Raw genomic sequence first — 144,179 nt, forward strand, 5'->3', positions numbered from 1 at the left:
GATGGCAGGAAGCTACTGTTTCACTAAACTTATCATTTCAGATTTTTGGTGAGACTTGCAGTTCTGAAAAGTATTTGTTTCTGAAGAATCATCAATAAAAAGGCTAGAGCATCCACTGTAGGAAGGTGGAGAAGAGGCAGCCAGGAAAGAAGGAAGCAGCAGGGTCCCCAGCCTGCCCTGATGTGATGTAGGCTCATTTGACCATTGAGGTCAAGCATTGTGTTGAGCATTTTAAAAACAACATAAAACTATGGAGGGTAGATGAAGTAGATACTGGCTAGTTTTTGTCTACACACCATTCTTTTTCTCATTTATGGGCAATGTATTCCCAGTTTCCTTCTGGGAAACCTTCCCCTTCTACTGTCAATTAAGGTGCTTTGACTGAGCCTGCGCCCTCTTCAGCTCCAGGAGTGGGTACTTGACATGGGTCTAAGTCAGTTAATAAACTCTCCTGGGCCACAGTGATTGCTTCAGACTCCAGGAAGAGGCACGGGGCTCAAGTGGAGCCAGTCATAGTGAAGTCCTGGTCCTGAATAGAGCTGAGCGGTACGGAGCGGTGCTCTCTCTCTTCTGAGGGATTTGAATGAGGAGGATGCGGTAGGCAGAAACTGTTTTAGACATCTTGCCACCCTGTGGGTGGCGGTGGTGAGGCCTGTCTAGAATGTAGCAGCACAGTGGAAGCATGGAGAGAAGTGGGTCCTGATGAAAACTTTTGCATTTTTTAACTTAGTTATGCCTGAACCGAAAATTGATATTTTCAGTAATGTGACTTAACATATTCCACCTTCTTTATCCAAACATTTATTTTGCTCCAGGCATTTTTTTTTTTTTTTTTTTGGCGGTATGCGGGCCTCTCACTGCTGTGACCTCTCCCGTTGTGGAGCACAGGCTCCGGACGCGCAGGCCCAGTGGCCATGGCTCACGGGCCCAGCTGCTCTGCGGCACGTGGGATCCTCCCGGACTGGGGCACGAACCCGTCTCCCCTGCATTGGCAGTCGGACTCTCAACCACTGCGCCACCAGGGAAGCCCTGCTCCAGGCATTTTGAATGAGGGGTTCTGTCATATGCAATAGAAGGACCCCTACCGGTTACCGTAAAGTGTTATGAGCTAATGATAAAAATCTGAGATGTAGGAAGAAATTAAAAGGAAAACCAGAATCTAAATATCACAATTAAATCCCAGTAAAGACAAAAGATTGGGAGCTGAAATTATGGATAAATACGTGATTTAAAATAAAGATACAAAGAATCAAAGTTTAAAAATATAACAGAAGAAGAAGCTGTGCACATAAAAGACTAAAACCCATGATATAAAGGTTTAGAACATTAAAGTAGAGGAGATTAAGGATTAAGAAAAGGAATTGGAAACAGTAAAGATAAAATTGAAGATTAAAAACCTCAGAAGAATAAAAATAGTTATGAAGAAATATTTTTGAGAGAAAACAAAAACCAAAACCTTAAAGATTGGAAAGAGTGATAGGAAAAAAAAAATAACCCAGTCCAAAGTAAATCAGTGAGGATTCACACAAAGTTCAAGGTGGTGACTGAAAACATTCTGTTGATGGGATGTCATTCAGTGGGGCAAAGAGCCAGGAAGGCAGAAAGCCCATAGCTTGAGTGGTATCTGTAAATACACAGGGTTTGTCTGCTTAATACTGACACACGGCAGAGCAGTGGGGAAAAAAAAAAGCCTTCTCATCCTCGGGAAACTTGAAAAGCTAGTGTCACTCACCTCCCTCCACCACCACGCACGACAGGTCTAGTGCTTTATTGTCTGAAAATTTAGAACCTTATGTGTACAGCCAATAGAGCCTAGTTATAGTCAATTAGACAACTGGCAGGAAAAGCAGGGAGTCACTCGATACATTTTTTCAAATGATTTTCTTTTAAAGCAGAAATACTTGGAGAATAGGCCGGAAATAAAGGAGCCCAGCTATAATTAAAAATGAGATTACTCAAAAGGAACATTTCATACTCATCAAAAGTCTGAAAATATTAAGTATTATTGAAAACGAGGGGAAGTAAAAACTCATACACTGCTGGTGGCAATATAAACTGGTATACCACATGAGAGCAATTGGACTATATCTAGTATAATCAGAGATCCCTACATGCTTAGATATATGCCTTAGAGAATGCTTACAAATATACATAATTAGACATACCACAATTACTTGTAACAGCTAAAATGTATATGAAACAGATTAATAGAGGAATGAATAAAAATTGTGGTATACTGAATATATAGAGCAGTTAAAATGAATATTGTAATTATCAATGTGAATAAGTATAGAAAACATAATGCTAAATGAAAAAATAAGTTGCAGATTCATAGGATAGGCTACTGTTTACGTAAATTTTTTAAAACACCCCACACTACTATTTTTACTTTGGGACAAATACACATGTAGTGAAAGTATAAACACATGGAAAGAAACAATAGACACCATATTCAGAGCAGAGGAATAAGGACGGATGAAAGATTTGGGAAGATTACAAAAGGAGTTTTAAATATAACTATAATGTTCTTTTACTTAAAACAAACCTGGTGAGGATGGGATAGAAGTGAGAGAGGAGAGAACAGCACTTGCTGAAAGCATTGCTGTAGGAGTAGAGTGGCTGCTCCCGTTTTTGGTTGGCAGCGTCTTTGCATTTTGGAGCCAGGGCAGACAGTGGGGAGGGGCAAAGCATCTTTCTACCTTCTTTTCAGCCATCGGGTTTTCTGCAGCCCAGTGCCAACACATTCATGGGTCACCAATTTTATTTCTCAATCCAATTCTGAGGGCTCTGCAAGTAGTTGCCATTCTCCCAGATTTTGCCAATTAATTGTCAGTTTTAGTTTTCTCTGCTGTGGGTTTCCAACATTTTCTGGGGTCTTTTAAAGTATCTGTCTGTATTAGTCTGAGTAGGCTAGACTATGCTGTAGTACTAAATAAACACCCAAATCTCAGTGGCTCAATTCAGTGAAGGTTTCTTTAAAGCTCCTGCAATGTCAACGCAGATATTCTTGGTTAGGAGGCTTTCCTGGGTGGTTCTCCTTCAAGCAGTGTATACTAATTTACCTAGACTATGCCACCTTCTTAGCCACAGGGATGGAGGAAAAAGATGGTGGCCAATTGTGAAGGATGTTTAATGGCCAACTCTAAAAGTGGTGTACTTCACTTTTGGCCAGTACCATCAGTCAGAATTCAGTCACATAGTCCCATCTAGATGCAAGGGGATCCAGGGAATGCAGCCTTCCTCCGTGCCTGGGAGGAAAATAAAATAGTTTGGCGAATTCAAAGCATGGTCCAGCCACCACATTTTATTAAGAACATAAGACCCTGAGACATAATTTAAAACCACCATGTTTTTTTGAACTTTTCCTTTTAATTATTTAGTTATTATTAATCATGTGATAAGCACCTACAAACTCACCACCTAAAAGAAGCACAAGGACCTTGACAATAACGTACAACTAACTATATGGTCTTCTTTCCTGCATCCCCTGACTCTATTCACAAGACAACCAGCATCCTGAAACTGCATGGATCATCCCGTTGTTTTCCTTTTTTCAAAAAAATTAACCTTTTGAGATAATTCTAGATTCATATGCAGTTGTAAGAAATAACACAGAGTGATGCTGTGTGCCCTTTACCCAGATTCTCCCAATGGCAACTTCTTGAAAAATTGTACTGCAGAATCATAGCCAGGATATCAACATTGATATAGTCAAGATACAGAACATTTCTGCCATCACAAGGATCAATTATATGGCCCTTTAACAGTCATATCAACTCCCCTCTGGCCCTCAACCTCTCCTTAGTCCCTGGTAACCACTAAATTGTTCTCCACTCCCACAATTTTGTCAATTCAAGCATGTTATATAAATGAAACCATTTCCTTTTGGGAAAATCAGCATAATTCTTTGGAGATTCATCCAGATTGTTGCACGTACCAACAGTCTATTCCTTTTTCTCTCTCAGTAGTATTCCATGGATGTACTGCAGTTTGTTTAGCCATTTACTCATTGAATAACTGGATTGTTCTTTTTCTTTCTTTCTCTCTCTCTCGCGCTCTCTCTCTCTGGCTGCGTTGTGACTTCGTTGCTGTGCGTGGGCTTTCTGCGGTGAGTGGGGGCTACTCTTTGTTGTGGTGCACGGGCTTCTCACTGCGGTGGCTTCTCTTGTTGAAGAGCACGGGCTCTAAGCAAGCAGGCTTCAGTAGTTGTGGCACGTGGGCTTCAGTAGTTGTGGCTCGCGGGCTCTAGAGTGCAGACTCAGTAGTTGTGGCGCATGGGCTTAATTGCTCCGCGGCATGTGGGATCTTCCTGGACCAGGGCTCAAACCTGTGTCCCCTGCAATGGCAGGCAGATTCTTAACAACTGCACCACCAGGGAAGCCCTGGATTGGTTTTCCTTTGAGCTATACAAATTAAGTTGCTATTAATATTCACATAAACATTTGTGTGTGTGAACATAAATCTTCACTTCTCTGGAATAAATGCCCAGGATTACAATTGGTGAGTTGCATGCTTCAGCTTTTCTAGTTCTCTCAACTTTCCATAGAAACTTTAGAATAAACTTGTCTATATCTGCCAAAAATCTTGCTGGGATTTTGATAGAAACTGCATTAAACTTGTGTATCAATTTGGGGAGAATGTTGACTCTTCCAATCCAAGAACTTGGTGTGGCTCTTCTTTTATTTAGATCTCATTTGATTTATTTAATTAGTGTTTTGTAGTTTTCAGCATACAAGTCCAGTACATATTTTGTTAGATTTACACTTACTTTATTTTTTGTGCAATTTTTAATAATGTATTTTAAATTTGAGTGTCCACATTGTTTAAGTATATAGAAATATAATTGATATTTCTATGTTTATCTTATATTTTGCAAACTTACTGAATTTGCTTATTTCTAGGAGTTTTTTTGAAATTCTTTGGGATCCTCTATGTAGATAATCATGTCCTCTGCAATAGGGACACTTTTATATCTTTCTTTCTTATCTGTATGCTTTTATTTCATTTTCTTGCATTATTGCACTGGCTAGACCTTCAAGTACTATCTGGAATAAGAGTGGTGAGAACAGATACCCTTTCCTTGTTCCTAATCTTAAGAGAAAAGCATTAATCTTTCACCATTAAGTATAATATTAGCTGTCAGGTTTTGTTTGTTCATTTTTGGTTTTATTTCATTTTGCAGATATTCTTTATCAAGTTGAGGAAGTACTCCTCTATTCCTATTTTTCTGAGAGTTCTTGTAATAAAATGAGTGTTGAATTTTGTCAAATGCTTTTTCTGCATCCATTGATACAATCCTGGGATTTTTCTTTTGGGAGTTTGTTAAGCTCCACTTGGGCATGGTATGTAAATCTTTTTATATCCTGTTGAATTCTATTTGCTAATTTTTTGTTAAGGATTTTTGCATCTATATTCATGAGGGATATTGACCTATAGGTTTCTTTCTTCATACTGTCTTTGGTTTCAGTATCAGGGTAATACTGTCTTCATAAATGAACTGGGAGTATCTGCTCTTCTTCTATGCCTTTTGCTGGAAGAGATTTTTAGAATTGGTATTAAATTCTGTTAATTTTTTTCCATTGTTTTAGATTGGGTAATTTCTACTTATTCTATTCTATTGTTTACTTGTCTGTCTACTCTGCTGTTGATCCTATCCAGTGAGGTTTTTATTTAGTCAAACATTTTTGTCTGAATTCTAAAATTACCATTGGTTCTTCTTTTTAATCTTCTGTACCTTTGTGGATACTTTCTATTTTTTGCTGGGACTTTCTATTCTTCATTTGTTTCAAATGTGCTCCTAATCACTCACTGAAGCATTTTTTTTTTATCATGGCTGCTTTACTATCTTTATCAGATAATACATTTCTTTCATCTCTGTCTTTTCGACTATTGTCTTTTTCATTTAGTTCTAGATCTCAGTTTTTGGTATGCTGAGTAATTTTCTTTTTTCTTTCTTTTTTTTAATTGTTTTGATGATTTTAGTGCTGAGTAATTTTCAAATGAAACCTGGACATTTTGGGTATTACATTATGAGATTCTGTTTAAACCTCCTGTTTTATTTGGCTTCCTCTGACACCTCTCCGGCAGGGTAAGGGAGGGCACTGTCTCATTACTGCCAGGTAGATGTAGAAGTCCAGGTTCCTTACTTGGCCTTTGTTGATACCCAAGGGTGGGGTCCCTAGTTTATGCTGGATAGGATTGGGAGTTCTGGCTGCTCACTAGGTCTCCACTGAAACTTCCCAGGCAGAGAGGGGCATGAACACCTCATTACTGCTCCTCATGTGGCCTCCACTGACACAATGGAGTGTCAGGAGTGGCTTCCTTTCTGCTGGGTGGTAGAGAACCTTCCCAAGGCTTCACACATCCCCACTGTGGAGAGAGAAGGGCACCTTCTGATAGTGCCTGGCTGGAGGGGAAATCCAGCTTCCCATATTGTCTTCACTGAACCCACTGACCTCATTACCTCGTGGTGGAGATGAAAGTTCTGGTTCCATACTCTGCTGTCTTTGACACCATCCTTGTGGGTATTATGGAGTTCCTTATTACAGCCTGATGGGGGTGGGTACGGTGGGGATGGGGATGGGTGTGGGGTGTGGGGTGTGGGAGTGTGGGGGGTGGAAGTCTAGACTCCCTCCTCAGTCTTTGCTGATATGGGTTGGGCCACAGTTTTTACACAGTGTTTTGCTGGAATACAGCAGTTGTTGCCTACAAGTTTTCTGTCTTGCTAAGCTGTCCCTTTCCTGGTTCCTTGGCTAGGGAGAGTAGGCTTTAGTTGGGCCTTTTTTACTCTGTGTCCATTGGTGTTTCTATGTTGATAGTTTCTCCAGCTTTAAGTCTGGTCCATAGAAAGCAAAGAGAAAACCCATGGAATTCACCAGCATATCCGACCTTGAGTCCCAACATCCTTAAATGGTCTGCCTTCTCTCCACCTTTTGGGTCTTCTGATGTTGGCATGTAAGTATGTATTGTGTTTAAAACTGAGCTATAATTGACATATATTAATTTCAGGTGTACAACATAATGACTCCATATTTGGATATACTGTGAAAGGATCACCACGATAAGTCTAGTTAACATGCATCATCACACACAGTGACAGAAGAATTTTTTTCTTGTGATGAGGATTTTTAAGATCTACTCTCTAACCAGCTTGCAAAGATGCAATACAGTATTATTAACTATATTCACTATGCTGTACATCACACTGTACAAGTAGACCTCAGCAACCTGTACCTGAACTTCCATGGTGAGAAGATCTCTGAGAACCAAGACCAAGCTGCTCTGGGATCCCAACATCCTCCCCAAGAGCGAAAGTACTGTACCTGGCAGAGGAGCGGTGATGGCATCAGATGGCCGTGTCTCAGCTGGCGGAGGGAGAAACGGTGAAAAGACGGCAAGCAGGCACCGGATGAACTGATGAACTGCAATTTCAACGCCGAGGAGGCCGGGTGCGGGCTTCCGAGTGCACCAGAAGCGCTTCCATCCAATCCAGGCCCAGAAGGTGCACAGGCGGCTGGTGGGAGCGAGTCCGGAGTACTACTCCCTGTGCAAGCAGTTGGCCCGCTCAGACTCCTCTGAGCAGATGCGGTTGAGGCGGAGGAAGTACGGACGGCCTTCCAGGAACCACAGACGCAAAACAGTACCACGCCGCTAGGTCCTCGTCGCCCGCCTCGCCGCCGGGCCGCTGCCGCGGCTGGCAACCCGGAACAGGAACCCCTGACACGCATGCGCACAGTGCACAGAGCGAGGAAGCGCGAGCGGCGGTCTGAGTGGGCCTGGGAAAGCTACGACGGCCTTGCGTCTTTGTTCCTGTCAGTTCCAGCAGCTGGACGCGCCCAGATGTGTCCCTGCCCCAGGGGCCCCCAGCCCTGGCTGACCCGGCCGCAGCCGCTCTGGAGCCTGGCGCCAGCCAGAGACCGGCAGTGGCTTGGCCCTGCCCGGACCCTCCTGGAGAGCTTAGCCACTGCAGCCGAGGAGGCCGTGCCCGGCACAGGTAACCTTGTCCGTCATTGAGTTTGGAGTCATTGGCGTTGAGGACGTGAATCCCTTCCTGGCTGCAGACGCAGCGTGCTTGGCCCCTGGGCTGCACTCAGAGAGGCCCTGTTAGACTGAAACTGTTGGATCCTTGGCCACAGGCGGGCGTGTGTGGCCAAACTGGAGATGGGACTGCCGCGGGGCCTTGCCTCTTCGCGACCCTACCCCTCCTTGTGGGCTTCTCTGCGTCAGCGTACTTCAAGGACTAGGGTGAGTGGTGGCCCGGCCATGGGCCCCGCCCCTCCCTACAGGCACCACCACCCTGCGCCGGGCTGCAGCCCCCTCCGTGGGCCCCATCTGGCAGCTGGATACCCACCGGGTACCCGGCAGCCAGCAGAGAAGGAAAGGCGACCTTGCCCAGCATCCCCATTATTGACTGCCTGACTGCTTGTGTAAGTAGATACGATTGAGCAGTGAAGAGAAGATTCTATGCCAGTCTCTGTGGGATAAGCAGGTGGACACCATTGGGTGCTGCCTTACTGGCAGTGGTCACCAATACACTGAATATGTCAGCAGGGGGGAGTGGGTGAAATGGGTGAGGGGGTCAAAAGGTACAAACTTCTAGTGACAAAATAAATGACACGGAGATGTAATATACAGCATGATGTTAGTCTTACATTGATATATCCTGTGTTTGTAGTTATACTTAGAGGGAAGGTTTGGTAAAAATACATCTATCTTCCTGGAAGTGAAAGCTGCTTTTCTTTTTATATAGATTATTTTTATCTCTACTTATTTAGATTTTATTTTACTTATTTTTAACTTTATGTGTATATATACTGTGGTTTATTCATCCAGTCACCTGTGGATGGATATTTGTGATGTTTCCAGGTTTTTACTAATGTGAATAAGCTGGTGTGAACAGTCTTTTACATGCATCGTGTCTTACATGTGCTAGAGTTTCTCTTAAAATATACATAGGACTGGATTGCTAGGCTACAGATTATGTAAATCTTAAACTATAGAAGGTAATGCTAAATTATTTTTTAAAGTGGTTGCACTAATTTATGTTACTACAAGTAATGTGTTAGAGATACTACAGATCCTTACTGAGCAGCAGTCTGAAAACTTTCCCCAGGCAGTAAGCTGGGGTAATTATGGGTCTCCCCTCAAATTTTCCCCTCTCAGGCATCACTCACTGTCTGTTGTTGCCTAATGACCAATATGTAAAAGTTACTGTTCTAACTGTTCTATATTTTTGGATTTTTTTCTTTTTTGGTTGTTTTTCGCAGTTGAGTCAATCTGGTCCCAGATTCTCCATCTTGTTTGGAAGTAGATGTCTTTTAAAACCATTTTAGCCCCTACTTTTTCTGTAGTAATTGTCTCAGTTTTTACTTATAAAATCATTTGTGTCGTCTCTCTACTTGCTTAATTTTGCTAAAGTTTTATTTTCTTAGTTTTTCCAAATAGCCATTTTTTCTTTGTTAGTCTTCTCTATTTTATGTTTTCTTTTATCCCTTATCTTGTGTTTTCTTTAGTTTTTATCCTGTTATTTTTCTAACCTCTTAATTTTGGCAATTAATTTGTTAATTTGGGGGCTTTCATTTTTTTCCCTTAATATTCATGTTTAAGGCTATAAATTTCCCTCAGATCACTACTTTTGTTATGTCACATGAATTTTGATATATAGTTTAAAACCCTTTTAATCAGTTCTAGCTATTTTAAAATTTCATTATGACCTCATTGTAACTCATGAGTTATTTATCAGGGTTTAAAATAGAATTTCAAATAAGTGGGGATCAAGAATTTATATTTGTTTTATTAATGTCTAACTTAGTTGCATACTTATTTTTATAAAATTATTGAGGCTTTCTTTATGACCTAATTCATGGTAAATTTCATTAGTAGTCATATATACTTGAGAACAGTATTTTGATTGTAATTGGTGGATGTAGAATTCAATGTATGTTCATTAACTTAAGTTTCTTAGTTCTGTCCTTCAGATCTTGTATATCTTGGCTGATTTTTTAAGATTAATTTTTATTTTTTTAAATTTATTTTTATTTTTTGGCTGTGTTGGGTCTTCATTGCTGCATGCGGGCTTTCTCTAGTTGCGGCGAGCAGGGGCTACTCTTTGTTGTGGTGCGCAGGCTTTTCATTGTGGTGGCTTCTCTTGTTGCGGAGCACGGGCTCTAGGCGTGCAGGCTTCAGTAGTTGTGGCGTGTCGGCTCAGTGGTTGTGGCTTGCAGGCTCCAGAGCACAGGCTCAGTAGTTGTAGTGCATGGGCTTTGTTGCTCCGTGACATGTGGGATCTTCCCGGACCAGGGATTGAACCTGTGTCCCCTGCATTGGCAGGCGGATTCTTAACCACTGCACCACCAGGGAAGTCCCTACTGATTTTTTTTGTCTATTTGACTTCTCAAGAATTGAGAGAGGTGTGCTGAAATCTCTCACTATGATGGTGGGTTTATTACTGTGTCCCTGCAGTTCCAATAAAATTAACTTCATATGCTTTAAGGCAATTTTATTAGTAACTGTGTATTTAAAATTACTTCCTCTTTTTGGAGAATTGAATTAAGTAGTAAATTGAATTATCTCTCCCTAATAATACATTTTACTTTAATATTTATTTTATCTATTATTAGTATAGCTACAGCAACTTTCTTTTGGTTCTATTTCCTTCATATTTCATTTTCTATCCTTTTACTTTTAACCTTTGTGTTTTCTTATGGTTTAGGTATATCTTTTATAAACAGCATATTTTAGATTTTATAAAATCCAAACTGTGACTTTTATCTTTTAAAGTTTTAGTTCATATTTATTTATGCTAATTGCTAATATACTTGGACCAGTTTTAAATATCTTAACTTATTATTTCTGTTTTTTTCTCCCATTTCTATTTCTTTCCCCCATTTCATTTCCTTCCCTCCTTTAAATTGATAGCAGCTGTATCTACTCAAAATACTGATCTGGGAGTTGTTTGTTACTGATCCACAATGAGGTAAGGACCTCATGCCAGAACTTAAAGCACTGCTCCCTTCATTGAGAAAGTATGTAAAAATCATATCAGCAGTGTGGGTGGTGATGTGGTTGATGTACATACACTCTGGTGCAAAATCCTTCTCTTGTCAAGAACTGATAAATTGTTCACAGACCAGCTCGGTGGACTACACTTTGAGAAATACTGTTTAGCGTGTTTTCACATCCCTTGTGAGATCCCAACGTTCAACATACCGATAATATCTCAGCTTTTAAATAAGGGTTGTTATGAATTTGTTTCTTTTTTTACTTTGATAATAGAGTTCTTTCTTGCCCTCTCTTTAAAATAGCAACCAACTTTAAGATAACAACCAATATATTGGGTCTCTTTTATTCATATATCACAGCATCTCTTGTATTTGTTCTTTTATTTAAGAATATCCCCACCCTATTTTCAACATGGATCTTTGCATGGCAAACCTTCTGAGGCCTTATATGCCTGACAGTATGTTTATCAAGCCTTTACATTTGACTGATATTGGGCTGCATATAAAATTCTAATTTCTAAGTTCTTTTCCTTCATTATTTTGGAAATTCTATTCCCATAGTCATCTTGCAATCAGTGTTGCTTTTTTTTTTTTTTTTTTTGCGGCACGCGGGCCTCTCACTGCTGTGGCCTCTCCCGTTGCGGAGCACAGGCTCCGGACGTGCAGGCTCAGCGGCCATGGCTCACGGGCCCAGCTGCTCCGTGGCATGTGGGATCTTCCCGGACCGGGGCACGAACCTGTGTCCCCTGCATCGGCAGGCGGACTCTCAACCACTGCGCCACCAGGGAAGCCCAGTGTTGCTTTTCTTATTCCTTTGATTGATGTGGATATGCTTTTTCTTTTTGTTAGCTGTTAGAATTTTCTCTTTATCTTTCTTATTCTTAAATTTTAGTATAATGTGTAGATTTTTCTTTCTTCTCTTTGGTACTCTGTAGGTGTTTTCAGTCTTAGTCCTGTTATCTTTTTAAAAATCTGGGATGTGTATCTACATTATTTCTTCAAATATTTACTCCTCTTTTAAAATTTTCTTTTCCTTCTGTGATTTATATTATTTGGATTTTAGCACTTCTGTTTCTATTCTTTATACCTATTGACTTTTCTTTTATATTTCTCATTTCTTTGCCTTTTCTTTATTTTCTCAGAAAATTGTCCTTTTTAAAATGTATCTTACCTTTCTGTTCTTTGTTTCAACTATTATAATCTTTAAAGTATCTGCTTGACTCTTTATAATGTATTTTTTCTTTTATCATATTGATACATTCTTCCCTTTTTAAAAATATATTTCATTAAGGTGATTTAAAATTATTAGTTTAAATATTTTGCTTCTGATGGAATCTAAAATACAGATAGTTGTACTCCTCGAATATCTCATCCCCTTGGTTTGTGGGCTTGTTTTTCCTGGAGGTATGTTTGACTCTGTCAAGCCATACAAATATGGGAAAGCCAGACCCCTGTCTTTGTCATTACAACCAGCTCAGGGGGTGACAGTGGCGTGTATGCACGAGTCCTAGTGTGGAGAGGTCCAGGCAGTGAGGTCCAGTCACTCCTCACTCTAAAAAAAGAAAGCAGGGCTTTGCTTGCCCCTTAGCTTTAGAGATCTTCCTTAAACGTAACAACTTGCGAAAGTCATTACCTTGTTTTTCTACACCATAACACAGTGGCTTCTGCCATTGATTTTCTTTTTTTTTGAGATGACTTATACCAAGTCTGAGTTGCTGTAGGCGTGGGGTATTCTTTGTCCCAACAGTACCTTTTCTTTCTTTCTTTTTTTTTTTTGGTTTTGTTTTGTTTTGACTATGTGTCAAGCATTGCATTAAGTGCTTTATTTTTTTTAAAACTTTTTATTTTATATTGGAGTATAGCCGATTAACAATGTGATAGTTTCAGGTGCACAGCAAAGGGACTCAGCCATACATATATGTGTATCCTTTCTCCCCCAAACTCCCCTCCCATCTAGGCTGCCACATAACATTGAGCAGAGTTTCCTGTGCTATACAGTAGGTCCTTGTTGGTTATCCATTTTAAATACAGCAGTGTGTACATGTCAATCCCAAACTCCCTAACCATCCCATCCCCCTATCCTTCCCCCTGGTAACCATAAGTTCATTTGCTAAGTCCAACAGTACCTTTTCCACTTTATACTGGGCTGCCTCTTGTGCAGGTTGAAGCCACTCTTTCTCTCTTATAGTAATTCAGAACAACCTTCTGTCTTTATTTCAAGGATTTCTCATATCTTTCTTGGTGTCTTTGGTTGATCTTGGGTGTGAGAGCCAATAATAGTGCCTGTTCACCTTTCTAGTAGGATCTGGAAATGGATCCACCACCCTTTGCTACTGTTTTTAGGGACTAGCATTTTTTTTTCAGCACAAATTAACATATAGTTTTGTCTCATGGTTTTATTTTTACAAAGAGTGTTTAGCATGGAAATATAAATGTAGACTATAAAATACTATCCTGAAGCTCTTTGTGTTCCATTTCCAATCTTTAGCCATACACAATCACATTTTTTTATGCTGCAAGTTTTTTTCACCTTATTATTTTGAGTATACTTCTTTTGGTTTGTTCTTTTTGTTTATTTTAATGGTTCCAGTGTTTATTCTTAATACATTGCCTAATATTCTAAAAAATTACATACTAAAATTTATTAAAGCTCTCTTATGTTTGGGTTATTTTTACTTCTCACTACTAGAGATGATTATAACATCTTTAAAAATATAACTTTTTCTTTTGATTTATTGGTTTAGATTTATTTCAAGAATGAGGTTACAGGGTCCATGGATGTAAAAACTTTATGGCTCTTGATAAGTATTGCCAAATTGCCCTTCAAAGAATTATGTTATTCTTTGAATGGTTTTCCATACACTTATTCTGATGTATACTTAATTGCATATGCACAAACTTGTATATCACTTAAGACAATTCCTCTTCTGTCCTTTTACACTACTCTGATTACATTTTTTAAGGATACATTAAATTTAAATGGCGATGGACCATCTTCCCTTTTTTAAAACCACTATTACTTCCAAATAGCCCTGTAAAATTCTCTTAATTCTAATTCTAATTTAAGTAATTAGGAATATAAATATAAATTGAGACAATGGGTGACATTTACTCCCTCAGATTCTACCGGTATAGAGAGTATGTATTATTTATATAGTGTGAAGTCTTAGTGTCCCAGAAAGGTACAAAATATTTTTTGAAATCAGTGTTACCTCCGGAAGTTGTCCGAAAGTGTGACCCTCCCCTTCTGTTTGGAGCCATGTTAGTCCTGGGGTTTTGTTATGTAGGAAGGGGATGGGGATTGAAAAGAACAGCTGTTACGCTTCTTGCTAACCCTAATGCCTGGTACTCAAACTAGATTTAATTTGATCTAGAAAAATTGCAAAAAGGTAACATTGTGTACATATTGAAGGTCTGCTATTCATACCTGCTGTTATTTTTAACGAAGACTCAGAATATATTGCTTACATTTTTATTTTCAGTATAATTTATAAGATTCCTGAAATAATTATGGTCAATATGTGCTAAACACTGTTTTAGATACTATATGTTTAATCCTGTCTTTAATTTTTGTTGCATAACAATGTCAAAATCTTGGGGATTTACAATAATACACATTCATTTCTCCTTCACAGGTCTGTGGGTTGTCTGTGGCTCAGCTGGGCTCCAGGATTGGCCATCCTTGGCTCCAGGCTGTGGGTTGGATTCCTGTCTGCTTCACCAGTGCCAGCAGCTCTCTGGGGCATGCTCTTCTTATTGCAGACCACAGAAATGTAAGTCGGCAGGCCAAATCACACAACCATATTTAAAACTTCTGCTTGCATCCCATCTGCTAAAATTCCATCATCCCACGCAAATCACGTGGCCAAGACCAACTGCAGTAGGCTGGGGTATATACTCTGCCCCCACTGGGAGACACTGAAAAGTCACATGGCAAAGACTGTGGATGTGTAACTTTATTAGGGAGTGAGTGAGGAAGTGAGAATAATAATCCTATATATCATAATCCTCAAAGCAACAGTGTAGATGATCTGTTGTTAACTCACCATCATCCCCATCCCTTGTATTATATTAAAGGTGCTGATTGCACTGCATTTCGTGGGGGATGCCTAGTGTATTAGTCAGCTTGGGTTGCCATAACAAAATACCATAGACTGGGTGGCGTAAACAACAGACATTTATTCCTCACAGTTCTGGAGGCTGGGAACCTGAGATGAGGGTGCCAGCACGGTTGGGTTCTGGTGAGAGCTCTCTGCCTGGCTTGCTGCCTTCTCACAGTGCCCTTATGCGGTGGGTAGCGAGAGGGAACAAGCTCTCTGGTGTCTCCTTATAGGAGCACCAATTCCATCATGGGGGACCCACCCTAATGACCTCACTTAAACCTAGTTATATCCTAAAGGCACTGTCTCTAAATACCATCACATTGGGGGTTAGGCTGTCAACATGTGAATTGGGGGACGAACACAATTCAGTCCATAGTACCTAAGAGCAACATTTCCCAGAACCCCTAGCCAGCAGAGTTCCGGCTCAGATTCTGTTGATGAGAAACATTTACTTGACATATGAAAAATGGAAAATTAGGGGAAGGCATTATTTTCTGCCAGCAGGTGGGCAGGTGAAGGGCAAATGGCAGTCATGAAGTTTACTTTGAGTTCTGGACATGTTTTTGAATCACTTGCTTTGGTGCTGGGGGCAGCTGAGAAGGATCGTTAGCAGAGGTTTTCCATGATTCTTAAGCCTTCTCATCTCTGAAAGGCAGTGATGCTTTCCCTGACTTTTGCTCCCTCAGACCTTTCCATGACTTTGTAAGTACTTATAATATTTTATTGAAGTTAAGATCCCATCAGTTGTGTCACTATGAAAGAAAATAGAGCTACCAAGTAGATTAAAAAATTTTAATCCCTAGGATTTTTATTCCATACTTTTAAAAAGGGCTCTTTTAGGCTTACTTAGACAGATCTCAAAAATATGTGTGATAAAAAATATATCACAATTGTACATACATAAAAATGCAAATATGAGCACAGTAAATTTGCTGTTATTCCTGAAATAACCTCATATTCAGAAGTTTGCTCCTGTGAATAATTTTTCTCCACTTAGAGGCCTCAGTGTATGTGTTTTTCCACTCAACAGGAGGCATCAGGAGCATTGGTAACAGATCATTTCTTTAGAGTGTTCCGTCATTATCTCCTGTCTTTTTTCTTACAAGCTGCGAACAACTGTTCTGCCAGTTTGGTTGGAGTTATCTTGATTTTATGTCAACTCGTATTCCATTCTCAAGGAGTACTCAAATGGTCTGTGGGTTCCATATGTGAGGATTTGCAATGGTTCAGTTAGGCCACCGGGAATGACCATGAGATTCTGCACTTCTCAATGGGCTTATTCTTTACCCATCTTAATACACATTTCTGCAATGTATCAAGAGCTAACCTAACTGGTGGGTTGTGTAGGGTTCCTGGATATCTATTCTGAGGACTTTGAGTTAGCTCAGTGGCAACCCATCTATGTTTTTTGAGCACATACTATAACATTTTGGGGGAAGATCTCATTTTTGTATATCATTTTGCAGTTTAAAATTAAATATAAAACCCATGGAATGTACAACAGCAAGAGTGGACTTTAACGTAAATAAGGACTGAGTGACAGGGATGTGTCAGTGTTGGTTCACTGATTGTAATAAATGTACACCGTGGTGGAAGATGTCACGGAGGGAGGCTTTGCACACGTGGAGGCTGGAGTTACATGGGAACTCTCTGTGCTGTCTGCTCAGTTTTGCTGTGCACCTAAAACTGCTGTAAAGAGTAAATAAAGTCTATTGAAAAGTAAATATAACAACAACAGTTACTGGCAATTATGCATAGCTTTGCAGGTTTCGGCTGCTTTTTATAACCTGTGTCATGATCTCGATCTCTTTAGCACCTTTATCAGTGATGATATCATCACTAGAGCTTCTTTAGCATTTTTTATTTGACTGATAAACAAATAGTTTTATTAATTTCCTCAACTGAATCACATGTTGCTGGAAATTAAGTGACTTCTGTTCACAGTCAGCCAAGAGTTTCTGACAAATTGATACGTAGGGCCTTAAGGATAATCCTGGGTGGTACGTGAATTATTCACATAAGCCTCTCTTTCATCTCTTCTGGATGATTTGGCCATTTCTCCTGCCTTCATTTCCCTTTTAGTTTGGGTTCCCCTAAAAGCAGAGCCTGAGACAAGGATGTGGGTACATAGAGAACATATTTAGAAAGTGATCTCTGGAGGCAGGTGGCCTTCTAGGGGCATTAATGTCACCCCTGGGGGCATTTACTGTCCCTTGCCCCCCAATTTCCAGGCTTCTCTACGGTAGAAAGCAGAAACACCCTTATTGTTTTGAGTAAAGGGAAAGAATGATGATAAAGACAGAGTGATGGCTACTGGGAGGTGCTAAGCCAGTTTTGTTTTTTCCATGATACTTGCTAGGCCGAAGTGCATAAACTTGAGACTTAGCATGATCTTATGACATTTATCCTCCCAGCCTGTTTGCATTTCTGCTTCTTTAACAACTGCTGGGGATGGGTGCTGCTTGTCTATCCCAAGTGTGTCTACTCCATGTTCTCTGGTTCACTCCAAACCCGTATCAGCCCACTGTAAATTAATAATTTGGCAGTCTCCTTGTAGAAGTCAATCCTAGTGAGTCTGGTTGACATGCGTTCATTTAGCAGAGGCTGTTCACTCCTCATCACACTTCTGCACGTCAGATTCTGAACTGTGGTCCCTCCACCTAGGCATTGCCATCCTAGGAGGCCCTGCTGAAGCAGCCTGCCAGCGTTGGTCTTATCTTTTACCATGTCATAGATGTGGTAGGTGCTATGGGGAATAAAAAAGAAGTTTATGCAGTAGTAGCTGATTTCCAGGAGTATAGATGCATGCTCAGGAGTAACCCTACACAAGGGGTAGTTTATCAAAGTCAATGACTCAAACTCTGGGAACAAATGCAAGGGAGAAGGCTCCCATAGACTAGAACCTTTTGGAAAGGCCCCATGAAGGGGCTGGTCTGAGCAGTGAATTTGAATTGGGGGAGTGATGTTGATAAAGACTCCTAGGACACGTTCTTTTTAGATTCTGGTCCTCCAGAGCAAATGCCATGTTAAAACTCGATCTTATTCCTCTCTGGTTACCAAATTGTCTAGTAAATTAGCTGAAGTCTGTAGACACTAAGAGCAGGCAACTTGATTGTGGGATTGAGGTTTTAATGTAGGTCCAAATGCTATGTTTGCTGAGGAGGTGGGTGACTGACATTTAGCAATGTCCTTGGAGAGTCTTGGTGGCTTACTTGTGTATGGGAAGTTCAGTTTCTGAATGCCTGGAAGCTCTGGATAAGAGCCATAGATGCAGTGGGACCCATAAAGGGGAGAACCTGGTAGCTTGCTCTTTGAGACGGCCAGATGTACTACGGTCCACACACTTGGGTCCAAGCCGTCGTGTCACCTGGGCCGGATTGCTGGGGGAATTGCTGTCCCTGGCCTGGTGGGTGACACTGACCAGCTCCTGGGTGGACCTGCACCTTCTGGAGCCATGCTCCCCTCTTCTTCATCACTACGGAAGAGCTGTAACCATTGCTTTTCCTTAGGCTATGGTAGGATGGAGTCAGGGGTCTAAGGTGGCTGGGAGGAACATTAAACCTTCCTTTTGTTTACTCATTCCTTGTGAGCCTATGGTGTCTGTAAAGTCTCACTTGTTGGGAAACAGTTCGCTTTCAGTTCCAGAGGACTTGAATGAAGTACCACAAGAACTTATGGTCACTTTTGGGAGGCATTGTGTTTGGGGCTCAGACGTGGGTTCAAACCTTGATGCTGCCCCTCCAGTGAAAACCACGGGTGATTCTCTTAGATTCTTTGAGTCTTGGTTTCCTCCTTTATATGGTGGTTAATTATACCTAGCTCATAGCATTGTTGGGAGATTAAATAAAATGCTGTAAGTACCTGGCATGGAGCTCCAGAAGTGTCACCTCCCTTCTACTACAGCCTAATAGGTCAGTTGTGATACCTGACGCTAAAGCCTTAAAAGTCCAATTTAAATTTAATGGAAAAATAAGATATTTATGCATTATTTTAAAAAGATACACTGTGAGGAAAATCTTTAGATTTAAGCTGAGGAACTTTGAAGGTGGAATTATAGTCTTATTTCCTAAATGCAGTTGTTTTCAGTGACTGTTTTATTCACTTTATATGGAAAAAATATGTCATATAGAAGAGATAGCCTTGGTGTATGAGCATCTGATGAAGTGCAGCTAATTAAACACATAATTTGGTACAGACTGTGTACCCAACATAAAATATTTGCTCTGATAGACTGAAGCTGTTACTCTGAACTGGGTCTGAGTTGTTATTGGGACTGAGTGTTTTTAATCTAGCAAACGATAATGACTTCATTACTTCTGACTTTGTGTGTCTGGTTTCAGCCTGGAATGAGATTTTATTGCTGTGCTTTCAGCTTTTGGTAAGATTGCTTGATACACTGTCTCTGCTAAGTTCCTGCTTTTGAAAAGAACATTAAATACTTTTTATCTTTTTTAAAATTTTAATTTATTTTTTATTGATGTACAGTTGATATACAATATGATGTAAGTTACAGGTATACAATATAGTAATTCACAATTTTTTGATTAAACTCCATTTATAGTTATTATAAAATATTGGCTGTGTTCCCTGTGTTCTACAATATATCCTTGTAGCTTATTTTATTTTTTTAATTTTTATTTATTTATTTATATTTTGAATTTTATTTTATTTGTTTATACAGCAGGTTCTTATTAGTCATCCATTTTACACACATCAGTGTATACATGTCAATCCCAATCTCCCAATTCATCACACCAACACCCCCACGCTACTTTCCCCCGTTGGTGTCCATACGTTTGTTCTCTACATCTGTGTCTCAATTTCTGCCCTGCAAACCGGTTCATCTGTACCATTTTTCTAGGTTCCACATATATGCATTAATATGATATTTGTTTTTCTCTTTCTGACTTACTTCACTCTGTATGACAGTCTCTAGATTCATCCATGTCTCTACAAATGACCCAATTTCATTCCTTTTTATGGATGAGTAATATTCCATTGTATATATGTGCCACATCTTCTTTATCCATTCATCTGTCGATGGACATTTAGATTGCTTCCATGACCTGGCTATTGTAAATAGTGCTGCAGTGAACATTGATTGCGGTGCATGTGTCTTTTTGAATTATGGTTTTCTCTGGGTATACGCCCAGTAGTGGGGTTGCTGGGTTGTATGGTAGTTCTATTTTTAGTTTTTTGAGGAACCTCCATACTGTTCTCCATAGTGGCTGTATCAATTTACATTCCCACCAGCAGTGCAAGAAGGTTCCCTTTTCTCCACACCCTCTCCAGCATTTGTTGTTTGTAGACTTTCTGATGATGCCCATTCTAATTGGTGTGAGGTGATACCTCGTTGTAGTTTTGATTTGCATTTCTCTAATATTTAGTGATGTTGAGCAGCTTTTCATGTGCTTCTTGGCCACCTGTATGTCTTCTTTGGAGAAATGTCTATTTACGTCTTCTGCCCATTTGTGGATTGGGTTGTTTGTTGTTTTAATATTGAGCTGCATGAACTGTTTATATATTTTGGAGATTAATTCTTTGTCCATTGATTTGTTTGCAAATATTTTCTCCCATTCTGAGAGTTGTCCCTTTTTGTCTTGTTTGTAGTTTCCTTTGCTTTGCAAAAGTTTTCAAGTTTCATTAGGTCCCATTTGTTTATTTTTGTTTTTATTTCCATTACTCTAGGAGGTGGATCAAAAAAGATCTTGCTGTGATTTATGTCAAAGAGTGTTCTGCCTGTGTTTTCCTCTAAGAGTTTTATAGTGTCTGGTCTTACATTTAGGTCTCTAATCCATTTTTAGTTTATTTTTGTGTGTGGTGTTAGGGAGTGTTCTAATTTCATTCTTTTCCATGTAGCTGTGCAGTTTTCCCAGCACCACTTATTGAAGAGACTGTCTTTTCTCCATTGTATATCCTTGCCACCTTTGTCATAGATTAATTGACCATAGGTTTATCTCTGGGCTTTCTATCCTGTTCCATTGATCTATAATTCTGGTTTTGTGCCAGTACTATATTGTCTTGATTACTGTAGCTTCGTAGTATACTCTGAAGTCAGGGAGTCTGATTCCTGCAGCTCCGTTTTTTTCCCTCAAGACTGCTTTGGCTGTTTGGGGTCTTTTGTGTCTCCATACAAATTTTAAGATTTTTTGTTCTAGTTCTGTAAAAAAATGCCACTGGTAATTTGATAGGGATTGCATTGAATCTGTAGATTGCTTTGAGTAGTATAGTCATTTTCACAGTATTGATTGTTTCAATCCAAGAACATGGTATATCTCTCCATCTGTTGTTGGTATCATCTTTAATTTCTTTCATCAGTGTCTTACAGTTTTCTGCATACAGGTCTTTTGTCTCCCTAGGTAGGTTTATTCCTAGGTATTTTATTCTTTTTTTTTTTTTCCTTGCGGTACACGGACCTCTCACTGTTATGGCCTCTCCCGTTGCGGAGTACAGGCTCCGGACACGCAGGCTCAGCGGCCATGGCTCACTCTGCGGCATGTGGGATCTTCCCGGACCAGGGCACGAACCTGTGTCCCCTGCATTGGCAGGCGGACTCTCAACCACTGCGCCACCAGGGAAGCCCGGTATTTTATTCTTTTTGTTGCAGTGGTGAATGGGATTGTTTCCTTAATTTCTCCTTCTGATCTTTCATTGTTAGTGTATAGGAATGCAAGAGATTTCTGTGCATTAATTTTGTATCCTGCAGTTTTACCAAATGCATTGATTAGCTCTAGTAGTTTTCTGGTGGCATCTATAGGATTCTCTATGTATAGCATCATGTTATCTGCAAACAGTGACAGTTTTACTTCTTCTTTTCCAATTTGTATTCCTTTTATTTCTTTTTCTTCTCTGTTTGCTGTGGCTAGGACTTCCAAAGCTATGTTGAATAATAGTGGTGCGAGTGGACATCCTTGTCTTGTTCCTGATCTTAGAGGAAATGCCTTCAGTTTTTCACCATTGAGAACAATGTTTGCTGTGGGTTTGTCATATATGGCCTTTATTATGTTGAGGTAGGTTGCCTCTGTACCCACTTTCTGGAGAGCTTTTATCATAAATGGATGTTGAATTTTGACGAAAGCTTTTTCTGCATCTATTGAGATGATCATATGGTTTTTATTCTTCAGTCTGTTAATACGGTGTATCACATTGATTTGCATATATTAAAGAATCCTTGCATCCCTGGGATAAATACCACTTGTTCATAGTGTATGATCCTTTTAATGTGTTGTTGGATTCTGTTTGCTAGTATTTTGTTGAGGATTTTTGCATCTATATTCATCAGTGATATTGGTCTGTAATTTTCTTTTTTTGTAGTATCTTTGTCTGGTTTTGGTGTCAGGGTGATGGTGGCCTCATAGAATGAGTTTGGGAGTGTTCCTTCCTCTGCAATTTTTTGCAAGAGTGTGAGAAGCATGGGTGTTAGCTCTTCTCTAAATGTTTGATAGAATTCACCTGTGAAGCCATCTGGTCCTGGACTTTTGTTTGTTGGAAGATGTTTTATCACAGTTTCAATTTCATTACTTGTGATTCGTCTGTTCATATTTTCTATTTCTTCCTGGTTCAGTCTTGGAAGGTTATACCTTTCTAAGCATTTGTCCATTTCTTCCAGGGTGTCCATTTTATTGACATAGAATTGCTTGTAGTAGTCTCTTAGGATGCTCTGTATTTCTGTGGTGTCTGTTGTAACCTCTCCTTTTTCATTTCTAGTTTTATTGATTTGAGTCCTCTCTGTCTTTTTCTTGATGAGTCTGGCTAATGGTTTATCAATTTTGTTTATCTTCTCAAAGAACTATCTTTTATTTTTATTGATCTTTGCTATTGTTTTCTTTGTTTCTATTTCATTTATTTCTGCTCTGATCTTTATGATTTCTTTCCTTCTGCTAACTTTGGGTTTTGTTTGTTCTTCTTTCTCTAGTTCCTTTAGGTGTAAGGTTAGATTGTTTATCTGAGATTTTTGTTGTTTTTTTGAGGTAGGCTTGTATAGCTATAAACTTCCCTCTTAGAACTGCTTTTGCTGCATCGCATAGGTTGTGGATTGTCATGTTTTCATTGTCCTTTGTCTCTAGGTATTTTTTGGTTTCCTCTTTGATTTCTTCAGTGATCTCTTGGTTATTTAGTAACGTATTGTTTAGCCTCCATGTGTTAGTGTTTTTTACGTTTTTTCCCCCTGTAATTGTTTTCTAATCTCATAGTGTTGTGGTCAGAAAAGATGCTTGATATGATTTCAATATTCTTAAGTTTACTGAGGCTTGATTTGTGACCTAAGATGTGATCTATCCTGGAGAAGGTCCTGTGCGCACTTGAGAAGGAAGTGTAATCTGCTGTTTTTGGGTGGAATGTCCTGTAAATATGAATTAAATCTGTCTGGTCTGTTGTGTCATTTAAAGGTTGTGTTCCCTTATTAATTTTCTGTTTGGATGATCTGTCCATTTTTGTAAGTGAGATGTTAAATTCCCCCACTATTATTGTGTTACTGTTGATTTCCTCTTTTATAGCTCTTAGCAGTTGCCTTATGTATTGAGGTGCTCCTATGTTGGATGCATATATATTTATAATTGTTATATCTTATTCTTGGATTGATCCCTTGATCATTATGTAGTGTCCTTCCTTGTCTCTTGTAACATTCTTTATTTTAAAGTCTATTTTATCTGACATGAGTATTGCTACTCCAGCTTTCTTTTGATTTCCATTTGCATGGCATACCTTTTTCCAACCCCTCACTTTCAGTCTGTACGTGTCCCTAGGTCTGAAGTGGGTCTGTTGTAGACAGCATAAATATGGGCCTTGTTTTTGTATCCATTCAGTGAGCATGTGTCTTTTGGTTGGAGCATTTAATCCATTCACGTTTAAGCTAATTATCAATATGTGTGTTCCTATGATCATTTTCTTAATTGTTTTGGGTTTGTTTTTGTAGGTCCTTTTCTTCTCTTGTGTTTCCCACTTAGAGAAGTTCCTTTAGCATTTGTTGTAGAGCTGGTTTGGTGTTGCTGAATTCTCTTAGCTTTTGCTTGTCTGTAAAGCTTTTGATTTTCCATTGAATCTGGATGGGATCCTTGCTGGGTAGAGTAATCTTGGTTGTAGGTTCTTCCCTTTCATCACTTTAAGTATATCATGCCACTCCCTTCTGGCTTGTACAGTTTCTGCTGAGAAGTCAGCTGTTAGCCTCCTTGGAGTTCCCTTGTATGTGATTTGTCATTTTTTCTCTGCTGCTTTCAATAATTTTTCTTTATCTTTTATTTTTGCCAGTTTGATTACTGTGTGTCTCGGCATGTTTCTCCTTGGGTTTATCCTATATGGGACTCTCTGCACTTCCTGGACTTGGGTGGCTATTTCCTTTCCCATGTTAGGGAAGTTTTCGACTATGATCTCTTCAGATATTTTCTCGGGTCCTTTCTCTCTCTCTTCTCCTTCTGGGACCCCTACAGTGCGAATGTTGTTGCGTTTAATATTGTCCCAGAGGTCTCTTAGGCTGTCTTCATTTCTTTTCATTCTTTTATCTTTATTCTGTTCTATGGCAGTGAATTCCACCATTCTGTCTTCCAGGTCACTTATCCGTTCTTCTGCCTCAGTTATTCTGCTATTGATTCCTTCTAGTGTAGTTTTCATTTCAGTTATTGTATTGTTCATCTCTGTTTGTTTGTTCTTTAATTCTTCTAGGTCTTTGTTAAACATTTCTTGCATCTTCTCGATCTTTGCCTCCATTCTTTTTCCGAGGTCCTGGACCATCTTCACTATCATTATTCTGAATTCTTTTTCTGGAAGGTTGCCTATCTCCACTTCATTTAGTTGTTTTTCTGGGGTTTTATCTTGTTCCTTCATCTGGTACATAGCCCTCTGCCTTTTCATCCTGTCTGTCTTTCTGTGAATGTGTTTTTTATTCCACAGCTACAGGATTGTAGTTCTTCTTGCTTCTGCTGTCTGCCCTCTGATGGATGAGGCTATCAATACTTAATTTATATGTATATTCAAAACTCTAAATCCATGCTAAACATAAACAAGTCTCCTAATTATGAATTTCCTTCCTATTTTCAGTTTTATGTGAAAGGCAAGAACTTGCACAGCACAAAAAGTAGCTCAGCTGAAAGTTTCTTTTCAAAATGCTTTGATGTTTTGGTCTCTACTGTCCGCACTTCCTGATGCATTTGTATTATAAGAAAGGTATAGTTTTGGTCATGTTCAAAGTAGATGTATTTTTAGGGAAACCCCCTCAAACCTGTGCTTTAAGAAAGCACTGCTTGGGTTTATTTCAGTTTCAAGAGTGCTTAGTATTTTTGTCTACTTCCAGAGATGCAAGTTCTACTTTAGCTCAACTTTAGTTTCCTTCACTAAGTCTCTGTGGGGCTTTTAGAAATTCTAGACTTCAGATTTGTGACCTTTCAAATTAGGGGCATGGTCTGAGAATTTGCTCATGTTATCTAAAGCTCACGATTTAAAATTCTTTCCAGCTATAAACATCTCAGGCACTGTAGCATAGTGTTTTAGTACAGATTGTGGGTCAGTTAGTTTAGGGTAGGTGTGGTGCTGAGAGTCTGCATTTCTGTCAGGCTCCCAGGTGATGCTGAGTAGAAGGAGTTCAGTGTGCACATTTAAAATTTTAACTGCTGGAAGTTGAATGCCTGTTGTTCCACTTATCAGCTCTGTGACCTTGAGTAGGGCATTCCGCTGCTCCGTGCTTCCATTTTGGCATCTGTCAAAATGGGAGTGATTAAAATGGCATTTAGCTCTAAGGGTAATTTAAAGAATAACTGGTATAATTCATGTAAAGTATTTAACATCTAATAACAATGATAACTACTAATAAATATTGATATATATTTTATCTGGTGAAGTAGTCTCTCAAGAATTGGAAGGGGAGGCGTCCTAATGTTTATTTTTGCTTGAGAAGCATTTCAGTAGAAGTCAGTGACCAGCTGTCCCAGTTTTCCCAGGGCTGTCTTGGTTTTAGCACTGAAAGGCTCATATCCTGGGAAACCTTTCACTTCTGAGCAAACTAGAACAATTAGTCACCCTTATGTTTTATATAGTTATTTTAAAATTTTCACAGTAACCTCGTGACATAGGTAGCATTACCTGAATTTCACAGATGGACCATAGCTAGTAAGTGGTGAAGCCTCTCTTCAGACCTGTGTTTGAGTGACTTCACAGTCCTTGTGTGTTCCTTTACATTTGCTGTACATTCAAATGTTGTTCCTGTATTATTAGTCTTTCAAAATGTATATCAGAAGCATATTTGGTTTAGAATAAGATAAGGGAATAAAAAATCTTTAACTTCCACAATGTTATTTTAATAAAAAAATCAATAAGCAGTAAATAGGAATATACTAGACACACCAGAATCATGAGGCTACCCTGATCCACAGTGTGAGGAAAGTTGACTCATCTCAAAGCCTTGCTTTTTGTAGACCAAATGAAATGGACAGTTGGGTGAAGATGAAGCTTAGAGGCAGAATATTTAAATAATTCTGGGAGAAGGTGGGTGTTCGGGGAAGTAGCTAGGGAAGAATCTAATTTTATTACTTTTTTCTTCCTGACCCTTTTTTCCTAGTCTTCTGCAAAAATGACTAGACATGTGTTCTTTACCTTTCTTCATTTCTCTGTCTTTGAAAAAGATTAATTGCAGCAGATTCAATTGAGCTTTGTCCAGTGGCAACATCAAGGGTTGCCAGAACATAAGAAAGTCCTCAGATTATCCCATCACCCTGTCTGAGCTTTTTATGTGACAACCAAAGAACCATATCAGCTGGAATCCTCCCCTTAAGTCTTCACTGAAACAAATGCTGTTAACTCCAGAAAGACTTCTGCAGATACTTCTCATAAAATTTGCTCAGTTTTACTATTAAGAAAGCTACTGCTCATTGCTGAAGGATTTTTTAGTCCAAAACAAACCAGAGTTTCCTCATTTGGATATAGCCATAGTGAACCTGGGCCTTGGCAGAAGTGTTATTTATTTATTTATTTTTTGCGGTACGCGGGCCTCTCACTGTTGTGGCCTCTCCCGTTGCGGAACACAGGCTCCGGACGTGCAGGCTCAGCGGCCATGGCTCACGGGCCCAGCTGCTCCGCGGCATGTGGGATCTTCCCGGACCGGGGCACGAACCTGTGTCCCCTGCATCGGCAGGCGGACTCTCAACCACTGCACCACCAGGGAAGCCCAGAAGTGTTATTTTTATGTTCTAAAAATGATTTGGATATGACTTTAACTTAAAAACTTTAAACATTTAAAAATTCAATAAATTGATAAATAAAAATATGTTATAAATATAAATAGTAAAAAATAAATTAATGCCAGTTAAAATCTGTAGAATCAACAGAATTTCAAAGGAGGGACCCTTTCTTATTTATTTATGTATATTTTAAACTGTTTTAATATGTAATGGATTTGAAATGTATAAATCTTTGTTCAAATACTTATTTACAAACATTTTTATGGGAAGATAGAAATTGAAATGGAAATATTATCCCCATTTCATCTATTTGATATGTCTACAATTTTAATTGAAGATAAAACCTATGAGTAAATTACTTTTGCAAATAAACTGCATACTTCAATAAAGATCACCATAATTATTGAGAAAAACAATCATTGAAAGATAGTTATTTTTATTTTAGAACATTTAGAATTATTCTATATCAGTGTTTCTCAAAGTGTGATTCCTGGACCAGCAGCATCAGCATTATCTGAAAACTTGTTAAAAGTGAAAATTATTGTGCTCCAGCCCAAATCTAATGTTTCAGAAACTCTGGGGAAGGGGCCCAGCAATCTGTACTGTAGTAAGCTTCCCAGGTGATTCCAATACATGTTCAAGTCTAAACCATTTAGAAGAGTGTCTGATGGGTTGTTAAGAAGATAAATTGATACCTTTGGCAGGGTTGGAGAATTAGAACCTAAACTGATGACTCACAAATTATATAACCTCTTTGGCTCTCTCCTTCTAGGAAGTGATGACCATTGGACAGTGTGGTGTAAGGAAAAGAATTTGAATTTTTAGTTGTGAAGGTCTAGTTTCAAGTTGCAACTTATATATGCAAGTCACTTAAGAGCCATGGTTTCTAATACATAAAGTGGAGATAATACTAGCCTCCCCCCAACTCAGTCTCAGAGTTGTCGTGATCAAATGAAGACATGCAAGTGAGGGTAATTTTTAAATTATCCAGTGCTATGCAAATGTTACTTTTCATATGATCATTACTGCCAGTATGATTACAATTCCCCCAATTTTTCCTTCTCACCTCCCCTCTCTTTGTCCCATTAAATTTGATTTCCTCTTGAAATTTGTTTTGCAAAGCAGAGATTAAAAAAGAGAAATTGGAGACATTTTAAATAAGAAGAGAAACCAATGTTCTTGCAATTTCTTTTATATATGAAATGATACATATATGGATTTTTTCTTTGTTTCATGAATAGTCTTTTAAGTCTCTAATCCACGATGTAAAATGAATCAATAGCACATTTCAGTGATACCAGGGCAATAATAATGCATTTGGAACATTAAGTGTCAAATTTCCCTCACATATTTCAAAAATTGTTTTACATTTTGCTGGTTTAACCTCTCTTGACACCAGTGAACTTAAGGCTTGTAATTGAAGGATAAGTGAGCAAAAAAGCAGTTCAAGTGATAATACATCCATTTCAATTCCTATTTTCTGGACGGAGACCTTTTATGCTAAGTTCATGTGAGAGTAAATTTTTATGACAAAATTATAACCCTCAGATAGATGCTACTCAGGCAGGCTGAGATCTCTCCTGGTATAATGGATTTTGTGACAATGAAATGCAAGAGAGTGTCCCAAAAGCTTTGCCTAAGGAATTTCTGACAGTAGCCTATATGCTGCCGAAATTTTCAAGATGCTATTATGACTCATTTCTACTCATTATAGAAAGATGGCTTGGTATTTTAATCGTGAAATACCATTGTGTTGAAAGGAGAAAGAAGTATAAAGCATAGTCTGAAAAATTGCCATGTATTCATTAGTTGCACTATTTAGTAAATTTTGTTGTTTTTGCTGTGATTTTACATAATAAAACCTTCTAATTTAGAAGGTCGAATATATTTGTTACTCCTAATTTGAGTTTCACAAATAATTTTCTCTTTGTCACTAGTTGAATGAAAAGGAGGTGTCCTCTGCCACCAGAGGTAATCTGAACTTCCTACAATTCTGTATAGTTCTCTCTTCCCTGAGTGGTAGAATACTGCTTCTTCTCCCATTTCAATGGGTTGTCTTTTTTTTGAGGGTAAGTTTGTGAAGTTGTCTCATAATATTGTAACATGTGCAGTTAAAAATATTACAGCATCTATAAGGGCCAAATATCTTTTCTTTTTCTCCCCCTAGTTTTATTGAGATATAATTGACATAACACTGTGTATGTTTAAGGTGTACAACCTGCTGATTTGATATGTGTATATATTGTGAGATGACTACCACAATAGGTTAGTTAACACCTTCATCACCTCACAAAATTACGTGTTTTTTTTTGTGATGAGAACATTTAAGATTTACTTTCTTAGCAACTTTCAAGTATGTGATATAATATTGTTAACTGTAGTCACCATGCTGTACATTAGATCCCTAGAAATTATTCATATTATAGCTGGAAGTTTGTACTCTTTGATCAGTATTTTCCCATTCCCCCAACTCCCAGTGGCCGGCAGCCTCTCACTGTTCTACTCTGTTTCTATGAGTTTGGCTTTTTATATTCCCCATATAAGTGGTATACAGTATTTATCTTTCTCTATCTGACTTCATTTCACTTAGCATAATGCCCTCAAGGACCATCCATGTTGTTACAAATGGCAGGAATTTCTTCTTTCTCATGGATGAATAATATTCTTCTCTATCCATTCATCTATAGCTGGACACTTAGGTTGTTTCCATTTCTTGGCTACTGTGAATAATGCTGCAATGAATATGGGAGTGCAGATATCTCTTTGAGATCCTGATTTCTTTTTCTTTGGATATGTACAGAGAAGGGGGATCATATGGTAGTTCTATTTTTAAGACAGTGAGGAGCCTCCATACTGCTTTCCATAGTCGCTGTACTGATTACATTCCTACCAACAGTGCCCAAGGGTTCCCTTTTATTCACATCCTCGCCAACACTTGTTATCTCTTGTCTTTTTTGTAATGGCCATTATAACAGGTGTGAGGTGATATCTCATTGTGGTTTTGATTTGCATTTCCCTTGATGATTAATGATGCTAGGCATTTTTTCATGTACCTGTTGGCCATTTGTATGTGTTCTTTGGCAATGTCTATTCAGGTCCTCTGCCCATTTTTTAATTCGATTTTTTGAGGTTTTTTTTGTTTTTGTTTTTCTTGCTATTGAGTTGTGTAATTCCTTATATATTTTGGATATTAACCCATTATCATATAGATGGTTTGCAGATATTTTCTCCATTTCCACAGGTTGCCTTTTCATTTTGTTGATTGTTTCTTTTGCTATGCTAAGTGAAATGCAGAAGCTTTTTAATTTGATGTAGTCCCACTTATTTATTTTTGCTTTTATTGTTTGTGTTTTTGGTGTCATATCCCAAAAATCATTGCCAAGACCAATGTCAAGAAGGCTTTTCTCTAAGTTTTCTTCTAGGAGTTTTATGGTTTTACATCTTATGTTTCAATCTTTAATCCATTTTGAGTTAAATGGTTTCCATCTGAGGGGAATATCTTTTTCCCTTCCTTCACTTTGAACCTGTGGATGATCTTACAGCTGAAATGAATCTCTTATAGGCAGCATGTAGTTGGGTCTTGGTTTATTATCCATTCTGTCTTTTGATTGTAGAATTTAATTCATTTACATTTAGAGTAATTATTAATAGATAAGTGCTTACAATGCCAAATTATAGTTTTCTGGCTGTGTTGTACTTCCCTTGTTCCTTTTTACTGTCTTCCTTTGTAACTGGTGATTTTCCATAGTGGTATGGTTTAATTCCCTTTTCTTTATCCTTTGTGTATCTACTGTAGGTTTTTGCTTTGTGGTTACCATGAGGCTTACATAAACTACCTTACAGTCTGTTTTACATTGATGACAACTTCAGTTGCATACAAAAACTCTACCCTTTTATTCCCTACATTTTATGTTTTTGATGTCAAAATTTACCTCTTTTATATTGTGTATTTATTAACAAATTATTGTAGCTGTAGTTATTTTTAATACTTTTGTCCTTTAATCTTTTTTTACTAGAGTTAAGTAGGTTAATATGCCACCATATCAGAGAGTATTATGAATTTGACTATATACTTACCTTTGCCAGTGTGTTGTATATTTTCATATGTTTTCATGTCACTAATAGTTTCCTTTTATTTCAACTTGAAGAATTCCTTTCACCATTTCTTGTAAGTCAAGTCCAGTGGTGATGAACTCCCTCAGCTTTTGTTTGTCTGGGGAAGTCTTTATCTCTCCTTTATTTCTGAAGGGAAACTTCTCTGGACAAAGTATGTGTGGTTGGCAGTTTTTTTCTTTCAGCACATTGATTATATTATTCTGATCTCTCCCGGACTGTAAGTTTTCTGGGAAGAAATTCACTAATAGACTTATGGGGATTCCCTTGTAAATTACAAGCTTCTTTCCTGTTGCTGCTTTTAAGATTCTGTGTTTGTCTTTGATATTTGACAGTTTTATTATCAATATATTGTGTCTTGGAGAAGGTCTTTTTCAGTTGAATTTTTTGGGGGACCCGTGAGCTTCATGAAGTTGGGTGAGCAAATCTCTCCCCAGATTTAAGTTTTCAGCCATTATTTCTTTAAATAAGCTTTCTGGCTCTTTCTCCCTCTCTTCTCCTTCTGTGACTCTGTAATTTGCAGATTGCTCCTCTTGATGGTATTTCATAATTCATGTAGGCATTCATTTTTTCTTCTTAATTCTTCTCTGGCTGGAGAATTTCAAAGTTCTCGTCTTCTGCTTCACAGATTCTTTCTTCTCCTTGATCCATTCTGATGTTGATGCTGTCTAATGCATTTTTTTCATTTCATTCATTGTATTCTTCAGCTCCAGAATTTCTGTTGGGTTCTTTTTTTTTTTTTTTTTTTTTTTTGCAATTTCTGTCTCTATTAAACTTCTCATTTTTTGTGTATATTGTTTTCCTAATTTCATTGCATTATTTTTTCTGTGTTTTCTTGTAGCTTATTGAGCTTCCTTTAAACAGCTGTTTTGAATTCTTTATCAGGTAGATTCCAGATCTCTATGTCTTTGGGGTGAGTTACTGGAATATTATTGTTTTTCTTTGGTGGTGTCATGTTTCCTTGATTTTCCATGTTCCTTGTAGTTTTGTGTTGCTGTCTTCACATTTGAAGTAGCAGTCACTTCCTCCAGTCCTTACTGACTGACAGTAGGAGAGAAATAACCTTCCTTCAGCCGTTCTAGAAATCCTGAGGCTTTCTCAGACTTTCTGTAGATATGCCGGCAAGATGGCAGAATTCTTAAGGTTGTATGCCTTCTCTTGAGCCTGCAATATATACCAGGCTGGGTGCTGACAGCCTCCTTTTTTACTTTCCCAGGGGAAGTGCTAAAAGTTCAAGTTTGTGGTTTCTCATTGGCCCACAGATTCAGGCCTGCTTTGAGCATGTGCTCACTATCTGTCTGCCAAAGGTTGCTCTCACAACTATTGGAAGCACACACAGGGAGCCGGCCATGGGGTGTGGGTATGTGTGTGTGTGTGTGTTTGTGAAGAGCTCGGAGTGACTGGGCTGGTTGGGGGGAATCTGCAGGCAGGGCATCCCAGTGACTCTTAGGCAGGTCTCTATGATGGAATCTGTGATATGGTTAGTATCATTCATGTCCCTTTGATATGTTCCAAGCCCTGGCTCCTGTTCTCCCAGCTGCTCACTGCTCGCAGTCATGGAGCTCACGACTCAGTACTCTGGATGAGATGAGAGAGAAATGGGCCTCTTTGTTAGTGTCCCACATAGCTGGGGAAGCCAGGTGGTCACTCACATGCTCTCCTTTTCCTCTGGGGGAGAAATTGCAGGCCAAGAAGGGCTCTCTCTTAGGCTGAGTTGTGCCACCTTGGGGGAGAGGTGATGAGAGTAAAGTCAAACTATTCCTCTTACCCTCTCCAATGTGTCCAGTCTTGGATTTTTTTGCTCCAGTGGTTCAATGGCTAGAACTTCTCCATCGAACTCCTGGATTTTCACAAGGTAAGAGGCTGATTTTTTAAAAAAATAAGTTTATTTATTTATTTATTTTTGGCTGCATTGGGTGTTCGTTGCTGCTGTCAGGCTTTCTCTAGTCACGGCAAGCAGGAGCTACTCTTCCTTGTGGTGCGCAGGCTTCTCATTGTGGTGGCTTCTCTTGTTGCAGAGCATGGGCTCTAGGTGCACAGGCTTCAGTAGTAGTGGCACATGGGCTCAGTAGTTGTGGCTTGCGGGCTCTAGAGCATAGGCTCAGTAGTTGTGGCACATGGGCTTAGTTGCTCTGTGGCATGTAGGATCTTCCCAGACCAGGGCTCAAACCCGTGTCCCCTGCCTTGGCAGGTAGATTCTTAACCACTGTGCCACCAGGGAAGTCCAAGGCTGATTGTTTAAGTCATTATTCTCCAGGGGCTCCCAGACTGTGGCCAAGAGGGGCTAGAGCCAGTTCATGGGCCACTTCAGGGTCCATAGCCAGGGTTGAGGTCTGTATGTTTATTACCCTTGGCATATGGGGCTGGATTCTGTTGCTCCCACAGAGGCACCTTTGTCCATGGATGGATGCCAAATTGTTGTTGTTGAGGGGGGGATATTAGTGAGGGACATCTTATTTGGCCATCTTGGTGATGTCACTCTCCATATACTACATTTGGACAAGCACCAGCTCAGGGTCAGAACGACTGGGGAGACTGCAGGTGGCACTATAGAGCAGGGAAACATTCAGGCCACATACTGTAACAAATACGTTGTCATGCTTTAATTATTTTATAAAATTTTAGGATGTCTAATTTACTTGTTTTTGATAATTGGAAATGTTTTATATTTTCCAGCTATCTAGTAGACATTTTATTATGTATTTCTTCTGAATATTGTTAAAAAAACAAAGAAAAAATCAGTATTAATAAACAACCACAAAAAAGAAACTTCTCTACAAACTCTGAGTTCCCAGGGTTAGAGTTCATTTTTATGTGTGCAGATATTTTTCAAATTGGATTTTGTTTTCAGTTGTGCTTGTAAACTTTTGAGCGTCAATAACCCTTAGATTGTAATAATCTGATGAAAACTTTGCATGCAGGGAAATGTCATATGCACACATCCCTTTGTACCTCATTATAGCAGAGCCCTGGGGGGAAAACCACACCTGAGGGCAGCCATGGTGCCATGTTTCTGTACCACCTGACACCTACCTCAATTAGGAGCCACCTGAGCCAACTCTCTTGAGGATAAGTGTTCCTTGTCTCAAATATAAACAAAATGGAAATAAGTAGCTTACCTTGTTGAGCATCTATTATCTCAAATCCCAACAAAAATCTAGGAGATAAGGAGGGCAGGCAAAGGGTGATTGTGTCTTGCTGAATATCATTCAGTGGATTCAGGAGTCTAAGCCAACCTCCTGATTTCTAGTCCTGTGATTTTGTATAACACCCTCTGGGGATTTTCATCCAGATCACATCTGGAACTGTTATGATAGCTCCTACTATCATATTTTTAGCTTCAGTTCTCAAGAACATTTTATGGTCCAAGCTGATTGCTCAGCCTCAGTCATCACAGTTGTATTCCAGCCAAAAGAAAGAGAAAAGAACAGAAAGGAAGGACTAAAGTGTATATGCCAGAGGTCTATGAAGTTAGCTTTCTAGACTTTGCCACATGGTGTTTCCTCTTGCAACTCACTGGCCAGAGCAGTCCAAGCGCCACTCTGTTTGAAAGGGAAGTTTGGAAATTGAGCCTTTGAGTAGCCATGTGCCCAGTTCAAAATTGGGAGGCCTATTACTAGGGAAGAGGGGAGAATAGATTTTAGGGGACAACTAGCAGTTTATAAGCTTGGGCACAGTTTCTAGGTGCCATTGCTTCATATAAATGAGTGTTCAACTCAGATTGCTTTCTGCTACTGCTTCTTATGATTTGTATCCTGGGAAATCAACATCAGTTTAATACTACCATATTTCATTGTAGGTTTTGGAACCAATGCACGTTCTCTTTTAGAAAAACTCCCATTTACATTTTGTATGTTAAAGGTAAAAGGTTAGAAGTTCTCTGTCTTTGATCTTTTCCCATGTCCACAAAAGCCCAACATTCATCTGTTTGAAATGACCAAAATAATTTAAACACTTTGTGAGAACAAGTTGGTAGAACCTGAGAGTACAGAGAACTTGAGTATTTTCAGTGATTTCTTGCACGTTTCTCTGGGAATTACTTGTTTGTTTTTTCATCTAAAGAAAATGAGGCATAAATGTTTGTTTCAAATGAGAAATGGAAACTCTTGTCAATAAGCCTAATGTTTACTTAGGCAGTGAGCACTTATATAGTTATAGAACGTATCCGATGTGTAGGGTATGGGGAGGGTACTTCTGATGTGACATTTTAAAATCAGTTTGGAGTCATAATGCCCACTGGAAACTCAAATTTATTTGCATTGCTAAAAATAATCAGTAAGATGTTTCATTTTCTCATATAATGGAGGTCTGTGTCTCAGCTACTAGATCATGGCCATAAAAATTTTCAAAATATGCAACAATGTTTCTTGAGTGAATTTGGTGGTGTGAAAACTAGAAGAGGAATGATGACTTAGAAGATTTTTTTTGTGAGACATTGTCAAGAATATTTTAAGAGACAGCACTACTTGTAACTTGGGCACCAAGTCATTTTACTGATAAATGAGAAATATGACCAGGGAAGAATCAAGCACTGACTACTTAAACTTTTCCATAAATAAAATGAAGCTTTATAGTTTTTAAATTTTAATATATTGATAGATATTTTTCTTCACATGTTTATTTTCACAATTCATATGAAGTCAAGCGAAATACCCTGAGATGTCATGCAAAAGGTATTCAGTTAAGATAAGGAATGATCTTGTTAGGATTTTTGATTTTTAGTCACTCAAATGCTTTCTCTCTCTTAATAAAAGAAATATTAAGCTACATAAAGGCTCAAATAAAATGGTGAGTAGAACTTTTGTGTCTTTTATAAACTAGGTGAGCACTGGATGATATTCAATAATTGGGATTATCTCTTTTACCTCCGCCACCTAAAGCCCTAATGGAATTAGAAATATTTATGTAAATGTTAAGATTACAGTTTATTTCAGTCCTTTATCAGTTGAGTAAGTGTGAATGAGTGTATAATTCCCATATGGCACGTTTAATGGAACACATTTGCGTTCCTGGGTTCGGAGCCAGTTTTGAATGCTAAATATTTAGGTATAGATATTATATTTTTTATAAGGGACAGTTTCACCTCATAATCAGAGTTTTATGTTTTACTTTCTTGCCATTGTCGCCTTTCCCTCCTCCACCTGTAAAGCACTTCTGTTATTTTGTATTGGTTTGCCCTAGACAGCTCTGCACGGGGAACTTTTACCTGCCTTTAACTATCAGAAATACCATCACCTTGTAGATTTGATGGCACTCTTTCTTTTATGGGCCCTTAAAGGAGTCGTGAGGAATGTCCCAGATTATTTGTTAACCTGGTTTCTCAGGATCTTCTAAGATCCTCAAAAATTTTATCCAGATTGTTCCGAGAAGTAAGTTTATAGGAAGTCAAGGAACTCTCTACTTGTCCCTCAAATTCTGGTCAGGCATCTGTGTTCTGGAGTTTTACAGTGTAGATGCCACTGTTGTCACATGATGCAATATTGAAGAATAAAGTTAGGGAAAAGGTATTTTGTAACACTATCTTAAGCGATACTATTATAGACAGTATAAAGGTAATAAGTTACTCCGATTGCCCTTGGTCGACATGACTTTCTCTTTTCCTTTTCAACTTTATTTCCAGGCTTTTTGTCTATCCATTATTAGGCAGGGCTCACAGCTGACCAGATGTTCTGGCTGTGTCTGTAACTGCCAAGAGGTGTTTTGGCAGGTAATTTCCTCTGATTATGGCAGTTTAAACTATTTTGAATTTTATGTACATTATGTTGATGAGAACTGGATTGGTTGTTTAAGGCACTGAGATTCATCTCTAAATAAACCACTTTATTTCCTGCTAGAACATCCTTTTGCTAGTGTGAAGATATAAACATTATCAACTTGTATTAAAAAAATATGTAGGCAAAATATGTTTTGAAAAATTGAAGGTGTTCTTTCTTATTAACAGAATGCATAAGAAGCATTAGTGCATGATTATTAATGCTAATAGAGGAATGTAGAGAACATAATTTATAAAAAACAGAAGGTGCATTTTGGAATGTTTTATTTTTATTATATTGGCACATGAAATGATGAAGCCACATGGTGAAAGTCTGGTTCTGGAGAAAGTGAAGGTCCTCATTTCCTTCCCATGACCCACTGTATATCACCTTTCAAAATACTCAAAATAATACTTTGTGCTGGGTTCTAACTTAACTTGGTTAAACTTTCATCTAAGGCTATTTGTTAAGATACTATTGAGAGTAAATAAAAGCAAAAATAAATAACATAGGACTTAAGTGAACAAGAGAGGACCTATTCAGGTGATGTGGAAACCACATTTAGGGATAAGCAAAGATTGACTTTCTAGTGAAAGGCACGGGAAGAATTAACTGGCTTATTCCAAACAGAGGGCAGTTCTTTAGGAAGTATGCTTGAGGATATACTTGACAATAAATTCGACAGCTAGCATGGTCTCTTTACAAGTTGACTTTATCTGAGATTCTGGAAGGAGAAAACTAAATTTGCCTTTGTCTCGGAGCTCAAAGGCAAATGTGTGTTTGATGCCCAGGTTGTAAGCCCAGTCTAAAGAAGAACCTGATGTCGGGTCTGTAAAACATAAGCAATAAATATTTAATTAGAAACAAATGTTAATGTTTTTCTTGAAATGGAAATTCACTGGGGTAAAATTAGGAATAAAAATAATTTCATGTACAGTTAATTGCAGTAATGAATGGGAGTAGTGGTCTGCATAGTATAGTGTCAAGTAAAAAATAATCATGGCTTTGGAATCCATCACACGTTTTAAATATGTGCTGCATTTTCAAAATTACATTTTGCTTGGATCATTTTGAGTCTAAGTTGAGTTTGTCTTCTGGGTGCACATTGTCGTAGATGGAGGTGGTCTGAGCAAATGCAAGCAGTTGAGGAGACCAGCTGAGAAGGGGTCACTGGCCACTGAAAACCCACCAAGGAAAACTACACAAACAAGCTATGCAAAGTTACATTCTTTCTAGTAGTTCAGGTCTCTTTCTATTCATGTTGCTAGGATAAACTATTTTATAGTTAAAAGACCAAGAAAGTTTAAATCAATTATTTTAAGGATATATTTAATCCCCTAATCCAACTTTTCCATGTCAACTTTTGTGAAATTTTACTAAGAATGTTATTTGTTAAAAAGACTGAGAATATAAACATCTAGAGGTTATATACATATAAGGTTTATACAACATACCTTACATACAGTGTATGTAAATACTGTAAAAGCATTTATGTATATTTTGATCTACACAATTGAAAAACTAATTTTTTTGTACATAAAATTACTTATGTTTTAGGAAAAGTAATGAGTTTGATACAAACATTTTAGATTTGAAAGATAAAAATTCAAAGCTGTGATGAAGAAAGAGAGAAGGAATATTTTGGTAGAGAGAGACAGGGTTGGCTTTCAAATTATTCAACAAATATTTATTAAAACCTTTCATATGTGCAGTGCACTTTACTTGGCACTGTGGAGGGTGGGTGGTGCAAGGGTACAAAGATGAAGAAGATGCTACTGGTGTCTTTGGAACTTACAGTTGGGAGAGAAGTCAACTATGCAAATCAACAGAGATGGGGCAGAATATAAAAGTACCATAGGAAAGGTACAGTATCTTGTGAAGATTTAAAGGAAGAAAGCAATTATGCTTGGTGAAGAGGATGGCGTTCATGCTCAATACGTGCTCAAATACCACCTTCATGATGGAGGTTGTATTTGGGGAGATCCTTGAAGAAAGGCTAGTATTTTTCCAGATGGAGATTGAAGAAAAGCATTCTGGCCAGTGAACTACAAGCATGGAAAGCATGGAGGCATTTTTAGGGACCAGTGAGATATAGTTGGACTGGAAAATGGGGCAGTAAGAGTTCGTGGGCAAAGCTCAGAAAACCTACTAAAAAAGGAAAGATGTTTTGTTTGGCAGCACAGGAGAGAGACCAGTTAGGAGGTATTGTGAAGTGAAAGCCTGAACTAGTGTAGAGTCACCACACCGGGGAGAGAATAGGTGGGACTCTATGTAAGAAACGTTGGAATGGAAGAGTCACAGAATTTGATGAAAATGATTGAGATTTCAATCTGGGTAGTTGGAAAAAATCCACATGTTACTAACAGAAACAGGAACTCAGAGAGAGTAGTGATGGGGAAAAGAAAGGGTAAAGGAAGGAAGAAAAAAGATGTTTAGCATCATTCAGGCAGGGGATGGGTGCTTCCTGCTAGGGATCTGGGGACTGGCGGCAGAACATTGCAGAGCTGTTTGGGCTGGAGCAGTCAGATGAGTACGGTCAGATGTCCAGCCTTGGCAGAATGGAAGAGTCATGTCCAGCCCTGGGATAGAAGGCGGGGGGACCCCATGGGTGGGGCTTGTGCAGGGTCCTTGAGGCAATAGTTGGTCTCTGTGTGCCTTTTCCCCTCAGCCCTGTGCACAGCACCTACCAAATACGTAGTGTTTGGCGCAGAAGGATATGTGAAGCCTGGGTCCTGCATTGAAATGTGAGTTTGGAGGGTGGGGAGGCTGGTAAAAGCCAGGGGTCGCTGCCACCTTTCTCTGATTTACTGCGCTGTGGAGGAAGTAGCCTGGGAAAATGGATTTGAAAATTATTGGCAGAAGCATCATAGGTGAAACTGCCTTGCACACATTCAGGATTATTATGTCTTCTTGGTGGATTGATCCTTTATCATTAATGTTCCTGTTTGTTTCTGGTAAGTTTCTTTGTTCTGAAATTTACTTTATCTGATGTTTAATATAGCCACTCCTACTTTGATTAATGTTTGCATGGTGTATCATTTTCCCAGCCTTTCAGTTTCAACCTGTGTTATATATGAAGTGAGTTTCTTGTAGCCAGTGTATTGTTGAATCATATTTTTCTTAATCCACTCTGCCAATATCTGTCTTTTAATTAATATATTTAGGTAAATTATTGATATACCTTAAATCTGCCATCTTACTATTTGATTTTTGTTTGTTCCCTCTGTTTTTCATTCCTCCATTTCTCTTTTATTGCCTTATTGTTGGTTACATGAACATTTTTAGGATTCCATTTTGATTTATTTCTAATAATGTTTTTGAGTATATCAGTTTGTTTAGTTTTCTTAGTGGTTACTCTATGTATTACAATATACATACATGACTTATCACAGTCTACTGGTTTCAGTGTTTTATCATGTCAAGTAAGATATAGAAATCTTACTTACTTGCATTTAGATTTATTTCCCCTTCCCACTTTTTTTTTTTTTTTTTTTTTTTTTTTTTGCAGTACGCGGGCCTCTCACTGTCGTGGCCTCTCCCGTTGCGGAGCACAGGCTCCGGACGCGCAGGCTCAGCGGCCATGGCTCACGGGCCCAGCCGCTCCGCGGCATGTGGGATCTTCCAGGACTGGGGCACGAACCTGTGTCCCCTGCATCGGCAGGCGGACTCTCAACCACTGCGCCACCAGGGAAGCCCCCCTTCCCACTTTTAAAATACAGTTGTCTTGATTACTTCTCTACATATATTAAACATCACATCAGATGGAATTATACTTTTTGATTCAATCATCATGAGGAGAAAGACAGTCTATTTATCCTTCATTCATCTACCCATCCATTCATTATTCATTCATTCATTCCCTAATCTATTGTTTTTCCTTCCTTTCCACAGTTTCAAGCCTCTGTTACCATTTCTTTCTTATTTGGAGAGCTTTCCTTATCCATCTTTAAATGCTAGGTCTGTAGGTGACAGATTCTCTTAGTTTTCCTTTGTCTGAGAATATCTTTATTTCCTCTTCATTTCTGAAGGATATTTATTTTTTGCTGAATATAGAATTAATGATTGATAGTTCTTTTAGCCCTTGAAAAATGTTATCCCTTCCTTTTGGCCTTCCATGTTTCAAATGAGAAATCTGCTGTCATTTGAATTGTTCTGCCCCTTCTAGATTGTTTCTCTCTCGTTTCTTTCAAGAGTTTTTACTTTGTCTTTAGTTTTCAGAACTTTAATTATGGTATGCCTTGATGTGAGTTTCTTTGAACTTATTCTGTTTGTGGTTCAATTGGTTTCCTGAATATGTTGGTTTATGTCTTTAGGAAATTTGGGAAATTTCAGTCTTTATTTCTTCAAATTTTTTTTCCAGCACTATTCTCTTTCTCCTCTCCTTCTGAGACTTTGATGATATGAATGTTTGATCATTTGTTATTATGCCACAGGTCCCTTAGGCTTTGTTTATATATTTTTTCAATTTGTTTTCTCTCTTCAGATTGGATAAGTTCTATTGTTCTATCTTCAAGTTAACTGATTCTTCCCTCCATCATATTCATTCTGCTATTGATCCTCTCCAGTGAGTTTTTAAAATTTAAGTTACTGTGTTTTTCAGTTCTATAATTTCCATTTGCTTCCTTTTGATACCTTGCATTTCTTTTCTTTCTTTTTTTTTTTTTGTGGTAAGTGGGCCTCTCACTGTTGTGGCCTCTCCTGTTGCGGAGCACAGGCTCCCGACGCACAGGATCAGCGGCCATGGCTCACGGGCCCAGCCGCTCCGCGGCATGTGGGATCTTCCCGGGCCGGGGCACGAACCCATGTCCCCTGCATCGGCAGACAGACTCTCAACCACTGCGCCACCAGGGAAGCCCGATACCTTGCATTTCTTTGATGAGATTTTCTGTATTATCATTTGTTTCAAGGCTATCTGTAATTGCTTGTTGAAGCATTTTTATGATGACGATTTTGGAATTCTCGTCAGATAATTCCAACACTTACATCATCTCAGTGTTGGCATCTGTCAATGTCTTTTCTCATTCGAGCTGTGCCTTTCTTTACTTTTGGCATAAGTGATTTTTGATTGTATCCTAGACACTTTGGCTGTTATGTTAAATCTTAAATTTTAACGGAAATCTACTTTAGCAGGCAGCCACCCTGTTTAGGTTTAGCATGCAGGCCCTGGTCTTCTTTAGTGACTTCTGGTTCCAGTGTCAATGTAGTTTTCAGAGCCTTTGCATTGCTGTTTTCGTCTAGTTGGTTCCCGTGGTGCTGCTGGGCTCCCACTGATCCCTGCAGGTAACTGCTGCATGGGTGAAAGGTGATTTCCTAGCTGGGCCACCCCGACGCCTCTAGGTGGCAAATGCAGGCTCCAGCCTGTGAGGATAGAGAGTACTTCCCTGATGAGGAAAGAAGCAGAAGGAAGAGGAGGGGCCTGAAGAGACAACCTTGTGGAATATCTGCGTGATACCTATTTTTGGGAAAATACCTGCTTTTAGAGGCAGTCAGCAGAGATGAAGTGGAAAAGAAGGAGGAGGAGGCAAACCAGGTGAGTTTGGTGTCAAGGAAGCCAAGGGAATGGCAAGAAGAAGGTATATCAACAAGGGCCAATGTTGCAGGGAGTTTGTGGAGCATGTGAGCTGAGATAAATATTCTGGCTTCAGTGATCAAGAAGGCTGCCATTTTTAGCAAGAGTTGAGTTTAAGTTCATTAGTAAAAAAGAACATAAGAGGTCTGTAGCAGTGGAGGTAGGATAAATAGGAATTGTGTCTTGCATGATGGTTTAGAGCGTGCTAGACATTTCAATAAATGTGGCCAGTTTCTAGCTGTACCAGCCCTCCATTTGCAGTTAAGTAAACTGCTGTAATTTCAAAGAGTTAAAGAGTATTGATATTTCATTTTGAAAAATTTACTTTATGAGAAATTTCTCATTAAGATTAATAGTGGTGATTGAGAATTTATGTAATTTGTGATTTTTCATAATTGTGTGATGTTATTGAGTGTAATACATTTTCTTTTATGATACCACTTTCTGTATCTTTGAAACCTTAAATTTGCAAACAAAAACTATATTAAGACATAAAATAAATATATTGAAAGACTTTTACTTGTAAGAATATATTATTATACAACTTGATTTGTTGAACATGCTGCTTAGCCTTTTATTTATCTCCATCTATACCCACTAAAATATGTGTATATATTTATAGAATATAATAACAATCTCTTGCTAAATACCAGGCACCCTTCTAAGTGCTTTATGTACGCTAACTCATTTCATTAATTCTTATCACAACCTTATGATTTAAGTACCAATTGCTGTTTTACAGAAGAGGAAATCTTGGCACAGAGAGATGAAGCAATTTACTCAAAGACAACATAGCTAGATGTGTAAAATAGATAGGTGACAAGGATATACTGTATAGCACAGGGAATTGTAGCCATTATCTTATAATAACCTAAAATAAACTATAATCTGCAAAAATACCAAATCACTATGTTGTACACTTGAAACTAATATAATATTGTAAATCAACTACACATCAATTAAAAAAAAAAGATACATAGCTAGTAAGTGGTTGAGTCAGGAATCAAACCCAAGCTGCATGTCTTCAGAGTTTGCGTGACTAACCATTGTACTGTACTACCTACCATATATGTCAATCTATAGTCCTCTCAATAAAAAGTCTTAATTGAGTTCTACAAGATAATTTTTTTTGTTGTTAACATTTTCTTAAAATGTTGACAATAAGAAAAAAATTTCCTACTCCTTTCAAGGTACATTAAGTGCAAGGAACTGACTGTAATATAGTCAAAACAAGTCAAGATAAAACCGAACCGAGCTAACACTCTTGTTTCATCCCAAAGAAATCCACGTAAAGTGACACTGGTGACTTAACTTCTATGTTTTTTAAAAAATGTTATTGATAGGCACTGAACATAATAACACGCACTTTTATGTCAACAAGAGTGGAAATTCTATTTGAAGCAAGAGCTGAAGCTAGAGATGCGTGGGCATGAACTGAAATATTTACTTTGCACTTCTGTTGCCCTTAGTATAATTTCAGCTTGAATGTCTTAGTGGATAGATAGTGGGTGTTGAGCTACAAATTCGGGGTCTTGATTTTCTCCTTTTCAAAATGTAGAGTAGTAAAGAGTATAGAAAACAGTACAGAGTTGAGAAACAAGAGCAGCTCTAGCGATTTTGATGTATAGGGAAGGCAACAAGAAAGGCACTTTGAAATTAACTTTTTTTTTTTTTACAGCTTTATTGGAGTATAATTGCTTTACAATGATGTGTTAGTTTCTACTTTATAACAAAGTGAATCAGTTATACATATACATATGTTCCCATATCTCTTCCCTCTTGCGTCTCCCTCCCTCCCACCCTCCCTATCCCACCCCTCCAGGTGGTCACAAAGCACCAAGCTGATCTCCCTATGCTATGCGGCTGCTTCCCACTAGTTATCTATTTTACGTTTGGTAGTGTATATATGTCCATGCCACTCTCTCACTTTGTCACAGCTTACCCTTTCCCCTGCCCATATCCTCAAGTCCATTCTCCAGTAGGTCTGTGTCTTTATTCCTGTCTTACCCCTAAGTTCTTCATGACATTTTCTTTTCTTAAATTCCATATATATGTGTTAGCATACAGTATTTGTCTTTCTCTTTCTGACTTACTTCACTCTGTATGACAGACTCTGGGTCCATCCACCTCATTACAAATAGTTCAATTTCATTTCTTTTTATGACTGAGTAATATTCCATTGTATATATGTGCCACATCTTCTTTATCCATTCATCTGATGATAGACATTTAGGTTGTTTCCATCTCCTGGCTATTGTAAATAGAGCTGCAATAAATATTTTGGTACATGACTCTTTTTGAATTATGGTTTTCTCAGGGTATATGCCCAGTAGTGGGATTGCTGGGTCATATGGTAGTTCTATTTGTAGTTTTTTAAGGAACCTCCATACTGTTCTCCATAGTGGCTGTACCAATTCACATTCCCACCAGCAGTGCAAGAGTGTTCCCTTTTCTCCACACCCTCTCCAGCATTTATTGTTTCTAGATTTTTTGATGATGGCTATTCTGACTTGTGTGAGATGATATCTCATTGTAGTTTTGATTTGCATTTCTCTAATGATTGATGATGTTGAGCATTCTTTCATGTGTTTGTTGGTAATCTGTATATCTTCTTTGGAGAAATGTCTATTTAGGTCTCCTGCCCATTTTTGGATTGGATTGTTTGTTTTTTTGTTATTGAGCTGCATGAGCTGCTTGTAAATTTTGGAGATTAATCCTTTGTCAGTTGCTTCATTTGCAAATATTTTCTCCCATTCTGAGGGTTGTCTTTTGGTCTTGTTTATGGTTTCCTTTGCTGTGCAAAAGCTTTGAAGTTTCATTAGGTCCCATTTGTTTATTTTTATTTCCATTTCTCTAGGAGGTGGGTCAAAAAGGATCTTGCGGTGATTTATGTCATAGAGTGTTCCGCCTATATTTTCCTCTAAGAGTTTGATAGTTTCTGGCCTTACATTTAGGTCTTTAATCCATTTTGAGCTTATTTTTGTGTATGGTGTTAGGGAGTGATCTAATCTCATACTTTTAAATGTACCTGTCCAGTTTTCCCAGCACCACTTATTGAAGAGGCTGTCCTTTCTCCACTGTACATTCCTGCCTCCTTTATCAAAGATAAGGTGACCATATGTGCTTGGGTTTATCTCTGGGCTTTCTATCCTGTTCCATTGATCTATCTTTCTGTTTTTGTGCCAGTACCATACTGTCTTGATTACTGTTGCTTTGTAGTATAGTCTGAAGTCAGGGAGCCTAATTCCTCCAGCTCCATGACTCATAGATGGATGATATTAATGATACAAGCTACTTGATTCCTATCAATTCAGTGAACTATTCTTGCTAACTGGGAACTATCTTCAGTTATTTCTAAGATGGTAAAGGATTGACTATGCTGTCAATATGCAAATATAAGTATTTCACAATCTTTCAATATCAATTTTTGTGCCATCTAAATATTGCTGCTTCGTGGCAAAATAGTTGGTATACAATTTGACTCTGGTCTAGAATGCTGATTTTTGACCCTATTCTGCCCCTAAGTGATGAAATATTTCTGTATCTCAATTTCATAGTCTGTAAATGAGGGATTTAGCTTATATCAGTGGTTCTCAACCCTTGTTTCATCTTAGAATCACTTTGACCACTTAAAAAAATTCAAGTGCCTGGGCCCCACCAGGGACTAATGGAATCTGAATCTCTGGGTATAAGACCTGATCATCTGCATATTTTAAAAGCTCCTCAGATAATGCTAATTGGAAGTCAGGCTTGAGAACCATGAATTAGATAATTTCCTAGGTTTCCTCCTGGTTTCAAGTTTTATGGTTTTAACTTATTTTTTCTTTGGTTCAAAGTGCAAACATATTTTTCTGGAGGTCAGAGATCTCTACACAATTTGGGTTTTAAAAATGCTCCCTCAGTCCTTTTCTTCTGTCTCCATCAAATCAAAGAGAGAAAAATACTGGTAAATGTTAGATGCGTCCCCCAAATCCTGGAACTTGTTAAATGACAATTAGGATATTGGAATGACTAAACTTTAATTGTGGGGTGCTCCTATTTTCTTTTCTTACCAAGTGCTTTGTTACTGCCTGCTTCGTGTGAATGTTTGATGAACATTTAATCAGGTGCTTTATTAAAGCAGTCACTCCTAAAAGTTTTGAACATCTGTCAAGCTGCTGTAGCCCCATGTGGAAGAGACAATTCTTTCTAGATCTGAATTGCTTAAAAAAACTTATAATGTAATAAAATAAAATAAAATAAAAGAGTTAAAAATACTACTACACAGTTGTATAGAATAGTAATTCCTCTTTATCCTCCCATATTGAAAGTGACACATGATAGCATGGAACTATGTTATCTTTAGTGATTTCCTGCTCCCAGTTAGAATGTAACTCTTTGAAAGTAGTCATTGTGTCTTCACTCTTTTCACCTATCTCTCAAAGCTCCAAGTGCTGGGCTATTAGGTGGGTGCTCCATAAATTCTTGCTTATTAAATGATTGTGATTCAGTGCAAATGCATAGCTCTAATATGCTCGTAATTTGCATATATATGCAAATATACATCATGTATATACATGTGCGCATGTGTGTGTGTGCGTATATATATATATATATTTATATATATATATTTATATGTATATATTTATATATATATAGAAAGTGAGAGTAATAATCCTTTGATGCCCTAGCTGCCATTTGCAAAGTTTTCTCCTGTTTGGAACCCTTTGTTCTTTGCTGCCAAGAAAATCTGTGTGTTTTTCCTCCTTACGATGTAGGAATTCCTCTTACATCATATCTGGGTGGCTTATCTGGCCCTGCTATTTCTCAGTATCCACTAAGTAGGCCGCCATTTTAAACTGGTGTCCTAGTCTGTCCTTTGGTCCTTTACTTTGCTTACTTTTGTCCACTTATGTAGCTGGGTATATCATCTGTTTTGAAATCTTGTTGTCATCCACTTGTATGTGGAATGAATCCGTGGCCTGGCTATGTTGCAGCAGATCTATCTGGATGCTGGTGATCGGCTGTGTCACTGTACTTTCTCTTCTGCCCTTTAAAGCGCACAGCTGGTTGATATGTGATTGCTGATGAATGTTCTCTACGAATGAATTTTTTTTTTTTTTTTTTTTTGCGGTACGCGGGCCTCTCACTGCTGTGGCCTCTCCCATTAAGGAGCACAGGCTCCGGGTGCGCAGGCTCAGCGGCCATGGCTCACGGGCCCAGCCGCTCCACGGCATGCGGGATCTTCCCGCACTGGGGCACGAACCCGTGTCCCCTGCATCGGCAGGCGGACTCCCAACGACTGCACCACCAGGGAAGCCCACTTGTCTGTTTAAGTCATTTTTCTAATTCCACCAAAGGAACCTCCAGTAAATAGGCTCTAGAAGTTGTTTGTGATGACTAAAGCATTTTCAAATTCCATAGCAATTGTTGAGGGTGTAGACTTCTAGTTACAGTTTATTTTTTCAGCTTGGATTAGGGAAGTGGTTTATGAGGTATGGCCAGGTAGAGTTATTGAGTGGAATCCACAGATGCACATATTTATTTTTTCAATCCACACATTCTAAAAGTATCATGGAAATAATCAGTTGTATTTGGTGGTGGTGAGTTGTTCCATGAAATGTTTAAAAGTTAAACAGCAGTCTTCATGCTAAAAATGTTAGATATCTTGGCTCTAGAGAGTGATACAGGCTAAATCAAGTCTAATTTTGTTGTGGTTTCAATCCACATTCACACCTTTTTGACAAGTCAGGACACCATTTTCTTTGGCCAAGTTTATGAGAATTAATTCTGTTATTGTTCCCTGCCCCATACTAGATATTGTATGATCTGAGAGGAGATCTGAAGTGTAATCCTTGCTTTTGAGGAATTAAATTTTGTTAGGAAGTTAAGGTTTTGTGAGCAGTTTCATTGGAATTTCCTGTAAAGTTTGGCACTAAGAACTTAAACTTGGAAACAGTTGGGAGAAAAGGCGAGTTTTACTAAAGAATTTCCAAACTAAGATCAGTGGGATCTGAGGAGAAATAGTCTCACTTCCCAGGGTCTGAATTAATGGTCTTTGGTGAAAACTAAATGAATTTATTTCTATAAAATAAACTAATAATTTAGTTTATTTCTAAAACTACATGAATTTATTTCTATAACTAGAAATCCCTAGTTATTTTAGCTGCAAAAACCAAATGGGAAAGCAGTATGCGCAGTGGTCAAGATCACGGACTCGGTTTTGTTAAAACCTGGGATTGAATCCCAGTTAAGCTAGTTGCAAGTACTGCACACCTCATCGAACATTGTGCGGAGTAACTGAGATTGTGAAAATCAAGGGCTGAGCACAGTGCCTGACTTGTAAGAAATCTATGTCAATAATTAAAAAATGCAAAGACAAAGAAAGTTTAAAAATAGTGAAGATTAAGAAGTCGTGCTCAGACACTAAAGCAAAAGCAGCAGAACTAGGACCTGTGACCTCCTTTCTTAATCCACCATATAGATTTCGGTTGAACACAGTAGGAAGGGGCTGGTGAGAGGGACAGGAGACTGGCTTTACACGAGCAGAGTGGCTGAAACTGTGGGCCTACCCGTTTTACCCCTAGGAGCTAGGGAAAAGACTGTGCTTGCATAGGGACAAGGCCAAGGAAGAAAGAGTCCAGTCAGAGTTAAATGGTTAAAAAAAAAAGAATTGACTCTGCCCCAGTTAATTCTTGTTAGTTCCTGTGAGGAGAAAATGGTGGTGGTAGTGGTGGTAGAGAATAGGATGATGAAAGAATTAAACTGTAAATTTGTCTTGATGTAATTACTTCTGTCGACCTTGTAGCCTTGTAAAAGTTCAGTATAATTTGTTTCTAGAAAAATCTTATCCCCCCCCCAAAAGGGTGGAATCTAGATTCACGTATAATTCAGAATCTCCTGTTAAGACCAAAGTTTAAATTAGCAGTTCCAAGATGTTCTAATCTTAACTTACAAATTGTATAACTTTCTTTAATGTCTCTAAAAGAGAATTAGGGGAAGTGACACAATAAATAATAGGAAAAATGTACAAATGGTCGATGCTGTTGGACCACAGGTGTGGAGTGGGTTCATACTGAGTTGATAGGACATCAGTGCCAATCTTTGCAACTTTGGCCTGGAGAGAAAGGGAAGTAGGAGTGGGATAACTGGATACCATGTGAATGCTGTTAATTCACTGGAGATTAAAAAAAAGTCGATTTTACTGGTTATTTGGCATTTGAAGATCAAAATAAAATAAATGATTGAGTGAGAAATTTATTTTTCAGTAAGATATACGTATTGTCATTGTGAGGCCTTCTAAATGTGAAATCAGTTATGTACAGTAATATCATAGCTCGTGTTTCTATCCTTTCTTCATACTCACTCTTCTTTCCTCTCTCCCTCCCTCCTTTTCTTCCTTATGACTTCTGACCTTCCTTCTAAAAAAACATATTCTTTCTTTTTCCTCTCAGATTTTTTTTTGGCTTCAGATATTTGTCTCTCTCAAAGTCAGTTTCTCCCATGTTCCTCCTTCCTTGGTCTTCATAGGTTCCGTACCACCATATGTCTTTCTCCGCATATGATTTTAGTATGCCAAGGGAAGAAGAAAGGTGCTTGACTCCTTTTTAAAGTACTTCTGTTTAAACTAGAGTTTTTCTTCTTGAGTGGCAGCTTATGACCTTTAATACACAATAGTGTTTTGTGCTATGGGAATGATTATTGGAATTCATTTTAATGGAATATAGTCACTAACATTTTTGTACTCTAGTGAAGATTTTGTTTAGTCTACATGTATAATGTATATAACCAAAAAGTAAGTTTTTTTCTTAATCAATTTCGTTGCTGTGTAAGAACACTTAACTTTACTCAGAATGGTTTGTTTTGTATATTTGTATTTTTTTAATCCATAATACCATTTTCCTAAGGGTAGATTGAATTGCATTGCTGTACCTTTGCATAAATTAATAAAACTCATGGGTTCAGATTCTCAACTAGATTGATTAAATAAATGGCTCTTTGGGCCACATATTGCTTGTATATTTGTTGTATATAAACAGAAGCTTTTAATGACTGGTTCAAATCTTTGGTCCCACTCAGAATTGAATGCTGAAAACAATTGATTCAAGTCAGAAAGGCAATTATAACCTCTAAAAAATTAAAAAAAATTTTGTGAGGCAGTATTTGAATCACAGCTTTTATTTTTTCTAGAGCAGTTAAAAATATTTATCCCTCATATGCAGAATTTTTTTTTTTAAAGCTAACATGATCAAATAGTTTTCACAGAAAGGAAAAGAATGCTTAGTGGATCATAGTTTTGGAGAGAGTATGTTTTTAGTGCAGAAGCTTCACAATCATTCAGAATTTCTTTCCTTGGTTAATAAAAGAATTAATGTAATTTCTAAGTTGATCAGGAGGATAAAAATACAATTGCTCTCCTTAAATCTGATGTCTTGGTGACAGGAATAGCAGATGTTTTTGCTATTGTCTTAGGCTTTTGCTGTGTATGGTTTTATGTTATGACCCATGGTGAATATTTAACTAGGCAACATCTGTGTAGTAATGGAATTCTACTCTGGTAGCCTAGACCTTTCTTCATACTGGCTTTATCTTAGAATCATATCAAAAGATTCTATTACCTATGTACTTTTATCACATGAAAAAATTAACCTAAGGTTATGGTTTTAACTCTAAGGTAGACTTCATTAGTTCTCTTCTTTGGTATTCAAATGTGAAATTTTTTCAAGATAACCCAAGTTGTTAATGATGAACAGACTGAAAGTCAATGGTGGTGTCAGTGCATAAACCACAGGCTTTTCCTACATACCAGTTCCTCGTGGTTAGGTGGCAGTTCTGATGTATATCCTTAGGGAAACAATAGCATCTGGGAGTAGGAATGGAAGGTAAGGTAAGCCTTGATTGATTTTCGGTGGCTTCCAATGAAGTCAGTGACAGCTTTGGTCTCTTTCTCAGACTCTGGTGCAGGGCCCCCATAGATCTCCCGACGTGGGTCCTTGGTGTGAGGGAAAGCTGCAGAGGACATGGAGGGATGAGATCAGAATCTGCCCCCCATCAGTACAGCCCTTACTTCGTTTGACAGGGATTCACAAAATGTTTTTAACATTTTAGTCTCCCAGGTTTACAGGGCTGCCTCAGTGTCCCTGCAGACTAACTCTGTACGCATAACTCAAGAGTATAACAGAGTTAGCCCACTTGAATATTCTTATTCTTAGCCTTGTTTATTTTCCCTCCGTTTCCCAGGGTCACAGGAATAACGCATCAGAAGCAGCCCAGGGCCTGGAGTCAGTTCCAATTCAGCCTCAGCTCTAACTCATTGGAGACTGCTGTACATTACCTTCCCTGAGCCTGAGTTTCTTTAACTTGTTTCAGTAGGCAGCTTTCACTTAGGGATATGTGCTATTATCATATGCATTATGGTAGAATAGAATTAGATGCTGAGGTGGTATTTTCAACAAAGTTAGATGAAGAAGAAATTTATGAATTGGGATAGTGGCAATTTCTCTTTGAATGTATGTAAGGATAAAGTAATAGTTGTGTAGCAGCTGCAGCATCACCTGATGTAGCAGGCCTCTGCTTATCATTGCTTTTTCCTGCAACCTTTTCACTTTCTTTGCCCCAGATGTTTCTTTTCACTACACATCTGAAGAACTAACTATATGTTGGTTCTAACCACTGGTATTTCTCAAATTTTATCAGATCGGGAAGAGGAGGGACCTGAGATCTCTGTTCAGATTATCAGAATTTCTGGATTGTGCCTGATTTTAAGCAAGCTAGATATATTGAGTAAGAGATTGTTTGATAAACAGCCCTACCTCCTACTTCCACCCATTCAACAAAACATTCATAATACTTCTATGGTAGTGATGATTATCTTTCATTTTTTAAATTAGAAAATTAACACTTAGGGAATACCTATCTTTACTGAATAAGTAGGTAGTTTAACTAAATTCGGTGTCTAAACACTCTTTAGAGCTATTTCCCTTGAGATCTTGTCTGCTACTCACAGTTCCATGAGACATTAAAGTTCCTATTGAGGTCAGTTCCAATGCATTTGGAACGTTGGTTCTTGGAACGATTTTTTCTCCACATGCGGTCCTGCAGTATTGAATGATGAAAGTGTTTACACAAGCTCAGTTAGCATTTTTCAATTTGATCATTTCAGATTCTCCCTGCAGGTGTCTACAGCTTTATTTGAAATTTATCTAGTTAACCTGAGACCCATTATATAAAGAAAAAAAAAATTTTTCTTATAACTTGTAATATTTTCAGAAATGTTTTTTATATTAATAGTTTAAGGCCTTGATAAAAAATTCAGTTAGTTTTAAAAACTGTGGATTAGTTCTGAGTATTAAAAAATGATCAATTTTGTTCTGAAATTACCTATAATTTGAATTTTACCTTCGTTACATCTTTCACCATTTATAGATTCAGATATAATACAGGCCAAATTGTGATTGTTGGAGCATAATTTTCAGAAAATAACTTTTTGTGATAGTATCTGTCTGAAATCTCAAAATCTTATTTAGCAACAGCAGGGTATAAAGAATTCTCTTAAAAGACAAATATCTGTGTCACTCTTTTATTTATTTTTTGATACAATTATTCCACTGCAGATTCTGTCCCAAATTGATGGAATACAATGATTTTGTTTTGAAATCATTATGTTCAGAATGTCTCTAAATGACTTTTACTCTTAGCTAGAAATACTTTTGCCATATTGTATAATATACATTTCCTTTATAATTAGTGCTTTATTTCATTTTTCTGCATTACTAGCTTCAGCAGCGGAAATTTCATATTATTTTAAGAACTCCTGCGTAACCAGGATATCATGCTTTCCTTAGTTGAAACTGAGTTTTTAAAAATACACTTTTCTGAACTGTAATTGATTAACCAAACCTTAAACTTAATGCATAACACTCAATGTGCATGAAAGTCGGTAAATAATATATTACCTAAATGCAAACAAGAGACTACAGAGCAGTACCTGTCTCCATGACCAAATATATCCATCAACATTGAACACAGGAAGAACATAAAAATTCATTTGGTCCAGGAGTTTGGTCATAATTTTGTTTTTACCATAAGTTTTGGTTGCCTGTAGGGGTAGGAAAAAATTAAGCTATTGGTACAAAGTTTAGCTACCGTGTGGAAAGCTGTGGTTATAATTGTAATGATTACCACTCCTTAAGTCCATTTGCCCGTCACATGATTTCAAACATATTTCCCCTAAACTGCATAAAGATAAATAACCCATATATATGACAGAAAAAAATGACACTTATTCAGACTAGTGAAATTAATTGAACTAAATATTCTTTGAAGGATCATTTAATTATCAAGACTTGTAGCATTCCAAATGTAGCATGCAAGATATGTTTTATGGAAAGAAGAGAGGCCAAGTGAAAAATTAGCAATGCAACTTGTTTTAAATAGATTCTTTTCCTCACATCTTTCAGTAAATATATATTGAATTTGTAAGCATAAGAATATGTAGATATTGGGGAGGATTCATGAATTAATTATAAGTAGGATTAAAGGAAAAACACCTTGTTAATAAAAAAATTAGAGCATTTAGATTGACCAATCAACTTGTTTTCTCACATCAGATGGAAATTTCTCTAATTATCTGGACTTTCTATGGCTACCTAAAATCTCTCATTATTCTTGGAAAATCTCTTCCAGGTATATCTGTACTGGAGCCAAGACATTTCTCGTAGCCCTATCTTGTGTGTTCCTTTATGGCTTACGTAAGCGAGCTTATTACTTAAGTAAGCTGAGCTCTCGGCCCTCAGCTGGAAGAACTAAAACAACTGCAGGGATAAATGAGTTCTACTGGCAGATTCATTCCTAGTGGAAAGTATCCTTGCCCTGAAAGCAGTTGTGATGTCATATTCCAGCAGCATGATGTATGCAAAAGCTGGCAGAGAAGAGAAAGTTAAAAGATAGTAGGAGTCAGAATACAATAGAAATAGAGTGAGAAGAACAACAAACTTATAAAGTGGATTTACTTTTTTTTAAAAATGAGTCATTTTTCACTTGGGAAGGAAATTTAAGCATGAAAATTCCAAATGTGTGCATAGCCAATTCAATATCTAAACAGGAACTAATGTTCTGTGCTTTGAACTCACTGAAGAAAGGCCAAGTTTGTAGGTTGTAATATAAAGATTGTTTCAGATTTCCCATACTTAACTATAGGAAAAACCATATTGTAGCCAAAAATTGTTTTTTTAGTTTTATAAACTGTCAGCTGGAGTTCAAGAAGTTTAAAGGAAGGTGACAATTTTATAAAAACCTCAATGATGAGTAAAATCCAGAGTGTTTATTTCCTGACAGCACCAAATGTGGGCTCTTCTTGTTAAGAGGAACTGCACTCATTTGTAAAGGGGTGTTGCCACTCAGTGAAGTGATGGAGACTTGACAATCAAAGGAGAATTGTGTGACTGTTCCAATTGATTTACCCGATAGACAAACCACTGGCAGAATGCTGGGGAGATCCATTCTCGTGCATGGATGCCACAGTCCATAAAAATAGCCTTTCTTCTTTCATCCTTTTCCCCAATCTTTTAAAAAATAAATTTGATATATTATTTTACATGAACTTACACACTGATCTCTTGTTGTCCAAATACTCATTCATAGTATCAGAGCGATTCTTTCACCTGTCTTCTGTTGAATGAGTAACTGTGTATGCACATATTTTTCTTAGGGAGGACCATGGCATGTATCCTTAAAATGCATAATTCATAATCTATTTCATAGTATATTTTTCAAAAAATTTTCTTAGTGTCAGAGTTGCTTTTAGGGTTTAAAAAAATCACAATCTATTGTTATTTTATTGCTAACATCCTTTGGCCTGAGAAAAAGATTATAAAGTTGCTTCTGTTTCTGCCATTTCCTTTTGTTTTTCATACTTCATAAACATGATGTTTAGCCTGGAGTGGAAAAGATTTTGTAGTTGTGTTTGCAGTGGGGAGGAGGGTTAGTGGCTGCATATTTGAAGAACTGTCATTTTAGAGAATTTAGATTTGTTTTGAGTGATTGGAGAGCATGAATGGATGGGAAATCAGGGTAAGGAAGGGCTTCTCAGTTATTAAGGGGATGCTTTAGGGAGCAATGTCTTTGGATGTACAAAAATCCCGTAGCAGTTGAATGGCAATTGTCAGCTCGGTCATAGAAGGGAATTCCCTATCAACACAGAGTTGAAATGCCTCACTTACTGTACTGGGATCCTATGATTATATGATTCTTCAGTTTATTTTCTTCCTGACATTTAGTCAACAGTTTCACTGAATTTTAATGGATGGAAAACTGTTTTATACACCAGGGACATCATAAACTCTTGTTATAAAGATATGGGATAAGAAACTTGTCTGGTTTTGTGCACTGTGTCTGTCAGGTGGTTTATTCAGGGACTTTCTTGGTTCTACGTAAAACCACCTGGCACTTCTATTCTTGAATGGATGTCTAGAGCTTATATGTTCTTCAAAGAAATAAGACTTTTTATTGTCTAAAAATTAGCTAGTTGTGTCACAAAGTAACTCTTACATTCATATTTTTCAACAATAGTAAGAATCTGTAGTTCTTAAATTACTTTTACCTTGAGAACATACAGTGGATTATCTTCAACAGTAGTTCCAATTTTAATACGAGAGACCATTTTAGGATGCTTATGTACCATTTTTTCAGTCCAAGCAACAATCTTAAGAACAAAAACAATTTTGAGAGATTAGAATAAAAGGAAACTAAAAGACAACAAATGTTGAGGGTGACGTTTTTCTTTTTGGAAGTGCAGGCATTTTATACTATACCTCGTCCCAGTTATTGTATTTTGCATAGCTGTGCCTGCCTGGGATATCTTCTTTGACATCAAACTGTTTCTCAACCTCTTCTTGTACATCGTGAATCAAGATTCTGTTTGACAGGGGGAATGATAAAATACACATTTACTGGAGAAAGAAAAACAGTTATCTTTCATTTACAGAAATTTTCTCTTCCTTCATCTCTATCTTAGATCAAGTTTACCTTGTTTCTTCTTTATTCTGTAACCATGTCTTTTAGATCTGTCATGTGTCTGGCTTCCAATCTTCCCATTTATCTAGAGTTGTGCTGTTCTTGCTGATTGACTGATTGAGTGTAGAGGAAGAACATAAATGAGGTATACTCTTAATTAGAGTTTATTTAGCACATGAGACCAAGTACTGCTCATGAATATTGATTCCCATTAACATCACTGACAAGGACATTATTATGCATATTATATCTAACTCACTGTATGCTTGGCTTTTGACCTAGGATGAATCTGGGATTTCTTTGAAAAAAATTATGACAACAAATTTGGAATCAGGTGGGGCATGTTGCACTAAAACTCACATGAAGTCTGAGAAGTTTGGAAGTTATATTCTGGGTTGTCTCTACAGACATAATTAAGTGTCTTAAGCTCTAAAGAGGGTATGTGGCTTTTGCTCCACCTGCATTAATAGAAGTAGAGGAACCAGGGAAAAGAGAGATTTTATGGTCTCAGAGGTTGATTTGTAGCATACGGCAGTATTAATTAGTCACAGGAAGCTTGTATCTAAGAATATTTTTAGACTTACACATATCAATTTAGCTCTTGTGATAACAGCAGCAAAAGAAAATCGTGTAAGACCTTTCCACAAATGCAGCTGCATGAAGACATCAGAATGGTAACAGATTGTTGCTGATAAAGACTAGAAATTAAGCCTAAGGCTGGAAATTAAGAACTATGGCCAGATGTTATTTTCATGAGCCCTTCCACTAACCAGCAGCCAGGTTTAAGTAGATGAAACCAAATTACTTTCTCTCAGATATTATTTTAGCTCTCCAAGATTTGCTTAATTTGTTAAAAATTGTTCCTAAATATAGGTGAAAGGATAAATAATTATCCCTGAGGATTTAATGATAGAAATGGCTATTTACTGAGTCTTTCTTATGTACCAGGCACTCTGTTCAGCATGTTATTTACATTTTTCACTTAATCTTTACATCAACACTCTTAATTGGGTACCATTATAACTCCCATTTTTATAGAGGTTAGGTAGATTTCCAACATGGATATAACTAAAATACAGAAGTTGGGATTTGAACTTAGAGATGTATGACTTCAGTACTCTAGCTAAACCACATACAGCAGTGCCTCCAACACAAGGAGTGAAATCCCTGGGTATTGCTGTCAGATCTATAGTCTTCTTAGTCTACTGAGGCTTGTTCAAGGTTTGCCCAGTTGACCAGCTCTCCAGGAAGCCTGAGTCTCAAGATCAGAGAGCTGGTAAGTTCAGAGAAGAGGCAAAATGAATATTATGTTGACAATTTCAAGACTCCCTCCTTCTGCTGCTTTTAGGGAGTAAAAAAGAGGAAATGGAGATTGCTTTGGCAATATGTGGTCTTTTGTGGGTACATATAAATTTTAGGATTATTTGTTCAGGTTCTGTGAAAAATGTCATGGGTGTTTTGATAGGGATTGCATTAAATATGTAGGTTGAGTAGTATGGCCATTTTAACAATATTAATTCTTCTAATCCAAGAGCATGGGATTTGTATCATCTTCAGTTTCCTTCATCAGTGTTTTATAGTTTTCATAATATAGGTTTTTCACCTCCTTGGTTAAGTTTATTCTCTGGTATTTTATTCTTTTTGATGCGATTTTAAACAGAATTTTTTTTTTTCCTTTCTCTTTCTGATAGTTCATTATTAGTGTATAGAAAAGCAACAGATTTTTACATGTTAATCTTGTATCCTGCAACTTTGTTGAATTCATTTATTAGTTCTAATAGTTTTTGGATAGAGACTTTAGGGTTTTCTATGTAAAGTATCTTGTCATCTGCAAATAGTGATAATTTTACCTCTTCCCTTCCACTTTGGATGACTTTTATTTCTTACTCTTGTGTGATTGCTGTGGCTAGGACTTCCAATACTATGTTAAATAGAAGTGGCAAGAGTGGACATCTGTGTCTTGTTCCTCAATTTACAGGAAGGGCTTTCAGCTTTTCACCTAGCTTGAACCCAAGCTTGGATTTGTAATAAATGGCTTTTATGTTGAGATATATTCCCTTTATACCTACTTTGATGAGAGGTTTTATCATGAATGGATGTTGAATTTTGTCAGATGCTTTTTCTGCATCTATTGAGATGATCATGTGATTTTTTATTCTTCCTTTTGTTAATGTGGTATATCATATTGATTGATCTGTGAATATTGAACCATCCTTGCATCCCTGGAATAAATCCCACTTGATCATGGTGTATGATCCTTTATATATATTGTTGGATTCGGTTAGCTGGAGGTATCACTCTCTCTGACTTCAGACTATACTACAAAGCTGCAGTAATCAAAACAGTAGAGTACTGGCACAAAAACAGGCACATAGATCAATAGAACAGAATAGAGACCCCAGGAATAAATATATGTACCTATGGTCATTAATCTGTGACAAAGGAGGGAAGAATATATGAAAGGAGGGAAGAATATATTGAAGAGACATTCTCATCTCTTCAATAAGTGGTCCTGGGAAAACAGGACAGATACATCTAAAATAGTGAGATTAGAACATTTCCTCACTCTATATACAAAAATAAACTCAAAATGGATTAATGATCTAAATATAAGACCTGAAACCATAAAACTCCTACAAGAGAACATAGGAAGAACAGTCGTTGACATAAATTGTACCAATATTTTTTTGGATCTGTCTCCTTAGGTAAAAGAAGCAAAAATAAACAAATGGGACCTAATTAAACTTAAAAACTTTTGCACAGCAAAGGAAACCATCGAGAAAACAAAAAGACAACCTACTGAATGGGAGAAAATATTTGCAAATTATATGACCGACAGGGGGTTAATACCCAAAATGTATAAACAGCTCATACAACTCAATTATTAAAAAAAAAACAACCCAATCAGAAATTGGACAGAAGACCTGAAAAGACATTTTTTCAAAGAAGACATATGGATGGCTAACAGGCACATGAAAAAGATGCTCAACATTGCTAGTTATTAGAGAAATGCAAATCACAACAACGAGAAATGCAAATCACCTCACACTTGTCAGAATGGCCATCATCAGAAAGTCTACAAATAACAAATGTTAGCGAGGATGTGGAGGAAAGGAAACCCTCCTACGCTGTTGATGGGAATGTAAATTGGTGCCCCACTATGGAAAACAGTATGGAGGTTCCTCAAAAAACTGAAAATAAAACTACCATATGATCCAGCAATTCCACTCCTGGGTATATATCCAGAAAAAACAAAAACACTAATTTGAAAAGATACATGCACCTGAATGTTCATAGCAACACTATTTACAATAGCCAAGATATGGAAGCAACCCAGGTGTCCATCAACAGACAAATGGATAAAGAATACGTGGTGTGTGTGTGTGTACACACACACATACATATACAATGGAATATTACTCAGCCATAAAAAAGAATGAAATTCTGCCATTTGCAGCAACATGGATGGACCTAGAGAATATTATGCTTAGTGAAATAAGTCAAACAGAGAAAGAGAAATACTGTATGATATCACTTATTTGTGGAATCTAAAAAAATAAAGCAAGCAAATATATATATATAGCAAAACAGAAACAGACTCACAGATTTAGAAAACAAAATAGTGGGGAGAGGGATGTAGAGAGGGAAAAGATAGGGGTATGGGATTAAGAGATGCAAACTACTATACATAAGAATAGATAAGCAGCAAGAATATATTGTACAGAACAGGGAATTATAACCATTATTTTATAGTAACTTTTAATGGAGTGTCTTCTGTAAAAATACTGAATCACTATGGTATCCACCTGAAACAAATATAATATTGTACTCAAGTGTACTTCCATAACAAAAAGGAAGGAATGGAGAACTGTGTGCCAGTATATGTGACTGCCATGAGCTTCGGGGTATGTGTGTGTGTGTGTGTGTGTGTGTGTGTGTGTAACTGTAGTGGGGAAGGATGTTTCAGGGAGGCAGAGTCATTGTTATGGTGTCTTATAAGCTGGTCTGGACTGCGTTTCCCCCATGCCCACATTCCTGCAGGATAGGGTCTGCTCAAAAAGCATGATTTCAGGTTTCTACAGGATCTCATTTGTCTCCAGTAACTCCCTAATTGGGTTACTTTGTATCATACTTGGCACTTATCAACATGGATTTCCCCCAGCATTTGAGGCATACCTCTGTGTTGGGTAATAAACTTTAAGGCACTAATTTATTCAGTAGGAGGGAAAAGGTGCAGCTGATGATAGTCTCTAGTTATCCCCTGTTGCACAGTGTGTGCGCATGTGTGTGCACATGCTCATGTAAGCACATGTATAAGTGGTCTTTCCTCCACTTGCATTAATAAAAGTAGTAAAGGAACCAGCCAAAGAACATTATATGGTCCCAGCCAATCTTCATGAAACCCCTATGAAACATCATTTTAAAGATGAAGAAAATGAGATGGAGAGAAGTTAAATGCACTGTCAATGTTGAATACCTAATGCATGGCTTAAATGGGACTAGATTCAGACACCTTCACTCCAGAATCTACATTCTTATCTACCACACTCTTCTGCTTTCCACCATGACCAACATCTCTTTGACATTTGTATCAGGTATTAACAATACCCATTTTATTCTTGGGTAAGGAATATATAAAAATGTGGAGCAGAAGGAGAAATGAATAGGATGAAACACTAGAATGATTTATTTGATTGAAATACTTATTTGATAGAACCATGCATATACTTGGAATATGGATTTTTATCTGACTGAACATTATTAGGTAATTAGACATTAATATGAAGTGTTGATCAGTTTGGTATAGATCTCTTCCACATTTCTCACATAATCTTATGTGGGTCTTAATAAGATTTTACTTAATTGTATCATTTGAGTTTTACTATTATATTAGTTGTTGTTTCCTGAATTACCTTTCATTAACAACTCTTTATTTTCTAATTTTAACTTTTGATCAAAGAAGAGATAATCTAAAATGTATCTAAAATACGAATATCTAAAATGTAGAAAAATTAATAAAAACACTAGGGTTTTCAACTGCTGATTCTAAATATGGTGTCTGTCCTTTAAGGCTCAGTTCAAGGGATGTGCATTCTTTTAGATATTATTGAACCAGTCTGTTCAGGTTTGTTAGTATATACATATTATTTGATTTTTAGGCTTGGCCTTTTGTGATTTTGTAAGAATGTAAAGGGAAAGAAAGGGAGCAAATATGCTGCTTTAAAATAAAATCTGTCTTGGTAATTTAATTTTCTGAAAATTAAAAAAAAATATCACACAGATTGCTTTAAACTAAGTAGTGGTTTATATGCACTGTCTAATGAAGGGTGTCTTAGTAAATCATTGTGTCAAGCCAGCCTCTTATTGTGGTTTTATTCTGACTGGTGTCTGGGTCCAACCAGATGTTTCTGTTCTTAGAACCTTCTTCTGTTACTGACTGACACCACGTAACACATGTAATTAATATGCAGATAAAATTATCTATATAATTAGTACTTGGAGACAAGCTTTTAAATAGTTCTTGTCTGCACAGATCACTTTACATATTTATATTTCTGAGGAAGGTAACTATCTAATTATGTGGCTTTCTCACAACTGTGGCTAATTTGGACCAATTTCTAGAAATCATCTTCTAATTAGATAAAACTAGTTTTTTTTTTTTTTTTTTGGCGGTACGTGGGCCTCTTACTGCTGTGGCCTCTCCCGTTGTGGAGTACAGGCTCCGGACGCGCAGGCTCAGCGGCCGTGGCTCACGGGCCTAGCTGCTCCGCGGCACGTGGGATCCTCCTGGACCGGGGCACGAACCTGTCACCCCTGCATCGGCAGGCAGACTCTCAACCACTGCGCCACCAGGGAAGCCCCGATAAAACTAGTTTTTATAGGTAGTTTAACACTTTGGTTCTTGATGTAGACAGCAAGGAAGTATTTGGCATAAGGCAAAGTGAAAACGTTTCACAGTACTCGCGAGGATCTGGATTTAGACAACTCTGTTTGAGTCAGAATTGTTCCAGGCTAGGAGAGGACCAAAGAGGAGAAAGGGCTGATGTGAGTTATTTGATAAAATGGAAAGATGGCAGCCCCCTGCCTGGGTGTCTTCTGTGACAGTGATTTATTCCACTGTGGACACTCAGTGTTGAGCAACTAGCTGCGTGTCTACATTACCAGGATATTAAGGAAACATACTGCTTCATTTTTACCCTGCTGTTCAAACCAAATTATACAGTTTGCCAACTAAAATATATTTTAGCTTGGGCTAGATACTTTGTAAGAATTAGTTGATCATAGGAATCTGGGTCAGGTTTATATTAATGAAGTAAAGTGAAGATTGTAATAATTGAGGCACACATTTGAGAAGTCTGGCTGTGAAGTGATTCAAGAGACACGGTCACCAGGGAGTATATAGGGTAGAGGGGTGATTTCTTTTAGATGAAAGAAACAAGACGTCATATCGACCTCAGCAAACTCATACAGTCCATAACACACTACTAATTTCTGTGATTTGAAGGTATATTTATAAACTGTCTACTTCTAATTTTAATGGTACAATTTATAAAATCATAGAAAAACATATATCAGTATATTAATTAAAAAGGTTTAAATGCTGGTATAAATTAATTTTGAATATGTTCTCCCCATATATTAACTACTACATTTGTTTTACAGCCCTCTTGAAACAACAACAAAAACAAAGACAGTGATAAAAACAATCACGCATAATAGCCTGTGACTTTAAGCCATTAAGCCACAGACAGGAATATTTTTTGTTTACTTGTCTATGTATGTGTTTCCTTCATTTCAGTAGTATTTATATTTACTAGGAATATTGAAGCAATATAATAAATACAATCAAATCCTGCTCTGTCATATGACATTATAGGATCTTTGTCTGAGCCAGAAGTAGAAGGCCTTTTGAGTTACAGCACTAAGTTAGGTAGCAGAGGCATGAAATAGCAAGTCAAAAAGAAAGAACTGGTGTTTAGCAGTTTTGAGTGGTGGGGTTCTTAATAAAGGGGAATACTGGAATGACAAGGGCTGGGGGAGTACAGGATCCCTCAGTACATCAAATTGCTAAATACTTTAAAGTATAAAAAGACATTTTGTTTTCTATGCTGTATATTGATTTGTGATATTCATCTCTGGGCTCCCTTCTTATTTGTTGCCCCAGGGCCTAGACTGCATGACCCATGGTTAGTGCTAAGTTCCAATTTCCTTTTATTTCTCTGTGGGACCACAGCGACTCATTTCTGCATCTTTGGCCATTCGAGAATTCTCTCCTCTTAGATTTGTCTTGTTTTACTGCATTGTTTTTGCTTTCTCTGGGGAAGAATTTCTTGCGTAAAGAATTATTTATTTATTATGTATTTTACATTCCTACATCTCTGACTCAAGGATGAACATTGTTAGGGTCTCCTTTTATGTATCAGGAGAATTCAAATACAAGAATGTGGTGCTGGTAGTCATTAGTAGTGCTGAGCTCTGGGTTGATTACGCGGCAGGGGTGACGAGTGTGACCAAACCGTCCATGCCTGATCACGTGCACTGTGTCCTTACCAGGGGCTGAGTTTTAGAGATGGCAGATATCGTAATTGTTGTTCTTGCAGATCATAGCAAACATAAGATAGAAGTTGAGTGGCCAACTTTGAGCTCATCACTTTTATAAGCAGGCCTCCCTAGTCTGTTTGGAAGTAACTATAAATTTTATCTCATAGATAGAGCTTTCATTTTGGGGCACCCAATTTAAAAATTACACTTGCCTTTCAATTTCAAGACTCCAAGACTTTGAGTCTCTAGCACATTTGAATATTTGCCTAGGACTTACTCATAGTGCATTCTATTTTGATCGAAGGCAGCCTGAATGGACTGGAATTCCTTTTCACTAATTCGGAAATCCACTGTCATGTTAGCAGCTACATGGTGGGTGATGTCTGGATGCCAGAAGTCAAGCTGTGCAGATGAGTTCAGTGTTAGTCGCAGTTGTTTATTTGCTCACCCGACACATATTTATTAAGAAATGACTATGTGTCATACACAATGAAAGGAATTTGAGGTTCAACGTGACTGAAGTATGGACTCTTAATAAACCTATGAGATTTTTGCAAATGTATTTAAGAATTGTTGAATATTAGGGAGTGGGAAAAAAACTATTGTACTGATCACTTTTTTAGGACATAGTATATAGAGTTGCAAAAAGAATGAGCAGCTTTTGGGTAATCCATTTGCTTCTACCATCTTGGGGCCAGTTGGAGTTGTTTCACAATTGATTTAGCCACAGCATCTGTCTCTAATTGGGAATATGGACTAATATATGGCATCACCCTCCCCTGCCCCTGCTCCTGAGTCAGGCCTCAGAACCACATGTCCCAGTAAACTCTGGAATTCCTGGAAGGTTTGTGTCCAATGAAAGCATAATCTCTAGCCATGTCATTTTTCTAGCAGTATGTCCTTGGGCAAATTACTAAAACTCTTTGAGTTTCAGTCCTCGCGCCTAAAAAAGGGGCTAACAGTCCTCCATTGGGAGTGTTGTGAAGATTGTGAAACAGCTGTGACATGTGGGCCATGCAGGCATTTAGCAACTCCTGATTCCCTTCTCTTTATCTTCCTCTAGCTGAGACTTTCAGCAATTTGGTGAATGGGACTATAAAGATAGCATTCAGATTAAAGTAATTTAAGAAGATTCCAATTCGTGTTCTTCAAAATCATACTCAGTTGTGAAACCCAACGAAGTATAATTTCCCAACCTTGGAAATGTAGAGAAAGTGCTCACTTTCTACCCATCATGCTAAGCTTGCAGGCGTGTCTAAATCTACCTGGCTGTTTTGTGATTGACTTCCTCTCTACCTCTAGGTCAGTCAGTTATGTGCCAATAGGGGGCTGCAGTGAACCAACCGATATTTATTGGCTTATTTGGATCAGGAAGCTACAGCCTGAGTTAGACACATGAGAGATGTAACGTGTGATGTAAAGGTAGGGCCATCTAATCACAATAGCGATCTCTCTGTTCCAACAGGGTAATGTAGTGCAAGAGTTAGGGCTCAGTGAACCATCATGAGCATTTACTAAGCACCAGGCCCAGAGCTGGGTGCCAGGGTTGTAGAGGTTAATACAAGAGAAGCAAGAAGTTCAGTGTGGGAGACAGAGCCGTGTATGCACTTCCAACATGCTGACCAATGCCAGAGGCAAGCACAAGTGTTCTAGGAGCACGACAGGCAACCCGAACTGGGTCATGAGAGTTGATGAACAGAGAAGGACTTCCTCCAGGAGGTACTGCCTGAGCTGGGTCTTGAAGAATAAATAGCAGTGAGCCAAGTAAAGAGGGAAGTGCCTTCCTCCTGAGAAAAGGTGTGTAGGGCCAAAGTGGGCGAGTTTTTGGTGTTTATGGTGCTTGAAGGGTGAGAAAGAGGGTGGAGTGCAGAGGTTGGAGATTATGAAGTGCTTGGAACAGCACCCTGATCCCAACAGAAGATGCTTCTATGGTGCTTAGTGTGGCCAGGCCCACTTCTGAGCATTACCCAAATATTAGCTCATTTAGTCTTTACAACAACATTAGAAAGTAGGTGTGACTGTTATCCCCACTTTACAGAGGAGGCATTTGAGTCCCAGAGAGGTTAAGTAACTTGTATAAGGACACAGAGCTAGGGTAGAGCTGGGGTTTGAACCTCTGAAGACCATGCTCTTTCCAGACGAGGCTGCCTCTCACTAAAAAGCTTCAAGTGGAGGAATGCAGTTGTCCGGCTTTAGAGAGAGCAACTTGCCGTGCGGACTTGGCTTTGTGGGAGGCAGGGCCCTGAACACGAGACAAATTGTAATTGTCTATTGAAATTGTCCCTGTAAAAGGTAGGGCAGACGTGAATTTGGCAGGGACAGAGGAAGGAAGAGGAGAGTATGGATTTGAAAACCATTTGGGAATGAGTACAGGCAGAACTTTTGATTGATTTGATGTGGAGATAAGGGGGTATCTGACTAGATCTCAGATTCCATTCTGGCTTTAAATTTGATATGTCAACTTGGTCATTTAATTTACTGTCTTTGAACTTAAGTTATTGTTTTCAACAAGTTACATTTTGACACTGACATTGAAAGTCTGATGGAGAATTTGAAACGATGTATGTAAGGTGGCTGGCACAGTGTGTCTTGTGCATAGGAGCAGCTGAATAACTGAGAAAATGATAACTTTAGCCTACTGGATTTTAAAAGACTGACCTAACTTTAAGAGTTTTCTTTCACCATGGACCTGCTCTTGGAAAGGGTCACATCTTGATATTATCAACCAGTGCATTGCTGTTATCAGGTAACCAGTACCTTGATGTTATCATAATTTTGACAGACATTAGGCCAGTGGTACAGATCAGTGTGGGAGTGAGGAGAATGGAGCAGGCAAGGCGCCATCAGCAGGGAGGGAGAAGAGGCCGTGATAAAGGTGTCAGGAACATCTCCCTATTTCACACTTTCACCTAGAAAAAGCTGTTGTTTGCAAAGCTTTTGGGTGGGAAAACAGAAGTGGTAATTTGGGGAAAAATAAATAAAAACAAAGGGAAGTACTGGCAACTGGCTCAATTATCCAAGTAGCTCCTGTCCCTTCCCCCATCTTTTTTTTTTTTAATTAATTAATTAATTAATTTATTTATGGCTGTGTTGGGTCTTCGTTTCTGTGCGCGGACTTTCTCTAGTTGTAGCGAGCGGGGGCCACTCTTCATCGCGGTGCGCGGGCCTCTCATTGTCGCGGCCTCTCTTGTCGCGGACCACAGGCTCCAGACGCGCAGGCTCAGTAGTTGTGGCTCACGGGCCCAGTTGCTCCGCGACATGTGGGATCCTCCCAGACCAGGGCTCGAACCCGTTTCCCCTGCGTTGGCAGGCAGACTCTCAACCACTGCGCCACCAGGGAAGCCCCCCTTCCCCCATCTTTGTCTTTGGTAGCTCCGTGGGCATTGAAAATAAAAGACAAAAGAAGCAGGTTTTAGGGAACAGAAAGAAAAGATTTAAAAAACCCCTCTATTTGCTTTACCTGGTTGGTTTTGGCCAAGTCCTTTATGATGTTTGCTTGTTTTTCATCCTGGGCTTCACATGTAACACCTTCTCCCTTTAAGAATACAAAAGATGAAACATGTAAACTGTGAAGAAACGTTTCATAATCCTCTTCCCACATGGAGTCTGGAACACAGGGTGGCAAGATTCACCTGTCAAAGCGGACAGGAGCAATTGCAAGGGTGATAGCGGTCAAACCAGAGGCAGGATGAACCTCATGGTTCTTCTTTGTCTGTCCCAAGCCCCTCTGCCAGTTTTATGCCTCAGCTCTTATCTGGAGGAACAGCTCATTTCCTCTTAGGGTTCTGGTGGACAAAATGCCCCCCCCCACCACATTTTCTAGTTGGGGAGGGGAGTAGGGTGGCAACACTAATACTAAATGCCCATTTGGTGACAGGTGAATTCCATGCTACTCATATACCTTTTACAGTTGGGAATACCCATTTTACAGATGAGATGAGAGGCAAATTCCTTGTTTAGCAAATAACTTGCCCAAGGAAGCAGAGCTAGTATGATGAGATTTGAACCCAGTTCTTTGTTCTAAAATACTACTCTACCATATGCTTGAATTGAAGGATGGAAGGAATCAGTTTAAATTTGCACTTGGAACCCGAGATGAATTTGGGTATCTGGCCACAGAACCCTGATGGGTGGTCCTTAATAGCAAAACTTTTTTTTTTAACATCTTTATTGGAGTATAATTGCTTTACAATGGTGTGTTAGTTTCTGCTTTATAACAAAGTGAATCAGCTATATGTATACATATATCCCCATATGTCTTCCCTCTTGCGTCTCCCTCCCACCCCCTCCCTCTCCCACCCCTCTAAAACAGATGTTTTTGAAGCTACGTTGTAAATTGTTAAAATAAGAACTTTTGATTACAAATTATTTTGAATATACTAAAAGTACTGTAAGTAATCTGGAAAACATTGATATGTTCACTGTCTAGATTTTATACTTTTGCCATCGTTTCTCGGTACCTCTCTTGGTAAAGAAGTAAACATTACAGAAATGGCTAAATTACTCACTCCCCACTCCTTTCCCTTTTCCCTCCCTCTGTCCTCAGGGGGAACCCCTATTCGTAAAGCAACTTGCGGACATTTAGAGGGCAAGATAATATGGTTGCTCAAATGTTTGTTCATGGGCTGCTCTCTTCAGGGTCTAGATGCTGTAGGTGCCCAATAAATGCTTTTTGAAAGTTGAATTACTGAAAGTCATTTATAAGCCATTTTAAACAGTGTCTTGGGGGGAGGTCTTTAATCTTGAACAAAACTCGGTTAATTATGGATTATTTGGGAGAAGGCAACACTTTTACCCAGAATTATAGGTAACCTAATATACTGAGTGAATTTAATCAGATAACTTATTAGAATTTCCTTTAAAACTACCTCTTCATGTATAGATGGTCATACATGAAACTTCTCAGAGTCATGGTTGTATATTTTTATTATCAAAATAATGCTTTTGGGGAGATGCCCCTGTTATATGTATAGCAGCGATAGCTTCATTCCTCTCCACCTGATAGATGTGCAATGTGACGGGTCCCCCAAGAGGGTTCCCTTGCTGCAACCCTGCAGGTAAGGAAGTGGAGGGGTTTACAAATTCCTTCATGTTCTTGACATTGGACAAGCTTATCAGCACTAGAAAATCCCAAGGCAAATTCTCGCTCTGTTGATTATAAGGGGGCGCTTGGCAGGAGTACAGAGGAAAAGGAAGAACTTGACTTTGGAGTTAGACAAACGTAACCTCAGGGTGGCTCCCAGACACTAGCTACTTTACCTTGAGCAGGCTGCCTAGTCATTCCAGGCCTTGGTTTCCTCATCTGTAAAATAGGGATGAGCATGGGACTCTAACAAGTGGCTGTGAGGGCTAAATGAGATGCATATGTAAGGGACTTGGTGGATGGTAGGTACAAAAAACATGCCTGTGTCCTCTAAGCAGTTAATACAATTGTCAAGTTCTGTAAACACACTTGCTGGCCACTGTCAGGCTGCAGAACTGATGAGTATCAGCATGTATCATGTGGTAGGTTAGAGTGGTAGCTGTGTCCTGTAAGGCCAAAATCTCTCTCTGTATTTGTTTTAATGTGGACTGCTTAAAGAAAAAACAATTTTATGTTATAGTTTTGCTTTTTGGAATTTTGTTTGGATTCTAAAAGTAATAAATGCCCATTGAAAATAATTTAGCAAAATATGGAAAAGTTGAAGGAAGAAAATAGAAGTCACTCTTAATTCTAGCATTCTGATACACTTTCTATGTTAAAGCCTTTTTCTGTGTGACTACTTTTAAAACTGTATAGAGAAGGCTTGTGTGTCTGTTTTTCAGGTCAGCTAGGAAGGACACTTTTATTTGGGTAACTAAGTAAATGTCTGAAGGATCCTGGTATTTCTCAAGATAAGACTTTGATGATAAACAATCTTTGACTTCTTAATATCTGTTGCATATTGACAGTTCCTTGTTTCTGGAATAGGACATAGACATATGATGCTTTAAGACCTCCCACCCCTCCCCAATCTATTTAGCCTCTGAGAAACAGTACAATAGGTGGATTTCAAGAATATTTTGGAGCTCTTTCTCAGAACAAGTATGGTTTCTTAGCAGGCATAGTTCAGTAAAACCTTGTATTACTGAATCAAGATTTATGAAAGGTCTTGGCATATGTATGGAGTAGGACGAATAGTTGTTAGACACCATATCATTTTAGGATGGACTATGTAAGATGGTGTGATGTTTCATAGGTTAATTTAATCTCTTTAAAAATATTTAAAGTTGAATGCTTCACACGACAGTAATTTTCCATCTTTCTGGATCTTTGCACTCCTAGGATTTTTGTATGTCTAGACACAGTTAAAAATACCACTGTACTTCTTAAACTATGCTTTTCTGCATATTTTTCAAACATTATCACTATGAAAGAAATGTCCTAGAAAATGGAAGTGGAAGTTCTCTTGTGATTTACTACAATCTTTCAAATAATTCTCTATCTTCAAATCAAATATAGTAAACTTCTGGAATACCTTTAGATATAAAGGATATGTTGAAAGAAAAATGTGTTGCCTTTAGTTACGGATATTGGATTTTTTAACATTGAAATGAAACTGCCCTGGAAAATGCTGCAGAGAAACTTGTCTTTTATTAGTTGCAGGAAAGGTGGCATTTCTGGACAGAGACGTGGGTGAGTGACTCAGGCAGTGTCAGACCTGGCTAGAGGGGGAGTGACTGCCTGCTCAAATGAGATGACCTAAGAGGCTCATCAAGACCCCATTTGGCCCCCAAATCATTAACTATCATGGTTCCTCCGTCTTCCTTCTACTCCTGAAATTCTCTCTTTGTCCAGTGCATATAGGTTATCTGGCAAAGCAGGTGAACACATGAGGTGTGACTCTAGATATGTAGACCTCCCATATTCCAGACTGGAAAACCAGTCTTGCTATTTTGTAGCAACACTGTTTGAGGTAGGAAAGATCCGGGGGGCCGAGCCCCTGCTGTTTGTTAATTGCTGCTTTGGGGAGGTGAGAGTTAGGGACTGAAGGAGCCTAGAGCCAGTCCGAGGTCCTTCTCAGGGTGGGAATTAGCCGAAGAAAGGGAGAAGAGAGGTGCCCTCACAGCCAGGGGCTCCTGTGTGGGCAAGGCTTGGCAATGTCTGGCCTGGCAAGGCAGCAGAGTCTCTGGTCAGCCGGGCAGGAAGGCATAAAGTACTATATTGCAGTAGGAAGGCCTAAAGCAGAAACTTCTTTTCTCTTTTTTCTTGGTGAAGCTCAGGCAAGTGGCACTGCTAGCCTGCTAGCTGTTAACTTTCAGTTGGCAAGAGATACAGCCAAAATGTCTCCAGTGCAGGAAATCTCAGGTACATGGATTTTACTTGCTTTCCTATTTCTAATTCTTCTTAAAAATTCCTTGAAATTTTAGAAAAGCCCATGTATATTCCTAATTTCTGTTTTAAAGCACTGAACTTTGGGCCACAGCATCCCTTAGTTAGAAGTCGATGGCACCTGCTAGAGGTAGGGTAAGGGAGTGTCCTGTGGAACTGAGTTGAATGATACACCTCCAGCAACAGAATGGGAGAGAGAAACAATAATTTCGCTAAATTACATCTATTTTTAAAATTAGCATCAATACTGCTTAAGAATTTATGGGAATTTCTTTTTTGGCACTCAAGGGTCTTTTTTTTTCTGTGCCTATTTAAATGATATATTACTAAATTATTTTGAAGACGGTTGCCTGACAAATTGTAGCAGCTGCACTGCTACCATCTAGTGGACAATTAATGCAATTAATCATTCTTTGGCTTGACAGCTTCCAAACAAATCATTGTGACGTTAATGGATTCTGTTTTTGAATGGAACACTGTTATAGATAATTCAACATATTATGCTAGATATGGAATCTTCTCTTCCTTGAATCTACATGGAAAACAATGAGGTAATGTTTTGTTTTATGATTTTAAAGTAAGAAATGCCCTCAAATTATAATCTAAATACATATTATTATATTTTAAAATTTGAACTTTGCACAGTACTCTCCAACATTACTAGCACGTTCAGTTTTAATTCTGGAAAACTTCAAGTCATGTTTGACATACAAGTCCCTGGTACCTTCTTGTTTCACTTCCAGTCTGCTTTCCACACCGTAGCCTGGCTGGTGTTTAAAAAAACAAAAAACAAACTCTTATCATGTCATTTACAATTTTACATCTCCATTGGCTTCTCATTGCTCTTTTTTTATTGAATGAAAGATTCTTTAAATTCTATAGTACTTTACAGTTTTCAGAAGTTTCACACACTTGATTTCATATAATCACATAATAACCCCTTTTTCCCCCTATCCCTATATTGCCCCTTCCACATTCCCTCTCCCCACTGGTAACCACTAGTTTGTTCTCTATATCTGTGAATCTGCCTACTTTTTTTTTTTATTCACTAGTTTGTTGTAGTTTTTAGATTCCATATATAATGATATTGTACAGTATTTGTCTTTCTCTGTCTGACTTATTTCACTCAGCATAATGCCCTCTAAGTCCATCCATGTTGCTGCAAATGGCAAAATTTCATTCTTTTTTATGAATGAGTAGTATTCCATTGTATCTATGTACCACATCTTCTTCATCCATTCATCTGTTGATGGACACATGTTGCTTCCATATATTGGCAATTGTAAATAATGCTGCTGTGAACATTGGGGTGCATGTATCATTTCAAATTAGTGTTTAGGGCTTCCCTGGTGGCGCAGTGGTTGCGAATCCTCCTGCCGATGCAGGGGACATGGGTTCATGCCCCGGTCTGGGAAGATCTCACATGCTGCGGAGTGGCTGGGCCCGTGAGCCACGGCCGCTGGGCCTGCGCGTCCAGAGCCTGTGCTCCGCAGCGGGAGAGGCCACAGCAGTGAGAGGCCCGCGTACCACAAAAAAAAAGAAAAAAAAAAATTAGTGTTTATATTTTTTTGGATGTATACCCAGGAGTGGAATTGCTGGGTCATATGGTAGTTCCACTTTTAGTTTTTTGATAAACTTCCATACTGTTTTCCACAGTGGCTGCACCAATTTACATTCCCACCAACAGTGTAGGAGGGTTCCCTTTTCTCCACACCCTCACCAGCACTTGTTATTTGTGTTCTTTTTGATGATAGCCATTCTGACAAAGTGTGAGGTGATATCTCGTTGTTATTTTGATTTGCATTTCCCTGATGATTAGTGATGTAGAGCATCTTTTCATGTGCCTGTTGGCCATCTGCATTTTTCCTTTGGGAAAATGTCTATTCAGTTCTTCTGCCCATTTTTTAATCCGGTTGTTTATTTTTTTGATGTTGAGTTGTATGAGCTGTTTATGTAAGTCGGGTATTAACCCCTCATCAGTCAAATCATTTGCAAATATCTTCTCCCATTCAGTAGGTTGCCTTTTTGTTTTGTCAATGGTTTTCTTTGCTGTGCAAAAGCTTTTAAATTTAATTAGGTCCCATTTGTTTATTTTTGCTTTGGTTTCCTTTACTTATTAATCTATGACAAAAGAGGCAAGAATATACAATGGAGAAAAGACAGTCTCTTCAGTAAGTGGTGCTGGGAAAACTGGACAGCCACTTGTAAAAGAATGAAAGTAGAACATTCTCTAATACCATACACAAAAATAAACTCGAAATGGCTTAAAGACCTAAATGTAAGACCGGATACTATAAAACTCCTAGAGGAAACCATAGGCAGGACACTCTGTGACACAAATCGCAGCAATATTTTTTTGGATCCGTCTCCTAAGGCTTCTCATTGTTCTTAGATCAGTTCTTCCAAATCCTTAACATGACCTCTAACCCTGCCTGATATGATCCCCAACTCCCTCCTCGGCCCTTTCACATGCCCGTGTTCCCTCAGTTCTCTGAGTTCCACCCTCTCTTGCTTTCTTCTTACAGCTTCTGCATAGTTACAGGGCCTGGAAGGGGTGCTCCCTTCTTCGAGCTAACTGGGAATCATTCTTCAGGCTTTAGCACTTCCTGAGAAGAGCTTCCTCCTCTACGTCAGATAGGTAATATAAATTAAATCACTAATTATTACATAATTAGTTAAATAATTATTTGTTTCATGTCCATCTTCTCAAGTGGCTTATACAACCATTGAGGGCAGAAATGTTTTCTTTCTTTTTCATTGCTCTGTCCTCAATTGCTTAGCAAAGTGCTTGGCATGTGGTACACAGCTCAGAAAATAACTTGAGTGAGCCGAGATGAAAGCTAAACCATGATTGGATCGTTTCACCTATACCACATTTTACAGTCCTGGATTTCCCCTTACGTGTCTTCTTCCTCATCAGCACCTCACTATAACCTGTGCATGTCTGCAGTCTGCCAGGGTTGGCAACACTCCAAGGACTTTAACTCCCGTATGGCTGACCTACATCATTGGTTGTACATGGCTTGCCTTAGTCATTCGTTCACATCTTTTTTCCCCCAAAGAAGTAGACAGTCTGTCAGGTTTTTCAGTTGTAATGGTTCATTTTTATTATGATCAATATTAAAGACCCAGGTAGTTTAATAGACCCAGAATCTTAAAAGAAAGAGGAGGATCTGGAAAACATCTAGGCAAACAAAAGTCAGAATTCAGGATAGAAAAGAAACAAAGAGTGCACATTTAGAGATAAGGCTGTTAGTGCTGTGGGCTAGTACAGATGTTTCAGGACATAGCCGGTAATGTATTTGATCGCCAGCATTGTCTCCTCACAGGTTGGCCGAATCTGGGATTCAGGGAGGGCAAAGCCATATCTGCCTTTATCCCGGAGTTCAAAGGTGAAGGAATATTTGATTCCTTGGTCGTAAGCCCAGTCATCAGAGCCCCCAGCAGCAGGATCTGAAATGAGCAAACAGGAGAAAGAAAAATTTTAAATCTAGGAAGGAGATTTTAAAAACCCCACCAGCTTTCTTTTATAATTACAAATGTTTTACTGCACAAAACAGTATAGGTAGGCGAATTTTCTAGTAAACTGGATCACAAAAGCTATGGGGGCTGTTTTAAAAATTTGTCCCGTCTTACCTCTAAGTCTACTTAGTGGGAGTGATGTGTTTAATACCCCAGGAAGTATGTAATTTGTAATATATAAACTTCTCAGAGTGCTTGTATGCTGAGGTAAACTGTGCTATGTAGTGTGTAATCTGTTTACAAAATATATACAGTTTCTGGGAAAAGGATGTGTATCTCCTAGAAAAATAAGGAAAACTGCATGATGACTGGTAAGAGGAGAGGACTCCAAACCCTGCTGAAACTGCTGAGTGATGAAACTGGAGCAGCTGAGGGCAGGGCTGTGCCTTCATTTTTGTTTCTTCAGGGTCTAGCATATGGCCTGGCACAGATTAGGCATTCCTTCAGTTATTCATTTGGTGACAGTTATGATGTCATTCATTTATTCAATCACTCATTTGTTCATTCATTCATTCAGTCAACAATTGTACAGCTCTCACTTAGTAGTAGGCCATGTGCTCGATCAGCTCTGGAGATGCTAGGACAAAGGAAAGACATGGCCCCTGCCCTCCAGGGGCTTACACTGTAATGGAAAGAGAAACCTCATTGAACTTGCCTGAAGAAAACCTACAAGAAGTTCACCATATGTGAATAGGTGCAATGTCACTGTGGGTTATTTCTGATAGAACCCCCTTAAGAAAATAGTATACCCCATCTGATACAGAGAAGTTTAATAAAGGACAAGAATACAGGAAACTGTATTCTACATGAAGCTTTTAGAAAGCCCTCAGGATTGGAGCCTCTCCAACTGCATTGAAGCCCCCTTGATGATGGGACTGGCCTTTTTTCCTTGTATTTCTGGTCCTTTAAGACCTGGGGCAGAAAGAAATCGTGCAAAGGCAAATATATGTAGAAATTGAAAATGGGGCCTGCAGAATGCGCCTTCCCAGCAAATCCGAACTGCAGCCCCAAGGCTCTGGGGTCTAGCTTCTATCTCACGCTTTTGCCACTTGCTTGCATCCCTTGCAAATAGCTTGAGCTGAAGTAGCCTTTCGAAACTGCCATCTGTTTAGCCAGGAAAACCTTCCCTCTACTGCTTTCCTCCAGCAATTGTCCTTCCAGATAAAGCTTCTGTGTCATCATCCTGGGAACTTATTCCTGATACTGTGGAGTGGGGTGGTTAGTCTTTGGGCGTGCTCTTTTCTTAGACATCCTTCTGTCGCAGCACTTAGCTCCTGTATGACAATTAATGTTTACTCTTCCCGCTTCCCTGCTGTGGGTTCTTGGAAGATTACTCCAGCCCTCCTCCTTCCTTCCCCCTTCCCTCTTGCCTTCTCTCCATCCTTCTTTCCTTTCTCTCCTAGCATCTGTTGAGGGCCTGGCAAGTGGTAGACGCTCAATAGATGTTTACGGAGAGCAAATGTTTCCGTGGGCTGAAAGGGATATTTCTCCCCCTTTTTTCTGAACAGGAAACTGATTACATATTTTTTTAAAAAATTCACTGTCAGGCAAAAGTCACATGCTTTAAATGATAGAAAGGAAAGACGCTGGGAACCATTTGTTGCCTTTGAAGCACGTGGGTTCTTTGCACAGTTCTGACGCCAAGACTTACAGATTGTTGAAGCTCCTGGGCCATATTTGTACTTGGTCCTGTACAGTGTGGCAAGTTCTTCCATGGCACCTTTAGCCATGCTATTCTGCAAAAGAGCCAGCAGTAAGTGAGTGAAGAAATAAAAGCACACACCGACAAAAAACCAAACATCTGTACATTATTTTTAAGACGTTGAAGACATGTAAGTCACAGTTCGGGTTAGTGTTTTAAACTTATTCAGTGCGCATCCCCATTTTCCAGCGAACTTTGTCATATGATCCAAGTGATAACTTGTGGAAGGATGTCTTCCCTAATGCCCTCCTCAAGCACTCACTCTGAGCTTCTCTTTGTCACACACAGAGTTGTGTCATATTGTGTCAATACCATTAGCTGCCCTCTGAGTTCTCAGTGACTTTTTCTGTCCTTTATCTCCGTGTCCCCAGGGCCTAGCCCAGGGTTCTTTACTTAGTGTTTACTCAGTAAATGTTTGTTGAAGCTCTGAGATGGTTAGCACTCTTCTTACCCTATTATTTGAGAATTAGGTCCTTACATTTATTTTAAATGATCGTTGCAGTAAAATCTGGGTCCTAGCTGTAAACTCTGTTGTATTCAGAGTTTATTCTTTTACTTTGTTTTCTTTTTTATTTACATAGAATTTAGTTGCTCTTTTTTTTTCCCTGGAATTCTTATTTAGGCTTGTTAAACATTTTTTTTTAAACCTTAGTTCAGGCTGGAGAAATGAGGCTATAGTGATTTGTAACTGTCCCAGATACCACATTTATTGACATAGTAAAATGTCACTGTGTATGAAGAATTAGGTTATATCTAAGGATTAGTCTGGCAAATCTATCTTGTCTCTGGAGCTTGTGAGAGAAAAGCAGGAGGCAAGGAGGTCTTTGTGGTTGTGCAAAGAGATTGTCTACCTATTAGAGGCAAACAAAAATCAAAAACGTACAAAATAATTCCAAACAAAACAATGCAAAAACCACCTGGAAATAGGGCAGGTTATAAAGTGAAGATTAAGTCATGGCAGGGTTATGTGAGTTGGGGTAGGAGTGTTAAAAACCACTCAAAAGAATGATTGGATAGTCGGTGCAACCTTCAGTGATAGTGTAAAAATGTTTAAGAATGGACAGTTCCAAGGAAGAGTGGTAGTTCCAGCATGGAAGATTTTTTAGACCGAAAAATGAGAGAACATTTATTTTATTTCAAAAGGCAGAACATTTGAATTCCAGAATTAAAAAAAGTAGCAAGTATTAACTTATGTTTTTTTTTTTTTTTTTTTAAGAAGCAGCATCACCTTCTCATCAGACCCACTGCCCTCCCGCCCCTACACCCAGCCCCTCAGGGAGAAGGGCTGTGCACTCAGCTCCTCCCTGCACAGTAAACTCTCCAGTGTCCACTGACAAATTGTCTATTTAACTGAATCACTTTGAAAGCAAGCTTTACTTTTCTGTCTGGAGAACACAGATTTGTGAATCTGATTGTTACTACAGGAGAATTAGCCATAACTCATTCTGGCTATGAAACTAGCTATATTTCTTACTTTGGCATCATAATTGTCTTGTACATATGCCTGGAAAACTGTTGAAGTTGGTGATGACATCAGAATATTTCTGTTTCTACAAAATAGCAGCTTCCCTTAATCCTTGTTCTAATATTAAAACCAGTTCAGTCAAGTCTTAAGTCAAATTGATGAGGGCATGGCTGTAAGACTTCAAGAATTTCAGCTCCCAAAGCATCAATGCTTCATCGAAACAAGTGGTAAATTTGGAAATTTAAAAGGAATTATAAAACTTAAATCATGACTTTCTGGTCTGAAATGATGCAATCAGTTTCTTGGAACTAACTTATTATTCTTAGAGTTTTGGGACAGTAATTTGAACATTTTAGGGTTTCATTTCCCTTTTTCCCAAACTGGTAAACTAATATGTACTTTGTCATACTGTATGGAATCTTTACTGTTGTGATCTAAAGGTATTGTTTCTGTTGTTTAATCTTATTCTAACCAACATACTAGAGTTAGGTCTTCTCTCCATCCTTTAGTATAAGGCCTGTTGCCAGTTGAAATCAGAAATAATGTGTAAACATTGCACAATGCTCAGAATACATTTAAAACCATCTTTTAGAGATGTGAAACATGGTGAGGTACTTGTTCTTTTGGTAGGCAAACAACATGTTTCCTACTGTTCTACAATTTCTTTAACTTGCGATTCATCCAAGGAAATTTCTAGTTACTTATTTTTCTGTAAGGCAGAACCTCTAATCCTAAAGAACTCTTATTCCTTCCCTAGCTACCTTCCTCAGGCTTTTCTTCTGTTCTGCTTTTTTTCCCCCTTAAACCTTGAATTCTTACTTTTAGTTAGTAGAAATAAGATTCTAATAAATTCCAGGCATGTAATGTACAGCAGGGGTCCCCAACCCCTGGGCCGTGGACCAGTACTAGTCCGTGGCCTGTTAGGAGCCGGGCCGCACAGCAGGAGGTGAGTGGTGGGTGAGTGAGCGAAGCTCTGTCGGCCGCCCCCCCATCGCTCGTATTACTGCCTGAACCATCCCCCTGCCCCACCCCCGGTCCTTGGAAAAATTGTCTTCCATGAAACCGGTCCCTGGTGCCAAAAAGGTTGGGGACCGATGCTGTATAGCACTGTGACTATAGTTAACAATACTGCGTCGTATACTTAAAGATGCTGATGAGAATAAAGCTTTAATGTTCTCACCGTAACAACAAAATGACAATTACGTGAGGTAGAGGGTGTGTAAACTGATGTGGTAAACATTTTACGGTATATACGTGTATCAGATCATCACATTGTGCACCTTAAATTTACACAGTGTTATATGTCAATTACATACCAGTAAAGCTGTAAAAAAAGGAAATTCTTCAGGATTAGTTCCAAATGTGAGAAATTATGATGACTATAGACAATTTAAGACAAGATCATTGTCTTTATCTCTTGACCTCCTGTGTGTCAGATGACCTTCAAGTCTCTCAATATTTTTATTGGTGTAACATAAGAATTGAGTTATCTGGCAAAATTGAAGGGGCTTACTTGTGATCTGTTATTGCTTCTGATTTATCAACTTATCCATTTAGTCATAACTACCCTTAGGGCCACACAAAAATGTTTAGTTTGCCTTTCCTTAGAGCAATAACCAAGTGCTTCCTAAGCCTTCAGAGGCATCTTTTGGAAACAGTTGCTCTGCCTGTGATGCTGAGGCAATATCTAAGATTGATGTTAACTTAAAATGGCTGTTATTTTGTTCCTGTCACGGGTACCCACTGAAGGAACATCTAGTCTGTGTCTCAGCCTTGGTTCTCCTTGTCCTAAGTTGCTCTCTCATCTTGATGTCTACCTCATCACTTGTCCTCTGACCATCACCTCATCATCACATCCTTCAATGGCTCTCTCACCTTCTGTTGAAGTCTGGCTTCCTTTCTTGACATAAAGAGCCTTTGTGAGCTTGTCCCTCTCTTCTCTCTCAGGCTGCATCACTTGCCGTGCATCCCCATGTTCCTTCCGAGCCAGGTTTCCCTGAACTACTTTCCGTACCCTTCCCCCGCCTCTCCTTACCTCCATGACATTGGGTGTCATTCTCGCTTTGTAGGAAATCTCTTTCCCTCTTTGTTCACAAGGAGGCTTGCTATTGTTCTTCCAAATTCAGTCTAAATGTCATCTTCTTTGCAAAGCTGCCCCCAACTCTCTTAGGGAGCAATGAGCACCCCTTCTTTGTGAGGGCTCACATGTCTCTATCAGAGTTCCTATCACTGTGCTGTGATCATTTGTTTTTGCATCTGTTTGTCCCCTAGGTGAGCTTTTTGTGGGGGGGGGAGGATTCTTGGCTATTCATCTTGTATCCTCAGCGGATTGCATTAACACCTAGCACATTGTGGGTTGGTTGATTTAGTCTCTTCCTAGGGCTTCAGGTGAGCCTGATTTGGATGGGGGTGCAGAGTGCTGAGCTCTACAAAGGCTGGACTGTGACCCCCCTGAGTGGAGATTGAGGATGCTTGTGGGGAGAGTGGTGGTACCACGCAGTGATGGTTGATGGGTTACCACATTTAGACATTGACCTCTGCTGGGCACTTAACTTATTTCCTTTGATTAAAAAAAAAGTGAAGTCTGTAGACCCTTTCTCTCAGCCCCTCTGAGGCCAAGGGACAAAAAAGTCAGAGCAGACGTTAATCAACCAAAATATCATATTTTAAGTTCCAAGTATTGTAACAAAAATCCCTGGAATCAGTGTGGGTCTTTTCTTTTTTCTTTAAGAGTTCAAATACTTTTACAAATGTTGCTCATTTATCTTCCTAACATTATCTGTCCACATTCATCAACACAGAATTTTCTAGCAGAATGGAATGCCATGGGGGCAGCACGCTTGGTGGGAATGTTCCAACCAAGCTGGGTGACTGACCCCTGCCAGAAATGGTAGAGAGAGGGGTGATTCCTGAATTTGCTAAAATATTAGAGAGGTAACTCCTTTTCCTTGTATGTTTCTGTGAAAAGGGACTAAGACAGCTGACAAAAGACTGGCAGAAACAATAGTACATCAGAGAGCATGATCCATGTCTTGAAACTCTAATTAATGACATTTTCTATATAACCTGTCATTTGAGGGAGATCTTACATCCTTGCTCAGTGGGTTCAAAATAAGAACTAACATTTACATAAAACCTTAGACTTTGACAAAGAGCTCTTGATAAGAGCTAGATATTTTTATCCCCATTTTACAGATAAAAGAACTGAAACTCAGAGAGGATAAAAGAACTTGCCCAAGGGCATGCAGCCCCATAAGTGGCTGACTTGAGCTAGGTTCTTCTTGCTTTAAATCCTGTGCTCTTTTTCACTTCTCCTTGTGGCCTTGGAATACTTCAAAAGAAGTGTTGCTAGAGCTGGTTTTACCAGTTGTAAAGAACAGAAGGAAGCTAAATATAAATCAGCCTCAGAGAAAACTTTGCTTTCAGTCAAGGCCAAACATGGCCAGCCTTTATTAATCCTTAGATATGAGTTTCCTACCACGTCTTATGCATGTTCTCTTTTGTCACCTGTTTTCTTAAAAAGAGGCCTTGGTCATAGAGCAAAAGACAGAGAGAGTCTAAAATGTCACATCTAACTCAAAGCCCAAGAGACAAAGGACCAACTAGTGTAACGTTTCCCCAGGCTCTGAGCTCCAGGGGGCTGGTGAGATGAATAAGGCGAGGGTGTTCTTTTCCACTGACCTGCATTCCTAAGGAACATGTGATCAGGAAGCCCCATCTCGTGACTGTGCTCATGGTCGTCATTGCAACCTCTACGTACACCGCCAAGTGTCATGACAGTGGGGTCTCGCCTCTTCTAATCTTCCACTGGTCCATCATTACCGTACAAGAAAACGAAAGCCCCAAACTGACGGTGGGGTATATACCAATTCAAAGGGAATTTTCTTCAGAACTTTGCTTCTAACTTGAAGTTCTGAGTTATAACCATCCCTCTGGGTGAATACGTGTGATAATGGAAGCGTCAAAATGATCTTTAGCAGCAGTTTCCTTCCTTCTGTCCTGTGATAATGGGTAGCTTACACCAAGGGACCAATGAGGAATTGAACTTTTATAAGTTTGGTGCAAAAGGAGAAGCCTCCAAGGCCTACTGAGGCAGGGACTGAGGAGAAAGCCTTTGAAACAAATATTTTTCTGAGAAAAAGGAGGAGAGTAAACAAGTGCAGGCTCTGGTTGCAAAGCCTTGAGATGAAGAAAAGGCAAGGAGTGTGGGAAGGCCTGCTTTAGAGAGCAGGGCCTGTCTGTTCTGGCAGACTCCATGGGGAGCGGGGCAATGCTTTCACTGATGGAAACCAAATTCTTTCTTTGCCTGATCTGAATACATATTTTTAAGCTCTTTAAAATTCAGGTAAAATGTGAAGCATGAGTCAGCTGAAGTTGCAAAGTCCAGAATTCCCCCCCCCCCCCCCCCCCCCCCCCCCCCCCGCCGTGGCGGTGGTGCTTCTTCCAAATAAATGTTAAAAAATAAATGCCGTATGATGGGAATGTAGTCTCCCACACTTGAGATTTGCAGAAAATTGTAAGCTCTTTGTGAGGAGGTGTAGGATCCTGAAAGCCAGGGACCTTTGGCCAGGAATGAGACTTTTCTTACCTTTGCTTAAAGCAGGGTTTCTCCACCTTGGCACTTGTGACCCGTGGGCTGGATAATCCTTTGCTGTGGAGGCTTGTCCTGAGCTTTGTAGGGTGTTTATCAGTCTCCCCTGGCCTCCACCCAAGGCATGCCGGGAGCATTCCCACAGTGACAACAATCAAAAAGGCCCCCCACCCCCACCCCCGCCAGATGTCCTCTGGGGGAAGGGAAGGAGGCAAAATTAGCTTAAAGGAAAGTCAGATAAAAGATGTAATTATGTTAAAGAAGAAAGTATTTTAGAGAGAAAAACTGAAAAAGAAGACGGCTGGTTTTAAAGGTGCTCTGAATCTGCTGACGATAGTACAAGTGTCTCCGAAGCGCCGCTGCTAGGTCACACCTGCCAAAATCACACTTTACCTGCAGGGTTGCCAGATTTAGCCAAAAATACAGGATACCCGGTTAAATTTAAATTTCAGGTAAACAATGAATGCTTTTCCGGTATAAGTCTGTCCCATGCGATATTTGTAGCATACTTAAACACTAAAAATTATTTGTTGTTTATCTGAAATCAGATCTAACTGGGAGTTCTGTATTTGACGTGGCCATTCTGTTTACCAGGTTACTGGCTCCAGGGCCCGCTGTGACACAGGAGTCATCCTGACATTAAAGTCCCTCGGTAACCTGGTTACCTCACTCCCACTCTTCCTTCGAGAGAACATTCACAACAGGCTGACCCCCTCTGCTCCCTTCCTCATGGCAGGAGCCAGGGTTTATGCTGAGCACTTAATAGGTGCTCAGTGGAATTTCTGGTAATTGCCTGATGAGTCATGTACTGACCAGGCCCTGCAGGAGAATTTTAACAGGCCAGAAAGCCACTTAAAATGTATAATGGTAAATCAGCACCCGGTCTCTCTAATCAAAGAAATTCTGCAGTTGTCATTTAAAATTTCTTTGGTCTTATAAGTGAGATTAGAAATTCTGAGAAAATTCCTAAAGCAAATGTTCTGTGCCTCCAGTCCTGCCTAAGCTGCTGGCAGCCTGCCTGACACAGGGACTGTGACCCGGTTGCTCTTGTTATTAGGCAAGGACGTGGTGACAGCAGTGATGGAGTGTGCGCATGACCCTGCAATTGTCCACCTCCTAATCACAATATTTCTTCCCCCCTGATTTTTGTGTTTATCTCTAATCATAGTCCCGGCTTATGCTCACGTGCTTGGGTGGAGCAATGGGTTTCTGTTTTGGCGGCTCACTAACTAAAGCTTTAATTAAGAGGTAGTGAGGTGTCTCTGGACTAGAAGGTGTTAGATTTTAGAAATGGATTTCTATCTTTTGGTCAAGTTTAATAATTTTTCAGAAATATTTACACTGTCATATTTCTCCTGGTTAATGTACGTATACTCATGCAAGTACTGGCCAGAATCATGAAGACTGGGCCCTGAGAAGTCAGGGATCTTACTTGACCAGTGTAAATCCTTAGCAATGTCCGGGGTCAGAGGTAATAATGATATATTTGCGGGATAAAAGACTTTATTTAATGAATGGTCTTTTGCAAACCGGCTGCATGGAGCACCACCATAGAACACGGCCACACAAATATGTGTTGGAAGTTGAGGCAGCTTAAGAAATTCTTCAGCATCCACTAGCTCCATGCCCAGGGCTGCCTCTACTACTGGTGTTGGCTTAACCGAGCCTTCATTGTCTAAGCTAGAAAATGAGAAAGCAGAACCAGAGAAATTCCAGGATTTCCACCTGTGAAATCCTGTGCTTCTAATGTAGAAATGTAATGATAGACGCGTGCCCTGGATCGGCATATTTGTGTGGTATACATCAGCTTTCCATTTGGTCAGTCTGGGAAACGGGTGAAGATACTTAGTTGATTGGTATTATTCTGGGTTTCTGCTTTTGAATTTAGTAGTAGTGTTATAGTAATAATTATTATTAACAGAGCCATGTGTGCCTCTTTGGGGGGAAGGTAGACCAAAGATTGGGAGCTTTTCCATGCTCAATAAATGCAAAGATATGGATAGGTTTGGGAGCCTTTTCAATTATGTCTCCTAGTTTTTATTTCCTCTGATGATGAAGAGGTCATTATAACTCAATATTTCATTACCCTTTAGAATTTTGGAAATGTAAAGATATTCTTTTTCTGGATCTTAAAACTTCCTTTGAAGATAGTGATAGCTTTATACTGAAGTCAACGCTGAGGGACTGGACGTTTATGAAGTCATTGGAAGCTCACAGTGCATTTTGTATTCTTTCTTTAAATAATATATGTGTGTAAAAACAGTTTGCAGTCAGGAAAGCATTATGCATGTAAGACACTCTTATGTTTCCTCAAACTTTTTTTACTCATCTGCTGAAGATGTATTTTTTGGTAGCCTTTGTAATCCAGGCTATTACTTCTGTACTTTTACTTCATTGGTCTTTTGCATTCCCATCTCTGCCTTTCTTCCCTCTGAAGGTTGTCTCCTGATATAAGTAATTGTCAGGTAATCTACATGTAAGATCTTTCAGAAATGAAGCCGTACACATTTTCATCACGACTCAAATGTCAAAGGATTGGTACTTACGGTATGTTCTAAATTTGAACTGAGAGAGTGCTAATGTTTCTATACAGAATAATTCCCTTCCAATTATTTCACTGAAGCATTTTTTTAGCTACAAATATGATCTTATATACATGCATATATATATGCTAAAATCTGTATAAGACAAAGTCTGCTTTGTAGTCCTGTAAGAAAATTCTGAGTTATCTATAATGTGGTATGGTGCCAATAATTCATCTTATTAGTCTTTTACTATCTTTTGTTTTCTACAGTGGGGTCACATTTTTCTAGTTGAGAATTAATATGGAGGCACTAGATTTGGGTGGAACATTCATCTTTCTAGGTCAAGACTTTTAGTTTTTTAAAGTGATATCCTCATTACAAATAAAAACCATGGAAAAGCCAATATCTTTCTTCTTGGGAGACTCAAATTCTCTTTTGGCTATACATGTATTTGTGATAACACTATAGTTATGAGTTGTTCTAGCAAAATGTTCTTAGGAAGTCAGTGAATTGGATTTATACAAACTAAGAAAAAGACTGAAAGGATTTCTAGTTAACTATTCAAATGATTTAAATTGTTTTGGGGTGTCAAACTAAATTCAGATCTCAAATGAATCAAATAATCAAATAATATGCATCTTAGATTTTACTGATGGCATTTAAATATCTCTTTTAAGATACTAGTCAAAATTTTAATCACAGAAAAGATTATTGGAAATTAAAGTAACTTTTAAATCAATGTGTGTGATATAAGTGCAAAGAATTTTTGTATTTTATTCACCTATCTTATGCTCTAGAAAACATAAGAAGTAACATGTCCTTTTCCTTGAATTTATTAGATTTGTGGGTATAAATTTAAACAAGGTAAGATTATTTTGTGGTTTATGCTTGTTTGAGAATTGATTATGAATATTTTACTTTGATATAGTTCTGTTTCACTTCTTTGTTAATTAGAATTTAAAAACAATTTTGGAGGATGGAATTTCTAATATGTATATATATATATTTTACTATTACCTCTCTTTCCTTGATTTTAAATGAAGAAGTGATTCTTAGAGGAAAGTATCAGTGGATCACATTCTCTGGAATGGTTTCACACCATTTGGGGCACATATTGAATTGGCCCACTAAACTCACTTTGAGTCTTGGGTCTTTTCCTGGAGAAACCACAGGAAGTAGCAAGAATTATTCATGAGATTCTAAAGGTAGAACTTACTTGATTCTTTTTTTTCAAGGAAAGTTTGTAGACTTCTAGAGCAGTCAGATACTACGTTATTGTATGGAGCCAGTGGGGCAACAAAGTTTTCAACGCTAAAAGGGCTTAAACTTATTCCCCAAGTAAGAAAAAGTATTGAAACTTTGTGCAGCAGCTCAATTCCAAAGAACACTTTAAGCTTTTCTGTTAGCATTAGTCTTTTAGTGTTTATGTTTAAAACTAGTTATTAAGCAAATTGGATATATTGGTTGTTACATTTAATATGGTTTATAATTTTAGTTTTAATATTTTACTTACTAACTCATTCGTGCTTAGTTTGTATGGCTTTGTCTTTTTCTCTTTTGATGTGGTACAGCTTAAGCATATTCACATGAGTTAAGCAAACAACATACCCCCACCTCCTCTCCTCTGGTGGCCCTGGAAATCAAGGACTGAAATGAGGAACTGACCACACCCATCTCTGGGACAGCAGGCCTGTGAGCGCCCACTGCTGGGAACACTTACAGACTGAGCCTAATTGGAAAACTGAAATACTGAATGGTTCCAACTAATGATGTCCTCTTTTGTTTTTTGGCTACAGATAGGGAAAATGGGAAGATTTTCCTGAAATGAAATGAAATGAAAAATAGCATTTTTTTTTTTTTAAAGAACAGGACCTGGCTAACTATTAGCTATCAGTTTTCTAAGAAGCTGAGTTATTTTTCCATTTTGCTCTTCACAAAATATTTACAGCATTACATGTTTTATTTGGTCTCTGAAAGACTGAATCTGAAAGTACAAAACAGTTTCCAGTTGATAAAGTTACTGGGTCTTTGAATTTATGCATTTAGGTAAGCCAAATATCTATGTCATTGTCTAGGTGGAATTCTTTTTTTTTTGGCATAACTCAAATGCTTTAAATCTTACACTTGTTCTTTCAGATCATTGGTCCCAACTTCTGGCAGCCAGATGTTCATAAATTAAAAAAAAAGTTGTTTGAAGGATTCAAACCTGCTTATTTTAAAAAATTATACATTGATGTACCGTATTTGTTAATTTGAATAGTATAAAACTCTTATATTATTTAACTTTTCATGTGGTTGTATCTTGATTCTACAACAAGATTGCTAATTTTTTGAGTCAGGGATAGTTCATTTTCTTTGCAATATTTCTCATATGTAGTAAGGACCCATTCACATCATTTGTTCATTGATTGATTTACATCTGTGTCTCACCTAATCCAACAATTTAGAAATAAGCAATATTAGGATCTTATCACTTAACCATATATCAACCAAATGTGCAAATTCCTAACGACATCTGCCATACTCTGCCTGTGCATGTCAAATCCAGCTCAAGGCAACTTGATAAAATTGACTTTCTGATTAAGATTATGTATGAGGTGAAGGAACTTTGTTGATTACCTCAGATGCGTCTGAAATCATCATGTGTGTCAGTGCTGTGGTGAAGCAGGAGGAAGTGGAACTGTTGTCATTTTGAAGATTAGTGAATTAACTGCATTTTGGCGATCATTCCCTACATCAAAATCACATTTCTTCTAGCCAATGTATGTAGCCAATTTCAGATGCCTTGTAAATTTGTGTTGGTAAGTTTTTTGCTTCTATTACTGAAAATCAAGAATGGAACTTCCCGAAATTTTTTGTATATATATATTTTTTTTTTCCAGGAATAGAATTTAAAAATCTCAACAGTGAAATACTATATCTACTACCATGACTACTTACCAACTCAGCATTGTTCTCGGGGAGTTTGTAATCATAGGAGTAAGGGTAGAGTATCATCTGGGAGTATGAGTGGATCGTCAGATATGCTTTGATGGAAGAGAGGTTGTTGCGGATGAAATTAGCCAGGGCCTTGGTCTCTTTTTCAGACTCTGCAGCAGATCCACAGTAAGTTTCATCACAGGGGTTTTTAGAGGCTCCGATAGCTGGAAAAACGTATTGTTGTTAATGGCAAATGGTCATCTGCTGACGTTCCCACAGGTCATGTTTCAAAATTTCAAATTAGAGAGTTAGAGAGTTAGAAAATAAGTTGTTTTCACAGGAGTTTTTATAATCATCCTCATGTATATGTACATTATAAAGTATGCATACATTTAGTCACAAGAGTAGGGTGTTTTTAAGCTAACAGGCTAAAAAGTTGCATGTGAAATCACCAATATGTCCCTGTGTAGTGCTAAACAATGAGATCAATATAGTGTAAGAAGACTAATAAGTAGGGACAAACTAATATCCGTGAGAAATTTCTGTATTAGTATAATCATTTACTGAGAGTTGAATCACAAAATTATAATCACAATTTTATTTAAATAATTGTTTAAATAATTATTTAATGATGGTCTCCTCTAGATTTTACATTCCACAAGTAGTAGGATTATGTCTGGTTTGTTCAGTCTTATGTTTCCAGCGTCTAGCACAGCTGGGAACATAATAGAATAAGCAATACATTTTTATTGACTGAATAAACAAGCTGTTTATTGTCTGTGCTTTCAGAAAGTTAGAACTCTAAAAGATAAAATTTTATATTTTTTTCTTATTTTAGACACTATTGTGTTTTCCTGTTACTTTCTTCCTATGCTTTTCAAAAGATGCGTGCAAAATGGTCAGCCAGATACTTACTGCACCAACCAGCATCAAAATTTCTGTTGGGGTCTGTGCCAATGCAGGTGGATCCAGCGTTGGTGGAGCGGGTCTTTCTCCACATTCGGTACTGAAAAGTGCAGTTTATGGTTAGGACAAGTATAGTAGAAAGTGGTTGGTTTTAATTTCATTAGCCCCTCTCAGTATTGGTTCATATACCTTGGTCCAGGTATAGATGTAGCCATCGATATTGACCACAGGCAAGACATAAAAGTCTAGCTTGTCGAGAAATTCTGTCATGTTTCTGTCATGTCCATAGGTGCGAACAGCCTGTGTATAAATTACAAAGCAGAATTTCATGGAAAAATGGAATGCATTATGCTGCTAAAATTTACATAGACGAGATGAATGTTGACTTTGGTAACAAAAGTGGCATCCCCTTTTGAAGTAGATATTATTAATATTTAAAAAGCAAATAGCAAAATATTACTGACAGTTTTGTTTAAAATAGTTTCTAGTTCTTACCTTTTTCTAGGATACTCTGTCTCAGTGGTCCCCAACCTTTTTGGCACCAGGCACTGGTTTCGTGGAAGACAATTTTTCCACGGATGGGGGTGGGGGGTGTTCAGGCGGTAACCTGAGTGATGGTTCAGGCGGTAACGCGAGCGCTGGGGAGCGGCAGATGAAGCTTCACTCACTTACCCGCCACTCACCTCCTGCTGTGCGGCCCAGTTCCTGACAGGCCGTGGACAGGTACCAGTCCACAGCCCGGGCGTTGGGGACCCCTGCTCTATTTCATCCATATATACCTCATATAATTATTACTTTTTATTTTAACTATTTACTTTAAAGATGAACGAAAATTCAATAAAATTAAAGACTTAGAGAACGTGAATACTCATTTCCTTTGAAATAGTAACTGTAATAACTTTTTTTCAAAGTTAGTAGGATATGAGGGTAAGAACTTTTTTTCAAAGTTAGTAGGATATGAGGGTATTCCTAGTAAGTAAGGAATGTCTGTGGATGGCTCTGCATGTTCCTAATACTGTCATCTAGAAATTTGTTTAATTTTGGTGAGACCTCCTGTAGATGGTCTCAGTAGAGGAAGAAGAATGAAAAAGGCTCCCACTAGGAAGTGAGATCACACTGATGGATTTTGGAGAGGCTTTCACCAAGTCTCAAGTTGCATAATGATGGAAGTCTTCTTATTCCTCTTACTTGAGAAGGGAACTCTGTTAAGGGTCTAGCTCTCCCTGCTAAGTGATGTGGATACCTATCTATGAATGAAGGACCTCATACCCATTTATTATGTTCTCTTAGTCACAGTTCTTCAGCCCCAGGATTATATTAAATTTACATTCAACTCTTCCCTAGGCTTGCTTGAAGAGATTTTTAAGGTATTTATGGTTTCTGTGTAGTAACAGTTTTTATATATTCTTCATGGCTTTATACATGTATGTTTATTAAAATAACACATGGTAAAGCATGTGCTTTTTATGTTGGAAGAGCTATAGAACCATGTTCTGTTAGTGGTCTGTGATTAGAGGTAACCAAAGTAATGATGAAAGTCTTTCTTTCTAGAGGGCAGATAGTGAGATACTCACTTAAATTAAATGGTGCCAATTGGACACATAACATGTCTAGAAACCAGGAGCCTAAAGAATAGATACAGAAGTGCTTTACCCAAAAGAAATTATCTTGTATATAATAATAGTCTTACATTTTTAAAGTATTTCAATATTTTAAACTTTACTTTTGAAATAATTTTAGACTTATAGAAGAGTTGCAGATACAGGGAGTTCTCATATACCTTTTACCCAGCTTCCCCGCATTGTAGTTGGTCATCACGTCTCCTCTTATCGGTGACAATTCCTCAGACTTTCCTTTGTGACTTTGACACAGGTGTTGTTAACCTTGATCACTTGGTTAAGGTAGTTTCTGCTAGGCTTCTCCACTGTAAATTTTGCCTTTGTAATGTAATACATATTTTTTAAGAGATACTTTGCTGCTGCAAATAACCTAGTTCTCTTTAAACTTTTACCCACTAATCCTTATATCCATCTGTAGATTTTCATGAAGTAGTTATTACTGTGGTGTTCTAATGGTAACTTTCTATTTTGCTCATTTGTACATCTATTAGTTGTAATTCTTCTATAAGAAAGAGTTGTTCCTTCTCTCCCTTTTTTTAATTTATTGAATCATCTATATCATTATGGACTCATGGATATTTAAAAGGGTTTCTACATATATCTTACCATTAGAATTATAAAGGAGTGGAAAACAGTATCATTTAGAATAGGGACCACTACGTATTGTTTTCTTTTACTCTGAAGTATACATTGATTATTATCTAGGAGATAATGATCAAGTTAGTGGTTTTTCCACAATCATTAACTTTTAAATGACCTATCCACGATATTTACTACCTGTTAGCCTTTCTACCAAAGGGGGGTAAGAAAGTTAAGATGAGTGAAATACAAATAAATACCATTTGCTAGCTGTTTAAAAATTTTGCCTTATCAAGTTTCTTGGTGACCTTTATAGCTTGGACCTTGGAATTATGAATTTTTTCTATGCTATTATTCTCTTTTATTATAGTTAGATTACAAGGGATTGATTGAAATAAAAAAAAATACTTTCTACTTTCCTCTGCCAGTAATCATTCTACATACTGACCTCTCTCACAAACCACTGGCAAAATGCCGGGGAAATCCACTCTCTGGCATGGAAACCGCAGTCCATGAAAATGGCAGGCTTATTTGGTCCAGGTCTGCCAACCTATTACAAACAAAAGGAAAAGGGAAACTGTGATTCATCATATTCAGGGGTTAACATTCACTACCCATCTGGGCTTTGGACTCAACAGGTGAAACCTGACAGCAGCAAGAGGTACATTCCATGATTAAATTAAAACATAATACTAGCACGGTATGTTCTTGCCTCTAGACACTAACAGTATTTGAGCTAAGGCTTACATGGCTGTTTATTATTTTTATTAAGCTTGACAAGCTCATATTTTTCAGAAGATGCTTGATTACCCTGCTTAATTGTACTCACATGGAGGTTATTTTCTGCTGCTACTATTAGGAGACGTGACCAAGACAACTGGATGAGTAATTAGAAGTAATCATGATTGTTGCTAATCTTGTAAGAAGTTTTCCTTCTCTCCCATTTATTCCATGTCTTTTTTATTTTCTTCATTAGAATTGCATGATAAAAAATGGCATTAGAGGACGACAGAAACAAATTGTTGATACGCTGTGTACCGTGGTCTGATAGATATGAAGTTTATGAACCTCTTTAGCAAATGGATTTGCAAACAACATCTGGGAGAGGACAATTTCATCAAGGTAGATGATCATTTACATTGCTTACAGGAATGTGGTTAAATTTATAGGACTTCTCTTATTTTATTGCATTTTTTCTTTTGAATAAATCAAAATAATGATTTAAAAATTCACATATGATGAAACAATCTGGGGAATCTGTTTGAGGCAGGGAAAGAGTTATAACTATGTTTGGGATGAATATGTCTGTGAAACAGATGTTAATGTGTTAGAATTCATTGATTTAAAGCCCTCAGACATGGGAAGGTTATGGTTAAAAAGGATTACCTTGAGGAGGTACATAGTGTTTCCTAAAAATGTAGTTCCGATGGCACTGCGAGAGATGAGGTCTGGATTTTCGCTGGCGACTTGTTGAGTCCAAGCCTCTATCTACCAAATGGAACCATTTGTGGGTTAATGTGACATTCTTGGTTCAATTCCCAAAGCAATGTCTGTCTAAATCACGTGCGCATCATACCGTTTCCCAGTTGTTGTACTTCTCGTAACTGTGTCCAGTTGCACGGACCCTGCTATCAAACTGAGCCTCCAGCACAGATCTGAGGTTGCTTATTAATACCCTGTAATAAATCAAAGGGGGTGCTCTGTAAACATAAGCATGTTTCCCAGTCAGCAAAAACCCAGAGTTTCTGCTTTAGCCGATGGTGCAGTACATTCTCCATGAAGTCATCAGATCTGTCCTCTGATTATGCCTTTCAACTTGAGCTACTCATCACAAAGTAAGTAAATCATTGAGAAGGATACTGGAGACTATGAGCAAGGCAGGCTCTTCTTTGGCCCAAACTTCACCTGTTTGGGGGTCCTTGGACCTTAAACTTGGAAAATGATTTCCCTGGTACCTGGGGCATTATGCATCAGGGCCTTGGGCTCAACACAGAAGCATGCCCTTAAGCCCTATCAGTGGTCTTTCTTCCTCAAGATTTTCCTTGTTTTAGCACTGAAAGTCCCATGTCCCAGGAACCTACTCAATCCCAGTAGTAGTAGATTGGGACAGCCAGTCACCTGAGGCCTTTCTCTAGGTTTTGAGAAAAATATCTTGATGGGTGGAAATTCAGAAATATTGACAAGCTAAAGATTTTTTTAGACCAAAGAATACTGAGTTTAAAGTATTCGTTTCTGCTTGCCTTTCTTTTGGCTGGTTTAAAGTAATGTAAGAATGGTTCTGTAGTAAGGTAATATGACAATTGGTGACGGAAACTTTGAGGCTTGCTTATTTCTAAAAATGATTATTCAGGTGAAAGGTCTTATTATAAGAGGCACGTGTGAAGGTGTGGGTATATATGACTTTGTTTCTCTTTGCTACTTTTGAGTGGAAAGTGTGTTCTGAAGGGACAAAATTTTATGAGCATTAATGTCCTTGATCATAGACTGTAAATATCATGGGCAGTAGTTAGTTTACAGAAACTTCTATTATCCACAGTCAAGCCTTGAAATGTTTTTATCTGACACACAGAGAATTGTAGCCGCATATCAAAAGTCTACTTCTCCTCCGGCTGCCCCAAGGGCATTCTGATGAAGTATGTCAGGGACATCCTCTGAACCTCCCTCCTGCTGTCTCCTTCTTTTGTTTAACTGTGCATGAACTTGTGTCTGTTTATGGAAAATACCATAAATTAATACTAAATGATATTTGTTTCCTAGCAAGAGGCAAATACTGTCTTAAGGGCTTAACTATCTTAAGGTAGTATTAAAAAAAAAAAAAAGGAAAAGGAGAAGAGTTTAATATTTATTCTGTGGAAAGAACATTTCCCATTAAGCAGCCATCAGTACTTTGTTAGTGCTTTCATTTCTATGGCTGCTATAAGTTACCACAAACTAAGTGGCTTAAAACAATATGAATTTATTATTTTACAGCTTAGAAATCCAACACAGGTCTCACTGGGCTAAGATCAACATGTGAACAGTGAAGTGCTTTCTGGAAGCTCTAGGGGAGAGTCTGATTCCTTGCCCTTTAAAGGCTGCCCACATTCCTTGGCTGTTTGCCCTTCTCCATCTTCAAAGCCAGCAATAGCAGCTCAAGTCCTTCTCATGTTTCATCACTCTGACTTCCTCTTCTGCCTCCTTCTTCCACTTGTAAGGACCCTGTGGTTACTTTGGACTTCTCAGGACAATTTAGGATAATCTACCTATTTTAAGTTCAACTGCTTAGCAAACCTTAATTCCATCTGCAATCCTAACTTCTCTTTGTCATTAGCATATATTCAGATGTTCTAGGGGTTGGGATGTAGACATTTAGGAGGGACAGTCATTCTGCGGGCTATAGTTAGGAACAATGATTATAGTAAGTGCTATAATTAATTATATTCAACACCTAAATTGGATTGTTAGGGAATAGGGTGGAATTAGAAAGAATCTAGAATTAGAAACAAAAGATCAGGGTCATAGTTTTGCCTAACATGTAAATTGGTTTCAGCAAAGTCATTTAATCTCTGGGCCTTATTTCATACTTTGTATAATGGGATATTTATTAGCTGGTATTCAATGTCCTTTTCAGTTCTAAAATGCAATGACTTGACTCAAATTCCTAGGCCTTGGTCATTTACATAGATGTCTTCCAAGGTTTATGAAGAAAAAAAATTAAACTACAGTAAAGTTGCCAGTTACCACCTTCATAAACTCTAGGGAAACATCTAGAATAGAGATAGTTTAGGTAAATGATTGTCAAATATAGCTAAAAACTAAAAACAAAACCAAAACAAGTAAAACAAAAACATTGAAAACTGAAAATCAACAGGCAGAAACCTTTAAGAAAACAACTGTATTCCAAGATTATCAGTTTGAAAGAACAAACTGATAATTCCAAGATTATCAGTTCGAAAGAACAAATCCTGCCTAACAAGGATGAACGTCTCTGACAGAATGGCAAAACTAAAAATCCAAGAGGAAATGGTAAATGACATCTACTTTCCCTTTAACAAGATTTTCCATTGACAGCGAGTAAAATAATCATCTAGGTCACATGGCTTCTTAGTGGCTGCCCAGAGAAAAGAAATCATCAGTTAATTGCTCCCAGGCATTCTACAGCCTCAGGACATTCAGTAGACATTTGTCCCTAAGACCGTAACCATAATGATCTCTGACCTACCAGGAACCAGCTCTGAGTAGAGGGGGGAAATAGGCTTCCACAGCATATTGCAATATCCTTCTTTTGTATACAATCCTCAAATTCGAATTGTTTGGGAGAATAAGTGACAATGTGGAGGTTAGTGTTTTGTTTGGTACTAAGAAGAGATAACCTGTTAGAGTTATTATTATGTTAATATTTAAACATTTTCATCAATAATCAGGACAAGGAAGCATAATAAAACCAGTTAGATTTAAGATGACACCCAAAAGTGTCCTCTAGTAACTTGCAAAAGAGTATCAGAATGAGGTTGAAATGTGGTGCTTTTGCCTGAAGGTGGGAAATTGGCCTTAAATGATCCTTTCCAGCCCTATGATTTTATTAGATTTAGAACAAAGTACTACTTTAGCCACATTACAAAATATTATTACTAAATAATGAGCTTCTATTCTAGGAGATTAAAATAATGACTCATAATGTAATAGGGACTGCATTACAGCTCCAAAATACAGAGGCATGTACACTATTTTATACTTTTATATGTTCCTTTTATAGTGCTATCCCACTTCTTTTTTTTTTTTTTTTTTTTTTAGCATGCAGGCAAATTAGGTAACGGGACTCCCAACAAAGCAAGAAACACAATGTCTGAGGAGTAGAGACATGAGTTAGTTTTCTCCCCCTTTCAGATTCCTGAAAAAGGAGTATTAGGTCAGTCCCCAGACTACACACCCGTTGCTATTGAAGAACATTACTATGTACACATTGTTATCCAAGGACACTTTACTGATCGAATCTGAAATATGCAAAAAAATGTTATAGGCAGATAGCAACCATCAGTCTCTTCCTGCATTGGATAAGGCATAGACCACTTTACTGAAATTTGTAAGAAGGAATTCGGTGAAGGGCCACCCACCGAAAGATTCTGTCAACTTGGCTTCAGAACCATAAGTGGGAGATGTACACCATCCAATTCCTAGTCTTTCTGTACCTAGGGTGTGACATAAGCATTTAAAAATACAGTTATTGGCGGGGGGTGAAGTCAAGATGGCAGTGTGGGAAGATGCAGAGTTCCCGTCTCCCCACAACTAGGGTGCCTGCCGGATGCTGGTGGGGGACACCGTTGCCCAAGGAGACGGGAAGAACCCCCAAGCGAACTGGTAGGACGTGGGAGTACGGAGTCTGGACAGGACCGGCGCCCCTGAGAGGTGGCTGAGAGGGACCCTTGGGGACTCAGATCAGGAGGGGAATGGGCCCAGCGTTTCCCCTGCCCAGTCGGCCAGGGAAGTCTGCCCAGCTCTCAGGCCAGGTCCTATGCCCTCAGAGGTCCCCTCCAGGCCGGGTTGGTCCTGGGAGCATAGGAGGGAGCCCAGGAGAGAACAGGAAAGGTAGGTGGGAGGGGTCCTCCAGGACCAGAGGAGTAGAAAGGAGCAGAGGGCGTTTGCTCCACCCACTTGGGCTGGGGGAGCCGGCTGAGCTCCCAAGCCAGTCCCCTGCACTCCAAAGTCCCCTCTAGGCCACGTGGGCCCTGGGGGCCTAGGAGGGAGATCAGGAGAGGCAGGTGAGAGGGGACCTCCAGGAGGAACAGGAGAGGAGTGGAGGAAGCCTGCTGGGCTCCCAGGTGGGGTCCTCTGCCCTCTGAGGCCAGAGGTGGGAAGCATACCTGGGCATCTTCTGTTGAGCCTAAGGCTCCCCCACCCTCGGACTTTTCCAGCCCTGTGGGTTCTAAGCAGAGGCCCCGCCCACCACCCAAACCTCACCCCTGCTTAGGCCCTGCCCTCCACAGCCAAGGCCTTTTCCACCTTTTTTTTTCTTCCTTCTCCTCTTTTTTACTATTGTGGCTCTGTTTTGCCTTCCAGTTGTTGTTTCGTCTATATTTTTATTTTTATATGTTTTCTAACATAGCTGTTAGTTTCTAAGTCTGATTTTATTTTTTACTTTGTTATTGTCCTTTTTTTTTTTTTTGGCCATCCTGCACGACTTTCAGGATCTTGGTTTATGAGCCAGGGGTTGGGACGAAGCTCCTGTGGTGGGAGCTCTGAGTCCGAACCACTGGACTAACAGAGAGCCTCACACCTCAGGGAATATTCATTGGAGTGAGGTCTCCTGGAGGTCCTCATCTCAGCACCAAGACCCAGCTCTACCCAACAGCCTACAAACTCCAGTGTTGGAAGCCTCAGGCCCAACAACCAGTAAGACAGGAACACAATGTCACTTATAAAAAAAAAGGAAAAAGAAAATTGAGACGGCAAAATAAAAATGTCACAGATGAAGAAGCAAGGTAAAAATCTACAAGACCAAATAAATGAAGAGGAAGTAGGCAATCTACCTAAAAAAGAATTCAGAGTAATGATAGTAAAGATGATCCAGAATCTCTGAAATAGAATGGAGGCATGGACTGAGAAAATACAAGAAATGTTTAACAAAGATCTAGAAGAACTAAAGAACAAACAAACAGAGATGAAAAACACAGTAACTGAAATGGAAAATACACTAGAAGGAATCAATAACAGAATAACTGAGGCAGAAGAATGAATAAGTGAGCAGGAAGACAAAATGGTGGAAATAACTGCTGAGGAACAGAACAAAGAAAAAAGAATGAAAAGAGTTGAAGACAATCTCAGAGAACTCTGGGACAACACTAAACACACCAACATTCAAATTATAGGGGTCCCAGAAGAAGAAAAAGAAAGGGTCTGAGAAAACATTTGAAGAGATTATAGTGGAAAACTTCCCAAACATGGGAAAGGAAATAGTCACCCAAATCCAGAAAGCACAGAGCATCCCATACAGGATAAACCCTAGGAGAAACACACCAAGACACATATTAATCAAACTAACAAAAATTAAATTCAAAGAAAAAATATTAAAAGAAGCAAGGGAAAACAAAAAATAACATACAAAGGAATCCCCATAAGGTTATCAGCTGATTTTTCAGCAGAAACTCTGCAGGCCAGAAGTGAGTAGCAGGATATACTTAAAGTGATGAAAGAGAAGAACCTACAACCAAGATTGCTCTACCCAGCAATGATCTCATTCAGATTCAACAGAGAAATCAAAAGCTTTTCAGACAAACAAAAGCTAAGAGAATTCATCACCACCAAACCAGCTTTACAACAAATGCTAAAGAAACTTCTCTAGGCGGGAAACACAAGAGAAGGAAAGACCCACAAAAACAAACCCAAAACAATTAAGAAAATGGTAATAGGAACATACATATCAATAATAACCTTGATACAGATGAACCAGTTTGCAGGGCAGAAGTTGAGACACAGATGTAGAGAACAAACGTATGGACACCAAGGGGGGGAAAGCTGCGGGGGGTGGGGATGGTGGTGTGCTGAATTGGGCAATTGGGATTGACATGTATATACTGATGTGTATAAAATTGATGACTAATAAGAACCTGCAGTATAAACAAACAAACAAACAAAAAACAAATAATACTAAACTTTCTTTGGGTTATTTGTATGGAAATATGTTAATATAAATGTTTCAGACATTACATGAAATTTCTAAAAATCTTATATGTTCTGGTATAATGTTATAAGTCATAATTCTAGTTATTTAAAATGTATATCTCAGAAATAACTAAATTTCCTTGTCAATTGCATTATTACGAACTTTCATCAAATCTTTAACCGTGGTCACTTTTAAGTCTTTTGTCATTTACAGATAGTTCTGGGTATACTCTGATGCTTTTGCAAAAATGTTCCTGTAAAAGGGTTTCATCTTCAAGGAATTCATGGAAAAGACTCTGACAAGTACAGGTTTCTGGTAACTATACTGCTGAACTGAATGAATAAGCATTTTCAGAACTCTAATGGAAAACTGATGAATTCATATAAGTGCTAACAAAAGATCAAGATGAAAAAAATTAGTTACATGGGACTGAGTGAACTGATGAGGATGATTATAATTTTTGTGACTTTCTGTTTGAATTAAAAAAAAATCCCACAAGGACTCAGAGGCAAAAAATATACAAATCAGTTTTCACTGCAAAGTAAAGGAGCTGTTACAGTGGAGGATTACAGGACTGAATGTCAATATTATGACATAGTATGAATGTGTTTTGTGTTTGGTAATTGCAATCATTGTTGCTTTTGTTGTGGTCATCCATTTACAATGCTTGGTGTCAGTTTATCTGTTGTAAAAAAAATACAGTGTGTGTGTGTGAAAAGAAAAAAAAATAACCTTGAATGTAAATGGATTAAATGCTCCAACCAAAAGACACAGACTGGCTGAATGATACAGAAACAAGACCCATATATATGCTGTCTACAAGAGACCCACTTCAGACCTAGGGACACATACAGACTGAAAGTGAAGGGATGGAAAAAGATATTCCGTGCAAATGGAAATCAAAAGAAAGCTGGAGTAGCAAACTCATATCAGATGAAATAGACTTTAAAATAAAGGCTGTTACAAGAGATAAGGAAGGACACTACATAATGATCAAGGGATCAATGCAAGAAGAAGATATAACAATTATAAATGTTTATGCACCCAACATAGGAGCATCTCAATACATAAGGCAAATGCTAACAACCATGAAATGGGAAATCAACAGTAACACAATAAAAACAGGGGACTTTAACACCCCACTTACACCAATTGACAGATCATCCAAATAGAAAATAAATAAGGAAACACAAGCTTTAAATGACACAGTAGACCAGATAGATTTAATTGATATTTATAGGACGTTCCACCTGAAAGTGGCAGAATACACTTTCTTCTCAAGTGCACACAGAACATTCTCCAAGATAGATCACATCTTGGGTCACAAATCAAGCCTCAGAAAATTTAAGAAAATTGAAAATCGTATTAAGCATCTTTTCTGACCACAATGCTATGAGACTGGAAATCAATTACAGGGAAAAACCTGTAAAACCCACAAATACATGGAGGCTGAAGTGCACTACTAAATAACCAAGAGATCACTGAAGAAATCAAAGAAGAAAAAAATACATAGAAACAAATGACAACAAAAACATAATGACCCAAAACCTATGGGATGCAGCAAAAGCATTTCTAAGAGGGAAGTTTATAGAAATTCAGTCTCACCTCAAGAAACAAGAAAAATCTCAAATAAACAATCTAACCCTATACCTAAAGCAGCTAGGGAAAGAAGCACAAAGAAAACCAATGTCATTATAGAAGGAAAGAAATCATAAAGATCAGAGCAGAAATAAATGAAATAGAAACGAAGGAAACAATAGCAAAGATTAATAAAACTAAAAGTTGGTTCTTTGAGAAAATAAACAAAACTGATAAACCCTTAGCCAGACTCATTCAGAAAATAAGGGAGAGGATGCAAATCAATAAAATTAGAAATGATAAAGGAAAATCACAACTGACACTACAGAAATACAAAGGATTATAAGAGACTACTACAAACAACTATATGCCAATAAAATGGACAACCACGAAGAAATGGACAAATTCTTGGAAAGGTACAATTTTCCAAGACTGAACCAGGAAGAATTAGAAAATATAAACAGACCTATCACAAGTAATGAAATTGAAAGTGTAATTAAAAATCTTCCAACAAACAAAAGTCCAGGACCAGATGGCTTCACAGGCAAATTCTATCAAATATTTAGAGAAGAGCTAGTACCCATCCTTCTCAAACTCTTCCAAAACATTGCAGATGGAGGAACACTCTCAAATTCATTCTATGAAGCCACCATCACCCTGATACCAAAACCAGAGAGGTATCACAAAAAAAGAAAACTATAGAGCAATATCACTGATGAATATAGATGCAAAAATCCTCAACAAAATACTAGCAAACAGAATCCAACAACATATTAAAAGGATCATACACCATGATCAAGTGGGATTTATCCCAGGGATGCAGGGATTCTTCAATATATGCAAATCAATCAATGTGATACACCATATTAACAAATTGAAGGATAAAAACCATATTATCATCTCAATAGATGCAGAAAAAGCTTTTGTCAAAATTCAACACCCATTTATGTTAAAAAGTCTTCAGAAAATGGTGATAGAGGGAACCTACCACAATATAATAAAGGCCATATATGACAAACCCACAGCAAATACTGTACTCAGTGGTGAAAAACTGAAAGTATTTCCACTAAGATCAGGAAGAAGACAAGGTTGTACCCTCTTACTGCTCTTACTCAACATAGTTTTGGAAGTCCTAGTCATGGCAATCAGAGAAGAAAAAAGAAATAAAAGGGATACAAAATGGAAAAGAAGAAGTAAAACTGTCACTGTTTGCAGATGACATGATACTATACATAGAAAATCCTAAAGATGCCACCAGAAAACAACTAGAACTAATCAGAGAATTTGGTAAGCTTGCAAGATACAAAATTAATGCACAGAAATCTCTGGCATTCCTATACACTAACAACGAAAAATCAGAAAGAGAAATTAGGGAAACAATCCCATCTACCACTGCAACCAAAAGAATAAAATACCTAGGAATAAACCTACCTAAGGAGACAAAAGACTTGTACTCAGAAAACTATAAAACACTGATGAAAGAAATTAAAGATGAGATAAACAGATGGAGAAATATACCATGTTCTTGGATAGGAAGAATCAACATTGTGAAAATGACTATAGTACCCGAAGAAATCTACAGATTCAATGCAATCCCTTTCAAACTACCAGTGGCATTCTTCACAGAATTAGAACAAAAAATTTTACAATTTGTATGGAAACACAAAAGACCCTGAATAGCCAAAGCAGTCTTGAGGGATAAAAACAGAGCTGGAGGAATCAGGCTCCCCGACTTCAAACTATACTACAAAGCTACAGTAATCAAGACAGTATGGTACTGGCACAAAAACAGAAATATAGATCAGTGGAACAGGATAGAAAGCCCAGAGATAAACCCACACACATATGGTCAACCTAATTTATGACAAAGGAGGCAAGAATATACAGTGGAGAAAAGACAGTCTCTTCAATAAGTGGTGCTGGGAAAACTGTACAGCTACATGGAAAAGAATGAAATTAGAACACTCCCTAACACCATACACAAAAATAAACTCAAAGCGGATTAAAGACATAAATATAAGACCAGACAGTATAAAGCTCTTAGAGGAAAACATAGGCAGAACACTCTTTGACATAAACCACAGCAAGATCTTTTTTGACCCACCTCCTAGAGTAATGGAAATAAAAACAAAAATAAACAAATGGGACCTAATGAAACTTCAAAGCTTTTGCACAGCAAAGGAAACCATAAACAAGATGAAAAGACAACCATCAGAATGGGAGAAAATACTTGCAAATGAAATAACAGAGAAAGGATTAATCTCCAAAATATACAAACAGCTCATGGAGCTCAATATCAAAAAAACAATCCAATCCAAAAATGGGCAGAAGACCTAAATAGACATTTCACCGAAGAAAACATACAGATAGCCAAGAGGCACATGAAAAGATGCTCAACATCACTAATTACTAGAGAAATGCAAATCAAAACTACAGTGAGGGGCTTCCCTGGTGGCGCAGTGGTTGGGAGTCTGCCTGCCGATGCGGGGGCACGGGTTCGTGCCCCGGTCCGGGAGGATACCACATGCTGCGGAGCGGCTGGGCCTGTGGGCTATGGCCGCTGGGCCTGTGCGTCTGGGGCCTGTGCTCTGCAGCGGGAGAGGCCACAGCAGTGAGAGGCCCGCGTACCGCCAAAAAAAAAAAAAAAAAAACTACAGTGAGGTATCACCTCACAGCAGTCAGAATGGCCATTATAAAAAAATCCAGAAACAATAAATAGTGGAAAGGGTGTGGTGAAAAGGGAACCCTCTTGCACTGTTGGTGGGAATGTAAATTTATACAGCCACTATGGAGAACAGTATGGAGGTTCCTTAAAAAACTAAAAATAGAATTACCATATGACCCAGCAATCCCACTACTGGGCATATACGCAGAGAAAACCATAATTCAAAAAGACACATGGACCCTAATGTTCATTGCAGCACTATTTACAGTAGCCAGGACATAGAAGCAACCTAACTATCCATCGACAGATGAATGGATAAAGAAGATGTGGCACATATATACAATGGAATATTCCTCAGCCATAAAAAGAAATGAAATTGAGCTATTTGTAGTGAGATGGATAGACCTAGAGTCTGTCATACAGAGTGAAGTTAAGTCAGAAAGAGAAAAACAAATACCATATGCTAACACATATATATGGAATCTAAAAAAAAAAGAAATGGTACTGATGAACCTAGTGGCGGGGCAGAATAAAGACGTAGACTTAGATAATGGACTTGCAGACATGGGGTGGTGGGGGAAGCTGGGGTGAAGTGAGAGACTGGCATGGACATTTATACACTACCAAATGTAAAATGGGTAGCTAGTGGGAAGCAGCCGCATAGCACAGGGAGATCAGCTCGGTGCTCTGTGACCACCTACAGGGGTGGGATAGGGAGGATGGGAGGGAGGCTCAAGAGGGAAGGGATATGGAGATATATTTATGCATATGGCTGATTCACTTTGTTGTACAACAGAAACTAACACAGTATTGTGAAGCAATTACACTCCAATAAAGATCTATTAAAAATTCTGTTATTTTTCTTGGTGCACACATTTTTAATTTTTTCCCATGGTAATTCAGAATCTGATTGAAACTACCAAATGATGAAAGTCTTAGTGAAGAGGGTTGGAACCACTGAAAAATCTGAAAAGCTATTTTGGTAGAACTTGTACAGTAGATGGTTCCTGTTACATAGAAAAAACAACTGCAAATTCTTGCCAGCAGGAAACCATCTAAACACATATTAGTTACCACATGAGGTAATAATGGGATGCACAGGGACTGCTGGCAGCCCCGGCAAGGATATTGCTGGTGTGCTTCTCCAGGATTTCTAGGGAGTTATTATTATTACTTAATATTTAGGAAATTATATGCCACAAATGTGCTAAGCAAAAATTAACAAGATCTTAGCCTTCAGGGAACATCCTATATTCTACGTGAGACAGCATTTATACACAATTCCCTAAACGTTTACGCATTAAAAAAAGACATGAATTTTCCTCCCGGTAAAAGGAGCTTGTTACCTGATTGGAAGGTGTTTTACTACTTTGTGTTCTGAGTAGAATTAGGATGTCAATTCAGGTGGCTAGGGTTAGCTTATGGTCACCGGTCTTCCTTCTGTTTTTCTTAAAGAACTATAAGGAAACTCATCTTTTTGAATATTATTAAGGGCTCCTATAGGCTAGGATTTTAGAAGTCCTTCCTAGTGTAATAAAAAGAGCAAAATATCACAGACGTGAATCTTAATCACATTTTGAAACTTACTGTATTATATCTTTGTTTTAAAAAGACGGTCAATTCTTAAGGTCACATTTTGACACTTCCCTCAAGCAGAAGCAGATAGCTAAGCTGTGTGAAGCATGATAATGGGGTTAAACAAAACAGTTTCTGTTGACCTTTAAAAGATGTATAATCTACCTCTTTGTACAAGAGTAAACTATAGCAGCATTCACAGCAATAAAAGTATCAGTTGAAGTTTATTTACATATTGTTTTATTTCATCTTCACAACAGCCCTTTGAGAGTGGCATTATACATATCTTCACTTTATGAAGATAAGGTTAGAAGGATTCTTTCCTTATAAAGACAAGGGAAGCTCAGAAAGGTTAAGCAAATTATCCAAGGTCAGACAGCCAGGAAGTTGCAGAGTCAGGATTTAAGCCTTGTCTGTTTTTTCCCAAGGCATTTGCTTGTTGCATTATGCTGTACCACTTCTTCTAATGGAGATGCAGATTTTATAGGTGACAATTCTGATATCTTTACTAGCATAAATACTATTCTGTAGTTTTAGGATGTGAAAAATAAGAGAAAATATCTGTTAAAATTATGTAGGTCACAGTTTCTCAAAATATAATGGAGACTTGAGCTTATGGTAGGGGATTGTTGGATAAACATTTGAATGTTCAAGACTGGAGTGTGAGATTGTCTCTTTGCTCCTTGCTGATCCACTTTCTGGAGGAAAAACTCTGCTTTAGACTAAAGACCTCATTTCCTCCCTCCCTCAAATGCAGATTGAGGGAGGTTCTAAGCCTTAACATATAGTCTGTTCTCTACCTAGACTATGCTTTTTCATTGTCTTTGTTTGGCTAACTCCTCGTCTTTTATTTCTCAGCTGAAGCCTCCTTTCCTAGTATGGCCCTCCGTGATCCCTAGACTTGATCTATTCCCCTGCAATTCCAGCTCTTTACTCTTCTTGACATCTGTTACACATATTGTAATTCTTTGTTCATTTTCCTCTGAAGGGGATGGGCCCTATCTATTTTTTCAGCATTTGTTATATGTAGATGCTCACTATCTATTTGTTGCATCAACAGATGGACAACTGTCTCCACTTAGAGGACATTCTCATCTTAAAAGGCTTAGATGGATCAGTGCGGTATTTGGGGAAGATTCATGGAGTGATCAGCTTAGCCAACTCTACTCTAGGTCTTTGGGGAACCACTTTCCTTTCTTTCAGTCCTTTTCTCCATGCCTTCTCCTACCATTAGAGATAGTTGGGGACTTTGGGAGGAAAAAGGAGAGAAGGACCACTCAGTCTGACTCTAGTCTGTTCCTTAATCTAAAGGAGCATGAAGAACCCTCATGGCTCACAATAGGTCTGGTGATCACCTGGCAAGAAGACTTGATATGATTTGGCACTAAAACTGTGTTGGGCTGATAATAGAATATCCATCGGTTTGGCCTTTAGTCTATATATCACTTGTAAACCATTAGCAGGTCAAATATGTGGCTAAAGAGTTAGGATTCAAGAGTCAAACCTGTTTTTATTAGAGCAATAACTAAACACAAAATCTACCAGACTTGACATCTTAAGACTTGGAATTCAGGGCCAGCTCTGCCATGACCTATCTGTGGGGCCCTGGGGAAGCCATTATCTTGGTCTTATTTTTATCTTCTCAGGTTTTTTTTGGAGACCAGGATGAGAGCATACATGAGAGAGAATTTTCATAACTATAAAACATAAACTTACTCGTATTGTAGTTCATTCTGCTTCAGAAAGTCTTCCACAGTGAAAATATCGTCTGCTTTAACACGGAAGTCAGCTGTACTGTGAGGTTTGATTTGTGTGACAGAATCTGGTTTCCAGAAGTCAATCTGAATAAGGAATAAGATGTATTGTACTGGACGCCTATAATTCAATGGGCGAATTATCACCAGCAAGCACACTATTGCTGTACTCCAGTGAGTTATTTTCAGACTCAAATTATCCATGAAATCTCTTAAAAATCTCTCCCTTGAATGAATAAGAGTTGCGACCAAGCAGTTAGATGTCAATAAAAGTGTTTACACATACATACACAGCATTAATTGATTATGAACAAGCATGAAGAGCATATAATTATCTCCCATAATGCTAGTTAATGGCAGTATTCTATAACTGCTCTCTTCTATTTATTGATTTTCTAGAACAGTTGCTTATTGTGATAGCAATGTTTGTGGTAGTGGATGCATGTGCTGAATGAATGATGCTGAATTAACTGGAGCCACAAAATTTAAAAGCGAGAAATTGAGCTTTCTCTTACTTTTTAATGGACTCATTTTATGAGTTTATCTTGGAACTCAGTGCTATACAAGTCATAGTAATGTGTGGAGCCAAGAACATCCCTGACCTGTGGGGGATCCATCAGGGAGGAAAAATGTATCTTTCCACAGTGGTTATGTTGGAACCATGGCCAGAAACAAAATATTCTTGAGGATCCAATAATGTGCGGACATTTTCATTTGTTCAATTATTCATCAGCTATTACTGAGGACCTACTATGTGCTAGGCTCTGTGCCTGAGACAAGGAATACACTAGTGAGCAAATCAGACGTGGGGAGATTTTAGAGGAAATTGTGCACAAAAGTAGTATGACATATTTGATAATTCTAATGTTTTTCTTTGTGGATGTGTGGTTTCAGATCTCCTTTTCCCTTGGGAAAATATTAACCAATGACATTCCACCTCTCACAGGTCTCTGTTTTTCTGTTCTTTGCTTGAGCTGAGTAAAGGCCTAGAAACCTGAGGTGACCCTGACATTGGATCTTTCTCTGCCCTGTTTCTCACTCAATACCTGTTTAGATATTTATGAGCTAGTCTCAGGATGGAGATATGACAGGTGGTGGTACTTAGGACCATTGCTTTGGAACTTAGAAGGGAGTTTGGGCACACTTAGAGGTTGTGAAATAGAAACTGATGTAAGATAATAAGATGACTCAATTTTAGATATACCTGTGGAGAATCCAGGTGCCTATATCCTGTCCTGGTAATCTTCAAACCTCTGTAGATGTCTAGAGGGTACTGAATCATGAGTCAGGGTCATAGGGAAGGTCAGGGGAATGGGAGGCAGGGACATTAGGATTACACAGGAGGGATTCCAGAAAAAATAGTGTGAGTATGGTTGTCACTAAGGTATTGGAAAGAGAGAGTACTGATAATTTGACAAGGACTGGCTGCAGAATGTGATCTATTGAGTCAAAGATGAGAGGATAAAGGTGAGAGGTTAAAAGATAGTGGAGGGGGACTTCCCTGGTGGTCCAGTGGTTGAGAATCTGCCTGCCAGTGCAGGGCACGTGGGTTTGATCCCTGATTGGGGAACTAAGATCTCACATGCCAAGGAGCAACTAAACCTGCATGCTCTAGAAGCCCGCATGCCTCAGCTACAGAGAAGCCTGCACGCTGCAATGAAGAGCCCGTGAACACAGCGAAGATCCTGCGTGCTGCAACTAAGACCCAACATAGCCAAATAAATAAATAGATAAATATTAAAAAAAAAAAAAAGGAGTGGAGGAAGTATAAAGGCTTATCATGATAAAGACAGAGAAAGCAAGGGCTGGTGATGAATTCTAGTTAGCCAGCATTGTAAAGAGAAGGGCCATGAAGACAAGCACATTATAGGAGAAAGCATATTTTTAAAAGTTAACTCTGAATTTGTGTTCTTAATAAATGCCTGTCATTCCACGGTGGGATGGGAGAGGGAGGTGTATCTTTATTACAGACACAGAGGTTTAGAATTGGTAAAGCACATAAAGTCCTCCAAGCATCTGTAGGCAACTTGACAGCGCCCCACTCATACTTAACACTGGAGCCTTTTAGCGTGCTCAGGAGACTCCCCACTGCCAAGATGTGCATCTCTGTGCTTGAAAACTCCCCCAAACTGGAAAAAGCCTAACAGCTCGCAGCAGGCAGGAGGTGCCAAAGAAATAACTCTTTCCAGAGAAGTGCTTAACCAATGACCCTAGCAAGTTGATGTCTAAATATTCCAAATCTGTCATTTCTCAGGTGGGATAATTTTGATGCCTGTGGTTTGCACCCTTTCCTGGAATTTCTCTGTAGGATTAAGCTCTAGTCATCCTCTGTGATAGCTGGCTTAATAGTGCCCCTTTTGTTTGCTGCCCTCCCTTCTTTGTATCACTCCTCACTTGTCTACCCAGGCTCCCTGTACTTTCCAAATGAAATCTTTGCCCTTGAATCTTTGTCTAAGGGTCTGCTCTGGAAGAACCTACATTAAGATGGTAGCTTCCCACTTAGAGTGACAAATACCTGCACAATATCCTTGGTGATGGTTCTGATACAATCCTGAGTATATCTAGTACTACTTCAGAACAGCCTAATTGCCTTTTGATGGTTTTCCTTCTGATATTAAGTTGAAAGTTGCCTTCCCTAATCGTCTAACCTCTTGTACAAACGTTTGTCCTGGTTCTGCCAAATATTGGGAGATATATATATATATATATATATATATATATATATATATATATATGTAATTTCTCAACCCCATTTAAGAATATATATATATATATTCTTAAATGGGGTAGAGAAATCTCATAAGCATGTTTGACAGAAGACTTGCAGACCTAACCTGAGGTCCTGTAAAAACTCTCCTTTGACAAGGAGAAAATTGGTCAGCAAACATACCAACATCCAACACTATGGAGTCCGGCAAATATGATGCAGACTTAGTAACCTGGAGTTAGTCCCCAGTTCTTAGGAGAAACGGAGCCAAAAATCAGGAGCAACATTATAGCCTTATAGATCTTTACAATGCATTAAGTGTGGTCACAAATAATGAACTTAAAATATTGGTACAGGGAGATAAATATAAATTTCGGTAATTACCAACACTTTGTGAATGAGATCTATGTTTAAAATATGGAAGTGGAGTAAAATATGTGATATGAGATATGGGGAATTGAATTATTATATGTAAAGGAGTTATAAAACTAAGGTTATAAAATTATAAATCCAGGAACCTGAGTGACAACCATTTGTTGGAAGATAAAGGAATATCTTTAAGTGATACCACTGTGGGAATGTCAACTTAATCAGCCAGCTGGCTAATATTTAAAGAGTCTTTCCTAAAATATATTACAAAACCAGCACAAAAGCAAGTAGTGTATTCACCTTAAATTCTTTTGGGAAAAAGAAGGATTCATAAAAGAATAAATATTTGTGTTGGGGAATTTTGGTTCTTCACAAATTTACACAAATTTGTTTCTTCACGTTACGTTTGACTATGAGTTGAGCATATGATAGACTCTTCCTTTATCTTGATGGAATTTTCCTTTCTTGTTGGAAGAGGAAATGACTTCTACTCTAGGCCTAGTTCCAGACAGCAGGGAGAAGCTTACAATCATAATGGAAGTGTTGGGAACATTGGAAGACTGTAACCAAGTTACCTTGGGCATGCACCTGAAACTACAGAAACAGAGTTCAAGAAAGTACTGCGAAAAGAGAGTAGGTTTTGTGGGGAATGTCTCCAATAAAGGAACAAGGAGATAAAAATGAAACCCTTCCTATACAATTACATATGGAAAGAGGGAGGCTGCTAGAGTCCATTGTGGTCACAGGTCTCTCCAATACATTCAACTTTTAAAAGGACATGTTCAAAAGCAGGGAGGAAGGACACACGGCCAAGGATGAATACAAAGACTAGATGCCCTTGTAATGATCTTATCAGGAAGGCTACAGTCCAGAATATGCTGCACTTGCAAGATTGCTAAGGAGAGTAAAACTTCCTTTTTTTTTTCAACATCTTTATTGGAGTATAATTGCTTTACAATGTTGTGTTAGTTTCTGCTTTATAACAAAGTGAATCAGCTATATGTGTACATATATCCCCATATGTCCTCCCTCTTGCATCTCCCTCCCACCCTCCCTATCCCACCCCTCTAGGTGGTCACAAAGCACCGAGCTGATCTCCCTGTGCTATGCGGCTGCTTCCCACTAGCTATCTATTTTATATTTGGTAGTATATATTAGTCCACGCCACTCTCTCACTTCGTCCCAGCTTATCCTTCCCCCTCCCCGTGTCCTCAAGTCCATTCTCCACCTCTACGTCTTTATTCCTGTCTTGCCCCTAAGTTCTTCAGAACCATTTTTTTTTAAATTCCATATATATGTGTTAGCATACGGTATTTGTTTTTCTCTTTCTGACTTACTTCACTCTGTATGACAGACTCTAAGTCCATCCACCTCACTACAAATAACTCAATTTCGTTTCTTTTTATGGCTGAGTAATATTCCATTGTATATATGTGCCACACCTTCTTTATCCGTTCATCTGTCGATTAAAAATCTCTTTTTCAATCATGTTGGAAATAAAATGAATAAAGAAGAAACACGCAGTCTCACTGCTTGGAGCTAAAGTATGTTTGCAGCTGGAAGAGAGGAAGTAGCCAGATTGACCTCTTGTTTGGCTTTTGTCTTTTCTAAGGAGTTTTATACTATCTCTTGTTTTTTCTACTTCTACTGAGAGATGAAATTACCATAAGTAAAGAAATTTTCAAATATTATGATTTTAGCAGAAAAACCTTCTTTGGAAAGAGAACATTGAGGCCCAGGATAGATAAGCAGAGAGGGGATTAGTCTGGTAATGTAAATTGCACTCAAAATCCTGGATCTAATGACAGTAATGATAACAAACGCTTACATAGTTTTTACTGTGTAAGTTCTTTCTGAGTACTTATATTAATTCTTTTAAATCTCACAACAATCCTGTAAGGTAAATGCTCTTATTCTCCTTATTTGACAAATGAGAAAGTTGAGACCCGGAGAGGCATCCAAGGTCCAGCTAGCAAGTGGTAGAGCCAGGAATCGAACCCAGGAAGTCTGAGTCCGGATTCTCTGCTCTTGGCCACCAGAAAATGCTGAATTTTAGGTAACTAAAAAAATACTGAGGATGTGATTGCAGAACTTTCTCAGCAATCTTGGAGGAATCAGAGCTTGAAGGGATCACTGAGGAGTGGAGGGGGCATGTCTTGGATTTCGTGAACAGGAAGACACGTGAATACCAGGAGCGGGAGCTCCAGGGGCCTGGCATGGATACTGGCAAAGTAAACTGGAAGCAGATGGACTGTGAATATTCAGAAAAGGAAGCCATGATCCTTGGGAGCCAGCACGGTTTAAAGCAAGAATAAGTCAAGCCAAAAAAAAGAAAAAAAAAAAAATAAGTCAAGCCCAATTAACTTCATGTTATCCTTGAAAGAGACCACTAGCCTGATAGGATGCTGAATCTGGATCTTAGCAAAGCTTTTGACCAAGTCTGTGCATTTATATTCTTCTTTACAAGCTGGAAAGCACAGTGTTAGCTGTAGGTAACACCACAGTAACTTGGGTAGTAGAGCAAACTCATCCAAGGAGAGTTGGTTAATGAACCACCTTCAGTGCTTACTTAACACTGTGTCTGGCATATTGGAGCCTCATGATAAATAGGTATTAAATGAACGAACCATGAAGGGTGCCTCTAATTCTGTGCTGACCCCTGACTTACTTAATGTTTTTCCTTTATCAGTGACAAAGATAAAAGTCAAGAAGGCATGTTTATCAAACTTGCTGGTGATACAAACTTAGGGCAAAGAATTATTTGGATGAGTGAGTTAATTTTTAAAACTGTCTCAATATGCTATCAAGATAATTTTTAACAGAGTAAATCTAAAATCCTGCATTTAGGTTAAAAAATCAATTAGGCAAGTATAGAAGGAAGAATACCTTGCTTGAGGGTGATTCATGTGAGAAAAAAATAGCCTAATAGTTTTGATCGGCAATAGGTGTTCTGTAAGCTAAGAGCATTCTAACTGTTCAAGGTGCTAAAAAGAATCTTAGGCCCCATTAATAAGTGTCTGCTTTACAAATGAAAGCAGGCAATGGTCCTACAGTATGTATTAATCAGAGCACACCTGGAGGTCCATTGTCAATTCTGAGAGCTGCATTTTAAAAAAGAAATATAGACAGAAAGATTGAGCTATATTCAGAGGTGACCAGAATGATCAAGTGTCTGTAAACCAGTGCTAAGAGAAATGATGGAAGGCCCGGAAAAGATAAATCTTAGAAGTGAGACAGTATTTGACTCAGCTAGGTCCAATGGGTCAAAGATAGAGAAGGTAGCTTTCAGCTCAGTATAACGATTAAAATCATTTGTAAGGGCTTCCCTGGTGGCGCAGTGGTTGAGAGTCCGCCTGCCAATGCAGGGGACACGGGTTTGTGCCCCGGTCCAGGAAGATCCCACATGCCGTGGAGCGGCTGGGCCCGTGAGCCATGGCCGCTGAGCCTGCATGTCTGGAGCCTGTGCTCCGCAACGGGAGAGGCCGCAACAGTGAGAGGCCCGCGTACCGCAAAAAAAAAAAAAAAAAAAAAAAAAAAAAAAAAAAAAAAAAAAAAAAAAAAAAAGATTTGTAAGGCAAATTTGCTACCTTGAAAAAGCAGTATTCCTACTATTCTTGGAAATACTCAAACAGTTTTTATCAGGGCTAGTAACCAGGGATGCTGTTTCCACTGAGGAAGTTCAAATTTGAGTGGAAGGCTGCAGTAGATGACTTTATATTATCTTTCAATTCTAACCTTCTGAATTTGTTTCAGATTATGACACTCTTTACCTTCTTTTTTCCTCCACACCTTAAAAGCTAAAAAGATAACTATAGAAAGATAGATGGTTGGATGGATAGATAGATACTTAGGAGCTAGTAGAATATTTTGGTTTCTGTATTCATGAAAAGATAGCATTAGATCAAGTAAACTATTGTGGTCAGCAATAGCTTCCTGACACACTATATATATAAAATTAAAACTGTCAGTTTTCATCCCATATACAGTGAATTTTTTAAAATAAAGTAGCCTAGAGATTTTGGTTTCTTGAAAGTAAAATATGAAAATCACTCCTGGCTTTTTACCTTCTTTACCTCCTTCATGCCATATCATTAAGAGGGCCTGAATCAAGGTCATGAAAACTCAAGCTGTTTGATTTGGAATGAAAGAAAATCAAAGAGAACAGATGATACATGGGATGTGGAAATGAATATCAAGTTGGACAAAAGCCCAGTTTTTCTGTAATATCCAAGCTCATCATTTTTCTCTTTTGCCTTAGAAGGGAAGTTACTGTACATTAAATGTTCTATGACCTTTGCAACAGTTTCAGCTCATTCAGTTGTCATGCTCTGGAAGCTGTTTAAAAGTTACCCTGGATTTATAATAGGGCTTATGGCAATCTAATTTAGGCAGAAAAAGAAGGCATGGGGGCACTAAATGTTTTTCAAGTTTTTATTTCTTGCTACAAAAGCGCTATAGTTAATATTTCATGTCATTCTTCCTTTGATGGAATCATAGTGTAATCTAAGATTTTAAAATAAGTGTGAAGGAAACCCTATAGCATAGAATTGTTATTTACCTGCCTGGTGCTGGCCAACTCACGGAGTAAGTTGATGTCATTTTCATTTTCAACACTGACACGGAACACCTTCTCCCTGAATGGTGAAATACAGAAGAAGGAGAGAAAATTTAAAATTGGGTAATGTGTTCAAATTTTTTGGCTAGCAAAGAAGTGCTTCTCATTTAAGGTGTCAGTCACTTACCCTTCAAAGTGCTCACCAGAATTGTGAGCAGAGGCTAGGGTCACAGTCACGAGAATCAAGAACGCCAGCATTGTGCCTGATTAGGTCTTTTGGTGGGTTTCACCTGCTTTTATAATTGGGGTGTTCTTTGTTTACTTCTCCGGATTGCAAATAGGCACTATCAAGTCTTGATTAAAGGTTTTCCTGGCATTGTTGCCCTGGTAGATGCGTAAAGTCTGCGAGTATATCTCTCTTAACACCTGTGGAAACAGCAAATAATCTGAAGTTCAGCCTGTCTGATTTGGATGTCAGACCTAGAATAGTCTGGAGGTAAAGGAGTTTTAAATAAAATCTATTTTATAGCCTTTAACAGTTTTTTGATTTGAGAATTATATAGAACAAAGTCTGTAGAATTTGACATCCCAGTCAAGGTGTAGAACATTTTCATCAGCCTAAGAAGTTCCTTTGAGCATCTCTCCAGTCTATTTCTGTACTCCCCTCAGGCAACCACCATTCCCATTTCTAGCTGCATGCGTTAATTTTGTCTGTACTAAAACTTCATATAAATGAGGTCATATGGTATATAGTTCTTTGTGTCTGGCTTCATTCATTCCAGATAACACTTTTGAGATTTATTAGTGTTTTGTTTGTATTATTGGTTTGTTCCTTTTTATTAACGAGTGGTATTCTATTGTATACCCCAGTTTATTTTCCTGTTGGTGGATATCTGATTGTTTCCAGTTTTGTGTCATCATGAATAAAGCTGCAATAAACCTTGTATACAAGACCTTTTGTAGATACATGTTTTCATTTTGGAGGGAGGTCAATATAAGAATGGAATTGCTAAATAATAATGTAGGAGGGTTTCACACTATTAAGATTCTGCCAAACATTTTTCCACAGTTGTTGTATCATTTTAAGTTTCCCCCAGTATCCAGTTGCTCTGCATTCTCCCTAACATGTTGGTGTTATAGTCTTTAATTTTGGTAATTTTAGTGAGTGTGCAGTGGTATCTAACTGTGGTTTTAATTCATATTTCCCTGATGCCAATGACATTAAACATCTTGTAATGAATTCTTTGGCCATTTGTAAGTCCTCTTTTGTGAAGCATCTATTGAAGTCTTTTGCCTTTTAAAAGAAGTTACTTGTTTGCCTTTTTATTATTTTTCTTTTATAACTTGGGTCTTTTACATTTTTGCCCAAGAAGTCTTTGACTATCCCAAGGCCTCAAACATATTTGCCTATGTTTTCTTATGGGAGCTTTGTAGTTTAGGTCATTATGCACAATGTAAGTTACGGATCAACACATTTAAAAAAACATGGGTATCCAGTAGATCCAGTACTATTGGTTGAGAAGGCTTTTCTTTCCCCATTGAATTACAGTCGATGTCTGTGTCAAATTCATTTGGCCGTATATATGCGGGGTAATTTCTGGATTTCATATTGCGTTCCATTGATCTATTTCTCTAATTTCATACAACTTTCACAATGTCTTAATTACTATATAGTATGTCTTAAGGTCAGAGAGTATATAAATCCTTCAGCTTCTTTTCCAAGATTGCTTTGGCTACTCTAAGTACTTTACATTTCCATATATATTTCAGTGTCCACTTGTCAATTTCTATGAAAATAGAAAAATCCTGCTGGAATTTTGATTGGTGTTGCACTGATCTATAGGTCAGTTTGGGGAGAATTGATATAATTATACTTTTGAGTCTGCCAAATTATAAGCCTGTTATCTCTGTACATTAATCTGGGTCTTTGTCAAAAAGTGTGAAGGGTCTGAGATACTATCCTACATACAAGATAAAACGTTATCCAGCCACAGTTTCATAGATGCTGGCAGAAGACAAAACTCCTGGATCAAAATTGAAGGACTTTATTATGCAAGCACAGCAGACAGCATAAGCTTTATGTTTGTTTCAGTCCTTTTACTCCCCAGTCCTATGAGGATGATGTGGAGGTGGGCCCAGGTAGATGCTGGGTGCAAAGGTTTGTGTCACAATTGAGGTATACCAAGTTTAGGAACCTCTCAATCTTATAAGGGAGCTGCTAGCCAATCTGCCCAACTTTTACCCCAGAGGAGACATTAGCTTTAATATCCTGAGTGGCAAACAGAACTTTCCTTTGCCCTGGAGGGGGATGTCATTTCTGTCTTTCAAGTTGTTTGCTGTACAAACATCTTTGAAAAGATAGTCCAAGATAAAAGCTGTCCCAAGACATGCAGAAACAGAGGGATCCATGAAGACTTGTCTCTCAACAGTTCCTACCTCTTTCTATACACTCTTGACTTCTGGTGAATTTTTCCGTGAGTGTGCTACTCTGTTGGTCACTCTTACTAATCTGACTGAGAGGGACTGGGACCAAATCCATTCAATTTGCCTAATATGGCATTTAATTAAGGTTAATATCAACAGGACTCCCAACAGTATGAGGAAACTAATCTGTAGTATTGACCTCAGCCATGCCTCCCCTAGGGTACCAGATCTAACCAGCTGAAGAAATTCCATAAAACATCAGTGTCTGCTTTAGAAAGTCAGGTAGCTTTTTTCTTAAATTTCAGTATTGACTGTTCCACTGTGACAACAATACAGTTACAACAGGAAATATTAGCTATTGTATAAACTCCACCATCGCCTGAAGAAGGGAGTCTAGAGCAACTCTGTCATGTGTGACAACTTAGAGTAGGGGTTCGGATCTGGATGGCTAAAAAAAAGAATGACATAATCATTTGTGGATGACTTGTGGTATCGTACTTGGGATGGTAAACATGCTAGAGAATTTATTTCAATTGGTGCTTTGTGAATCCAAGTGGAGGGCAATTAGGATTTTCTGTTAGTAATTAACATTTGTTTTTGTTAGTTGCAATAATTTTTCATAGATATTAAAATTGCTGCTTCCCATCTCATGTTTATATATTTAAATTCTTCTTTTTTATGCACAGCTTTGGTGATTAATAAGCCAAGAGGCACCTTTGTGTCTGTTTGCGTTTCATGTAACAGCCTGAGATTTGGGAGAGGCTGTAAACTGCCCCATGGAGTTATGATTCATCCTATGTGATGTCTCACTTTCTGGAAGAGCACTTCCCCAAGCATATTCCATGGTGTTAAATAGGAAAGGGTTCTAAGGTCAAACATGTTTGCTTTAAACTAAAGTAAACAAACTCATTTAGTGTAGGGCTTTTTAGAGTTGTTAATATGTATCGTAAATTATCAAAAAGGGGCTCTGATACAGCATTTCCCAAACTTATCTCACAGTAGAGTGCCAGGTTGGTTAAGTCCAGCTAAATTAGAAGGTTTAGGACTATTGCTAGATCATTGTGTTTGGTTGTGGAACGTTTTCCTCAAAAGCATCACTTAGGACCAGTGATTTTGGGAACACATTTTGGGAAACTCTAGACTGAGTTAACAAAGGGAATGACATTAACTTGTGGATTCTTGGTCTGTTTTGTTCAAGGCCAAAAAGTTTATTGTGACTTCAGTGTTAAGTTCAGTGGGCTAAGTGCTATCGGTGTGATTGTAAAATACTAAGAATATATTCAGAAGAATGTTTACAGGCATGTTTTGAACACCTACCTTGGATTATAAGTTATACTGTTTAGATGGAAGTTCAGTGAATATATACAAATGTATATATAGTTACATTTGATTACATTTAATTATATGATTTATGATACTGAAGTATAACTTGTTTTTGGAGCTGTATAAATAAAGCTTCACTGAAGGATAGACAGGTCCAAGAGAAGGAGAGATGGACCTGCACTCTCTATGTTTCTAAACAGTACCCTGCCTCCAGGATGATGTTGTCATGGATGTCAGGCTCTCCCAAGTTTCACTAGGCAGATAAGTCACTCCTCCTCTCAGGAGGGGCAAGTACTGATCACCCCTCCTGGGAGGAGTGACTCAAAGTGACTCTGAGTGTTCAGATATGAAAAGGGCTTGATTTCTGCTCTTCAAGCCCTGCTGTGCCAGGTATATTAGTGGTTAGACACAAATTTTAAGGAAGTAGTTTTCTTGACATCTTTCTTATTTTTTGTAGAGCGTGGGTTTAACAGTTGGGTCAATTGATGATTCTGGGCAAACCATTCTCTCAACTTGAGTGCTACCTAGAACTGATGGGTGAGAAGTAAATAGAGGGCACTTTACTGTTAAAGGACCAGATGATTCAAGGGAAGAGAGATAAATCAGGGAATGTGCAATTTCTGTTAAGTCAGAGAAAACAGTTCTAATGACTTGGAGGAGTTCAGTTACTTTATACATATATTTGTGTCTATTGGATATTGAATAGGAAACATTTTATATAAAAATTATTCTCTCAGAAACCCAGTATCATCATCATTGTTGTCGTCATCACCATCATATTCTATCATCAGTTGCTAGACCATTTACTATGAAAGAGGAACATTATTACTTCAATTCTGATGTTTAAAACATGATAGGATTTTAGGTGATAGAAGAGGGAAGTTCCTAAATGGGAAGTTATTTTTGAAAAAAGTTAGCTTTTGTTTCTGTTTGCATCCAGTCAAAATAACTGATTGTCAGTCAATGCAATGAAAATTCTGCTCACGTTTTATCATAACTGAACTGTCCAGTTGTTTGTGAGGCAGCCAGAATTTCCATGTAATTTGAGTGGTATAACTGATTGATGACACAGTCTGTGGTATGCCTCCAAGGAGGGCAAAAACGACCTGAAAATGTTATCCAGGTGTACCAATGGCCTGTTAGCTTTGTGTAATTATATTTAATATTCAGATAGACTGCCTTTTTATGGATGTGAAGAGGGAGGCTAGTAAACATTTTCTTGGAGGCTTTTCTCTCTGGCATCTACTGCTTTTGGTACATGCATGTATTTTTTTAAACATGTCATCATCATTAATGGGCATAGTCTGCATATCTCTGGTGGGAATGTTGTTTTGTTACTGAATTGCAGACCAGTATTTTTGAAAGCTGGGAGATAAACAGGACAACTTCATCCCATAAATCTTGCCACCTGACTCATCAATTTGAGGTTCCTTATTGAAACAAGGAAAACATCTTTAATCATGCAAATATTTGGAAACTGCAAGCATATCTCTATTAGGAATTTGGGACATAATTAAAATGGACAAGTTATGATTGATTAACTCATGAAGAATGGGTTAGTTAAAAGGCTGTTGGTTCTTGTTTTATCCTTATATCAACACCCCATCAATAGGAATTAAGAAAACAGCATAACTAGGTTACAGCTCCTTGCTGAGGGCAATTAATCAGGACAGAAGAGTAGGGAGGTAAATTGGAATGATGCCAAATAAATCAACCTGTTTTTGGATCTACAAAACATTTATCTTTGTTAATTCTTATAGACCATCTTAATATTTTGATCTTTGATTTGTGTATTGGATGATAGATTTTAGGGAAAGATTCGAGGTATTTTGAATTTTTAAATTAACAAATGACCTTTTTTTATTTCCATCTTAACAGCTTTGGAAACAAACTTGTAAGAAGGTGTACATTTCCACCTTTAATTCAAATAGAAATATTTGTTTTATTCTAGTTTGTAAGATAATGGCGAGCTATTTTTATCTTAAAATGCTGTAACAGAACATTCAAACTCCTTAAAACCTTTTGAGGAAAGGGCAGTGTTTTAATAAATAAATGTTAATAATATAAAATGCCATATGGGTAGAAAAATAAAAGCATAAAATCAATTCTGAAAAGAAAATGTCAATATTCTCTGACAACCTGTTTACTCTTTACCTGATACGAATCTTCAAAAAGGTCTGTGTTCTACTTTGCATGGCTCCAGTTCAATTTCAATTTATTCTTAAAATTAGTTTGGAAGGGAAGCCTCCAGGCACACAGATAATGCAGCTGATGCTGTCATTTGGCAATCTGGTTCTAACTACCAGATTGGTTTTTTTCTCTTCCCAGGTTCTAAGTCATTGAGACTCTTGTGTTTCTTTTATATTATTATGAGGTAATTTTATAGCCAAATACTATGACGCCCACTCAGGTTGACACTTGAGAGTAACAGGTTAACAACAGATTCTTCTGTAGTTGTTTGAAAAAGTTAACATTTGAGTGCTCAGAAAGATGGTCAGTACAATGGGTGTTAGCACTTGGATTTTCACCCTTTAGGAGTGGTGTATATTTTAATGTTGGAATGTTTTCAGGTCCCTTTGGAGGACTAGGTATTATATCACCATACTTTTAAATAATAAAATTCTTCCGAAGAACTCTGAGAATTAAATAGCTAAATTGACACCTTTATTGAGATTTAAAAGAAGATTCCAGAATCTTGGATTGTTCAGTTTTTTTTTTTAACTTCAGAGTTTTTTGGTCTCCAAATGCAAGCAGGGGTGAGCTTGCTTCACAATTAATGACCTAATTTTGTAGCACTGCATGCTGCTCCCCAGCATTGATCTGACTGGGAGGCAAGTCTGTTAAACATGATGTCAGCAGGAATTATTTTGACAGCTGCCAGAAGCAGTAACGTAAGTCTCAAAAAGTATTCATTTTAGAGTGTGGTGGTCTAGAATATTGGTCTGATGTATACATACTAATGGGCAATCAAAGACAGTAGCACAGTATTCAAGAGAAGAACCCATAAGGAAAAGCAATAACATTAATGGAACGTTGGGAGATAAGGCCGAAACACACAAAAATATCCTCTTTAATTTCAAATTAGAACAGCAGAATCAAAGCACGTTCTTCTTGATGGTCTCTGGTATTGCTTTACTGTCATGAGAAGTGATTCCACACTGTATGAAATGCCATCCCTGATACATGGAGTATTGGCTGTTGATAATACTGTTAATTACTCTTGATATTGGTCCCTCTTAATCTGAAGAGAGTGCCTCTGTGGATGGCTACTGTTTTCATTCTCAGGATTGATGATCCAGCATCAGATTACATGATAAACTTGCTCAAAGCATGGTCTTGTGTTTTCTAACAGTGTTAGATAAACATTCAGTGTCTGCATTTCAGAGTGGTAACACAAGGATGAGTCAAATAGCAAATTAAATTTAGGTATGCCATCTGCTGCCTTTATTTTATGAATTCCAGCCCATAGGACATTGACTGGGCATGAATGTATAAGCCATTGTCTTTTATTGTTGGACTTACTACAAACATTGGATAAATGTTCACCCATGCTGTCGGTCTTCTTAGAAAGAGTAAAATTCAGCAAAAATGAATTTTTTTTAGTTGTTGTAAGTTTTTTGTTTTAATAAAAATAAACCTCAACAGAAGAAAAACAGCATGTACTCGTTTCTCTGAGTGCCACATCTCAGCAGGCTTCAGGAACTCATCCACAAGGGGTAAATTGTTTAATGTGTAATTGTAAGCAGAACTGTAAAAAGCCGTATTAGGCTTCCATGATTTTATTCTCCTCTTCTGGTAAAAGATCATTACTTCTCCCTGGGCCCCTCGTGGTTAAGCCTTTTATAACTTTTCCAAGAAAGTTCTTGATTTCTTCTGATGGTGACTCTTATGCTGTGTCTTTCCTTCACAGTGGTTTCTTTAAGAAATCATGTTTTCCCAAATGTTTCTGAGGCATTTTTCTTATTTTCTTTCAAAACTTAAATTATAAAAAGTCTCCATTTTGGAAGGACAATAGGTACATTTTCTTTGAGCAGTTTAATGTAAAGTATGAGTTTATAGACATGAAATTACAGTTTGGTGCTATCATTTAGAGGCATTCTTATCTTTCAATATCTGTTCCCAGTCTGGCTCTTTAAGAGCATCTGCTCAGATGCAGTGGTTACCAGGACCATTAAGAACTGCTTTTCAAGGACTTTTGTAGATTTTTAGCTAACACCATAAAATGAGCTCTCCATTTCCGAGGCTAATAAAAGTCTTAATGATATGTGCATCCAACAGATGGGACAGAGGGCTGTTTTGGCAGTGGGCAGTTGAAATCTGCCCTCAGTTGTTTGTATAAGGCTCTCACTAAAGTCAATAAAAGGTAATTTTCACACACAATTTAGTTCAGAGTATAAAATGTGGGAAAGAGTGGCTGGTTTAAGTCCAATGGGCATAAGGGTAGCAGCTGGTAAAAGTTTAGTTTGATGGCAAATTCTAACCGACAGACTGACAAGTTGATCAAGAATAATACAGGACCAAGTCACAAACTGTGGACAATGGCAGCGCTTCAGAAGCTGAGAGAAGGATGTAGCTGAAGTAATTATCCCCAACATCTCTGGCATAAGCCTTGATGATTCCTTTTTCTGAAAAGCTCTTTCTCCCACTCTCTTTTTCTGTTCCCAGTCTTCTTTCTTTTTCACTCTCTAACTCATACCCATTTTTAAACTCATTCATTTGCTTATTTCTGCTTAGCATTTTGTCCATCAAATGGAATGTTTATATATATTAATACCTCAGTGAGAGTATCATAATGGCATCAGGCAGATGCAGAATATAATGTACATTCCTGCCCTGCAGGGTCAGGTGTGTGGCTCAAATCTGCTGATATGAAAGATGGACTCCATGTATTCTTCCTGGTTATGGTAGGGGATATTATGTTTAAGGCAGGTAAGACTTGAATGGGGATGAGAAAGAGTCTAGAGACAGGTTCATAAGTGAAAATGATGCATAGAAACTGTCAGGAGTTTGCTCTTTCATGCACTTATTAAATGAATTGTTAATGATTTATGCATATTAATAGCTTCATGTATTTTGGAAATTAAAAAAAAGAGTTAATGTTTTCGGCATGCATTATTTTATCTGATGCCGGTGATCTCTGAATATGGTTTAAATGTATGCATGGTAGGTATGCAGAACAGTTTCGTATTCTAGTTCAATCTTCGAAGGCAAGTACTGTAACTCTGTACTCCAAAAATACATGACAAATGAGAAATGAGCTTAAAGTCATGGAATTAATGATATTTCGTTAGGCTACTGCAGGGTTTCTTAATCTTGACATTATAGAAATTTTGGTCTGGTAATTCTTTGCTTGGGGGTTGTCCTGTGCATTTTAGTCTGTTTAGCAGCATCCCTGGACCCTACCAATTAGATGTCGGTAGTAACCCCTTTATGCCCTCTGAGTTGTGACGACTAGAAGTGTCTTCAGACTTTGCTGAATGTTCCCTCGGGGCTAAACCTGTCCTGTTGAGAACCACTGCTCCACTGGTAGGATTAGCTTGCTTCCAAGTCACGCTAAGGCTTCTGAACTTTAGTAAGACTGTAGACCCAGATGGAGAGGCAAATCAGGAAGAAGGTATACGTGTAGTATGTTTAGATTAGACGTCAGTCATGCCTTTTATGGCTCCATCATCATCCATAAGAACCTATTAGAGCATTACATCACGAGACAACATCAGCGACAATGCGGTACTTACATGCCAGCATGAAAACGATGCTTGCTCCAATAGATTATTTCCTGGAACTGAGCAGTGCAGAGAGGTTGATGGCCTTGTAGGCAGCTGCGGTTTTGTGAGGTGAAGTGGAACAACTGTACCCAGGGCAAAAGAAGCCTTGAAACATGGCCTGAGGAGTAGAAGCTCAGATGTGACAAGTTGGAACGCAGCAGCCGTTGCCTACAAAGAGGGTGGCAGTTACTGAGTGTGGGAGGCTTTTCTTGACTAGAGGTAACTTGAATTCTTTAACATTCCTTGGCATTTGTTTCTTCTGAACATCTGCAAGCACTTCAAGTCCCCCAGAGGAACTTGAGTTCCATGCACAGTCCAGCTGGGCCTAGAGCCTGTGACCACAGTAAACAGACTGATGCTTTCTCACTCTTCCCCGTATTTCTTGGGCTTGATTCCTTCTACCCTTTCCAGGTGAAGACAAGCTGGGGCAGGGGCAACTAGGAGCTGAGTACTTCTAATTTCTTTCTGTTTTAGTTATGATACTGCTGCCCCAGAATGAAGTAAAGAAGAGGGGCCCATTTCTTGTTAATTCTTGTCTCCATGATCCAATTAAACGATGTTTGTTATCCTTGACATTTCCCCATAGCACATTCTGAACTTCAGCCTACCTAATGCTGTTAGTTAAAATCTGTGTAAGCACCAGACATCCTTCCTTATTTATGTTTTTTAATTTTACATTGAACACATATTTTTTTAAGTTTTAAAGGTATATTCTGTTTATTTAGAATTCTAAAGAACCAGTGTAATTTGCTGATTTCTAAGTTATAGAATTCTTAAAAACGTGTAGCTGCTCACTAGGTGATTTAAAAGAGGGTGGTTTCAAGACTGAAGTGAATGGTGCATCTTCTTTTGAAGTGAGATTGTGCTTCAGTGAGAGTTTGAATGTGGTTGCTGAGTACATTTCAGGGGTAGGGGATTATGGGTGATTGTTGAAAGCCTGCTTAGTTGCTCAGATCTTTTTGATAACAGGCTGTTTCAAGTTAGTTTTGGTCTTTCCAGGTGCCGTAGTTGCCCAAACACACCAGGCATTTTCAGACACCCATGCGTTTGCTTGTGCTCTGCCAGCTGCTTGAAATAGCTTTCTTTCTGAAGCCAAGCTGAGAAAATTCTTCACCTCCTTCCCACAATTCTTTGAATCCAAGGCACAGTGGCCCCCTCCCCATTTTTTTTTTTTTTTTTTAATTTCGGCCAAGCCACGCAGCTTTCGGGATCTCAATTCCCTGACCAGGGATTGAAAGCAGGCCATGGCAGTGAAAGCGCCACATCCTAATCACTGGACCACCAGGGAACTCTCCCTGTGTTAATGTGTCCTAATTTGCTGTGATTCTTACAATGAATAGCATATCATAATCAAATTGGTGACTTTTTTTCTTAATGGTATGTAAAGTAATGGTTTATTTTGTAACTGATGGTGACTTAGATTTGTTGAAATACAATATATGAATCTACACTGCCAATGTGTTATCCAAGTAGAAATGTGCAGTAGGCAGTTGGAAGTGATTGTCTGGACCTTTGGAAAGGTGAAGGTACAAAATACAGTCACCCATCCCAACATTCCTCAAAGTCTCAGTCCTTTACAGCATCAACTCTAAGGCGGAAAAGCACACTCCCGAGAGATCATGTAATCTGGGGATTGATGAGAAACCAATGAGGATGTAAATTTATACAGCTGTGTAACTATCACCAAAATCCAAATTTTAGGATCTTTCTATCACCCCAAATAGATCTCTCAGGCCCCTGTGCAGTTAATCACTGCTCCCATCCCCGGTTCCAAGCAATCACTGATCTGCTCTCTATGTCCATAGATTTTTTTCTGGGCATTTCATATAAATTGAATGACCTGGATTATTTCATTTAGCATAATGCTTTTTGAGGTTCATCCATGTTGTAGTATTTATCAGTAGTTCATTCCTTTTTATTGCTGAATAATATTTCATTGTCTAGATGGACCACATTTTGTTTATCCATTTACCAGTTCATGGGTGTTTTTGGTATTATGAATAATAATAATAACATTCACATATAAGTCTTTGTGTGGATATATGTTTTCATTTCTCTTGGGTAGATACAGAATAATATCTTGATTAAACTATGTGTTCTTGTCTCAAGAGCAGGATATTCTATAGACATCTTTGCAATTTTTGTTTTTTTTGTGTGTGGCCTCTCCCGTTGCGGAGCACAGGCTCCGGACGCGCAGGCTCAGCGGCCACGGCTCACGGGCCCAGCCGCTCCGCGGCATGTGGGATCTTCCCAGACCGTGGCACGAACCCGTGTCCCCTGCATCGGCAGGTGGACTGTCAACCACTGTGCCACCAGGGAAGCCCCTGCAATTTTCGTTTTTACATGGGGTTGTATTGAAATCTTGAGTTATATACCTAAAAATTAAAATACTAATGAGTATGTGAATATGAGAAGTGCAGCTAAAAGGCTGTTAAAATTTACTTGGCATCTGGTACAATTTACTGTCATTCACTAGTAACTACCTCCAGTCTTCCTGTCTGGAATAAAAATGACATACATTATATTTACTACTCTGCTAATACCACCAAAAAGCCTAGCAATTTTCATTTCCAGACTGCTCTGAGGCAATGTAGCAATCTAATTCTTTAAAACTGTGTCCTTGAATGTATCATTTCACCTCCTCCCTTTTTTGTCCCTTTATGTTTGAAGGACATTTTACAGTTGACAACTGGGATTTAATTGATTCTTAAAGGGGCTAAGAGGAAAAATGTTATTTGTTTTAAAACCTTTTCAAATCCAGAACAACATGCAAGATAGCTTATTAATTTGCCAGAGAACTTAAGAGGTTAGAAAATTTCCCCTACCTTGATTTGCTCTGTTCTCTGCCTTCTCACAACTGCAGAGCAATCTAGAGTCCAGTTCTACATTTGCATATTTTTGACAGTATGAATAGGGAAAATGTGATGATGATGAATGTTAAAGTAATGTTAACAATAACACTTCTCAGGACATTTCAGCTAAGTTGGTAGTGATAGAATAAGACTTATAATATGGTCATTCATTCATTGATTGATTCATCTATTCATTAAACTAGACTTTTATTATTTCTACACGTATTTATTTAGCATCTTCCCAGTGCTTGACACTGAGCTAGGCACCCTGATTACAACTGTGAACAGCAGTTTAAATTGTACATAGTAAAGACAGAAACTATTTAGCAGATGGCTTTCCCAACTAATTAAAAAAAGAGTTAATTTGCTTTGGAAGAAGAAATTTGCAACTTTGAGTTACTTGGTTTAAAGATCCTTGGGGCTTCCCTTCAGCTCTTTGATATAATAGCTTGGTCGGCATTTTTCCTAAGTCACCTATGAATTTGGTACTGAGCAGCTTCTAAGATCAGGCAAGACATGACCAAGGACAAGAAGAATCATTCTCTAAATTGAAAATTCCAAGACCTCCAAGATGAGGCCTTCTGAACCCTGTGTCTCTTGTTGAAACCTAGGGAGAAAGATATAAATATTGTTCAAAAATAAAAATGCAAGATTAATTACAGGCATCTCAACACAGAATAAAAATGTGCTGTGTTCTATTCATCTAAAATTCTTGCACATTTCTTTACACTGTTGATCTTGTACAAGATGCTTAATGTTTGCTTCAGTTGAGTGTGACACAATAGATCCTTGGTTAAAAATGACTGCTCTCTTGGGTACCAGATTCCCAGATTAATTTCCAGATGAAGCATGATTTAATTTTTAAATTCAAACTTTTCTGCATCAAAATGAGCACTCATCAGGGACATCTAGGGAGTGAAACTTCTTATAAACTAGAGAAAATGCTATCCTAAGTTTTGGGAAGAAAGCCTAGAAACTAATGATGCTGTCATCTAAGAGAAAAATCATTTTCAACACAGGCATGTATCAAGTTACACTTCAAATTTATTAAATTCTAATTCATAGGGATATGGAGTTGTCCAGTGACCCTACAAAGACAATCTCACTGTAGTCCAACATCTATACTACATTTTCCAAAGTGTGGACATCCATAATACTGGTTGAGTCATACCGGGGTCACTCTTGTTTCTCTCTAGACTTTTCTTATATAACATTAACAAAACATTGAGTTCCAGTATTGTGACGTTGTGATTTATAATAAGAAATATATATTTGGTTTTTGTCCCCATTCCTAGCACAGAGCTCCTAAAACCCTTGGAATTTCCTAAGTGATAAGAGCCATAAAGGCGTCTTGATTTTCATAATAAACCCCTTTCAACCACATCTGAGTGTATGTTAATAAGGTGACTTTTGGAAAGCACATAAGTATGGGGGCTGGTTGCCGGGAGAACTAACTTTCAGTCCCACTTGCCTGCCGTTGGGGAGGGAAGAGGAGTGGAGGTTGAATCAGTCACTGATGGCCAGTGATTTAATCAATTGTGCCTGTGTAATGAAGTCTTCACAAAACTCCAAAAGGATGGGGTTTGGAGTTTCTGGGTTGGTGAAAGCACAAAGATTCAGGGAGAGTGCTGCACCCAGAGAACATGGAAGCTTCCAGCCCCTTCCCACATAGCTTGCCCTATGCATCTCTTCCATCTGGCTGTTCCTGAGCTATATCCTTTTATAATAAAGCAGTAATCTAGTAAATAAAGTGTTTCTCTGAGTTCTTTGAGCCACTCTAGCAAATTAATTGGGTGGTGGGAACCTCTGTTCTACAGCTGGTCAGTCAGAAACACAGGTGATAATCTGGACTTGTGATTGGCATCTTGAAGCAGTGGAGGCGGGGTGAGCAAGCCTTGTGGGTCTGAACCCTTAACGTGTGGGATCTGATGCTATCTCCAGGTAGATAGTGTTAGAATTGAGTTATATCTGCTGGTGTCGCAGAAAGTTGCTTGGTGGTATTAAACACACGCACACACACACCCCCCCCCCAGAAGTATCAACCAGTGCCAAATTAGTAAGTGCAATTTAAAGATTCTCTATTTGTTAGTGCAATAGCTTTTTTTTTTTTTTGCGGTATGCGGGCTTCTCACTGTTGTGGCCTCTCCCGTTGCGGAGCACAGGCTCTGGACGCGCAGGCTCAGCGGCCATGGCTCACGGGCCCAGCCGCTCCACGGCATGTGGGATCTTCCCGGACCGGGGCACGAACCCGTGTCCCCTGCATTGGCAGGCAGACTCTCAACCACTGCGACACCAGGGAAGCCCAGTGCAATAGCTTTTAAGTAGAAAAAACTGTGTTTGGTTTTGAACTATCAGAATAGGAATACAACCTATGTTTATTGTCTGCCGGAATTAGATCAGAGATGATCTGAGTTCCACAAATATGCCTTCACTACCACAGGCCCACAGGAGAAAGTGGGGATTTTGACTATCCAAGGAAGCATGCCCTAAGGAACACTCAGCCTCCTGTTTTCTCCTGGTATTATGCATATGCGGATGGTGGCCAGGTGGAGGGTTTGGCTAGCCCCGCTAATTGCTTTTATCTGGAGGAACAAGCGAATAGTGCAGTAACAGTGTGCTACCCCTAGGTACAAATTAAACAGCACTAAAGTGCACTTAGAAGAAATTAGCCAAGCTCCAGAATGGAAAGTGACTTTAAAAAATTCATTCTCTTTTTATTTCAATTTTACGATTAATGGGAAATGAATAAATGAAAAGACCAAGCAGAGAGAGGAAATGGTAAGGGATTAATACAACACAAAGCTTTTATAGATATATTTGAATGGACTGAATAAAGGAGATGGATTTGTAATCATTTTCCTAGTTTTAAAGATCATTATTACTTAAAAAAATTATTATTTTGGAAATCCCCAGGCTAAACCAGTGTACTTTGGATTTCAGAGTACAGAAATCACAAAATTTTTATTTGTTCTCCCGAATAGAAGCAATGCTATAGCTGTCCTCTCTCTCTGTCTAGGCAGATGTGAGTTTTCTTTATGTTGTATCAAGGCAGAAGACTTAGTCCCAGGCATAATATGAGCTGCTTACACTTGAAGTTAAAATTATACTTCTAACAACTTTGGAGTGTAAAAAATGGTACAGCATTGGCACACCATTGGTATATGTTTCACAAAATATAAGGAGAACAAATAGATTCCTAAACAGGTAAAAGGCATTCCACAGTATACAAAATTCAACTGTTCTTCCTCCCCCTAGTTTGAAATATTATCTGATCAGTTGGATGGATCAGTTTATATATTATTGTATTGTATCACTGTATTATTGTATTATTTATGAAGACCTTACTCTGTGCCAGGCTCAGTACTAACAACTTACCATAGATTGTCTATTTTGGTTTTCATATTTGTTCTATGAATTACACCTATATTATATTTGAAGAAACTGGGACTTAGAAAAAAGTAATTGTTCAAGGTCACACGATTGGTCAGGGAGCCCAGAACTGCATCAGAGACATTATGTTTATTTGTACTTGAAAGAACAGGAAGGCAGACCTTTGTAAGTCTGGAAAGGGGAGAGTCATCTGAAAAAAAAAAAAGTGTGAACAGGTGTGGCTTTCACACAGATGCTTCCACCTGCCTCTTGATTGAGTCTTCTCCATGGTGAATTAAGAACAAAATAACACAAAAACTTCATGTCAGAATATTGAAGTAATTGGAATAGATCTCATTTTCTTTGGCTAGACAACGTAGTATTAAGTGCTTTCTCCCAACTGGCATTCTTATAAATTATCATTATTTTTTTCAGACAGTTTTCTACACAGGTGGCTTGAGTTTTTTGTTGCAGAATTAGTTCACATGGTCTCACAAAAATATGTTAAATGTTGTTACATGTGCTTTACTGAAATGAAATATTTAACATTTAATGAATTCCCTTTCCTCACTGGTAAGTCTAATCTATCTGGCACAATTTAAAAATAAATTTTATTTATGAGTCTCTTGTTTTCCTGTTGTTTCCATATTTATTCAGTATCTTTTATTAACTACTTCCTCGGGGATTTAACTATCTTCTGGATTAGTCAGCCGTGGTCCAGAAGGCCAACCAGAAAATTCATTGGTCTCTAAGAGAATAATCATGTAAGATGCTTCTAGAATATTATTTGAGGAGGAGGGTGATAAGTGTGTGTGTGTAGTATTGTTACACTTTTGAGTGCTGTGTATTTGAGGTATGTGAATAACAATTTTAAATGCTTGAATTTCCTTACAATCTTCTTGAGTATCCAGAAATATTTTTAGGGTTTTGTTAATACTAATTTCTGTAACAATATGGGATTAACTAATGTAACCTTAGTTTCTATAGGAAGAACTTGATATTTAAGTGATAAAAATTATGTCAAATATTCTACTTTGGAGACTGGATGACTTTTGTGACTGTATATGGACTAAAGTTAGCAAATAATTGCCCATTTTCATTCTGAGCTGTGGAGACTACTTTCTTTCTTTCACTTGTGACAGAGAAGCCTGGCCTGGACCAAGCTGCATCCGTCTCATACCTTGGCCTCACTTCATGATGCATTTCCCTCTGTGCCCAAACCTCCACTGTGTGCCATGGACGGACCAATTCAAGGGCCTGTCCTGATAGGCCTGCTCATGTGCTCAGTGTGTCAAGAGGGGGACTCCGGAAAGTGAGAAAAGAGAATGAAGTGAAGAAAGAGAATGGGAGGAGGAAGTAAGGAAAGAGTGAAGGAAAGACAGGTACAGGAAGAAATAGCGAGAAACCGCAGGAAAAGGGGACGGGAAAGGGGTTAAGAGATTTAGGACAAGTCTGGGGAAGGGGAGGAATACAAAGCAGCAGAGAAGACTCTTTTTCCTGTAGCTTTCTTCTCTTAAAGCAGGCTTCTCAGCGTGAGATCCATAGAGAAAAACCAGGGAGTTTGTGAGTTGGGATTTGACAAAATTACATGATTATTTCCTCTCACTTCTAACCACAAGTTGACATATCCCTCAACTATGAATTTAAGCCACAAACCACTGTCATATTAGCAACACCCATGACTTTGTCTTTAATAGAAATAACAAATGTTTTCATGTTACAGTGTAATTGTTGCAGATATCTTGAAATATTAACTATCCTCACAACTACTTTGAAATTATGGTCGTTACTAGACTTGTCACTAGATCTTCTTATTTCATGCTTTAATAAAAAAAGCACATATACTATACTACATATACTATATTTGGTTTTTAAATATTTTAAACTGTTTCAGTATAATCAGTTTTCTTTTTAATCTTATGAATTTTATTTTATGCATTTAAAAATATTATTCTGAGAAGGGATCCATAGGCGTCACCAGATACTAAAGGGGGTCAGTGGCACAAAAAAGGTTAAGATCCTCTGCTGAACAGCAAAGCTTCCCACGTGAACAGCTTACAGTATATCTGAGATATTTATGCTCTTATTTCAGGGAAAGTGAGGGTTGATTACAGAGGGGAGGAAGAGCTTAGAGTAGCAAGAAGCTTTATGAACTAGCAGGCTTGAGTTCGTGGGGGAGAACCCCTCAGACAAGAGCAAGGTCACTCACCAGGGAAAATGGAGGCCCATTAAAGGGACTCTTTTTGGCTTCTTCCGTGGAACAGGGGAAGATGGTACATGGATTCTTCCTAAGAAATGTACTACCCCTGAGTTCCAGAGACTCTCTTCTATTTGTTTGGGCATAAAGTTCAAATGACTTTGATCTTGCCCACATTCATATCTGACCTGCAAAATTTTAATTCATTAAATTTCATCTCATAGAGCATAATGCTAACAGTGTCTTTAAATATGGGTAGCTGTAAAAGGATTAATTTCTCCTCAGTGCCCAGACTTCTCAATGCCCAGAGGTTTGACTGATGACTTTTCCTTCATGTAGTCATTTTCTTCCTTTTAAGTAATATATAAGGTCAAATTCTAATAAATCCAGAGTCATACTCCATATGTCATTTGGTACTCTCCAATCTAAAATCTGTATACATGCCAATTTCTCCTCAGTTTTTGAACAATAAAATTATTAGAATAAAGGGCATTGTCGTTGATTGGATGGTTGCTTCTTTGCATGGACTCCTGAAGTTTTCTCTGCATCACTTGCTGAGTTCCCAACTTTGCAGTAAAAGGCTTCAAAGTAAATGGAGTCCTTTCCTTTTTAAACTGTAACAAACAGTGATGGTCCAAGGACTATACAGAAAGTGTCACACTCAGATGAGCAGTACTGAAGTGCAGAATAATATCACTAACTGGCCATCGGTGACATATTCCGTTTCTTGGTATCCAGGAGACTGAAAATCACTTGGTTTTCTTTATCTAGGCTACAGCTGTCTTGGGCCTGATTCCAATCATTTTGATCTGGTGAGGATTCTTGTTGGCAACATAAATGCAGTTGAGGAGGGGCTGTAATGACATGGTGGTGACAGCTGAAATGTGTTTCCTCATTTTGATCTAGGTGCATGTTCTCAGTAGTATTGCTGGAGACCATATGCTTATTCCTCTCACACATCTAGGAGAAGATTTTTTAAAGAGACCAAAAGGTATTTTTTTCCTCCATTAAACTCTGGACAGAGAGCGGTTGTGAGCCAGTGTTGGTTAATCTATCATATTATAAAGTATGAAAATCCATAAACAGAAAAAACACACATAAGTACCCCTGTGTGCCCACTTGGTCTCAAAGGAATTCATTCGTCAGGAGAGGTGGCATCACAGCAGCTTTGTTAGCCTAATTATGATGTATTTCCTTTTAACTAGTTTGTATACGATAATTGATCAAAAGTCTTCATAGCAGTCTTCCCAGAGCAATTCATTAGTTCAGTAAAACAATGTAATAGTTGGAACATGCTTGCTTCATAATCATTTTGTTAGGGAAAAAAAAAAAGAACAGCAGCTGTAGTTCAGCGTAGAGGGCCATCTGAAACAGTTGATTTATCAAAATGAATTGACCTTGGCAGTTTCCATTCTGGGGCTTAGATAGAGAAACAAAATTAGAATTCAGTGCTGCTCACATTGCCAGAACAAAGTAACGGTGGCTTATTTTCCACTAACATTATGGGTTACACCATGGATAGAAAATGCAGAATTTATCCAGCCGTACAGATTAAGCCGCACGTCTAAGTGACCAATAAATGGAGTAAAAGCATTCCCTGCTCTCCCTCCATAGGAAAATGGCAGGCCAATACCTTCTTTTAAACTTGGACCTACTGTCTTATCCCAGAGCACAGACAACCAAGGTAATATAACACATTCTAGCATACCAGGAAAACAATGGACTGAGAGAGTTAAAGGTGAGCTTGAAACATGATTACTCCCGCCTCCCCCTCCCCCGCTCCGCCGACCACACAGTAAAATGGACCATCCCTCTGACTTCCATAGGGTTGCACTTTGGGAAAATCCACAGCTGTATACATTCAAAACTTTTATCCTTTTCCAATCCACCCTCTCTTCTTAAAAACTGTGGCTTAATTCATTTGGTTTAGCAGCTGCCTCCTTACAGCACATGCCTCCCAGATACACAGATTACATCGGTAACTGACCATCTGTGCTCTACAGTCACCCGTATCAGCTCCAGATCTTTTTGGCTTCTCTCTCCAAGCTCTCAGTGGGATACTTGACCCTCAGGTACTGGGATGCAGTCAGAGATGCAAAGAGGTTTGGATTACACACAAGGGATGTAGAGCTGAATGATTCCATGAAAGTAGCCTGTATATGACTGTGAACATTTTTTTTTTAATACAGGGAGATTCTGCAAATACCTAAACTTATTTTCCCCTTACCTACCTTATCTTGCCTAAAAGGAAGTAGATTTTTCCAGGCCAGTGCTCATTTGTTGTTGCCACTTAGCTTTTAAGGTCCTGAATCAGGCTCTCGCTCACACTGCCAGGAAGAATGCTCAGCTGAATATATCATCAGCTTCCAACATTTTCTCATTCTGGAGACTTTGTGGCCTGCCTAGCTATGTTGCCTTGGGCGCCAAGTCTGTTCTGTGGGGACCAATTGGGGAGCTCGGCAGAGAGACAGTGCACTCGCTCACACACTAGAAAAGTCATGGTCACGGGGCTAAGGGAAAACAAACCAAGTCTCCAGGTCCCACAGTGAAAAGTCTTTGGTTTGCTGCTGAAGGCAGGAGTAAGAGGGCCATGCTTGGACTCTGCTTAGAGGATGGTGTGAATGAAGGAAATCTGTTGAAGGTCCAGTTCTGTTTAGTTGCTCTAGGCCCTGCCTTGGCATCCATTCTCCTCCAGGTTAGACAACATCAGCTCCCAAGAGCTGCCAAGATTTTATGGTCAAATGTATTCATGAACCACAGCGTGATGGAAATAAATTTGTATTTGGAATAAACAGAGAAAAGACTAGAGATTTGATTCTTACGCTGTTACTTTGCTTTCTGTGAGAAATAGCCGTAACGGCACCCTTCTATGTGCAGCAGGTAGTCTGATTAAACTAGTGATTATGGGGAGTAGGAGGCTAGGATTGGAGGCACAGCCTGCTTCCAGAGCTCATCTGGGTTTCCAACTCTTTGTCCATGTTCTTAGGATAAGCAGTAAATAAGGATTGATGATTACTGAGCAATGGTGAGTTCCTCTTCGTAAAGGTCTTCAGATCATGTCATTTTGGAGTATTTTCAGTATTTCATCCAAATCCAGTTGATTCGTAGCTCTTGTTGCTAATTGATTCCCTCCACTCATGGCCTCCCCCCAATTAAAATGTCCTCACGGATGTTGTTTTCTACATATTTGAGGGTATCAGTAGTGTCTATCAGAGGAAGGCCAGAGGGAGATAGCGTGGCTTGGGGACAGGGTGTGTGATGTTGGAGGAGCCGCTTAACTTTTCCGAAGACAGTGTACTACTGTCAGTAATGAGAGTGTTCCTTTGACACTAAGATCCCATTGTGACCCTTAGACAGAAAAATTAATGCTTTCAGCACATATGACAGACTACATTAGTGTTTGTAAATGTAAGCTACATGTATTAGCATCAACATGATATAAGTAGAAAATAAATAGTATATCTTAACATACTCTCATCCCCTTCCCATTCTATTTCAGTTTATAGCTTTGCTGTTCCCAGGAATTCTAAGGATAACGTTATTTAATATTAGCAAGAATTGGACAAAATCGGATATTTCCTGGTGTCGTTGTCTTTAGTAGTTTATGAGAAAGGCTATCTCCAGGATGTGCTTATGGTGTAACATTCTCATCTTAGCCTAGGGCTTTTCCTCACCTCGTCTCTTTCCTTCTCCCCAGAGCCCTATGTCAGCAGCAATGAATGCTTAAGTAGGCTCTGTCAGGAGAGCTCTTGGTGACCTTGGAAACGGTATTTAACCTTTCCATGGATCAGCATCCAAATTGCAAAGCAAAAATGACAGGAGCTGCCTCTTTCACAAATCTGTGAGTTATGACTGAGAAAAGGGATTGCAAAACACTCTGAAAATCCTAAATGCTACAGACAGGTCTAGTAATGTTAATAATTCACCAGCTCATTCCTGGCGGCCATCACCAGACCCTTAAAGCCAGTCGCCGTGCGGTAGTCCAAATCATTTCCTACTGGAAATGGAAAAAACTAAAATGACAAAAACTTTCACCAGTATTTGATGATTGTTAATAGGGAAACTGTGGATTTGTTGAAGTGCAGTTGAGGCATATCAGTGATCTAAGAGGGTGTTTCTCCTGTGGTTTAGCCAAGGTCATGAGCTGTTAGTGTGACTCCTTTCACTAGCATTAAGTTCACAGAAGTCTCTTATAACAAGGTTTTTTTTTGAGAAGAAAACAGATTTGGCATAAGTTACATGACAGCCACAATGAGGCTTTCTTATGTATGAAAGACACTGACAATCAGCCCCACGGGGTTTATATAATTTGAGAATATAGCTTTAAAAATCATATTACAGGCGGCAGTACTTAAGATTAATAGAGGCCATTTACCTTTTTATTACATGTTTTATTAGCACTTAGCAGCTTGATTTGTGAAAGAAAAAAATTGAATATAGTGTGTCAAAAGAGAAAGACTGCTCTAGAAAAATTAATATAAGAAGGTGACACTGCACTCCTCAGTTTTAGGAGAGAAAGTTGTGGAAAGTTTTCTGCAGAATGTGTCTGTGGATTCCCTGGGAGATGATCTCGTAGGAAGGGCTAAAGGAGAATTAGGGGAGGACTTCTCTGGGAAGGTGGAAATGGTGGGAAGACCAAAGGGAACGTGTTGATCGTGGGCTGTGAGGGTAAGTGGGAGGCCATCCAGACAGAGGGAACAGCATCTGCAAGGCCCTAAGGTGAGAAAGAGCTTGCCATGTTCTGGGAGCAGGTAGAAGAATAGTGTGGCTGGGACATCATCAACAGGGTGGATCATGGCAAAGTGAAGTTTAAGAGATATGCAGTTAAAACTTTTTATTAAAAACTGGTAGTTTGTAAAATAAAACCTTAGTTTACTTGTTGATGTATCAAAACTTATTGCATCTATAATAAAACTGTGGACATAAATTTTAACACAGTGATTCCATTTCTAGGGAATTCTAAGGATATGATTAAATATATATAAAGAAGGTTATATCCAAGAATCTTTATTATAGTATTGATAACTTTCTTTTAATCATACTTACTCAGTTTCTATGGTTTTATTCTTTATCCAGCTTTCTATAAGATTGATCATGTTTTTCTCATATTTTTCTCTACTAATTTGGAAGTTTTTTTTTGTTGTTGTTTTTTTTTAATTTGGAAGTTTTTAATTCTATATCTACCTTATGTTACCTTTAAATTTCTGTGTGCCTTCTTAAGTTCTAAAGTTAAACAGTACATCTATATCTTCCTGTGAACCAATGTAAGGCCCTTGCAAATCCATAATTCTGAATTCTCCCACTCATTTTCTTAGCTTTTGTCCCATATTTTAATCCCCTTGTTTTATCTTTTAAATTTTTATTTATTTATTTTTGATCAGAGCATAGTTGCTTTACAATGTTGTGTTAGTTTCTACTGGACAGTCCCCTTGTTTTAAAATCATTTCTGTTCTAGGTTCCAAACAATTCACTGTTAGCTGTGCCTGCTCTACTGCTTGACATTTTTATTCTTTTAAATTGAAATAATTTCAAACCTAGAGAAAACTTGTAATAATAGGATGAAGAACTTTTCTTCCTGACATATTTAAGAGTAAGTGGCTGATGTGATGCCCTATCACTTCTGATTACTCTAGTGTGTAATTCTTTTTTTTAATTTAATTTAATTTATTTTTTTATACAGCAGGTTCTTATTAGTCATCAATTTTATACACATCAGTGTATACCTGGCAATCCCAATCGCCCAATTCATCACACCACCACCACCACCACACCGCTTTCCCCGCTTGGTGTCCATACATTTGTTCTCTACATCTGTGTCTCAATTTCTGCCCTGCAAACCGGTTCATCAGTATCATTTTTCTAGGTTCCACATATATGCGTTAATATACGATATCTGTTTTTCTCTTTCTGACTTACTTCACTCCGTATGACAGTCTCTAGATCTATCCACGTCTCAACAAATGACCCAGTTTCATTCCTTTTTATGGCTAGTATTCCATTGTATATATGTACCACATCTTCTTTATCCATTCGTCAGTCGAAGGGCATTTAGGTTGCTTCCATGACCTGGCTATTGTAAACAGTGCTGCAGTGAACATTGGGGTGCATGTGTCTTTTAGAATTATGGTTTTCTCTGGGTATATGCCCAGTAGTGGTATTGCTGGATCATATGGTAATTCTATTTTTAGTTTTTTAAGGAACCTCCATACTGTTCTCCATAGTGGCTATATCAATTTACATTCCCACCAACAGTGCAAGAAGGTTCCCTTTTCTCCACACCCTCTCTAGCATTTGTTGTTTGTAGATTTTCTGATGATGGCCATTTTAACTGCTGTGAGGTGATACCTCATTGTAGTTTTGATTTGCATTTCTCTAATAATTAATGTTGAGCAGCTTTACATGTGCTTCTTGGCCATCTGTATGTCTTCTTTGGAGAAATGTCTATTTAGGTCTTCTGCCCATTTTTTGATTGGGTTTTTTTTTTTTTTTATATTGAGCTGCATGAGCTGTTTATATATTTTATATTCCTCTGTTGATTCATTTGCAAACATTTTCTCCCATTCTGAGAGTTGTCTTTTCATCTTGTTTATGGTTTCCTTTGCTGTGCAAAAGCTTTGGAGTTTCATTAGGTCCCATTTGTTTATTTTTGTTTTTATTTCCATTACTCTAGGAGGTGGATCAAAAAAGATCTTGGCTGTGATTTATGTCAAAGAGTGTTCTTCCTATATTTTCCTCTAAGACTTTTATAGTGTCTGGTCTTACATTTAGGTCTTGAATCCATTTTGAGTTTATTTTTATGTATGGTGTTAGGGAGTGTTCTAATTTCATTCTTTTAGATGTAGCTGTCCAGTTTTCCCAGCACCAGTTATTAAAGAGACTGTCTTCTCTCAATTGTATATCCTTGCATCCTTTGTCATAGGTTAGTTGACCACAGGTGTGTGGGTTTATCTCTGGACTTTCTATCTTGTTCCATTGATCTGTGTTTCTGTTTTTGTGCCAATACCATATTGTCTCGATTACTGTAGCTTTATAGTATAGTCTGAAGTCAGGGAGTCTGATTCCTCTAGCTCCGTTGTTTTCCCTCAAGACTGCTTTGGCTATTTGGGGTCGTTTGTGTCTCCTTACAAATTTTAGGATTTTTTGTTCTAGTTCTGTAAAAAAATGCCATTGGTAATTTGATAGTGATTGCATTGAATCTGTAGATTGCTTTGGGTAGTAGAGTCATTTTCGCAATATTGATTCTTCCAATCCAAGAACATGGTATATCTCTCCATCTGTTGTTATCATCTTTAATTTCTTTCACCAGCGTCCTACAGTTTTCTGCATACAGGTCTTTTGTCTCCCTAGGTAGGTTTATTCCTAGGTATTTTAATCTTTTTTTGCAGTGGAAAATGGGAGTGTTTCCTTAACTTCTCTTTCAGATTTTTCATCATTAGTTTATAGGAATGCAAGAGATTTCTGTGCATTAGTTTTGTATCCTGAAACCTTACCAGATTCATTGATTAGCTCTAGTAGTTTCCTGGTGACATCTTTAGGATTCTCTATATATAGTATCATGTCATCTGCAAACAGTGATGGTTTTATATCTTCTTTTCCAATTTGAATTCCTTTTATTTCTTTTTCTTCTCTGATTGCTGAGGCTAGGACTTCCAAAACTATGTTGAATAATAGCGGTGAGAGTGGACTTCCTTGTCTTGTTCCAAATCTTAGAGGCAATCCTTTCAGTTTTTCACCATTGAGAATGATGTTTGCTGTGGGTTTGTCATATATGGCCTTTATTATGTTGAGGTAGGTTCCCTCTATGCCCACTTTCTGGAGAGTCTTTATCATAAATGGGTGTTGAATTTTGTCAAAAGCTTTTTCTGCATCTATTGAGATTATCATACGGTTTTTATTCTTCAGTTTGTTAATATGGTGTATCACATTGATTGATTTGCGTATATTGAAGAATCCTTGCATCCCTGGGATAGATCCCACTTGTTCATGGTGTAAGATCCTTTTAATGTGTTGTTGGATTCTGTTTGCTAGTAATTTGCTGAGGATTTTTGCATCTATGTTCATCAGTGATATTGGTCTGTAATTTTCTTTTTTTGTTGTATCTTTGCCTGGTTTTGGTATCAGGGTGATGGTGGCCTCATAGAATGAGTTTGGGAATGTTCCTGCCTCCGCAGTTTTTTGGAAGAGTTTGAGAAGGATGGGTGTTAGCTCTTCTCTAAATGTTTGATAGAATTCATCTGTGAAGCCATCTGGTCCTGGACTTCTGTTTGTTGGAATATTTTTTTTTTTTTTGCGGTACGCGGGCCTCTCACTGTTGTGGCCTCTCTCGTTGCGGAGCGCAGGCTCCGGATGCGCAGGCTCAGCGGCCATGGCTCACGGGCCTAGTCGCTCCACGGCATGTGGGATCTTCCCAGACCGGGGAATGAACCCGTGTCCCCTGCATTGGCAGGCAGACTGTCAACTACTGCGCCACCAGGGAAGCCCCTGTTGGAAGATTTTTAATCACAGTTCCAATATCATTACCTGTGATTGGTCTATTCATATTTTCTATTTCTTCCTGGTTCAGTCTTGGAAGGTTATACCTTTCTAAGAATTTGTCCATTTCTTCCAGGTTGTCCGTTTTATTGTCATACAGTTGCTTGTAGTAGTCTCTTAGAATGCTTTGTATTTCTGCGGTGTCTGTTGTAAGTTCTCCTTTTTCATTTCTAATTTTATTGATTTGAGCCCTCTCTTTTTCTTGATGAGTCTGGCTAATAGTTTACCAATTTTGTTTATCTTCTCAAAGAACCAGCTTTTAGTTTTATTGATCTTTGCTATTGTTTCCCTTGTTTCTATTTCATTTATTTCTGCTCTGATCTTTATGATTTCTTTCCTTCTGCTACCTTTGGGTTTTATTTGTTCTTCTTTCTCTAGTTCCCTTAGGTGTAAGGTTAGGTTGTTTATCTGAGATTTTTGTTGTTTCTTGAGGTAGGCTTGTATAGCTATAAACTTCCCTCTTAGAACTGCTTTTGCTGCATCCCATAGGTTTTGGATCATTGTGTTTTCATTGTCATTTGTCTCTAGGTATTTTTTATTTCCTCTTTGATTTCTTCACTGATCTCTTGGTTATTTAGTAACGTATTGTTTAGCCTCCATGTGTTTGTGTCTTTTACATTTTTTTCCCTGTAATTGATTTCTAATCTCATAGCGTTGTGGTCAGAAAAGATGCTTGATATGATTTCAATTTTCTTAAATTTACTGAGGCTTGATTTGTGACCCAAGATGTGATCTATCCTGGATAATGTTCCATTCGCACTTGTGAAGAAAGTGCAATCTGCTGTTTTTGGATGGAATGTCTTATAAACATCAGTTAAATCTATCTGGTCTATTGTGTCATTTAAAGCTTCTGTTTCCTTATTTACTTTCATTTTGTATGATCTGTTTATTGGTGAAAGTGAGGTGTTAAAGTACCCCACTATTATTGTGTTACTGTTGATTTTCTCTTTTATAGCTCTTAGCAGTTGCCTTATGTATTGAGGTGCTCCTATGTTGGGTGCATATATATTTATAATTGTTATATCTTCTTCTTGGATTGATCCCCTGATCATTATATAGTATCCTTCCTTGTCTCTTGTAACATTCTTTATTTTAAAGTCTATTTGATCTGACATGAGTGTTGCTACTGCAGCTTTCTTTTGATTTCCAACCCCTCACTTTCAGTCTGAATGTGTCCCTAGGTTTGAAGTGGGTCTCTTGTAGACAGCATATATATGGGTCTTGTTTTTGTATCCATTCAGCAAGCCTGTGTCTTTTGGTTGGAGCATTTAATCCATTCACATTTAGGGTAATTATTGATATGTATGTTCCTCTACCATTTTCTTAATAGTTTTGGGTTTGTTTTTGTAGGTCCTTTTCTTCTCTTGTGTTTCCCACTTAGAGAAGTTCCTTTAGCATTTGTTGTAGAGCTGGTTTGGTGGTGCTGAATTCTCTTAGCTTTTGCTTGTCTGTAAAGCTTTTGATTTTCCATCGAATCTGAATGAGATCCTTGCTGGGTAGAGTAATCTAGGTTGTAGGTTCTTCCCTTTCATCACTTTAAGTATATCATGCCACTCCCTTCTGGCTTGTACAGTTTCTGCTGAGAAATCAGCTGTTAGCCTCCTTGGAGTTCCCTTGTGTATTATTTGTCATTTTTCCTCTGCTGCTTTCAATAACTTTTCTGTATCTTTAATTTTTGCCAGTTTGATTACTGTGTGTCTCGGCAAGTTTCTCCTTGGGTTTATCCTATATGGGCTGTCTTCATTTCTTTTCATTGTTTTTTCTTTATTCCGTTTCGCAGCTGTGGATTCCACCATTCTGTCTTCCAGGTCACTTATCTGTTCTTCTGACTCAGTTATTCTGCTATTGATTCCTTCTAGTGTAGTTTTCATTTCAGTTATTGTATTGTTCATCTCTGTTTGTTTGTTCTCTAATTCTTCTAGGTCTTTGTTAAACATTTCTTGCATCTTCTCGATCTTTGCTTCCATTCTTTTTCCGAGGTCCTGGATCATCTTCACTATCATTAGTCTGAATTCTTTTTCTGGAAGGTTGCCTATCTCCACTTCATTTAGTTGTTTTTCTGGGGTTTTATGTTGTTTCCTCATCTGGTACATAGCCCTCTGCCTTTTCATCTTGTCTGTCTTTCTGTGAATGTGTTTTTTGTTCCACAGGCTGCAGGATTGTAGTTTTTCTTGCTTCTAGTGTGTAATTCTTATAAACAGAGAAATTCTCCTACATAACTACAATCATCAGAATCAGGAAGTTAACATGGGTACATTACATTACCATCTAATTAGACTCCATTTAGGTTTTGCCAGTTGTCTCAACATTGCCGTTTTTAGTAAAAGGATTTAGCACAGAATTATGCCTTGTGTGTAGCTGTCTCTTTAGGCTCCTTTGGTCTGGACAGTTCCTCAGTCTTCATTGACTTTTATGTTGAAGCTTTTGAAGATTACAGCCCAGTTATTTGGTAGAATGTCCCTCAGTTTTCATATCTCTGATATCTCCTCATGGTTAGATTCAGCTTGTGTATTTTGATAGGAATATTACAGAAATGATACCATATTCTTCTCATTGCATCCTATCAGGTGGCACATGCTTTTGATTTGTCCCATCCCTGATCATCATAACCATGATTAAAGTGGTATCTGTCAGGATTCTCCACAGTAAAGGTGTTCTTTGTCCCTTTGTAATTAATAAGGATTTTGAGAAGAAGTACTTTGAAACTAACTATGTATGCCATTTCTCATTAAACTTTCACCAAGTAGCTCTAGCATCCATTGGTGTTTCTTGGCTGAATTAATTATTTCTCTGATGGTTGTCAGATTGTGATTTCCTGATTTCTTTATTCTGTTTCCATTTATTCACTTGTAGTCTGCTGTAAGGAAAAGCTTTCTTTTCTCCATGTTTAGATATTCACTTATTTATTTATGTCAGTATGGACTCATGAATTTCTATTTTCTGTTTTATTCAATGGATTATAGTCCACTGAAATAATTATTTATTTTGATGCTCAAATTTTCCAAAAATTGGCTGGGAATCCCTTTACACTGATGTCTGTGTCTTTGATATTTACCCATGATTCCCTGAGCATTTTATTACTTTTTGGTCCAAAGATGTTTCAGGCTCACCTTATACTTTCCTTACCCTAGCTCAGGAAGCAGCCTTTCTCCAAGGAGCCCTGTGGTTCCTTTTAGCAGAGAGTGGTTATTTCGAAAGTAAGACCTGAGTGTTAGGTGGAATCGTTGCTGTTCTGCTCAAATCGCTCTCACATTATCTCTCTCTCCTTCTGTATGTATCTATCTAGATACATACACATAAATACATAAGCATATATATACTTCTGTATTTACTTCCCAAACCATCTATGTTGACACCCATGAGTTCCCCTAATACCTTCAATTCCAATCCACTTTATTTTTGATCTTTTTGTATTTGCCACTCCTTTCTCTAACATGAGGAAACTGACTTCCATTATTCT

The 144,179-nt window shown here is 38.3% G+C and overlaps 2 protein-coding genes and 1 pseudogene across 2 annotated transcripts; all 3 read right to left on the minus strand.

Annotated features, from left to right (window-relative positions):
- Positions 1-7,727, minus strand: part of LOC101327923 (phosphatidylethanolamine-binding protein 1 pseudogene) — a 25,861-nt pseudogene extending 18,134 nt beyond the window's left edge.
- Positions 7,728-37,774: 30,047 nt separating this feature from the next.
- Positions 37,775-67,935, minus strand: CPA3 (carboxypeptidase A3). Its single transcript, XM_019934128.2, is given in 14 exon segments — positions 37,775-37,962; positions 49,713-49,743; positions 49,745-49,798; positions 51,488-51,690; positions 52,686-52,776; positions 53,669-53,779; positions 55,143-55,244; positions 56,282-56,383; positions 56,493-56,595; positions 64,514-64,638; positions 67,697-67,746; positions 67,749-67,771; positions 67,869-67,917; positions 67,920-67,935. Coding segments are annotated over 14 exon segments (1,248 nt in total).
- A 6,917-nt stretch (positions 67,936-74,852) lies between these two features.
- On the minus strand, positions 74,853-114,515 carry CPB1 (carboxypeptidase B1). Its single transcript, XM_019934127.3, has 11 exons — positions 114,445-114,515; positions 114,261-114,336; positions 106,589-106,713; positions 92,992-93,091; positions 92,802-92,903; positions 91,864-91,965; positions 89,407-89,517; positions 89,227-89,317; positions 88,333-88,535; positions 76,761-76,845; positions 74,853-75,040 (listed from the first exon to the last, which is right to left on the minus strand). Exons 1-11 carry the CDS (start codon positions 114,513-114,515, stop codon positions 74,853-74,855), a joined length of 1,254 nt encoding a protein of 417 aa, XP_019789686.2.
- Between the last annotated feature and the right edge of the window lie 29,664 nt (positions 114,516-144,179).

Source organism: Tursiops truncatus, chromosome 4 (genome assembly GCF_011762595.2).
Source record: "Tursiops truncatus isolate mTurTru1 chromosome 4, mTurTru1.mat.Y, whole genome shotgun sequence".
Classification (NCBI taxonomy): Eukaryota; Metazoa; Chordata; class Mammalia; order Artiodactyla; family Delphinidae; genus Tursiops; species Tursiops truncatus.

Bases quoted from the DNA above. Each gene is read 5' to 3' on its own strand.
- CPB1 (XM_019934127.3), bottom strand. From the start codon at position 114,515: ATGCTGGCGTTCTTGATTCTCGTGACTGTGACCCTAGCCTCTGCTCAC. The intron at 114,337-114,444 runs GTAAGTGACTGA...TTCACCATTCAG, and splicing joins TCTGGTGAGCACTTTGAAGG to GGAGAAGGTGTTCCGTGTCA. The intron at 106,714-114,260 runs GTAAATAACAAT...TTCCTTATTCAG, and splicing joins AGTTGGCCAGCACCAGGCAG to ATTGACTTCTGGAAACCAGA.